The sequence below is a fragment of the Solanum verrucosum genome, unplaced genomic scaffold (assembly GCF_900185275.1).
Source record: "Solanum verrucosum unplaced genomic scaffold, falcon-dt-bn FXZP01000230.1, whole genome shotgun sequence".
NCBI lineage: Eukaryota > Viridiplantae > Streptophyta > Magnoliopsida > Solanales > Solanaceae > Solanum > Solanum verrucosum.
This window is the reverse complement of record NW_026019954.1, coordinates 433279-575869: the sequence shown is the minus strand read 5'-3', so window position 1 is coordinate 575869 and position 142591 is coordinate 433279. Positions and strand designations below refer to the sequence as shown.

General features: G+C 34.2%; 15 protein-coding genes and 1 long non-coding RNA gene across 20 annotated transcripts in view; 8 read left to right on the top strand and 8 right to left on the bottom strand.

Annotated features, from left to right (window-relative positions):
* The window catches only part of LOC125814224 (uncharacterized), a 5436-nt gene extending 1116 nt beyond the window's left edge, over positions 1–4320 (bottom strand). Inside the window, exons 1-5 of the mRNA XM_049493684.1 lie at positions 4278–4320; positions 1583–1733; positions 1191–1301; positions 814–924; positions 425–535 (exon numbers count right to left, since the gene is read on the bottom strand). Of these exons, the coding sequence (XP_049349641.1) occupies positions 425–535; positions 814–924; positions 1191–1301; positions 1583–1687 (438 nt within the window). The 5' untranslated portion in view covers positions 1688–1733; positions 4278–4320. The remainder of the gene's footprint in view (positions 1–424; positions 536–813; positions 925–1190; positions 1302–1582; positions 1734–4277) is intronic.
* Positions 4321–14405: 10085 nt separating this feature from the next.
* Positions 14406–21643, top strand: LOC125814201 (uncharacterized protein At5g64816-like). Of its 3 annotated transcripts, XM_049493657.1 has the most exons (3): positions 14425–14442; positions 18869–18955; positions 21151–21643. In XM_049493657.1, the coding sequence occupies exon 3, from the start codon at positions 21206–21208 to the stop codon at positions 21590–21592; it is 387 nt and encodes a 128-aa protein (XP_049349614.1). In that variant the 5' UTR covers positions 14425–14442; positions 18869–18955; positions 21151–21205; the 3' UTR covers positions 21593–21643. The 3 variants fall into 3 exon arrangements, with proteins under 3 accessions (XP_049349615.1, XP_049349614.1, XP_049349613.1); XM_049493658.1 differs by lacking the exon at positions 18869–18955 and having other exon boundaries at positions 14406–14442; positions 21197–21643; XM_049493656.1 differs by lacking the exon at positions 14425–14442 and having other exon boundaries at positions 18809–18955.
* A 2763-nt stretch (positions 21644–24406) lies between these two features.
* LOC125814233 (uncharacterized) lies at positions 24407–25996 on the bottom strand. Its single transcript, XM_049493692.1, has one exon. The coding sequence runs from the start codon at positions 25869–25871 to the stop codon at positions 24753–24755; it is 1119 nt and encodes a 372-aa protein (XP_049349649.1). The 5' UTR covers positions 25872–25996; the 3' UTR covers positions 24407–24752.
* An 8297-nt stretch (positions 25997–34293) lies between these two features.
* Positions 34294–41528, top strand: LOC125814203 (MADS-box protein SVP). Its single transcript, XM_049493660.1, has 9 exons — positions 34294–34478; positions 37070–37148; positions 37777–37838; positions 38935–39034; positions 39122–39163; positions 39539–39580; positions 39727–39860; positions 40857–40907; positions 41265–41528. The coding sequence occupies exons 1-9, from the start codon at positions 34297–34299 to the stop codon at positions 41278–41280; spliced, it is 708 nt and encodes a 235-aa protein (XP_049349617.1). The 5' UTR covers positions 34294–34296; the 3' UTR covers positions 41281–41528.
* A 736-nt stretch (positions 41529–42264) lies between these two features.
* Positions 42265–46511, top strand: LOC125814202 (O-fucosyltransferase 31). Its single transcript, XM_049493659.1, has 10 exons — positions 42265–42488; positions 43173–43235; positions 43335–43416; positions 43523–43593; positions 43709–43797; positions 43905–44108; positions 44863–45127; positions 45560–45787; positions 45880–46077; positions 46187–46511. Exons 1-10 carry the CDS (start codon positions 42348–42350, stop codon positions 46394–46396), a joined length of 1551 nt encoding a protein of 516 aa, XP_049349616.1. The 5' UTR covers positions 42265–42347; the 3' UTR covers positions 46397–46511.
* Positions 46512–47228: 717 nt separating this feature from the next.
* On the bottom strand, positions 47229–55020 carry LOC125814198 (mechanosensitive ion channel protein 3, chloroplastic-like). The gene is made up of 14 exons (XM_049493653.1): positions 54790–55020; positions 53904–54060; positions 53721–53780; positions 52543–52706; positions 52042–52165; positions 51843–51940; positions 51638–51751; positions 51391–51451; positions 50730–50879; positions 50412–50522; positions 50037–50204; positions 49822–49935; positions 48865–48921; positions 47229–48243 (listed from the first exon to the last, which is right to left on the bottom strand). Exons 2-14 carry the CDS (start codon positions 53979–53981, stop codon positions 47413–47415), a joined length of 2130 nt encoding a protein of 709 aa, XP_049349610.1. The 5' UTR covers positions 53982–54060; positions 54790–55020; the 3' UTR covers positions 47229–47412.
* A 4195-nt stretch (positions 55021–59215) lies between these two features.
* LOC125814128 (kinesin-like protein KIN-4C) lies at positions 59216–70490 on the top strand. Of its 2 annotated transcripts, XM_049493577.1 has the most exons (27): positions 59216–59290; positions 60154–60300; positions 60569–60715; positions 60893–61045; positions 61141–61391; positions 61508–61683; positions 61853–61977; positions 62360–62396; positions 62487–62578; positions 62650–62766; positions 63494–63607; positions 63699–63779; positions 63868–64027; positions 64204–64304; positions 65000–65098; positions 65181–65294; positions 65434–65550; positions 65635–65715; positions 66181–66252; positions 66321–66443; positions 66638–66723; positions 68066–68116; positions 68231–68458; positions 68558–68723; positions 69235–69333; positions 69413–69829; positions 69908–70480. In XM_049493577.1, exons 2-27 carry the CDS (start codon positions 60172–60174, stop codon positions 70250–70252), a joined length of 3681 nt encoding a protein of 1226 aa, XP_049349534.1. In that variant the 5' UTR covers positions 59216–59290; positions 60154–60171; the 3' UTR covers positions 70253–70480. The 2 variants fall into 2 exon arrangements, with proteins under 2 accessions (XP_049349534.1, XP_049349535.1); XM_049493578.1 differs by lacking the exon at positions 59216–59290 and having other exon boundaries at positions 60131–60300; positions 69908–70490.
* A 161-nt stretch (positions 70491–70651) lies between these two features.
* LOC125814130 (argininosuccinate lyase, chloroplastic) lies at positions 70652–75135 on the bottom strand. Its single transcript, XM_049493580.1, has 7 exons — positions 74758–75135; positions 74324–74587; positions 74006–74122; positions 73020–73168; positions 72115–72406; positions 71678–71842; positions 70652–71170 (listed from the first exon to the last, which is right to left on the bottom strand). The coding sequence occupies exons 1-7, from the start codon at positions 75082–75084 to the stop codon at positions 70913–70915; spliced, it is 1572 nt and encodes a 523-aa protein (XP_049349537.1). The 5' UTR covers positions 75085–75135; the 3' UTR covers positions 70652–70912.
* Positions 75136–76849: 1714 nt separating this feature from the next.
* Positions 76850–78699, top strand: LOC125814129 (pentatricopeptide repeat-containing protein At2g29760, chloroplastic-like). The gene has a single exon (XM_049493579.1). It carries the CDS (start codon positions 76866–76868, stop codon positions 78690–78692), a length of 1827 nt encoding a protein of 608 aa, XP_049349536.1. The 5' UTR covers positions 76850–76865; the 3' UTR covers positions 78693–78699.
* Positions 78700–88057: 9358 nt separating this feature from the next.
* LOC125814242 (uncharacterized) lies at positions 88058–90339 on the top strand. Its single transcript, XM_049493703.1, has 2 exons — positions 88058–88789; positions 90004–90339. The coding sequence occupies exons 1-2, from the start codon at positions 88327–88329 to the stop codon at positions 90051–90053; spliced, it is 513 nt and encodes a 170-aa protein (XP_049349660.1). The 5' UTR covers positions 88058–88326; the 3' UTR covers positions 90054–90339.
* A 2044-nt stretch (positions 90340–92383) lies between these two features.
* LOC125814316 (protein NETWORKED 2A-like) lies at positions 92384–98483 on the top strand. The gene is given in 5 exon segments (XM_049493790.1): positions 92384–92492; positions 93320–95994; positions 95996–96290; positions 96390–97184; positions 97268–98483. Coding segments are annotated over 5 exon segments (5019 nt in total). The 5' UTR covers positions 92384–92398; the 3' UTR covers positions 98428–98483.
* Positions 93713–98683, bottom strand: LOC125814317 (uncharacterized). Its single transcript, XR_007442115.1, has 4 exons — positions 98604–98683; positions 98272–98384; positions 98054–98138; positions 93713–93804 (listed from the first exon to the last, which is right to left on the bottom strand). It is a non-coding gene; the product is annotated as an uncharacterized LOC125814317 (long non-coding RNA).
* Positions 98684–98945: 262 nt separating this feature from the next.
* Positions 98946–104585, bottom strand: LOC125814247 (uncharacterized). Its single transcript, XM_049493709.1, has 6 exons — positions 104318–104585; positions 104021–104213; positions 102854–102940; positions 101813–102196; positions 100747–100888; positions 98946–100097 (listed from the first exon to the last, which is right to left on the bottom strand). Exons 1-6 carry the CDS (start codon positions 104386–104388, stop codon positions 99280–99282), a joined length of 1695 nt encoding a protein of 564 aa, XP_049349666.1. The 5' UTR covers positions 104389–104585; the 3' UTR covers positions 98946–99279.
* Positions 104586–106838: 2253 nt separating this feature from the next.
* Positions 106839–112008, bottom strand: LOC125814308 (pentatricopeptide repeat-containing protein At2g27800, mitochondrial-like). The gene is made up of 3 exons (XM_049493779.1): positions 110429–112008; positions 109483–109581; positions 106839–107326 (listed from the first exon to the last, which is right to left on the bottom strand). The coding sequence occupies exon 1, from the start codon at positions 111784–111786 to the stop codon at positions 110431–110433; it is 1356 nt and encodes a 451-aa protein (XP_049349736.1). The 5' UTR covers positions 111787–112008; the 3' UTR covers positions 106839–107326; positions 109483–109581; positions 110429–110430.
* A 1204-nt stretch (positions 112009–113212) lies between these two features.
* LOC125814085 (NADPH--cytochrome P450 reductase) lies at positions 113213–120050 on the bottom strand. Its single transcript, XM_049493536.1, has 18 exons — positions 119422–120050; positions 117863–117922; positions 117711–117787; positions 117548–117605; positions 117368–117451; positions 117259–117295; positions 116709–116778; positions 116383–116574; positions 116210–116302; positions 115394–115619; positions 115222–115305; positions 114941–115092; positions 114720–114816; positions 114431–114580; positions 114269–114346; positions 114051–114173; positions 113855–113968; positions 113213–113692 (listed from the first exon to the last, which is right to left on the bottom strand). The coding sequence occupies exons 1-18, from the start codon at positions 119704–119706 to the stop codon at positions 113612–113614; spliced, it is 2061 nt and encodes a 686-aa protein (XP_049349493.1). The 5' UTR covers positions 119707–120050; the 3' UTR covers positions 113213–113611.
* Positions 120051–130674: 10624 nt separating this feature from the next.
* Positions 130675–139816, top strand: LOC125814216 (cysteine--tRNA ligase, chloroplastic/mitochondrial). 2 transcript variants are annotated; one of them, XM_049493674.1, is made up of 9 exons: positions 130675–131121; positions 131397–131460; positions 131580–131741; positions 132602–132772; positions 133752–134033; positions 134144–134269; positions 134833–135036; positions 137480–137581; positions 139394–139816. In XM_049493674.1, exons 1-9 carry the CDS (start codon positions 130763–130765, stop codon positions 139628–139630), a joined length of 1707 nt encoding a protein of 568 aa, XP_049349631.1. In that variant the 5' UTR covers positions 130675–130762; the 3' UTR covers positions 139631–139816. The 2 variants fall into 2 exon arrangements, with proteins under 2 accessions (XP_049349631.1, XP_049349632.1); XM_049493675.1 differs by having other exon boundaries at positions 130680–131121; positions 131393–131460.
* Positions 139817–142591: the final 2775 nt, after the last annotated feature.

Below are 142591 nucleotides of genomic sequence, written 5' to 3'. Positions count from 1 at the left end.
AATCAATTGTACTCACTTCATCCACGGACCCCCTTTTCCCTAGAGTCTATTTTGGGCTTCGCTAGACATCTTCTCAGTTTTCGGTGGAAAAGAGGGATTGATTTTTACCTTTTCTGGTGATTTGCTCAACGAAGGTCCAGACTCCTAAAGAAAAATAAGATTCTCAACTTCAAATCTAAGGCGAAATAATTTGACACGTCACACACATGATTCAAACAAGGAATTCATGGAACAGAACTTGTCTGCTCATGGAAGTTGGAGATTTTTTTTGTCTACACTACACTTTAAGTTCTTCTTAGTCTGCTGGGTTTCTTTTAGCAGCAAGATGGTTCTCCACTCGAGACCTTCATTTTACATCGATCAACCTTTAACTTCGGAAAACAGGACACTATTAAATTAAAGAGAACAGAAGATGAACACTCACAGATTCTTTGCTGCTTGATTTGGGTTTGTTCGGCATTTTGTCTCGCTTTCTTTTTCGGCTTTCCTCTTCCTTATGCTTTTCTGGTGATTTGCTCGAAGAACGTCCAGACTCCTATAAGAAAAATAAGATTCTCAACTTCAAATCTAAGGAGAAAATGTTAGGACATGTCATACACATGATTCAAACAAGGAATTCATGAAATAGAACTTGTCTCCTCATGGAAGTTGGAGAATTTTTTGTCTACACTACACTTTAAATTCTTCTTAGTCTGCGAGATTTCTGTAAGCTGCAACACGGTTCTCCACTTGAGACCTTTTTATATCGATCAACCTTTAACTTCAGAAAACAGAACATGATTAAATTAAAGAGAACAGAAGATGCCCCCTCACAGATTCTTTGCTGCTTGATTTGGGTGTGTTCGGCATTTTGTCTTGCTTTTTTTCCCGGCTTTCCTCTTCCTTATGTTTTTCTGGTGATTTGCTCAACGAACGTCCAGACTCCTACAAGAAAAATAAGATTCCTAACTTCAAATCTAAGGCGAAAATATTAGGACACATCTCACACATGTTTCAAACAAGGAATTCATGGTGACAGAACTTGTCTGCTCATGGAAGTTGGATATTTTTTTGTCTAGACTACACTAAGTTCTTCTTAGTCTGCCAAGTTTCTGTAAGCAGCAAGACGGTTCTCCACTTACATCGATCAACCTTTAACTTCAGAAAACAGGATATACTTAAATTAGAGAGAACAGAAGATGCACACTCACAGAATTTTTGCTGCTTGACTTGGGTGTGTTCGGCATTTTGTCTCGCTTTTTTTTCCGGCTTTCCTCTTCCTTATGCTTTTCTGGTGATTTGCACAACGAAGGTCCAGACTCCTATAAGAAAAATAAGCTTCTCAACTTCATATCTAAGGCAAAAATATTTGGACACACCACACACATGATTCAAACAAGGAATTCATGAGACAGAACTTGTCTGCTCATGAAAGTTGGGAGTTTTTTTGTCTACACTACACTCTAAGTTCTTCTGAGTCTGCCAAGTTTCTTTAAGCAGCTAGATCGTTCTCCACTTGAGACATTCATTTTACATCGATCAACCTTTAACTTCAGAAAACAGGACATGATTAAATTAAAGAGAACAGAAGATGCACACTCACAGATTTTTTGCTGCTTGACTTGGGTGTGTTCGTCATTTTATCTCGCTTTATTTTTTGGCTTTCTTCTTCCTTATGTTTTTCTGAGCCTAACTCTACTTCTGTCATCCCTTTTGCCTTCTTTGCATCTGCTTTTCGCGGAAAAGGACCTTGGCTGAAACCAACATGATATGGTCATCAATGAAGCAAAGTATAAAAGTGACTGGTCAAGTACACAGATCAGGCAAGACTTGACTTGAAACAAAAGATTTTAATGAAAAGCTCATGCAATTACACTTTTTTAATCAGGTAAAAGATTTCATTGATAATAGCTACGCTAACTCGTCCATATACAAGAGGTATACCAAAAAAATGAGAAGCCTACAAAATATGGTTCTCTCCAAAAGAAACCCAACCCTCTATACAAAGAGGAACTAAATGAGTGCACCAAAAGAAAATAAGGGATCAGAGACTACTCCTCAAATAAGCATAGCTCATCTCCACCACTTCAAAAGCTCTCCGATTTCTCTCCTTCCCACATCAAAGCAAGTGGAGTAACATTTCAAGCCTTGTGTCTTCTTCTCCTAGCTGGATATCAACTTCTTCACGGATCTTGGCATTACCCAAGAAACACCAAACCATCCGAACATATCCTCCAATAACCTGGTAGCTGATTTGCAATGTTACAGAATATGGTCCACATCCTCATCTGCTTCCTTACAAAGGAAACACAAGCTCATGCATACAACCTTTCATTTCTAAGATTCTCTGCCCTCAAAATAACCCCTCTAGTAGCTAACCATGCGAAGCACACCTTCCTCGGCACCTTAGGAATCCAGACTGATGCATGCGGAAAACTAACCTAAGCCCTAACCAGAAGCTTCTCATAGAAGAACTTAACTGAGAAGGAACTGATATTCCCCAACTCTCACATCAAAGCATTGGGTCCATCAATCAGCTCTCATTGTTTTTGAAGTAAATCTAGCAATCTTTGAAACTCGGTAACCTCCCAATCCTGAAAATTCCTCCTTACTCTGTGACGAACAATCTCCTTATTTAGTGCCACAAATTTTAGTTTGAACAGTAAATTTATTGCTGACCTTTTGACCATTGCCGGGATATGATCTCGGGGTCCTCTTCCCCCCAGTCATCAACTCTCCGATCTCCATTCTCAAGACCAGTATCAAGTAGATGTCTCAACTTTTCCCTTCTCTTTCAAAAAGGTCGGAACCACTTCATATATTTTCTTTTCATTCAATGTGTACGTGGACTGGATATAATGCTGTTCTCCTGTTGTGTTTAACTGCATCACCTCTTAGAGGGCAATGGGCAGTAATATGGGACTTGACAGTATAAACATGCTAGGTTATGATGGGCATGTAGCAATCATTTTAAAGCAGTAATTAAAGAACTATGACGACTGAAATGTAGGAAAGGGGACAGTTCGAGAAATGAGGTTAAAAAGGCTAAGGAGGATGAAGAACAAGATGACAATCCTGAAAGAAATTTTAGTAACGAAGGGTGAAATGAAAATGAGCAAAATACATGTTTCCAGATCAGAAATGGGGGAGCAGGTCATAAAGAGAGAAAAAAAAGTATGATTAGTTTTTTTTTTCCAGAAAAAGAAACTAAAGTGCCTACCGTGGTCGAACGACAGACAGGAAGGAAGAAACTAAGAGAGAGAGCATATTGATTGTTTTTATTGCAAAATACATCAGTCAATAGGTGTAAAAAAAAAGTGAAAAGGAAAAATGTATAATAGGTGTAAAGTAATACCATACAAGAACCAGAAATATGTATCGACTAGTCATTTATTATGCACAACGTTGACTTCTGTGTGGTGAATCTATTGGACGGCCGACATTTATGGTGATTTATTAACTAGGTATGCTCAACTTTCTCTCATACAGTTAATTTCGACAGACTCTTTGAAAGTTTCAATCTATCACAGGATACAACACGTTACTAAATTGATGCAGTAATACATACCAAATTATTAAGTCATATATATATATATATATATATATATATATATAATACTGATTCAGACGCTCTTTAGTCCATATATACACACACACAATGTAGAAACTAAATTATCTCTCCCCCTCTCCTAATAAAGCTAAAATCAAGTGCATAAAAAACTATTCAACAATCTTCCATGATGCTTCCTCTCAACATAATTTTAAACATGCTCCAACACTTCCTAAAACTGAGGTATCATCAACAATGATCATCTGAATATACATGAGTACCTCCCTATGCAATTTCACTAAGTCATAACCAAACATACTCGACAACGAGCTTGTATAGTGATGGAGCTGGTTGTCAGCTAGAAACAATTTGAGTCACCTCAAGGTCCACTTCACATTTCCTAAGGAAACAATTTGAGTGATTGCCTACAGGGTCCACCTTTGGCATTTCCTAAATAAATATGTAGCTGGCTAAGAGCCCAAGATACTTCAATCTCATGTTAACAAGAAGTATGTGTACACTTCCATCCCAGGGGCCATTCACCAGCAGTTTTGAATGAAACAAATGCCAACCATATCTATCTGTTCTTAAAGTATGCACCACGGTTTTCCAGTATATAACGGAAATCATGCAAGTTTCATATGATATACCTTTGGACTTTCCATGGGCGGTAATATAAACTAAAAGTCGTTAATGTAAATATAAACTTCAAATAGAAAATAATGAAGTAGTTTTGAGATAGTCTTACTGTTTGCAGCTATCATATACCAGCTGCTTTTTTTTTTTATTCTCAATAACTGTCCTTTAATTAACAACCTGTGGATGAAAGAACAAAAGATAAGGCACAAGTAACATCTTCAATAAATGTGCAATACCCAAGAAAAGTGAAATGTTGAAACTTGAAAGTGTGCTTGCATCATAAAGAAACTACTATCCCGATTTTGCCAAAATAAACCTTTCTACTTGTTTACTCTTTATTATACTGTAACTCTACTAGTCGAAGGTGTTTTTCTTTTCAGTCATCTTTGACAACTATCAACTGTCTATTGTTGCATTCAACATTCTGAATTGGAACCTAATTCACGTTTCACCTGAATTCTCCTATAACATGGGCTAAAATTCAAGATGTTCAATATAAGATAAAACCCTAACATAGTGGAAGCTCAAGGGCAAATATAATCTACTGAAAACCACACGCCTCAACCCTGAACTAGTTGAATTAGGCTATACAACAACAACATACCCAGTGCAATCCCGGGAGTAGGGTCTGGGGAGGGTAGTAGAGTCAAGAGTGTAAGCAGACCTTACCCCTACCTTGGGAGGTAGAGAGGTTGTTTCTGATATACCCTCGGCTCACAAAATGAATTAGGCTTATATGAATCCTCTAAATCATTTCTGCTTCATTTGGGTCAATCCCATTTCACCAAACAACAAAATTCTATAAATCCACACCTTTACCCACATATCATATCAATCTCTAACAAAAATTACGAAACTTTATGTCGATACAGACTAACCCTCATTCCAACTAGTTGATATGTACTCAAACTTCCATCTTTTTCCAAGTGAAATTCATCAAGAATGTGCTACTAGTCAAACAACCATGCCTCAATCCCGAACTAGTTGAATTAGGCTATACAACAACAACAACAACAACATACCCAATGTAATCCCACGAGCGGGGTATGGGGAGGTTAGAGTGTAAGCAAACCTTGCCCCTACCTTGGGAGGAAGAGAGGTTGTTTCCAATACATCCTCACCTCTACATCATTTCTGCTTCATTTGGGTCAGTTCCATTTCACCAAACAACAAAATTCTATAAAAATCACACCTTTACCCACATATCATATCAATCTCTAACCAAAATTACAAAACTTTATGTCAAAACAGACTAACCCTCATTCCAACTAGTTGATATGTACTCAGACTTCCATTTTTTTCCAAGTGAAATTCATCAAGAATGTGCAACTAGTCAGACAACCATGCCTCAACCCCGAACTAGTTGAATTAGGCTATACAACAACAACAACATACCCAATGTAATCCCACGAGCGAGGGTAAGCAAATCTTACCCCTACCTTGGGAGGTAGAGAGGTTGTTTCCAATAGACCCTCGACTCTATATCATTTCAGCTTCATTTGGGTCAGTTCCATTTCACCAAAAAACAAAATTCTATAAAAATCACACCTTTACACACATACCATATCAATCTCTAACCAAATTTACAAAACTTTATGTCGATACAGACTAACCCTCACTCCAACTAGTTGATATCTACTCAGACTTCCATTTTTTTTCCAAGTGAAATTCATCAAGAATGTGCATTTAGTCAACCCCAAAAGTCTCACAAGTCAAAACAAGCATCAACTAAGAACATTTCGGACAAATCAAACAAAATCACCCAAAAAAAACACAGAAAGCAGGAACAAAGACAAGAAGATGAAACAAGAACACATACCGGCTAAAAAGCTTAAATAAATAACAAGTGAAGTTATCCTTCACAGAAAATTAAGATTCATTATCCATGTAATTGGGTGATAATGCATTGGGATTTGGGGATGAAGAAATGGGGGAAAAGAAGGTTCTTGAATGAACACAAATGTCACTCTAGTTTATATACTTTGATGAATTTTTGGACTTTTTGGCTAGAGAGGCCCACACAAGCATTGAGTTATACACTACTTTGGTCACTCTAAAATTAGAATTTTGTGTTGTGCTTTTATTTTTATTAAATATATAAGAAGAAAAAAATTAATAATAACATCTTCGATATAGTTTGAGATTATGTAAATTTCTTTCTTATTTTATGATATTGATAGGGTTGTTTTAATAGAATTTGTTTGAAAAAAATGAAGAACAACAAAGATTGCGATAACAATATTAAAGAGATGATTGTTTTGAATTGATAAAATACTAAATATGAGTGGGGGGAGGGGGGGTGTAATGACCAGGTCATTTCTGTGTCTTGACTTCTGTGTATCGTTTAGAGCGTTCTTGTAGCGACCCCAAGTCATTTATAACTGGCTGGGACTGACAATTCGGTCACTTGGTCGTTCGTTTGGTTTTGGTGCGAGTTTTTGTGTTTTGGAGCTTATGAACCTTGAACGATCATTTTCGATCAAAAGTTCAAGAAGATGACATCGGAATCCAATTCTGATGATTCCATCAACTCCGAAAGGGTCATTTTAGGCTAGTAGAATGGTCGACATGACGCCCGAGGTTTTCTGTGTGAGTCGGTGCGATTAGGCGTTTTAACTTTAAGTTTAAGCCTAAGTTTGACTTTGGTCAACATTCTGAGTAAACGCACTCGGATGAGAATTCCGTCAGCGCGGTTAGCTCCGGAATGTCAAGTTTGGTCTAGATTGACCTTTCTTTTGTGTCTCGAGGTTTTCGATATTTTTCTGAGCTCTTTTGTGATTTTTTACTTAAAATGACATTTGGGTGTAAGGCCCACTTTTTGTCAAGATGACCTCATATGAAAATTTTGACTATGTCATTGAGTCCGAAATATCAAATTTGGTATGGTTGCATATCTCGTTTGCCTGCACGGGGTTCCGAACGAGTTCGGAGCACCCCGTCGGAGTTCTTAATTTTGGGAAAATATTGCAGAAAATCTGCTATATAATGCAAATATATCAGCAAACATTCTCAAACCTTAAAACCTCATAACTCTCATTTCAAGTCCAAATTCAGTGATTCAAAAGTTCATCTTCTGAGGTTTTTCGCAAGGAACGCGTTGGTAAGCTCGGATAGTGATTTGGGGTCCCCGTTTGAGGTAATTTTTGTAAAATACCTGCTGCCACGACCCCTTTTTGTGAGCTTGATTTTGGAATTTTTGATACTTGCTTTCTCAGCCATTTTAGGTCCGATTTCAGTGATTCTTGAGGCTATCTTAAGTGGTTTTTCGAGGAGAACGTCGTGGTGTTGTCGGAATTCTATGTAGACCTCCCATTTCTGGTAAATTTACTGATTCAACTGCTGTCCCATTTCTAGTTCTTGAGAAAATTTGGGTTTTGGTTGCATGTTGATATTGTGTTGTTCTCGATACCCGAATCGTGTCCCATTTTGGGACATGAGCTAGGGTAACTGGTTAGGACCCACTTTTGGGGTTAATTTCAGAATTTTCAGCGCGGGTCCCACTTTCCCCGTTTTGACCCTGAAATTGGTCCATCTCCGTTTATTGTGATTTTGGTGTCTAAACGAACGTAATAATGTTGTGACTCTATTTTTGATAGCGGGACAGCGTTTCGAGACCGTTCGAAAAGGGAAAGCTCCGAAGAAGTGATTTTGGAGCACGTGTGATCGGCCTACAAGTAGGCTACGATTTCCCTCTCTTAGATTGAGCTTGAGAGTGTGAATGCATGTTGATTAGTGGGATTTGGGTTGGTAGTTATTGAATCACGTATAGGTGTTTAAAAATTATGTTTTCGGCCTATTTCGAGAATTATCGGGTAACTGTGAGCATGCTTTGTGTTATTAATTGACCTTCATCACTATGTGGAGTGCTTGCATGCTTAATTATTGTTTATTTGAAGCATATTGGGCCTTAGTTTAGGTTTGACTAGGGCTTGCCTTAGAAATTCATGATTCGAATCCAATAGGCCTTAGTTTTTCCCCGACGTCGCTCGAACGACTTAGATCCCTATAGACTGGAATTGCAGACTTGAGTCTGATAGTTTGGGCCTTAGTTAGGCGATACGCTTGCTCTGAAGATAGTTATCCTTTTTTTTCCCCGATATTACGGCTTCACGAGTTACGTCGGCGACACTAGTTCTGCTTCGCGATTTGAATTTGATTTTTAATTCGGTTCCAAGGACTTACATTGATTGGCTAAGTGTGGACGGCGTTCAACGGACATTTAGGAGCATGGATCGATTGGGACTCTTTCAGCAGCTACATTGGCACCTTTATAGAGCATCCAATTAGAGTTTCGACCTCTATTGCCCAGATACTTATATAGAACATCCGGTTAAAGTTCCGGGCTCTATTGCCCAGATACTTATATAGAGCATCCGGTTAGAGTTTCGGCCTCTATTGCCCAGATACCTATACAGAGCATCCAGTTAGAGTTCCGGCCTCATATACTTGATACTTGTGATTGGTTACTTGGGTACTTCTAGTGAGCATCCGGTTCGTGGTACGACCTCCGTACTGTCAGATTCTACTAATTGGGGTTGAGGTTCTGGTTCGATGTTCTCCGTTCTTGGCTTCTTATATGCAATTCCCTTTAGTTATAATTATTCTGTGTACTCGTCGGGCATATGGGGGTCCATTCGGGTTTTTATTTAACTTGAGCACGAGTGTACCTTATGGGCTTATGGGGGGCCAGTTAGGTGTAGTTAGCTTATAGATTACTTTAGTTAGTTCTTTCTACACTCATGTGCATTCCATTGTTAGTTAGATATTGGTTCTTGACTTCGGTTTGTGTTATTCCTTCTTTTCATATTGTCTTAACTTTTCAAGTTCAGTTGGCCTATGATGCCTACTGGGTACCTGTTGTTTTGGTACTCATGCTATGCTCTGCATTTGTTTCGTGATGCATGTAACACCCCGTATCCGAAAATAGAGATTTCAGATTTCTGGTGTTACAGGTGGCACTCACGGACACCATCCACGGACCGTAGATAGACTCACGGTCCGTCCTGCAGGTCCGTGGTTCGTAACAGAAAACTTCCCCAGAACTCAGTCAGAAAATTTGGCTAAGTGTTGACCCACGGCCGGACTTACGGTCCGTAAGTCAGGTCACGGACCGTAGTTCGTGTCCGTGGATCGATGCCCCAAAAGCCCAGCTTCAGTCCCTAACTACGGTTGACCAGCACGGACCGTCATTCGATCCACGGTCCGTAGGTCTGACCGTAGATCGAAGGTTAGCAGCCAGTTAGCTGAAAATTCTGATGGGTCAACTTCATATGGTCATAACTTTTAGCACAAAATTAATTATGTGTCCCATGACCTATGCTTAGATAGATAATTGAATTATCTTTCCAACGCCACCGAGTTTACTAAATTCCGACCTCCGAGTAAAAAGTTATGCTCGTTTTAGTGAAGGCCTGTCGAACAGGCTTGACTTACGGACGCAATCTACGGACCGTAGATTGACCTACGGCCCGTAGGTCCAATCCGTAGGTCACTCCGACAGCAGTTAATTCAGGGGTCTTTTGGTCTTTTCCTATTTCGTTTAACCCCTAAAATACGTCGTTTAGACCCTAAATCATGAGGTTTTAATTAGTTTAAGCCTAGAAACATAACTAGAACTTACCAACGTCAAATCATTAATCAAACTTAGAAGAATTAGAACGCTAAGAGGAGAAAAGAGGTCAAGAACCCTAGTTCAAGAACGCAGCGAGGTGTCTTCAGTTCCAGCCCCAAAATCAAAAGATTTCTCCGTGGAATTCGTCACCAGGCATGTGGGATTTCACTAGTGGGTTCCTTTCGCCCATTAGGTCCCTAGAATTTAGTCAGATTCTTGATTCCATGATTATGAACAGACCTAGGGTTCCTAGAATTTGAACAGATCATCATGAGTTAGTTATTTAAATGTTCCAAATCAGATTATCATGTTATTGCTCAGTTTATCGCATGAATTTCAGAACCCTAGCTATGTATTTCTTTAGTTCTTGAATTACACATGCTAGGTCAGATATTTCAGTATTCAGTTTTACATGCCTCAGTTTATGAATGCATCATTATCAGATTAATTGTTGCATTCTCAGTTTACATGTTCAGTTCGAGCTATCCAGTATTTACAGAAATTCAGTCATAACCAGTTAACTACTTAATTCATTGGGAGTAGCATAATACCGAGTTGGACTAGGGTTTCAGCGTACCCATGTAGTCTCAGAATTACGAGCCACGTAGGTGTAAGTCCCCTCTGTGGGCAACATCAGTTTAGTGATCACGCCAGCATGCCTCTATACCTCTGGCAGGGTATATTGGGTCCTCTCGATGGGGCGTATACATCGGACTCCACATTTAGCTCATGTGGTTTTATGTCGGTTATTAGTAGCTCCCACAGTTCAGTCAGACTTTATTGCATTGACCACATTTACAGTTCATTCAGTATTCAGTCAGCATGTTATAAATTGGTCATTGCATTCAGTTAGCTCAGTATTCAGTATCTATATCATGTTCAGATTATTTCATTGCTTTATTGTTTTGTTCAGTTATATGTTCTTTCAGCTTTACTCTATCTTGCATGCTCAGTACCTTTCAAGTACTGACGCATACGTGCGCTACATCTTCTCGTGATGTAGGTTCAGGTTCTCAGTATCCAGATCACGCTTAGATCGGTTCTCGATCTTCAGTTCAGCAGCATCAGTGGTGAGTCCTCATTCTTCGAGGACTAGTGACATGTTTATCTTTATCGCTTTTAGTCTTTAGTTTCAGTTTTGCTAGACTTAGCTGGGGCCTGTCCCAACATTTCTAGTCAGTTTAAAGGCTTATTTCAGACATAGTTAGATTCAGCTTAGTGTTTTGAGTTTGATATTTCTTTTGTATTAAACTCTCAGATTTGATATATTCAGCTATAGTATATGGGTATTCCCCATCTTTTCAGATTTATTTATGAATTAGCTTCCGCATCAGTTTATTTTCTTTAGTATGCTCATGATCATGTCAGCAGGGTTAGCTTGGGATCACTTGTGGTCCTAGGTCCCGTGTCCGCGTCTTGGGGGTAGCTCGGGGCGTGACAATGCAGGTCCGAGCACCAGTGGCCAACGTTGATCCAGTTTGGAGTAGTCTGATCCAGAGAGGGGGGGTGAACACACGACATTTTGTACTATTTCAGTCTCCATCTGTGTATATAGACTTATCTTTTACCTTTCGAGACAGTACAGTCTCTGTGGTCCACTTTTGGGACTTGTACTCGTTTTGTTAGTAGCTCTGTACTAGTGACTTCCAGGTTCTGGGAGGGACCTTTATTTGTATATATGTTGGTTTGCTTCCGCCTGTTTATATTATTATCTTAAATTTTGCCTACTCTTGTTTAGTTTCTGCCCTCAGACCCATTACTTGTTGTTCCGGGATACGGGTTGGCTTACCTACTGGTGGGTTATAGTAGGTGTCATCATGACTCGAGGAATTGGGTCGTGATAAGGGGTTTACTAATGATAAACCCCTCAATCAAGAGACTGATACAACTTTTTTATGTTCGATTTTTATTATTTTTGCATATGATATAGATGAAGTTATTAAAGACTTAAAGTATTGCCCGTATAATTTTGCTTATTTGAGTTTATCAAAAATAAATTGTTTTTGTCTCCTCAAAATATTTCTTTACTTTAATTATATATTTTTAAATTATGAAAATAGGAAATATCTAAAGAAAATTTGCATTTGAAAGTACATCTTTTGTAGCTTTTTTTTCTTTTTTTTATGATATCAAATTGTCACAGTCTGATTTCTCAGATCATGATGGCACCTACTAAATTCCACTAGTAGGTAAGCCAAATTCTTAGCCTCGAACCATAAATAACGGAACATCAAGCTGAAGTCAACAACAAAAAGCATAAAGCTTATAAAGATGCAAAGAAAGAGTCATCAATAAAACTACAATACAAGGAACCATCCCAAGGCATCCGTTAGTAATTAAGCATCTAATCAAAAATAAGAGTACAAGGCTTTTACGAATACGAGATAAGTACAAGTTGTCTTTGAATAATATATAAAGACTAAGCCTAGCAAAAAATAAACAGAAATTGATAACTTCGAACGTCAGGAGCTCATTTTAGTCTCTGAAACTTCAAGCTGCTTTGCATGACTCCAAATCAACGGCGATAACTTAAACTATGATTTGCATGGTGTATATTTTAAAAAACTAATACAACTTTTTGATGTTCAACTTATACTATTTTTGCAAATGATTACATTGTGATATTTTTTGGATTTCGTATGGAAATTTATAATGGTTTTGATTAAATATAATTTATTTTTATTTTTAAAAAAAATTGGGTGGACCATTGGTTGTTTTATTCAAAGATATTTATCAGTCTAACCAATCGGCCCAAAATCTCAACAAAAACAAATAAGAAAATCTGAGAAAAAGAGTCCAGCCCACACCGAACCCTCTATATATAACAATGAAAGTAACCTAACAATGTCCGTCTCTTTCTCATTTCCCTTTTCACTCTTGTCTTCAAGATGCTTCTTTGCGGCAGTCACCAAAACCTTACATTTCGCCGTCGCCTCTTGTGGAACTATTTCCACCTTGTTCTTATCCTTCTCCAACTTTTACAGCTCACACATGAGCATTCACTATTGAGAGGTAATCGTTATTCCTTCTTTTTTTCCTATTTATATGTCGATTCGTTGTCATTTGACCTTTCTCTGCTTTTTATTAGGCGGTAATATGTTGTTCATCAATGCGTGAAGTTCATAAAGGTAGCCGTCAGGAGTTCGGAGTGCGACTACACATGTTTGTCTTTTTCCTTTTTGCTTATGTTTCTTCTTCCATTTAGATCTAACTCATTTTTGTAGTGTCTCAGTTGATTTCATGCTTCTTGCTAATTTTGCTTGAATTCCGTGCTGATCTCCGTGCTTGAATGTTAAAGATGACACTAACCTGACTTTTCAATGAAAGTTTTTGCGTGTTAACATAGATTAGCAAAAACTTTTTCTTAAAACAGTTGTAACAATCCCTTTTTGAGGATGTGATCTTATGTAAATATGTTTGTTGTTTCCCGTCCTTTCTTGTTTATATCCTAACTTTTGAATTTTCATATGATTATTCTCTTTGTTTTATTTCGATGCTTGAAATATGTGTTTTCTTAGTATTAATGATGCGTTTTCTGCTTTTGGTAACTTCATAATGTTTAAATTCAAGTATGTCTGTATGATTAATAACTAAATTTGCTAAATAATTTGCTATTTGTTTGCCCTCCTGAATCTGTGCTTTGTTTTAACATTTTGTTATTGTACCTCGCTCATCATGTCTTTCATTAACTCTGCTATTTTCCATGAAATTCTCCAACTTCTTTAAATGATGTTTTTTTAGAGTCAATGAATCAATTTCTATCACTAGGTTTTGTCATCCTTTTCTTGCACTGACTTTTAAGGCTGCTTGTATTACTCTAGCATCTGCTTCTATGTTTGTATCAATACCAAATCCCCTAGCTTACGCATGAACTAGGTCTCCATTATTGTCTCTACAACATAAATTATAGGCTCTTTCACCTTGATTCTCTTTATTTGCACTTTAATTGATCTTCTTCTGGAAACTTCCACTGGACCATATGATGATAAATCCTAGATTTATAAGTTTCTAGTATTTTCATCATTTCATATCACGACTTTTCAATTACCTCGAAACCTGATTTTTTTCACCATTACTATTAGCTAACTGTTCTTTACCACTTGTTATACCAGTCTTTTAAAATTAGTTTGACCTCTATGCCTGATGTGATTTCTTCTTTTCCACAAACTCCACATGATTAATGTTGATATGAACATAAAAAATATATAACGAAAATTTGTATTTAAAAATACGTTTTTATATATTTTTAAAAATATATATATTTGAAAAGACTAATACAATTTTTGAGGTTCAATTTATGTTATTTTTGCATATGATATAATTTCTTTACATTGTGATTTTGGATTTTGTATTAAAATTTATAATGATTATGATTAAATATTTTTTGGTAAATATTCGACACATGGACTAAAATTTAGAAAAAAGACTATAATTGCTTAAGTGATACTTTAAAAGGACTATTTTGAATCTAAACCAAAACATATGGGACTACTTTTGTTATTTTTTAAACACCAAACGGGATTGTCGTTTTCTTGTTTCTAATACACCCTTTTCCATTTTTTGTTGCAGAGAACAAAAGGTTTTACAAAAAGTTACACACTCAGAGCTACTACAAACTTGCTGATTATCACTTGTGACGGCTGATAAAGGAGATAAAATCAAGGTATGTTCACTTTTTAGCTAATAAATTGTTTAATTTTGCAGTATATGGTTGTTTCTGTATCCCCTTTGAGTATATGAAGGTTTCGTTTCTTGAATAATATGGAAAAACTCTCTCAATTTGACATGTTCTTGATGTTTTATGACACCCATTTGCACATATTTTTTCATGCTGTTGAAAAAATTTAATTTTTTTTGCATCTGATATGCTATGTGTGTTTAACACTTGGAAGGTGTTTGATGAACCCTTGTTCAGCCATTGTTAAGGTTTGAAGCTTTAGCAGTTGTTCTTATTTATCGATTAATCTAGTACACTATGCTGAGTCTCTGAGAGCAGATGTGAATCCAGAATTTTAAGTGAGTGGTACAGAATACAACCAGTGTCATTACTCCTTTTGTGGTAGGGAATGTGAACTTAAGACTAGTAACAGAGACAGAATTGAAAATAATGGGTTTCAAAATTTAGCCCTTTTGAGTTATTGTGTTCTAATTTGATAATTTGGACATACAGAATGAATTTCTTTAGATAAATACACAGTTTAAACAAGATAGGAAGGTAAAAGAGGTCGAGGCTTAGGGTAGAAGGTTAGTAGGTTGAGCGTTGTCTAGTTCCATTTTAGTATTGTTATTGTTACTCTCTTGCTATCTTATTCGTCGATTTAGTAGTACCTGAAAAAAGGAATAGTCACATTCTTATAAGAAGCCCAAAGAGTTCATTAAGAATGAATGCAACTTAGTCTATTGTTTGCTCAATGCTGGCTTAGAGATATATGGCAAGGAAAGGTTGAAGTAAGTCTCATTCATCGGGAAAACTTGGCGCAATTTTTTGTTTGACTGGGGTGGAAAAGACATTGTAAGTGAGATACTTAGAAAGACTGCTGTGAAGATTGCAGCAACAAATCTTTTGTAAGCTGAAGTTTTGCATCAATTTCAGAGGATGAGAAGGACATCCTCATGTTTATGATGATGTGTTAGAAAGTAAAAGTCATTTTTTGGATTGGTTTGTTGCAAATTTTAAGATTTTAGTTCCATAAGTTGCAAGTTGCTTTTAGTGGAACCCTCTTTATAACAGATCCTGCTTGCGTATAAGGGTGGACAGGGTAGTTAGTGTTTTACAAGAACAAAGTGTTGAAGGGCATGCAAGTAGCTAGCTAGTAGGACTGGTGCAATAGGAACATTATGTTCTGTGCGGAGCTTACTTTATCATCAGAGTAGAAAATTGGTAGTCATTTGCAAGAATTACTCAAATTCATCTGGCCAATATGATTGCTATTTTGTATGATAATGATGGAACAATAGGTAGCATAGCAGACTAGTTGCTTCAACAATACCAATGGTTATTACTCGTTGTTGCACCCAATTTCCTTATCTTCGTGATATCTAAGTTGGTTGAGTCTAGTATAATGGCTAGAGAGACTTTCACGGTGGCCATCCATTCTGCTACCGGCTTCCACGGTAGAGACTCGTGTCACCACCGGTGAAACAAAAAGAAGGCAAATGTACATTTTCCCTTCTGTTTGCTTTCTTTTCATACGAAAGGTGTGAAACCACTGATTAAGGGGGTGTCCATTATGAAGGAAAATGTTTTCTATGACTATTTTCTATACTAGTTAGTCAAAAGTGACCCAAGTGATACATTTTGATGAGGGTTGAAAGGTTCTTACTGGAACAAGCTTGAGTTAAAATTATAACTGAGGTCAAGTTTGAGTGTTTTGCTTATGTGTTTGGCCTTATTTCTAAGAAAATGAAGTCATCATCAACAACATACCAGTATAATTCGGGTGTATGCCAACCTTACCCTTACTTATATGGGATAGTGAGGTTGTATTCAATAGAAATTTCAGAATTTGTTTGAAAAGAATACAAGAGTTAAAAAAAAAACTATGATGAAAATATTGAAAATAGAAAAGTACTCATAGTAAAAATAACGAGTACAGAGCCTAAAAACATGTGTCTCATGTTTTGCCAACGACAAACAAAGGGGCAGACGGTCCACACCAAACATGTTTGGTCTACGGGCCCCACCCTTTTGAATTATTTTTTTCTAAACCAAGTCGTTCGCTACCCGATGACTTACTATTTAATTTTTATCTTGCGAGTCATTGGGAATGGCAACAACTTGGCTCATTTACTTATGTATACATTTTAAAATCTTGTGTATCGTTTGCAAGGTCAAAGATTTGGTCAAATTTTAAATCTTCAATCAAATTTCAATTAGAATAATTTTATATACTTCTTATATCTTAAATACCCAAATTTGCTATTAATCAAGTATTGTCTTAATATGTTCACACCACAACATCTAAATTGAGCCATAATTGGCTAGAGATCATAATTAATTTATCATATCTATTACATGACTTTTGGTTTGTTATGAATTTCAAATGTTTAGATGAGATCTGCTTATATATTCAAACATGACATTTATTAGTGACTAAGCCTTTTCTTAAATTAGCCTACTTATTAGCAATATTAAAACTATAACTCTATAAGTAATCTAATTGAAATCGTTGTAATCTTAACTAGACACATAGTGTGCATTATAAAATTTGTGAAGATGTAACTCATTTCGCTTTTCTCTATTCCATAGTGTTTTTTATGAATAGTATGCGGTGTTTTCATTTACATTTTCCTCCTTCCTTTTTTTTTTTATGAACTTTAGAAATGAAATGTGTAAAAATAGTTCTTACCTCAAAATCATCAATTTTAATCAAATAATTGTGACTTTTTATCATACCAACAAAAATCATTCGAAAATGAGTTTATCTGCGGGTGCTAACAATATTGTTCAAGGTAAATTAATCAACATTAGCCTTTAAATTAATCTAGTCTTCATTTTTCTATTGTATAAAAATCCTTATGTTGTTGATTAATTTGCCTACATTAATTCCACATCTCATAAAGATTTTATACAATAAAATATGATTACCCTGAACATTGTTGATGGCATTCATAGATAAATTCATTTTGAAATGTTTTTCATTGGCATGATTAAAAAAAACACAAATATTTAATTAAACTTGACGATTTTGAGAGCAAAAAACTATATACACACATATTTTCATTTCTAAAGTTCATAAAAAAGGAGGAAAAATGTAAATGAAAACGTTTTATACCTTTCACAAAAAATCCTACGAAGTGGAGAATAGTGAAATGAGTTCCATCTTCATAGGTTCTATAGTGGACATTGTATGTCTTGCTAAGTTTACATCGATCTCAATTAGATTTACTTACAAAGTTGTAATTATTGCTAATGAAAAGGGAAATTCAAGAAAAGACTTGGTCGTTAATAAATGTCTTGTTGAATATATAAGACGATCTCATCTAAACATTTGAAATTCATAAAAAAACAAAAATCATGTGTAATAAATATGATAAATTAATTATGATCTAGTTAGTTATGGCTAAATTTATATTTTGCGGTGTGAACATATTATGATAAAACTTTATTATAGAGAATATGGATATCTATGATATAGATAGAATTATTTTAATTGAAATTTGACCGAAAATTTATAATTTGATCAAATCATTAACCTTGCTAACGTCACAACATTTTTAAAAATATATATAAGTAAATGGGACCAAGTCGTTGCCTTGTCCAACGACTCGCAAGATAAACATTAAATCACAAGTCGTCGGGTAGCCCAACGACTTGGTTTATTTTAATTTTTTTTAAAAAGGGAGCCCACAGATAAAAAAAATTCTAAAGCAAGAATAATTATTCATTTTCGCAGCCTCTGAGTATCTTGAAGAGAAAATGATCCATTATCCTTGGTGATAGATTTAAATGATCCCTTAAAAATCATTGCTATAGTTTTGGCCATTTCAGTGTAGCAAGAGTAAGCATTTTCGGTCTCTCTGAAATACATATTTATCAACTTGAATTATTGAAATTCTGAAAATAGAAAATATCTAATATAAATTCACAATTGGTGGTACATTTTTTTAGTTTATGTTATTTTCTTCAACATGTTTCAAGAGTTTGGTGCAACTTTGAGGTGCAATTCTGTTGTTTTTTCTTTTTTCTTCATATGATGTAATTTTTTCTTTGATGGGTAAATAATATATTGTATAAAATATTTGCACTAAGCTACATCCGAAATAAGAAGTTGTGCAAATATCATCTGCATCAAGATCAAAAATTAGTTTACACCAAAAAGCAATCAACAAAAGACACCTATATTATATTGATGTAGTTTTTTATGTTGCGGTTTTAAAATTTTTGATGGAAAAATTTACCATTTCTGGTTAAAGTTAAATAGTCACAATTTTGATTAAAATTTAACAATTAGAGATTCATAAATCTTCGAAGGAGACCAAAAATTATTTTTGTAACAAACTTAATAAAAGACTAAAACTGCTCAAATGATACTTAAAGAACTATTTTGAACCTATTAAAAGGGCTGTCCTTTTCTTGTTTCTAACAGGCCTGTTTTTCCATTTTTGTACACATAGAGCTACTATAAACTCACTGATTGTCACTTGTCACGGCTGATAAAGGAGAGAAAATCAAGGTATTTTCTCCCCTCCTTAGCTGATAAATTGTTTATTTTGCAGTACGTGGGTTGCTTCTCTATCCCCTTTGATTATATGAAGATTTTGTTTCCTGTATAATATGGAGAAATTCTCTCAATTTGACATGTTCTTGATGTTTTATGACACCCATTTGCACATATTTTGTCCTGCTGTTGAAATTTTTTAATCTTTTTTGCATCTGATATGCTATGTGTTTTAACACTTGGAAGGTGTTTGATGAGCACTTCTTCATTCATTGTAAAGAACCAAGCTCTAAACTTTTAAGTCAGTGGTATAGAACACAAAGCACCCATTCTACTCCCTTTGTGGCAGGGACTGCGAACTTAAGACTAGTATATGTTCTTGAAAATTATTCCGTTGTGTGTATTTATACAGAAATGGATACATAATTGGAAGTGTATGGGTTCAAAATTTTAGCCCAATTGAGTTATTGGGTTTTAATTTGATATTTTGTGCATATTAAATGAAATTCTTAGGATAAATACACGGTTTACACGAAGGCTATTGGGTTCAGAGTCGAAACTCTACCTCTGCCCCTGTATATAGATACTTCAAATTAAAGGCGCCCATTACCAAAACCTTGCATCAGTCTATGCTGGAAACCTGCCAGCAACTTTCTTAGTCTATCTAGAGCTGGCTCATTTCCAAAAAAAACACTATTTTACCACTTTGAACAAGATGCTTATCATCGATTTAATTGCTAACACGCCCATAGTGGGCGTGGATCTAACTCATGTTGCTTAAGCAAACTCATGACCAGCACACCCTACTGGGTGTTTTCTTGAACAAGATGCTTGCCATCAAATTAACAGAAGGATTCGGATAGAGAAAGAAAGAACAAATGGACTGATATGATTCACTGCGCCTTCAAGCAACTGGATGGTACAATTTGGTCAAGAATGGAATTAGTATGATTTGTTTCAGAGCATTCTTCTTGGTAGGCCAAATGTGTTCGAGTTTCTTACTATTTCAAAGATCAAGCGATTGCTCATTAGACAAATTTTAGTCTTCCAGAGGAATGCTATAGGTCCTATTTTTATTTTCATAAGTAGTGGTGGTGTTTGAGCCAACTTGGTGTGTACCTCGCCTCTAGCACAGGTATATGGTAACTTAACTTCAAATTAGACAAATGGAAAAAAATGACTTAGCTTTATTTGCTTTTGTTAGAAGCTCTGGTCTCCTGTGGTAATTTCCAGCTTCAACCTGTGGGTACATAATCATATAGGCTATCTAATGCCTGTGACTTCACAAGGGTATCAGAAGTTGAAGACTTATATGGTCATGGAGATGTTTATATTTTTTGTCTGTGTTGGACGTCCTGTCCCTTTTCCGGGAACTAGACGTGTCATGAAGATGGTGAATCTTCTAGGCCTCCTCCCTACCCCATAGTGAGAAAAAAAGGGAGAGGTTAATAAATACTCTCCCTCCGGTCAATTTTTGTGTCTTAATTTGACTCGGCACGAAGTTTAAAAAAATAAAGAAGACTTTTGAATCTTGTGGTCCTAAACAAAAGACGTGTATGATGTACCAAAAAGAGCTTTGAATCTTGTGGTCTTGAATATGAAATGTAGGATGTTGGATGTAAAGAATTACTAAATATAGAAAGTAACATTCTTTTTGAAATGGTCTAAAAAGGAAAGTAAGATAGGGTCTATCGGAAAGAACTTCTCTACCACACAAAGATAAGGCTAAGGTGTGCGTACAACCTACCTTCCGAAACTTTGATATAGTCCACATCACTTGCTAGACAAGAGATGAATGGTGGTCTAGACAGGCTTTCACAGCAGCCAACTTCCACTTTAGAAACTCATGTCACCACCAGGAACAAAAAGAAGGCAAATGTATGTTTTCCTTTTCTTCTGCCTTCTTTTTCATTAAAAGGTTGTGCAATCAATTGTGCAAATGATACGAATCAATGGTAAGGGGGAGCATAAGTGATGGTTATCTAAAAATGGGCATAAATGATATGTTCGTGTTATTCAGTTGAGCTAAAACCATGGGAGGAACCCACGTACACTTCCCCATCTTTCTTGAACACATCCTAATTTCAGGTTGAGCCAAAAGATATTGATCATGTTAGATATTTGGATGCATTTGTTGCATGAATCTTTATTTTGTTTTACATTTTGTTGTTCTTCTAATTCTTATTTTACGTGTGTGTGTCTAATCACAGATAGTCAAGGAAAAGGTCGAAGCCTTGAAGGCTGAATACTCTTCAGGTAGCAATAATGGTGGAATGGTGGTGGTCTGTACTAGGAGCTGCTGTGCCAGCTGTAATGGCAGGGCAAGCTTTCAGGACGAAAAAAAGGAGAGATGAGGAGGAGAGGTTAAACAGGGCCAGAGGTCGTGAAAAGAACTCCGATGATATCTTTGTTTGTGAAAGAGTGTGTACTTCAAACAGGATGCTCAAGAAGGTTGGTGCATTTTCTAAAGACCCGACACCCTATACTTGTGTTACTGTTTGTGGTGTTTCTGAACTCGATGCTTGTGCTGATGCGTGTGCTCGAACTGTTTGTGTTAATCAGCACCAAGTACCTAACTGGAATGATATCTGTCTTAAGAGGTGTCAAAGTGAGTGTCTTAGGCTCTCACAATCTTCTGTAGTGTCTTCTTAGCACATTGCTCTCAACATTTTGCTTCTATCATTTCAACAATTCTGGTCTATTGAGTATTGACAATCTTCTCAAGTTCATGAATACTATTTATGGTATCTATTTCGACTATTCATCGAGATTAAAAAGTTATATTTGTCCTTATCATCCAACTTTAGACTTAGACACATATGTACCCGTTAATTCACCTAGTTCCCCACCTTTATTATTTGGCGACTACGTGAATATTATTTTCTCCCAATTTAAATCTGATCATAATAAACCTTGACCCATCATTAAACCCGACCCACTTTGCAAAAATTAAGAACCTTTTGGTCCCAAGAATACTTGGAAAAAAATTGGGAAGTGGTGTTTGGTTATATATTTGCCAAGTTCCCAAATACTAGAAAAAACTAGTATTTGGGCCAAGTTCTAATATTTGGGAATTTTAAAAAATTCAAAAAATTACCCCAAACTTTTATATTTTATAAAAAAATATATATTATTTATTAAGTCCAACTAATATTTGTTACTACCTCCTCCAGTAAAGTTTGAGTTCTAATTTGAGTGATAAAATTGAGAAATTTGAATATGCGATTAATGTATTGCTCTTGCATATATTGTTATTTGTTTGTTGTTGATTGTTATCAATTATGTTATAAGTTTATTTTTTAACTAAACATATTCACTATAAATAGATAATACAAATTTATGGGTAGTTTTAATAGTTTTAAAACTTATGAGTATAAACAATATATTTTGAAAGAGTCAAATATTCTTGGGAAAACTTGGGGTCAAACACATGATGTAATTTCACCAAAAACTTGATCCAACTATTATTGTTTGCCAAGAATATTTGAGAACTTGAGGCCAAACGCTAGCTAAGTCATCCCAAAGATTCGTTTTGTTTCTTGGAATAATACTATTGATTGACCCCTTTTGGCATCTAGAGATGGCCTAACACTTCATTTGGATGGTTGCTACCTATTGATTGATGATTTATTGTATTATTTTGATACATAAACATTTGGAATTTTTATCGTTACGCAACAATGCAATTACACCAAACTGATGGATAGTATTATGAACAAGTGAAATATAGCACCTACCATACGAAATAATCGAGGTACACTCAAACTGATGGATAGTATTATGAACAAGTGAAATATAGCACCTACCATAAGAAATAATTGAGGTACACTCAAACTGATTCGAAATTTATTTTGTAATTTGACAATCATTCAAATCCAAGAATGTCACTTAGGCGATGTGCGACTCATACAAGGCCACAAAAGTTTGGAACTTTAGACATTCTAGCGCCGTTTTGATTCATTTTGGTCTATAGTTGGCTTAAACCTTTCTTTTATATTCCCCTTCGCTTATACTTGTTCACTATTTCAAAAATATATTTTTACTTTTATTTGTCATTTTTAACATATCAAGAAAAAACAAATATTTTGACCAAAACATTCTTCAAGACTATACTAAACATCAATTAATATGCACATTATGATAAAATCCTTATAACAATCATTGTTTCTTAATCAACCTGCAAAGTCCAAAGTGGATAAGTAAAACTGGACAGAGAAGCGTACAAAGTTTAATGTAGACACGTAAAAGTGATCGAAGGAAGTACGTAAATAATACCTAGTGGAACACAACCTATACCACTTTGAAAAACCTTAGTGGTCCTTAAAGATTTGCTTGTTCTCTAGACTTGGACCAATCTCATGAAGAAGTTGAAATCAATGAGGAGCCATTTAAGCAGTGGCGGAGCCAAAAAAATTCATAAGGGGGTTTAAAATCTGAGAAGTAAACACCCGAACTAGTGGAAGGGGGTTCAACATCTATTATACATATCTAAAAAATAATTTTAACCATGTATAAATAGTTTATTAAGAAAAACCTGCCCAAATCTTAGATCGTCAAGTTCAAAGGCTAGAAGAACAAAGGATGTAGCTTCGGTTTAAGTCCCACACTGTGCTGTTTGGGGCGAGTCGGGTGTACAGTGTACACAGACCTTACCCCTAGTCCCCTACCTTTGTGGGGTAAAGAAACAACATTAGATAAACCCTCGGCTCAAGAAAATCATATATCCAAACAGGTTTGAAAGAAATGCAAGAGAAAGCATTGCCTTTACTCACATGATAAATTGGCTGAGTCAATGACAAGATGATTAATAGACAATATACACACGAACCTCACGAAAACTTAAAGAAAATCATCAAAAGTTAACTCACGTAGCTGATCAACACTTGACCCTCAGAAATCCGAAAACAAGTACTATGCCTTGATCTCAAACTATCTCTAGAAAAACAACTTCAGGAAAATGTAGGACAGGACAGGATTTAGAAATTTGAATGCAACGATCATTCAACTACAAACAAGTCTATAACATACCGAATCTACAAACCCACGAAAGCCACCACCAACAAGAGAAATTTCCACAACGAAAAGAAGCGTAGTTGTGAAGTTCTGAGGTCTACATAAACACTTCTTTCATATGAATGAAGAAAACCAACAACTTCTGATCACTACTCACTTGCGGACATTAGGAGCATTCAGTTCAAAAAGAATTCTTGGCTCATATAAACTAGCCAATATGCTAAAGCACAAATATAGCCTTTAAACAGAAATGTTCAATCCAAACTGATGAAGCTAAATTATAGACGAACATATACATGAAATTTACGAAAACTTAAGAGAAAATCATTACGAGTTACCTCAGGTACCTGATCAAAACTTTACCACTAGACAAAATAACAACAACCATGCCTCAAAGACAAGCTTCAGAAAAATGTGAACAAGACAGATATGAGAATTTCAAAATTTGGCATAAAAGATCATTCAATTACAAAACGAGTCTACGACTACAAGTCTTGAAAATTGAATAAATATAGTACCTACAAACCCCAGAAATCTACCAACAACAAGAGAAATTTCTACAAACACAATGCATCTAACAACAAGAAGCTACGAGAAATTTCTACAATGAGAAGCAGCACAGTTCTGCAGTTATATACTTCTTCATATGATGAGTAAAGAAAAGCAACTACTTTTGCTCGCTACTCAACTTACTACAGCATTCGATCAATTCAATTCCAGTCGACTTGATCAAACTAAACATTAATCTCCATAGACTCGAGACAATCCATTATAGAAACCATAAAAATCAAACCTTTTTTTAGTTATACTTCCTAGGCCTACCTCTTTTCTTAGCCCCTGTTGACATTGGTCTCGGAGCAGCAGCAGGAGGAGGAGCCTGAGGCCGCGCTGGCGCCTGAGCTGGATTCGGAACCTGAACCGTAGCTGGAATTGGAGTAGCATTTTGTTGATTATTCGCAACATTCACATTCCCTTCAGACGAAAACATCGGTGGCATCCAAGTTGGAAATGCACCAGTAGTTGCAGCAGCAGCAGCAGCTCCTTTCGCAGTTCCCAAATCCTCCAAATTCCCATTCACAAAACCCATTGGGAAAAACCCCCAAATACAATAATAAGCTTCTCTCCCTGGCACCATTGGTGGCATTGACAAAATCTCAGTAGCAGTAAAAGCCCTTTTACATTTATCACACCTTAAACAACACCCTTCATAAACCCTAGGATACTCATACAAATTGTAACAATACGGACACGCCGTCCACAAATTCACAACCCTTTGCCCTCTCATCGCACCACTCATCGGCGTCGGCGCCGTAGCCTTCGGCGGCGCACTATGATAACTCCTCTGACTCACCGGACTGGGATTCGGGTTCTGATTTTGACCCGAACCCGAATTACTCGCCCGACTACTCCTCCTCACGGGTAACTTAGCATCTCCTTTCTTCTGCTTATTATAACTCCCTCTAGGTCTTCCTCGTCCACCAGCAGGAGTCAATTTAATTCTAGTAAAAAGGGAAAGTTCATTATCATAAAGACCCTTTTTTGATGGATCTGAAAGAACAGCCCAAGCATCAGCAACAAGGCCAAAAGCAGTATCTGAAGATGGGTATTTGTTTTTATCAGGATGAAGAAGAAGAGCAAGACGACGATACTGTTTCTTGATAAGCTCTGAATCTTCAGTACGGCCTTGGATTTGAAGAATAGAGTACCAATCATGGTGATTGTTGATTCGTTTTACAGAAGCTAAAAGAACTTCAGCAATTGCTAAGATCTGGTCAGGTCCTTCAAGTAAAGGCTCAGTTTCTTGAGCAAGAAGGGCAAAATCTTTACAAGGGGCAAATTCTTTTTCTCTTAATAGCTTTTCTGCAACTCCTAACAGTCTCTCTGCTTCTGCTCTGCTTGTAGTTGTATGATGTTCCATTTTTTGGTGGATTTTTGGGGCTTTGGGGTTTTGATCTGAAATGGAGACGGAGAAAATGATGGATGATTTGGGGAAGAGGAAGAGAAATTTGGGGGGGTGGGGGGGAGTGGGGTGTAACTGTAGAGTGTAAAGGACCAAATGATATTTGTTTATAATGTTTATCTACATTGTAATAAATAGAGGTTTGATTGTTGTACTTTGGTTGAGGGTATTTATGTCATTTTATATTATTTTTTTATCTTATCGAATAAAAATAGTTATCTCAAATTATTTTTAACATTTCATATTAATTAGTCACATAGCTAAAAATATACTTTTTCCTTTCCTTATTACTTGTTACATTTATTTTTTAGGGTTAACAAACATAATTTTGATCGACATTTTAAAAGGATGAGCAACTTTCATATATAGTAAACACAAAAATCATATTTGTGTGTTATAACTATAGTTTGTATAATTGCGCTTCATAGCAAACATAAATATGCATATTTCGCTATACATATACAAAAGAAAGTGGTTGTATATAGTTTGTTTATGTTTCGATATACATATACAAAAGATCAATTGTATAATATGTGTTTGTATAAAACAAGAAAGAGAGAAAGGCAAAAGAGAACAAGGCAGGAAAATATTTGTATTGTATAATTATAAGTGTATAAGACGAAGATATATATGTATTTGCATATGTATATACAATTTTCTCTCGCATTTACAAACAGAAGCGCAATTTATATAGTTCTGTTTGTATAAGCGAGAGAGGCGAGGGAGAGACTGGCGAGCGAGATCTGGGAGAGGGGAACGAAAATATATGCATATATATAATTTTCTCTCACTTTATACAAACACAAACGCATTTTATACATTTGTGTTTGTATAAAAGTGAGAGAGGCGAAATAACAACAATTTGCTATGTGGTACAATTAAATCAAACTATGTTTATAGCATTTAATTTGAATTAATAATTTGCTATTATATACAAAAAAAAAAAAAATTAAAATCATATTTCTATAAAAAGTTTTTACAATTTAGAGAATTTTTTATTTAGTTTATGAATATCTAAATTTTTGATTTTAAAATATTGAATTAATATAATCTAATTTAGGTTTGAAAGTTAGTCAAATTAACTCTTGAAAAGCGTAACATTGCAACTAATAAAGGAACGGAGGGGGTATGTTTTAAATCAAGATAAAATTAACTACATCAATTTAAAATTGAATTATTTGAAAGTAAATATTGTAAAGTTCTTTTATTGTTGATTTTGATATTGATGAATAATGTATATAATAAGAAAAAGAATTAAAGAGTGAAATTAGTAAAAATATATTTATTAATTATGATTTATTAAGGGCAAAAAAGAGAGAGGACAAGAATATAGAAAGGGGTATTTGTTATTTTAATTAAAAATATCTAATTGAAACACTATATTAAAAGTTAAGGTATTCAACTAAACACAAATTACTTTAAGAGTAAATAAAATACCCTAATAAATTTAAAGAATTGTCTATATATCCTAATGCATGCATCTTTAGTTGTTCATCCAAAATAGTTTTTGAGTTTTATTCATGAATTAAAATTGGTTAAGGAAAAGGAAGGTATGTTTAATAGATAAAATCACAAGAAATGATGATTGTATTGCAAATTGAAATTTCAAGAGATATTTGTGCAGTTAATTATCACTAGAAATAATTATTGTACCTTATTAGAAGAATAATCTGGAACTAACATCTTATAATTTTGAATGCAAAAATTAAAACATATTTATACCACTTTATAGCAAATGAAAAATAATAGGAAAGATATAGTGTCTGCTTATAACATCCATGCATCTACCCATTAATTCAATTTTAGTAATTTGTCAATTTCTCAGCTAAATTCATGAATTAACTTTGTCTAGTTATTCTCCCCTCTCCATGATTATTTTCGTCAAAAATATCATTTTTATTACCTATTTAATGAAAAAAATAATATTTGAATTGATATAAACACAACAACATTAGAAGAGGAAAAAAAAAGAACAACGAAATCTTTTGGGGATTTGGATTACCCGTCCATAGTAGCGATGAAAATTATACATAACTAGTCATGATATTTCGTCACAAATTCTGACAGGTCACCAAAATTCGTGACATGACTAATTTGGATCCAATCACTAATATCGACAAATTACCAAAATTTGTGACGAAATAAGTTTTTCTCATCGATCAATACTACAAAGTTCTAATCACATAGCTATTTTTGCATCAACTTTTTTGAATGTATCAAAATTTAAACGATGACACTAAAAGATTCTATTTGTGCAAATCATCCGATTTATATAGTATAAATTATAGGAACCACATATTATAAGTACTAAATAACATCCTATCCCTTCTAGTTTTCTATTTACCAAAAATCCCTTAAAAATGATGTTTGCGGGATACATAGCGTTGTGCACGGGATACATTAGGTTTGATACATTCCACATATACATAGTGTTGTGCACGGAATACATTAGATTTGATACATTCCACATAGCGGGATACATAGCATTGTGCACGGGATACATAGCGTTGTGCACGGGATACATAGCGTTTGATACATTCCACATAGCGGGATACATGGCATTGTGCACGGGATACATAGGTAAATAAGGAATTTTTGAAATTTTTGAAATAAGAAGGGATAAATGAATATTAAAGTAGGAAAAACTACCTAACTACACATACATCACTATCATATATACTATATTTACCTCTAGTTTAAAATAATTACATATATTACCATTTTTAATATTTATACCATATATTTTTAAAAATTCAATCAAATACACAAATTCCTTAAATATAGTATTAAATAATTATCTTAAATTTAAACTCCTTAATTAATGGTCCATTAACAAGTCTATTTTTTTAAAACTCAAATTTGTTGTTTCTCCCACCCCACCCCCACGTCCACCAGCCGCTTTATTCTTCATCTTCTCCCTCTTTCTTACTTCATACTTGCATATTTAAATCTTCATTATTCATATAGGTTTATTTCTATTATTTTATTATTCTCTTGTATGATCTTGATTTTGTATTTGGGTTAAAGTTCATAATGTTCTGAAGTACAATTTTAAAAAGTTTTACAAATTAGATTTTATATTTTTTGACGTATTGTTTCTCAAACACTTTAATGGATGACTATTTTCAAAATCGAATGATTCTTGTTAAAGGTACTACACATTAACAATATTTTACTAAATCAAACAACTTTTATTTATTTTCACTCATGAATTTCTCATTGCAGGAAGGTTTTGAAGATCCAGGAAACCAAGGAAAAGCTAGCAGCCAAGAGCTAAGCCTTTCATCCTTCATAATGTCGTGAGAGGTGTTTGATATTGCAGGCCACTAGGGAATCATGACTATATTTTGATTTTTGGTCTTGAGATTTGTATGTTGTTTTTTTTTTTTTGTTAAAATTGATATTGGAAGTCTTTCTTCAGTTTGTCGAAATATCTGTTCTCCTAGATATCTCAATCTTTTTGTTCTGGATATTTAAACTTTTTACGAATATTTGCATTTCAATTCAACTGGGCTATTCAAACTAGTGTTGAATCTCAAATCTGTATATATGAAATATGAGTTTGTTTTGATGCATTTTCAATCTTTATGAATCAATGTTTTACATTTGTTGTTCATTCGCCAATATTCAAGTTGAGAATATTGGATACACATCAGGTGTACATGTATCTGAGTTAAGATTATATGTATTTATGAGAAAGAATTTTGAATTTTTTTACTTTTTCTTGGAAAACTGATAAGACAGATACTCTACGGTCATGATTTGTTCCTAAAATGTGTGTGTTTCAGTTGCATTTTATAATTAGATCCACATGATCATATGTATATACTTAATATGTATCTGAGATACATGTTTTTGAATATAATGTATGAAATTGATACTTGATACATCAAATTAATACTAGATATGTGAAATTAAAACTAGATCATATAAATAGATACATGAAATTAATATTTGACACATATAACAAATACACGAAATTAATACTAGATACTTATCTGATACATATGAATGTACTTGTATAATACTCATGTATCTAAATATTTAGTTTGTTGAATACATTATATATTGATAATAAATACATCAAATTAATGAATTTATTATTTAAGAGTAAGAAATGAAATTAATCAAATTACATGACCAAGATATACATGTTTTTGTTTATTACTAATAATATAATGAATTTATTATTTCAAAGGATAATTTTGAAATTATAAATTGAAATTAATCAAATATAGATACACTCCTTGATTTCCGCCTTATAATAAGAGATTTGACTAATTTAAATTTTCAGAATTAATTATTCATGTATTATGTAAATCCTTAATTACTCCTCTAATTAAGGAATTTGGTTACAACCTATTAATTCAAACAAATAAAATACGTATCTCAGTTTAAAATTCATAGATACATGTATCTCCAGATTTAATCTCATGTATCCTAAGCATAAAAATATGGTAGAAGAATTAATATTTGAAACTATTGGGAATCTTAGTAATTAGAACCTAAACTAGTGGGATTTATGTAGTTTGCCCATTAAAGTAAGTAAATGAATGTAGTTAAGTAATTTGTCCATTTATATAAGTAAGGCCCATTCCGGGAATCGACCCTATTGGGCTAATGAGGCCCAACCCAATATTAAACAGTCGAAGAAATAGGCCTTATCACAATAAAGATTTTTAAAGGCCCAACATAAGCCCAATCATAAGAGGTGCTGAACATTGAAGGCCCAATATTTAGCCCAATCATTAGAAATCGAAAAAAGCTTGCAATTTATCGGAAAAAAATCACTTTTCTTTAATTAATAAGAATTTGTTTTTGAAATTCTCCCTTTATTCTTAATGAAATGATTTATAATCAGATATATAATTATTGATTTGTTTTTTATCATAAATCTCTCTTTTTTTTTTCTCTTAAACTTTACGATCAAATGATGTTATATAAATTAAGACGTGAGTAATTATGGGCTAAATCTAGTAAGACATAATTGCATATTTCATGCCTGGAAATAATGTCAAAAGCAGAGACGTATCCATGATTTTGAGATAATGGGAGCACTATTATAAAAAGGTTAATTGATGATATAAATTTGATCGGTTCGACATTGAAGTTTTTACTACTGAAAATCGTTAAAATTTTAAAATTAGAGGTCTAAAATTAATTATGATATATATATATATATATATATATATATATATATATATATATATATTTATTGATGAATTAATTAAAATGTCAAAAGTGCTACCAATTACCACTTAAAGAAGTGTTATCTAATTTTAGAAAGAAAAATAAAACAAGATAAATATAAAATTCAAATTTCTAACCTCGCGGATAGAGGTGCACTCAGTCATAATTGCATTATATAATACTTCAAGTGTGAATTCACACATCTATATTTTAATATTTTTTTAAAAATATAACACTATTATATATAATTTTGAGAGGGGACCATGGGTTCACGTGAACCCGGTGACCTCCCTTAGATAATCCCGTGGTCAAAAGGTCCTTTTATCAAATAATCTAAGTTCTATGTATTTAATCACTTTTAAAGACATGTACTTGATGGTTTTTGTCCACATATATAATTGTAGTTTAATTTGAATATGATAAGGCCACGTGTTCATGCAAATTATAGAAGGCTAGGATTGTTTCCTCCACTTTAATTTCTTCCATTATTAACCATATATGCAAAAAAATAAATTTTTTTATGACATTAATTATTAAAAATACTCTAAAAAATCTTAGTAGTTTAGTTGGTTTGTATTTTTCCTTCACCTACCCCAATTTTTTTTTAAAAATAAAAATTAAAATATTACTAAAATACTCCTACTAGACTGATGACCCAAACAATACTCCATTCAAGTTTCTAATAGTACTTATTATGTTTGACTTTTTTCCACCTATAGTTTGGATTTATTAAGAGACCAATCAACCTATGAAGGGATAAACTTATCTATTTTTCATAGACTAAAGAAACCAAAACTTGGGATTTCTTTTTTCGTTTTGGAATCTTCTGGGAAATTAGTGTGAGCTCAATTGAGAAGACGTTAATTAGTAGAGGGAATTGATTTGTGATATTTTTTGTTAGATTCCTTCTATTGCACTAACTCAGATATCTTTAAAATTTCAACTTGAAATATTGCTTTTCGAAGGGTTTAAGATTTAAAATTATGCCCAAAATCATCAAACACCTATTAATAGTTATTGTTTTTTTAGTTTTCCAACCAGTGTCCAATATACACATCAAAGTCTAACTAATCAGACAAATCGCTTAGCGGCCCTTTCATCTTTGGCGTCAGAATGCTCGATCAATGAGCTATTACACTCTTTTGCATCTAGGCAAACCTCTTGGTTGTCTCTTCAATCATAATAACATTCACAAATAATATTCTACTCCCTCTGTCGCAATTTATATGACTCACTTTTTTTTTAGTTAGTTTTAAAAAGAATGAAACATTTCTATATTAAATAACAATTTAACTTTAAAATGTTTATTTTACCCTTGATGAAATTATTTATAGTCACACAAGTTTCTATCATTCATTTTAGATCACAAGTTTTAAAAGTCTTTCTTTACTTTTAAACTCTGTGCCGAATCAAACTGCGTATCTCACATAAAATGGGACGGAGGGAGTAACATATTAGAGTAGAATCGAACATGGAAATTTTAAGGGAAAAGGCTCAAAAATGCCCTTAACCTATTAGAAATGGTTCAAAAATGCCCTCCTTCCACCTAATGGTTTAGAAATGGCCTTAACGTTTTCTTTAGGTTCAAAAATGTCCTTTAGTTAACAGAAATATGACATGGAATTTTACTAAACAAGTGGTCAATTTTCATTGGTCCACATAGTTTTTTTAATTTTTATCAAATAAAAATAACCCCACCCAAACCCAAACCCAAACCCGTTTCTGATTAACCTAATCATGCTTTTGTATCTTTTATTCCTTGAGTGATTGTGTTTTTTTTTTTTTATTTCCGAAATTGGAGAATTAAGATTTGTATAATATCGGAATATGGAATGAAAGAATGAGTGAGGCGAGGATTGGGATGATGAAGCAAAAGACAACTCGGGTGCCTCTAGGAACACTAATTGGTCGGGAGTTGAGGGATGATAATGTCGAGCTACATTAATTGACTGTGGTATAGCTACATTATCAGTTTTTTTTGTATGAATATTGGTTTCTCTTGAATAGATTTTAAATCATAATGGTATATTGGTTGCTATCTTTGGTAAAGAAAATCAATTAAACAATGTCTTGAGTGCTATCCCTCCAGGAATTGGTAGGGAACAATAGCTTTAGCATTTTCTCAAGCACTAGTTGCAATTTTTGTAAAAACTAATGCAGAGTTTCAGCAAAAAGCTAAGCTGCAATCTCTGGTTTTAATATTTTTTTTTGCCAGAAAACGAGTTTAGGTTTGGGTTTGGTGGGTCTTTTTATTTGATAAAAGAATTGTGGACCAATGAAAATTGGCCATGTGTTTAGTAAAATTCCATGTCATATTTCTGTTAATTAAAGGGCATTTTTGAACCTAAAGAAAACATTAAGGGCATTTCTAAACCACTAGATGAAAGGAGGGCATTTTTGAACCATTTCTAATAGGTTAAGGGTATTTTTGAGCCTTTTCCCAAATTTTAATAACACTAAAAATGGGCACCTAATTCTAAGGAAACACTTCGTACCACAAATTTTTCTATACTGAAAATTCAAATTTGAGACTTTTTATCAAGAAAAAAATAACTTCATCAACCTGCATCTATGATGCTACTAATAGTAGTTACTATAAGTAATCCTGGCAAGTGTCAAGTTGAGCAAATGTGGCAAATGAGAGATTAAAATATGTCCCCTTTTTACCATAAAAAGTAAAGCTGCACATTCCATATTTTGATGTAACAATAGCATCCAACCACTCCCTCTCTCTCTCTAGGTTTCAATTGGTGGAGTTCTCCAATAATATCTTCCAACATAAAATTAAAAAAATTCCTCTTTCTTTTTGTTTTTTCTCTTCAATTCCAAGAACAACAAGTGAATAGTGCTTATTCCATCTCCAAAATTAGGTCTACACATTTATATACTCAATTATTGGTCCATTTTTATAGGGTTTTCTAACTAGACTAGATCTGAGGTTTTCCTCTTTAATTAGGGTTTTCTTATAATTTCTTACTATTTATATCTTTTGTGATAGTTTGTAAGATTTCTTGAAGGTCTGAAGAAAGATAATAGTTATCATCTAATAACACGGCTTCTCAACAAGTAAGAATAAGATCTGTGTACATTCTACTCTTTTCAGATTCTACTTATGAAATTATACTGTTATGATTGTAAATATAGTGAATTTTGGTGATATATAAACTAATTTTTTTAAATTTTTTTTTGAAGGATGGCAAGGGAGAAGATAAAAATAAAGAAGATAGATAATATAACAGCAAGACAAGTGACATTTTCAAAGAGGAGAAGAGGGCTTTTTAAGAAAGCTGAAGAGCTTTCTGTTCTTTGTGATGCTGATGTTGCTCTTATCATTTTCTCTGCTACTGGAAAGCTATTTGATTTTGCTAGCACCAGGTAAAATCTCGAGATAAAATGAAGGATTATTTTATGCGTGTTTAGTTATGAGTATTTAAGTAGTTTTACGATTATTATCCTATCATTAATATAAACTAAGGGGTGTTTGGTTGGGGAATTAGTTATTACAGGGTTGTTATTCCACTATCAATATGGAATAAAAATAATTTTATAATTTCGAAATTAGTTATCTAACTTTAGAAGATGAGATTAGCTATCCCGAAATATCATTTTCGACAATGATGTTAAATATAATCAAATATTTGGGTTTGTAGGATGTTTCGAAGGAGCTAGGGGGTGTAAGCTAAGGTGTTTATTTGTTTGGTGGCCTAATTTATTTGTGTTACTTTTTTTGTTTTAATCTATTTATTAAAAAAAAATGTAAATTTTTATATTTTGTATTCCTTTCGTCTAACAAAATAAGGGTCATTTTGGTAAAAAAAAAATATTGTCCAAAAAAGAATGATCATTTTAGGAATTTAAGACAATGATTAGTTAGTAAATGTTTTCAACTATACCTTTATATATATTAAAGAACCACTAACTTGTTCTTAACAGTGATTAATTTTAAAACATCTAATTATTGGAGTAATTTATATATATACGGATAACTCAATAAATAATACGTTGTGTTAATTGTTTTTCATAATGAATGTGAAAAAGGCTAAAACAGATGTAGGGAGTAATTCTTACGCCCAATATCCTACGTGGTATATTTTAGACTACAAGACTCAATCAATATTTAGGTACATTAAACACAAATATGTAGCTTAAGATCACATGATTTAAAAACAATATGAACTTCGTTTCAACTCAACAAATTAAATTGAAACAAAAGAGAATACGTTGAATTCCTTTACTTCTTCGTATTTGATTTGTTATTAGTGAAAAAGTTAGCTCCATCATTAATAAGATCATACATTATCTATACCTCGTGAATTAAGAGTGCACACTTTACGATAATAACATAATATTCAATCGAGTTTGAGAATGATAGAATATACACAAATTTTACCTTTATTTTTGTAAGATAGAAAAATTATTTTCGATCGGGATAAAGATTTGTCTGGTTTGTTGTAACAAGAGGAGCAAAGAAGGGTATTTCTACCATGGCAAAGACGAAACGAATAAACTGTAGTTTCATAGGGTTTCTTCAAACAAGAAAACCTCGTGTCTCACATTTAATTACCCCTTTTTGTTATTTATGTCCTAAAAAACAGTGAATTAATTAGAAACCCTAGGAAATTTACTTCTGTTTTTGATCATCTAGATACTTCTTTATTATGTAAAATATATACTCTTTTTGTTCATTTTTACTTGTCCATTTTGGATTTTATATTTGAGTATTTTATTACAATATTCATATTAATTGATGTATAATTTCAGATCTTGAAAAAATGATTTGTGGAATAAGTTTGTCTCATTTTATGTGACACTGCTTAACTTGATCTAATGTTTAATAGAAAAAGACTTTTTTTTGAAATTTGTAATCTAAGACAATTGTTAGATGTATTTGTGTAGTTGTATATAATTTCATAAAACAAGGAATTTTAAAGTTAAATTATTTTTAATTATAGTAAAGTTATATTCTTTTTTGGGACGAATTGAAAATGAAAGGTTACTACATAAAATAAGAGTATTTTAATTGTCATATTTCGCTTTTCGATGGTCAAATTATATCAACTTTGATCTACACCAACTTTTAAAATTTTAAATGAAGTGATTTTTTTTTTAATGGGCAAATGCCTACTAAGTTAATTATACTATTTTTATAAACCTATTAATTTTTTTTGATAAAATTACCTAGAAAGTTGATTTTGTAAATAATCAAGTGGTTTACTCCCGACAACATTTAAATTTAGTGTCAGTAATCCTTGTTTAGTCAAATCATTCAATTTCAACAGTCATTTATTTACTGGCTAAGACAAGATATGTCAATTACTACTAGTACAAATGGGAGGGCAAGAATTAAAGGATTTTGCTGCTACAATTATAACTTATTTCCCAATTAGGAACTAACTAATGATATGACAAATACTTACCGATCAGATATTTATATCAAATTAATTTATTTATTATATTTAAATAATTTAATAGATATAAATATATGTATTAAGTAACAAAGTTTGTGGTGGAGTGATGATAAGTATTTCTTCATTCTCAATCAGAAATTTCGAGTTCGAAATCTCTTTTTATGAAGTTGGCTTAGTTAGAGAGCGGATTACCTCAAATTTTCCGATGCGAATTCAGACAATTCTTATCTCACAAGTTAGTTTTTTTAAGTTGAGTTGGAATCAAATTCATTTTTTTAATCATGTCATCAAAATCAGACCTATCCAAATTTATAATTTATTTTACACATCATACTCTTGTCTTAAATTGTGCACAATCCAGACGTTCAATTTTTGAGTTGTTTAGTTGGTGGGTGATAGGTAATTTTTTTTCATTGTTTTAATTTAGGCAATCCTCACCTTATCCAAAACTAGAACTAGCGTTTGGGATCAAGTTAGATTCAAGATTATTTATAATATATATTGATTAAGACTTGAATTAATTAACAGAATAATTAGTTTTCTTGTTTATAAATGCAGCATGAAGGATATTCTTGGAAAGTATAAGTTGCAGTCTGCTAGCCTTGAGAAAGTTGACGAACCTTCCCTTGATTTACAGGTAGTAATTATATATACTTTATACTAAATTAATAAGTAAAATATAAGAGCATTGTTAATTTTATTATGCTCATAAATATATTTTATGAGTAACCAATGGTTATTTAAATTAGTGAAGTTAATTATCTTAATTAGCTGAAGTGAAAATACATATCTCTTGCTCCATCTCTCTCAAATTATTAAATTATTTATCGTGAAATAATTCTAAAATTGTTATCTCAAATTATTTGTCATTTAAAAAGTTTAAGATAAAGTTGATTATTTTTTTCATTTTAATGTTAATAGTTTTTTTTTTTTTGAAGACTACAAATACTTCAATGATATATTTAATGAAAAGAGATTATATCTTAAGACATAAATGAGAGTATATTCAATAAATGTACACGTGAAAGAGAAATAACGACATATAAATTGAGGCAGAAAAAATATAAACTATATATGATCTAATGACAAATGTATAAGTAAATAAATATATTTATTTTTGTATTTATTAATTTGATGTAAACACTCCACTTAATTAAGTTTCTACAAAATATTAAGTAGGCTATAATTACATCTACTTAATTAATTAAACTGCATATATATTTATTTATTAACCTTTTTATTGCTTATATATCATCATTTTATAGCTAGAGAATAGCCTCAACATGAGATTAAGCAAGCAGGTAGCTGATAAAACTCGTGAGCTCAGGTACCTATATAATTCTTTTCTTAATAATTGTGTCTACGTTAACTTGCACGCACCTCAATTTTTACTATCATAAATATCAAATAATTTTGCTTATATATATACTACCTAGAAATTTTTGATAGCGCTTAGATTTGAACGCTGTCGATCTTTGACCTTCAAGTAATTTTTATCTTACTTCATCAACTGCTAAATTACACATCTGCCTCAACTTTCACGAATTGGTATTATTGGGCAACTCTTTCTATCGAAACTTGGGTATCAATTTTTGTCATTGCGTAGATTTAAAAGTGGTCGATATCCGATCTCTTATAATTTTTATCTTGCTCCATTAACCGTTCAACTACATGTGCACCTCAATTTCCACTATAATATTATTCGATAACTTTATCGATCAAAGCTTAGGAATATGAAAAATTTATTACCTAGCATACTTTCTTTGTTATTACTTAGATTTGGATGTTGTCTCTGATCTCTCATGATTTTTATCTTTACTTCATTAACTGTTTAGCCATATATTATACCATTGAGTAAATCATCCTCCCAACACTAAAGAAAAAAGAAAAAAAAATCTCTGATTAATATATTCAAAATAGTCTTAATTAAATTTAAAGTAGTTGCTCATCGAGCCTCAAAATGAAAATTCAGGTCCCTACCCAACTTGTTATTAATATGAATATATTTCCTTGGCTTTATAATTGATAGCCTTTTAAATTCGTTATTAAATTTCATTTAGATATTCGAATAACGATTTGATTTAAATAAGCACTTGAACAAGACAAAAATGTTCATATTTGACACTTTCCGTTCAAATTTTGAAATAAATAAATAAATTAACACGTGTTCTCAAGCGTCTATTAGGTAGTTATGTTAACTACATAAAATATGTCATCTCTTTTAATTATACACATCAGCCTTAAGTGGAACAAGCCTTTGGTTTTACAGCTATTGATGCTAAAGCATATAATTTAAAAGGACGATATATTTTAATTGGTTAACTTATCTACGTAGCGAACACTTGAAAATACACACGATTATCCCCCCCCCCCAATTTTTTTTTTTATACTTATTGATATTTGTGTATGTATATGTAAATCAGGCAGATGAGAGGTGAGGAACTTGAAGGATTGAGTTTAGAAGAATTACAACAAATTGAGAAAAGACTTGAAGCTGGTTTCAACCGTGTGCTTGAGATTAAGGTTTCATAATTTTTGTTAAAAGAAATTATAATACTTTTATGCTAATTAAATAAACTTCTGATATCCTAACTTTTTTTTAAATCTCAGGGTACACGAATTATGGATGAAATTACCAACCTTCAAAGAAAGGTTTGTACGATACTTTTACTAAAACGGGATCAATGCCCAAAGTATCCTGCATTCATGTATGATCAAAAAAATATTGTTGCACCTCGAGAGGGTGTAATGTAGGTCACGTACCTTAACACAAGCATCAATATTATCCCATGATTCAAATTCGTGACCTACCACAAACATCCCATTAGAATTTGACTCGTTGGTAAAAGTTTTCAATAGAAAAAGCCATAAAAAATATTACTCACAAGTCACAAGACAATTTGAAATTAGCGATTTTTCAATAGTGAAAAAAATAACTATTCGTTGCTCCAAAGCTTCCCTTCAGAAAACCATTCTTGACTAATCTTTTCTTTTTTTGTCATTTTTTGACTCATGAAATCTTTTCAGGGTGCTGAGCTGATGGAAGAAAACAAACAATTGAAACACAAAGTAATTAAAATCCCCTTTAGAATTAATAAGCTTTTATGTACAATTTTTTTTTTTTTAGTAATTAGTGTTAATTAAATTGAGTAATTTTCATCATATTCTAATAGTGCTTATCTATAGATATGTATTATTTTAATTGTGCTATTTAGATGGAAATTATGAAGAAAGGGAAGTTGCCCTTACTGACTGACATGGTGATGGAAGAAGGCCAATCATCTGAGTCTATAATTACAACCAATAATCCTGATCAAGATGACTCCTCAAATGCATCTTTGAAGTTAGGGTAAGCTTGCTTATACTCTTACTTAAAAGAGTTTTAACTTATTAGATAATTATGTGGCGTAGTTTCAGCTCTCCGAGGACATGACCCTTAATAGGATAGTGTGGAGATTGAGAATTAGGATAGATAGTTAGTAGGTAGTTAGCCGTTTTTTATTTTCCTTTCTATGTGTATATGTACTCCCTCCGATCTGTTTCAGTTTGATTGTCTAGTTTTGACTTGGAAGGAAGTTTAAAAAAGTAAAGAAGACTTTCAAATTTAGTGGTCTTAAATTAAAGATATGTTTAACGTAACAAAATGCTTTTTAATTTTGTGGTCTTTACATATCATGTGGAAAGTTAGAATTAAAGAGTTGCTAAAAATGAGAATATGTTGATTTGTTTTAGACTAAATAGCAAAGTAAGACGAATAAATTGAAACAGACAGGAGAATGTTTCTTGTTTTCATTATTTTTAGATTTCAATTTTACTACCTGTTGTTCCTTATAGCTTGGGTTACTTTATTATCTTGTTGTTTTTACTTGTTGCTACTGCTTCTATAAGTCAATTGGTCTATCAAAAACAATTTTTCTATCTTTTTAAGATAAAGGTCCGCATATACTCTACCTTTCTTAAACCTGACTTGTGGAATTACAATATATTTATTAGTGTTTGTATAATACAAATGAGGTAAAGAATTTTGCTACCATCAACCAGGGGCGGAAGCAGTATAATGAGGGGGTTCGGAAGAACCCCCTCGGCGAAAAATATTACTATTTATATTTGGTTAAAATTATTTTTTAGGAATGTATAATAGATGTCGAACCCCCTTCCACTAGTTTGTGTGTTTACTTCTCAGATTTTGAACCCCTTTATTAAAATTTCTGGCTCCGCCACTGCCATCAATCTAAGTTAACTTGTTATATAACATGTTTATTGATCTTATATTCTAGGTTACAAGTTCCACTAATTACTATATGGATATTTACTTATTGTTATCTTTTGTTTATGTTGTTAACAGTGGTACTACTGCAGTTGAAGATGATTGCTCAATTACATCTTTAAAGTTAGGGTAAGATTTGTTTATATCCTTCATAGAAATGTATATATATACACCTACTCCTATCGTCTCAATTTATACGATGTAGTTTGACTTAATTATTATAGAGTTTAAGAAAGACTTTTGAAACTTATCGTCTAAAATAAGTCATATAGATGTTTGTATGTCTATAAATTATTTCATTAGGGTAAAATAAACATTTAAAGTTAAACTGTTATCATATTTATTGGAAATTACTAAAAAATACAAATTGAAACAGAAAATATTGCAGGCATTTTGATTATTTTTTTTTTGGTCAGGTCCATTTTGATTACATATGTTCATTATTATGGGGTCTACAATTAATTAAATTTGCTATTTATTGATCAGGCTACCATTCAGCTAGCAAACTCAAATGGGGGAGCTTTTGTTGAAGATTGTACTAATAATAATTTTTGGATGAAAACAATGAGTGGCATAATATATTTGCCTTTTTTTGGAAAAATATACATTGGAATATAATTGTCACTGCTTCTACTATGTTATTGTATGTATGTGGACAACTTGGCAAAGGGCATAATGCAGATTTATTAACCATCTCATTTTGGGTCTTGTGAGGGGATTTCTATAATATAATCTATGAGTTTACGTGAACTGAATAATTTCTTATTAAAATCAGCATATTTATATGGAGAAAGATACTCATGAGATATTTATAGATATTTGACTATGAAATCAACTATCATAGAAATATTATATTGAAATCGTTGAAAAAAGTCATAAACTTTCAAATCTTGAATCCGTATTTAATTCTTGTTTATTCGATTGAGCTTTTAGCACTAGTGCACCGGGGAGGAGCTAGTGTATAAGGTATTAGTTAGGTCAAATTTAATACATGTGGTTCATAATTTTTATTTGTCTTAAGAAATACACTTAATATGTACAAATTATTGATTTAGAATTCAATAACTTTAATAGGATAGAAAACATAAATTTTAAATCTTCACACTCCGGTTCTACTAAAGCTATATACCATCTCAAATAACTACAAAAGTAAGCAAATTCATCCATTTTATTGAAGTTTAGGTGGCATATATGACTGAACTTCAGTCATTTCTACGTAAAGTTCGTTATATCATGTAGATATGTGGCTGAACTTCAACTATTTGTATATCGCAACTTAGTGTGATATTACTTATGGGAAATATAGTAATTCATAAGAAATACACATTGGCATCTTACAATAAAAAGATCTAAAATTCAAAATAGAAAAGTAGTTGGTTATGAATGCAAAATAGTTAACAAGTGGCTACGCCTTAAATGGACTGTAGAAATTGGCTACTCTTGTAAAATTACTTCATGAAAAGCCCAAATATTTTAGCCCAAACAGATCAGCCATGATCACGGAACGAGTTAACTGAAAAGTATTTACAGATCGGTAAGTACGACGGCGACGGTGACAGCACCGGCACGATGAACTACGTCCGGCAGACTCCGACGAGTCGGAGAATGGCATGGCCGCTGCAAATGGGTGGACTTTTGATGCTTCTTTTACCAAGTCTGTTTCCCAGTCTCTTCTCTCCTCTTAGCCGCTCTTATCCTTCCGTTTTCTCTGTAAGTTCTCTTTCCTTCTCCATTTTCAGCCGTAACACTACCTTGTGAAGATAGAGAAGTTGTTTCTGAAGATCAATCAGTTAGTATTAGAGTGAAATGTGTTGAATTTAATGAAATGAAAACAGACAATTCATGTAGCTGATTCGGATTAAATTGGGATTGAGACGTAGTTGATTGGTTAATGCGTGTGTACTATGTTGCTCGAACTCTTCAAAAATGTTCATGGTTGCATGTTGGATACTCCAAAAGTAGTGCATTTTTTAAGGATCCGACAGGGATGCAGCAATATTTTGGGAGTCCAAGCAACATAGCCTGTGTGCAAATGCATTGTGGAAGACCAGACATATTTGAAAATGAATTTGTTGAGTAGCTAATACTAGCTTATGATATAGTAGAAATCATAATTTGGTTGGTTGATTCTGAGCTCTACTCTATTTAAGTTTTTCTGGTTGGTATTTTAATTGGATGTGTTGTACTAGTTGATCATTGGAACTAGAGGAGAATTGGTTTTGTAGGCCATTTTCTTAGTTTGATGTCCTTTTTACTATGGATCTTCATTTTTACACGTAAGAGATTTCCAGGTGTTCATGATTCATGTGCACCCTGACTTCTTTTGAACACTGTACCTGCTCCAACTTTTAGGAAAATCCAGTTCTTTTATTAGTTTACTCATGCAATTTGTAGGAATGGAATGCTCCAAGGCCTATGCACTCACATTTACTAAACAGGGCTTTGCAACAACAGACGGTGAGTAGAGTTGCCACTTCATTTGTTTTTGGCTATAAGATTGTTATGGAAGTTTTGGGACCATATATTCAAAATGTTTAGTAATTTAGTACCTTTCAGTCCAAAGCTCAAGAAGCAGAACTCTGGTCTCCCTTGCCTAACCAGGGATGGGAAGCCTGTGCTGATAAACAGGATACTCAATGTGAGTGTTGTACCCATGCTATTGTATCTTTCCTCTGCGTTATGAAGGGGATTCTGATTAGTATATTCTGTGTTCTAACCTTTCTTTAATTGCATATGTTCTGTAGCATTGGGTAGGAAGTCCCAGGGGTACATACAGGTGTTTTTGGATGGAGGACTGAACCAACAGAGAATGGGGGTATGTAAGTTTCAGTTATGATATTGGTTACTTTCTAGATTGTTGATGTGTATTACTTTAGGGGAACTTTAGTCTCATGAATGATTTATTTGTTGTTTACTTGCTCCCATGATAGATCTGTGATGCAGTAGCTGTTGCCAAAATTTTAAATGCAACACTTGTAATTCCGTATCTTGAAGTAAATCCAGTTTGGCAGGACTCGAGGTATTTAGTGTCAGCCATTGCAGCACCCATTCTCTACGTACTTATAAAGTTTTATGTGAGGTGCCCTTTTCTGGATTGATACTGCTTATGTGAAGTGCTTTTCACAGTTCCTTTGCAGATATATTTGATGTTGATCACTTTATCAGTGCCTTGAGTAATGATATTTCAATAGTTAAAGAGCTTCCCAGTGACTACTCCTGGAGTACCAGAGAATACTATGCAACAGGCATACGCGCTACTAGAATTAAGACAGCGCCTGTACATGCTTCTGCTTCATGGTACCTGGAGAATGTTCTGCCTGTAATGCAGAGGTACTACTGAAATATAAACCTCTTTTTTGAGATTTATACTGAATTACTGACCAAGTATTCATGTCGTTTCACTTGAAATATGTCCTACTTCTGAAAAGTTTTGTTTTTCACTAGGCATGATGGTCATATTTGATGCAAGTGACTTGACATTCATTCATTTCTTTATGCGTGTTGCTTCCATGTTAAATGAGTTGCAACTATCAATTTGACATTTAAGTATTTTTTGATCATTTTCAATAGTATCATGTTCCCTCAATTGAAGTGTCATTCACAGTTCATTTTTTTTCTAGTCATAGCACTAAAATAGACGCATTTGTAACTTTTTTTTATGGTCAGATATACACAATATTGGAGTTATCAGAAACTATCAAATCCTCTCAGAGATGTGAGATCAAGTAATCAAAATGGACTCAACATTTACTTGGTCTCTGAGAGATCGACATTAACAACCTCATCCCTCCCCCTTGGGCAACGGGAAGGTTAAAAGGAAAAAAGAAAGAAAATAACGGAAATGTCGGTCACTTGCATCAACAAAGCAATATTAGATCAACACATAAAGACAGTCATTGCCTGTGTTTATAGATTTTCAGTTTCGCCAGCTAACACATTACACAGTGGTCATTACCAGATGCATTTTTGTAGGCTTGATTTAACTGGGACACTCTGCTTTCAACAATTGAAACATAGTACGAAGTTCGCTTTGTATGATAAATCCTTAACTCACAACATGACTACTTTGCTTTCTTTCTTCCAGCTATGGGATCGCAGCTATAGCTCCATTCTCTCACCGTTTGGCTTTTGATAGCCAACCTTCAGACATCCAGCATCTGCGCTGTAAGGTCAACTTTCACGCGCTAGTTTTTGTTCCCCATGTCAGAACGTTAGGCGATGCACTCGTCAGTCATCTGCGTAGCCCTCCTAGTTCGGATAACGCATCAAGTGCTACACACTTCCACAAAGGGGAAAATGACAGAGCAGGAGCTGGAAAGTATGTTGTATTGCATCTTCGCTTTGATAAAGTATGATTATCTTCTACCTTGCTGACTCAATTCCATTCTTACAATCATAGTCTATGTTGAAGTGGAGTGTGTTATGGGATCTTTGGTACAACTATGAGGGCATAGTACTGGGCATAGTACTGTATCAGTGAGTTTTATGTAAATTTTCCATGTCTATGTTAGTGAAAAGACACCATTATGTGAAGGTTTAGTAAACTAAAGGCGATCTACAATAATTATCTGTCAGCCAACTTTGGGTAACTGGGCCTGTAAATGTCTCCAAGTTAAGAAAGTTAAAGCCCGTCTTGTTTCACTAGAATTCACTTGGATACCTTCGATTTTGATCCATCCCCATCCATTAATGGCGACAAATAAAATAGCTTTTGTGCAAGACGAGGATTTGTCGTTTAATGCATTTGGGTATTAATTGTCTGGAGAACTACTTTTAAACAGGATATGGCTGCTCACTCAGCTTGTGATTTTGGTGGGGGCAAAGCTGAGAAACTTGCTCTTGCAAAATATCGGCAAGTACTTTGGCAAGGGAGAGTGCTTAACTCCCAGTTCACAGATGAAGAGTTAAGAGGCCAAGGGCGTTGTCCATTAACTCCGGAAGAGATAGGACTCCTTTTGTCAGCCTTGGGATTTAACAACAGCACACGCCTATATCTTGCTTCCCACAAGGTATCATAACTATGATACTTATTTCTTAGAAAGAATGATGTGTTTCATTGTCAACAACAGCTTAAGCACTCTCTGGACTTTATTCTCATCAGGTTTACGGTGGAGAAGCAAGGATATCAGCTCTTCGCCAGTTATTTCCATTTATGGAGGACAAGAAAAGCCTTGCTTCTTCTCATGAACTATCTGAAGTAGAAGGAAAGGCTTCTTTACTAGCAGCTGTGGATTATTATGTGAGCATGCAGAGTGATATATTCATCTCTGCCTCTCCCGGCAACATGCACAATGCACTGGTAACTAAATTGTATATCAGAATGTCCGATTAATTATTCTAGTCTAGTCTGTTTTAGTCTTGATTATGCTTTGAGAACTAACCATGGGGCGGGATTTGTCAACTCTCAGTTGGGGCATCGAGCATACAAGAATCTTAAGACTATTAGACCAAACATGACATTGTTAGGCAAGCTCTTCCTGAACAAGACTATTGAGTGGTCTGAATTTCAGCAGGCAGTACAGCAGGGTCACAAGAATAGACAAGGACAAATGCGGATACGCAAGGAAAAGCAGTCTATATATACTTACCCTGCTCCTGATTGCATGTGTAAAGCTTAATTTAACACCACTTTGGAGGTTGTGATTTGATCAGACGTGATATTTACGTGTATATTTTGTTATATTTTTGTATTCTAGGATCTTTAGTTGACCATGTTCAGAATACAGCACCATATGATCAAATTCCATATTTTGAAATGATCATAGTTGGAAATTAAATGTGTCTAGTTACCTAGGCTATTGATAGCCTGGTGAATATAATGCACTATCATCTTTTCTAGGAAAAATGCTCAAATATGTCATCGAACTTTGAAAAATGGTTCGTTTATGCCATTCGTTAAAAGTTTAGCTCATTTATTTCATTTTTGTTTGAGAAAAGGTTCATCCATGCCATTATTTGTTACTATTGAAAATAATTCCGGTTTAGCAAAATCATTTATTACACATGGTCAACTATGATTCGGTCACGTCATTAATTAAATCAATTTTTTAAAAGGGAAAAGGACCAAAATGTCTGAATTTTGAGAAAAAGCTCATCTATGCCCTCCATTAAAAGTTTGGCCTATCTATGTCATTTCAGTTAAAAATGGTGGAAAGAAGGAGCCTTTTCTAAAAACGAAAAAATGATATAGATGAATCATACTTTTAACAAATGGCATAGATGAGCCAAACTATTAACGGATAGCATAAATGAACTTTTTCTGAAAGTTCAATGACATATTTGAGCATTCTCCCTTACTTTTATTTTCTTAGTTTGGTTTTTAACCACCGCCAGGAAATAAGTTCATTCTACTGAGTACTGTTGCCAAATAATACTCCAAAACTCTGTTGGAGTTTATGGTACAACAAAACAATAAAATTGCAAGCTAAAGATGGATGGTCAGACCAAGCCTTGAGCTAAAAGTTAGTGGTATTTATTGTGCCTTCATTGATCATTACCAAATGCTAAATACAAGCCAACTACTGCTCCAGAATTATATATAATAAATTTCATGAGAAACATTTACAGTGTGCACAATGCAAGCTCTAAAAAATAGCCTTAGCGCATTATTGCACATTGTTGAACCTTCAAATAATCACCTTTCGCGTTCTTTCTGGTCATTTGATGTACTTTGTGTGCTTGGAGCTCCTGGCATTTTATCGTCCGTCTTATCTTTGTTTGAGTTGGTCGAGCTATTTCCATTCCGGCAGGCAGCTAACTCTTTTGATTCTGAGTCAAAAAATGTTGGAGAGGGAGAGGGTGGAGTCGTTTCTTCCTCAATTGGAAGTGTTAGTTTTGACCCTTCCAGTGCAACACCAAGAACAATGTTATCTTCTAACATGGGTCTTCCAACTGAAGGTGGTGAAATTGGTTTTTCAGTATCTTGTTGTGCCTGTGAAGCAGAAGACGCTACGTCTGTCTTCTCAATGTTGGTATCTGATGTCAACCCCGGTGGGTCTCCAGCAACGGAAGCAATTTGGTTTTTCTCAGAGTTGCTTTTAACTGGACTGGCAGATCCTTGTTTTAGTGATTTTCCATCTGATGGCGAAGTTGCTGCTTTTAAATCACCATTAGCATTTGATGCTGATGAGGCCTTAACGACTTCCTTCTCAACAAGAGTTGATGGCTTGCCATTTGTGTCATCAGCGGCCCGTGATGTACTTGGTGCTTCAACCTTTTGGTCTTTTTCTTCATCAGATTGTACTGAACGAGCAGAAGCTTTGGCTTTATCGTCACTACTGATCTTATAAGAAGGCTCAATAAGGAGGACTTGGGGGTTAGGCCGGTTACGAGAAAAAATGGAATCAGCAAATGGTACATCATCTACATCAATCTCGCGAGATGTTTTTTGTACAGTACGAATAGGTGTAGCAAGTCGAGCACGATGATGGCTGATTACTCGAAGGAGATCCAGCAATATAACTTCCTGCAAACCGAAAGTTGGATAGTGAGAATCGTTAGCAGGAAGTTACTATTTTCCTGATAGACCTAAGTACCTCAACTGACACAAACACACCACAGATGGAGATAAAAGAAAAGGCCTCAAGCTAGAAGCATATTGGATCTATGTATACCTGCAGTTTGGAGTTACAGTTGGAAGATACTGCACTATAGTTTGAACCAAATAACTACGGATACTAAAGATGATTATCGACATTTTGTATTACTTCCAAAAGCTGGTATCAAAATATCAATTTCACATTTTTCATAGTTCATGTAAGCTTCATTTATTACTCCTTATGAGAGTTGGCTTTGGCATCACAATATAACAAACTAGCCCCACCGTAGTTTACATGAAAACAGTTCTGGCAAAGGTAAGACGAGCAGGAGGAACAGACGAACAGAAGACAGAAGGGACAGTGAATGCTAAAGCATATAGAATGCGCATCATCTAAAATCAGGGCACCAAGTGAAAGAGCTTATACATGACCAAGTTTAAATTGATTAAGTTGTGGTGGCTGGTTAACTAGCAGTACTATAATCAAAGATGTGATTTACAATGTTAGAATTAGGACTACTTCATTGAAAGAAAGGATAAAACTCGTACCTTCACTCGAAGGTACTCTTCAAAACGAGGAGTCTTCACAAAACAAGAAATCAATATCTGTTTCACATGCAATGATTACAAAAGTTGAGTCATGCTATTAAAAAGGAATCAATACCTTAGACTTCTAATGCACAATATGTAAAACAAATAAATGCCAAGATTAGATAACATGTACAATTAGTACGGAAGACAGGTTGACACACTTGCACAAGAAATAAAGTGATCCAGTAGATAAGATGCGGCTAGAAGTTCCCACTACTAGCACTAGGCTCTGCACTTTGACGGCTAACCCATGTCAAGTGTTAGTCAGAGTTAAAGGGGTTTCTATCTTACTCTTTATATGCATCTTCACCCTGGATAACGAGGATTTACTTATTCGGTGAGAATAGACTCTCAAAAAGTATAATTGAGAGAAATCCTTCACCCCTTATCAGTCTCCACCGGTCTCACACATTTCTTCAAATAGGGATGAAAGAAATCAAACAGGGGGATAAGAAGCAGTTAGCCTTCTTAACATTTTGCTAGAGGGAACGAGGTGAAGAAAGTGGGAAAAACAACAAACAATACTAGTGTAATCCCACAAGTGGGGTCTGGGGAGGGTGGTGTGTACGCAGCCCTACCCCTACCTTGTGAAGGTAGAGAGATTGTTTTTGATAGACCCTCGGCTTAAGTGAAGCAAAGTAGGCAAAACAGGCTAAAATAAACAATTAAGGAAAGAAATCATATAGATAAACACTCGTGACTAATCCTACATGTTTATGTTTCTATAGAATCTTAATAAATCTAAGATGGCGCAAAATAGATGATTCGGCGAACTGAGATGCCATTATTGGTCAAGCCTATAACTCATGAAGACAGTATCAAGACCATAACTAGTTGCATTACAGAATAGCTGTCAATGCAGTTTACCACTGTATTTCAGGCAATAAATAAGATAGCTAAAGAGGTACCACCTACCTTAAGAGCCTGATTCTCTGGATCAACGTTATCCAGAAAAACTCGTCTATGTAATCGTTGCTGTTCCACTAGAGGATGTTTCGCCAAAACCTTCCGCATATCCGCAACAATGTTCTATACATGAAGGAGTCATGAAATTCGCATCAGCCAACAGAACTATTTATTAAAAATAGGAGGATTGGATCTTATCTAACTAGAAAATTTGATTCACTAACATTGATCTTATTCACATCCAAGTGGCTGATGGCAAGGTGAGTCTTGATCCGCCAGTGAGTCCTTTGAGTAAGATTCCTGACGATATTCACTGAAAATTTGTGATTTGGTATATGAATTGCTTCACGATCATCACCTCTTATGACTGTTGGTGACCACCAACCTACGTGCTAAACAACAAGAAAGCAGTCATGCAGCAGCTCAATCCGATGATTTAGCTTTCTATTCAACTTATTCAGCACAAATAGATTTTGTTAGTTGTTACCCTACCACAGCTTTATGCAAATCATTGCATATCAAGCATGCAATACTTCTTGTTATTGTAATTGTTCATTATGTTTCTTATCATCTAATTGGTGGCAGGACCAAATAGTTACCTCCACTGTGCCAGAGACATCATATCCCTGTATCTTAGTCTGTATCCAGTCATTTAGAACAAAGGGCCTTGTTGCATGGATCATTATGCTCGAGAGGAAGTTTGTAAGTATCTGAGAAGCAACAGAGAGTTTTAAAAAATAAGTTGGTCTAGTGCAAGTGGCAACAAGAATTCTATCCAGAAAAGAAAAATAAACGAAATGTGAATAGCAGAAGTGATATCCAACCAACCAATAGTGAGAATGTTCTAAATAAGATGGAGAAAAGTATAAGAGCTGATTTAGCAGCACCTAGGAATTCAAAATAAATGCTCAGATTACCTCACGACCAGCAAGAGTGAGCAATACTGTCCCAAGACCCCCAGCTGTCAGCCACTTCTGTGTAGAAAAACCAAGCAATTCCATGAACAATGAAACGGCTGCAACCCATACTGCAGTATATACAGCTTTCCCTGCAAATTCGAACCCCATCTGCAAAGAGCGAGACACATATTTGAAGAATAAAACTTTGATCAAAGAAGGCAACAATGAGCGATAGTAAAAGGTACATAAAAGAATATTTTGATGCATATGTTTCTTTTAAGGCAACTTTAATCCTTAGAGTTTAATTGTTGTGGTAGTTTTAGATTACACAAATATGGACAGGAAAGGTGTAAAAAAATATTACAGACTAGTGTATGCTGCTGCCAAACTAACATAAGCCTCCCTTCTGGAGTTAGATCCAAATCAGTTAGCCAAGAACAGAATTTCTTTGGAAAAAGAACATGGTCTTGCAGAGAGGGGAACCAACTAATAGCCATCGACAAGCTTTTGACAGATAGGTAAACTGTTTCCAGTTATTCAGTTGCCGTATTTAGCATTAGCTTTAGGTGATGTTTAAATATCTATACGGAGTTTCATATTCAGCATTTGTGTTTTTATCAAGGTTTTAAAATCTCCAAGCTTCAACAAATTGTAGTAAGCGTATAATTCCCAGACATACATTTCTTGCATCAGCAGGGTCTTTTGTCTCCACGAGGAATTTTTGTGTTTGCTGAATCAAGCTGCCAAAAGGATAATAAAGATCAGCTTCGCGTAAAAAGAGAGAAACCAATCAGCATTACATCATTAAGTTATTGGGAAAAAACAAGAGTATGATGATAAGCTGTCATGTTATGACTAAGAGCTAGAATAAATAAAATTGTCAACTAATGCATCCGAAAATCAAATTTTGAAAGCAAACATATCACCTAGATAAACAGTAGGCAAGTGCCATCACTGTCGATAATGATCGTATAAAAGTAAGAAATCTTTGCTTGACTGCCTGGCTAGGAACTGTAGGTAGAACCAGTGGATCTATTGCTCTGCAAACGTTCAGTACCAGCAGCATGAGCGCTTTATAAAGCATATATCTAACTTTATTTCAACTTTGTTTAAATTGCATTGCCATTTAACCTGCATAGAAGTATTGCTCCAGTCCATAAAAGCACAGGTTTAAGATAGGAAGCTGTAACATAATGCCAGCTACTTTGTTTCCAATTGCTATCACTTTCCTGCAAGAAAATTTTCAGACAAAGCTTTAATTTGGGAACAGATAATGATGTATACAACTTGCAGCAAGCCAGCAAGAAAGATTGTCCAGAGAAGCCAGTACATGAAGGAAAAGCTTTCTTCCAAAGCGCATCAGTGGAGTGAGACCCCATGCAGCAAAAACAAGAACACCAATGGCCGGAATCAGCTGAAGCATAAGTGGGCTTCCGTGTATAGTACTTAATGACCTGCAAAATAAACTAATAATTGAATAGGTACCACTTTGATCAAATTAATATTGGGTCATGGATGGAGGATAAATAGAGTAGGTGGGGTTGCTTTAAACAGGAGTGATGATTCCACTTTCAAGTAAAGAAATCGTCAGATGTTTAATTTGGCAGAAAATCAAGATCAAGATAAATTATAAGGCTGACGAATGGGTTGTGATTTGTGAAAAAAAAGAAGAAGAACTTATGCTCATTGAGAAAGAGATTCTAGTCAATTACTAGAAACTTAATTGGTGATAGGAGTTGCATTATCGGATGACAAGAATCAGTTATTAAGAACTCCAAGATCTATATGTCCATGCAACTTGATAAGACATAATAAATATAGAACCATCTACCTTTTCCAAATTAGTGTTGCTGTTTCCAAAACTTGACTCTCATATCCTCCACCTGGCTTTAGCAAGGAGCGGCATAGTAATACATTACATCTAGTTGGTGAAGGATGGGAAAACAAAGGCCTGTGTACAGTATTCAGAAGGTAGATGCTCCAAGGATCCTGCCGCTGAAGATGCAGTACACCACATATCAAGTGTCAATGAGACAGTAAAAATTATCAATGAATCTACAACCACGACTTATAATATAGTTTAAGAGAGAGTTTTGTAGAATAATTGCAGCAAATGCTCTTCTTACCTCATTCAACTTTCAAATTCCAAGAATAATATAAAAATATATCATAAATATTATTATTATTATTATTCTAATAAGTAGAGCTATAAACAAGCTGACTTGAGTTGATTATTTAATAAGCTTGCTCAATTGTTATAACAATATCAGCTTGAGCATACTGAATTCAAAAGAACTCAAGCTCTAGCACGAATTAGCTCAATACACCACAATTCCAGCTAGAACCAGTCTCAATTTACTTATCTGCAAATACACTTACTTATCAAAACGAACTTTGCAAATGCAAATACACTTGCGTGACAACGAAGGCACATCACATTCTTAGGGATTTCCTAAAACTTTCCACATTATCAACCTTTACGATTTGATCACAAGCCAAAATAAGTAAATTCATCTAGTTAACAAACATGAATTTGAGCTCAAGACCCGCTCAATATTTAGATAAGCAAACCAAGATGAGAATATTTAAGTTAAGCCAAGTGTGTCTGCCAAAGTAAACCTATTAATGGAACTATTCAAAATCATGTCAAGTACATAAAGCTTAGTTTTCTTGAGTCAATTTCATGATGCTTAAGCAATGCAATGAAGTAGAGGAATCAACTTCTTACAGAATAAGATCAACAAAAAATTGAAATAATTGAGAAGTCCATGATATACAACACCACCAACATACCCCGTGAAATCCCACAAGTGAGGTCTGGGGAGGGTAGAATGTACACAGACCTTACCACTACCCCGTGGAGGTAGAGAAATACTGAACCACGTGTATTTAATAACATAATGACAGCAAAATGAGTCATCAAAAAAGCTAGCATCCATGAACAAAGAAAATGAGGAGGGGTGAAACTTAAAGGAACTTGTGGTGATTATAATCCAACGCAAATCATACCGTAGAATGTGATGACAGAAATATGCTGCAAGAATCTGTCTGACTCCTGCTCATTGTGCCCTACAAAAAAACAAAAAATTAAGAACTGAGGATGCCCTTATTTTATCAATAAACAATTGACGACATCATTGACTCTATTGATATAGTAAAAACTAAAAATCAAACGCAAGAATCCTATTGTACCTTAGACTGACCGCTTAATCCACACTTCCCATGAATTCCCAATTCACGGGGCAGCAGCAGTGACACAGAAGCTGCCATTTTCTAATATGCTTAAAGAAATGACACCCAGAAGTCACAATGTTAAAGTGCATATGGTAAGAACCTTCATCTTCTGAACCTACAAAAAGAAAATAGTGCAGCACCAACATCAAATTAAGCATGAAGCAACCTGCCTAACAGTAAGCATAAAGAAAGCCTCCCCCTTTAACTGATTTATTAGGTCCTAGCTATCCAACACAGTAATAGATTAGCAATAGTGTCTTCCTCTGGCGCACTCACTACCTTAAATATAGCTGAAATCCCTTTTGACATTATACACACAGGCACACACTAACTCTCCACTCTTTGTCACAACGGATTAACAAGTGCAGTCGTAGTCCTCTCCCACCTAGCACTCTGATCAAAATTACACTAAGGTTTTTTATCACAGAAATATCTAAAGTAAGACTTTGAGCTGATGGTTTATCGAAACAATTTCTCTACCTCCTATCGTCCCCACAGCCTACTTACATTGCGTATGTTGTTGAAGACTTTACTCCAACAAATCTCATATATCCTATCAATTCGGAGCATAACAATGGGACTAAGCCACGCCACATCAAGCAAAATTACAAGTTAATGCATAAAACATGACGAGAAAAATCTAAATACAATCAACAGTTAAAATAACGGCATTGCTACTACACCACACACTCACAAAGATCTTCTCCTTTCCTTCTTCACTTACCTAAACAAACTCCTAAATCTTCAAAAAAACTCAACCATCAAACTTAAAAAAAAAACTTAAATTTCACATCAACAACAACAAAAATGAACCATTAATCCTCGAATCAAGGTGATTACGAACCTCAAAACCAATAAAATCGATGATATTATCTCAGGTATTGAAGCTACTTTACTTAAAAAGCAGCTAAAATCAGCTGGAATTGGTAGATCTTCGTTTATGAATGGAATGGCGGAGGAAGATGCTGGGCAACACGGAAACACCGACGGCTACAGTTGCGTGAAAAACTGAAAGGAATATCTGTTTTGGATAATTCACCACGTTTACACCTTCTTACGTGGCTCCATTCATTTCATCGTCTTACTACTTTTAAATACAAAGAGTTTTTAAAATCAGCCAAAAACACAAATATCCTCCATATTATAACCGAAATTTCGTAGACAAAACTTAACTAAATCAAGGTTTTCTTACCTCCTGAACCTATTTTTTATTTTATTTTGTACACCTTTTTAGCTTACGTGGCACACTTCGTGACTCCACACAGTTGAGACGAGTTGGAGATGTTTGGGTGCTGCATAAGCTAAAAAAGTGTACAAAATTACAAAAAAATGGGTTCAGGAGATAATAAAACCTTGGTTTAGTTAAGTTTTGTCTCTAAAATTTCGATCATAGTCTAGAGGGTACTTGTGCCTTATCCCCAATTTATTTTAAAACGAAGACGAGAATTATAGCCCGTTTAAATTGACTTAAAAAATAGCTTTTAAATCAAAAATAAAAAGTTAAACTTAAATGATTTTTAAGTTAAAAAATAAAAAAGTTATTTTTAACCTTGTCAAACACTTCCTAACTTATTTTAAATCATTTTGACTTATTTAGGTTATTTTATATTTATCAAGCACTTTTAGAAGTCAAAAAATGACTTAAAAATATATTTGACCAACTTTTAAATCAATTCAAATACTCTCAATTGTGTTTAATTAATAAACTTTTTAAAAGAATTATATTTAAGTACAAGTTAGAGTTATGCATGTATCAATAATTTGTGTATTGGTTATTTCATATTCGTATATTTTGTATATAAAATTAGTACAGCGATAACAATTAATATTTTATCTGTACTTAGTTAATACCTACCTAACACCTTAGCCATTTCTCAAAACGGTCGAAATCAGTTTATTCTGACAAATATTTTTTATATAAAAAAAGTTCTTTTAGAAAAAAACATATTTTAAAATGTATTTTATGTGCAAATTCAGAAAAAAGAAAATTGTAATTTTATCTTCATCTTGTTTTAGATGATGAGATATTTTTTGGCCTTAATAAGGATAAGATACTTTATCACAAGTGATTTGAGACGTAAAGGCATGAACCCAATGGATCTTGAACATCAATTTTGTAGAGACTTGTCATGTCATGTACTCGTCTAATTTTCTCATAACTTTTGCATGTCATTTGGACATATATGCATAGAGAGCAGCCAATCTTCTTCTTTATCTTTTTAGTGGTGGTCTTGTTTTTATCGTGACATCAATATCTCCAACTTAAGAAGGGAGCGTTTAGGGTTTTTAAAAAGTTAGTTAAAAATATATTAAAAAGTTAATATGTCAGCAAATAGAACCATTATATATGCTAGGTAGACGAAGATTTTATGGACAAATATGTCTCGAAGCATTTCTTAACAAACATTTGGTCTAGTTGACGTTTAGGTGTGTTTTACTAACAAGTGGGTAATAGTTCAGGGAGGAAACTCACATTCTCATTCGTTCAGGTATAAAACTCAATAAAGTGAGATAGTTTAGACATGTTTTTTGACCTTTAACTCTTTCTCTCTGTATGCTAATTTTTGGAAGAAGACACTTAAAAAATTAAGTATATACTCAATAACAAAAGTTGTTTTCGCTAAATCATTGAAATTACATATTTGAAAAATAACCAATTTATGTTGTTACTACTACTTTTGGTGTTAATGACTACAAATGTGATCATCAAAGGATGTGCTACAATGGATGGGGCTGCCTTAATCAAAGATCTCAAATTTAAATTTTGGATATAGAAATTTAATACGGATATCAAACATGGAATGAGATTGAAAAGGAACAAATGGAAAACAAGGACCAAGGCTGCTGTTAGTTTACCAATCAAATTTCAAACAAGTGGTCCATAGTTTACATACCCTTGTTATAAAAGGCCAAACTAGTTGCCCAACTTGCTTTGTTTTTTTGTTTTTTGTTTTTTTTCCTCTCAAGTAAATCTAGTCATAAGTTACTCAATGCTTATAAGAAATTAGAAATTGGAACTTCAAGACTAACAATGGGAACACCAAAATTAACAATTCTAAAACTTTAGTTGTACCAAATTTTGGAAATCCAAACATGATTAGAACAAGTTTTTTGCATGAATTAGGGGTATTCCTGCGAATAAACCTAATTAGAATGAAAGGATGAAGTGCACCATAGTCATATATGGAGTCGTCATTTAACTTTTGTTCACTTTATTGTTGTTTTTTTCTGCAAAATAAAACATAAATGAAATATGAGTTAAATAAGGCGACCAAAATATAAAGTGTCCTATGAAATTTTACATGATTAAAAGTTAAAACACGTTCGATCTATAAAACCAAATCCAATCCAACCCATTAGCTAGCTTGATGGTTGGGCTATGACTCTTAAAGCCCATTTAAAAATGAAAGTTTTAACTCAAACTCAGTCCGTCCACAAGATTACACAGTAGAAAATTGAAAACTCGTTACTCATTTATGATTGTTTTGAGTTGTTTTGGTTTTAAAAAACATATTGTTATTAAGCTTGTTCGTAGAAAATAAATATAATAGGTTAATACATTTTTGAAGAATTGATGTTGAGTTTAATAATTGAAATAATTGACCCTTACATTTCAAAGTTAGTTTGGAGTTTACTTGAAATAATTTGAATCAAATTTTTAAGTAAATTGAGATATTTAAACAATAGGCTGCGATAATCATCAAGATTTGTGGCCAAGCTTCTGACGATTAACGTAACTTGATGTTTAGAAAGTCTTACTCATTATAAAAAAAAAAAATCTTGGTAGATACTCATTGTCAAAAAAAATCTTAGCGATCCACCAGAATTTTGCTTAAAACACCAAAAAAATAATAATCTTATGTGTACAAATAATACCCACTAGCCTAAGGGCAGGGTCATACTAACCCGTGAGGCAAAATATTAAAAAAGAATTTACAAAAATGAATCATTAATTAAACAAAAAGAACAAAATAGAAGAACTCTAAAGTAACAAAAAGAACAAAAAGTGTGGTTATAACTTTTTCATTCCTATTTGTTTAAGTTTGTATGATTACATGGTTTAAATTTGTATATTTGGGGTTAGCCTTTAATTTGCATATGAAATCATATTCTTCCGTTTAGTTATTAATGATCATATTATAATGAGGAACTTTCACATATAGCCACTCAAAAATAGTCTAATTATTCTCCATATCTATAGTTTGATAATTACAATTCGTAGCTACATGTTATAGGGAGGAGAGAGGCGAGCGAGAGAGGGCAAAGAGTGGGAGAGAGGTGAATTGTATATGTATATCGGTTAGATAATTGTATATTATACATATGTATTTGTATATATGACAAGCGAGATTGGGAGAGGAGGAGAGAGGCGAGCGAGATTGGGAGAGGGAGGAGAGAGGTGAATTGTATATGTATGTATCAGTTAGATAATTGCAGGTCATACATATGCATTTGTATATATGGCAAGCGAGATTGGGAGAGGGAGAAGAGAGGCGAGCGAGAATGGGAGAGGGAGGAGAGAGGCGAGCGAGAGAGGGCAGAGAGTGAGAGAGAGGTGAATTGTATATGTATATCGGTTAGATAATTGTATATTATACATATGTATTTGTATATTCTAGCGAATTATACATATACAAACGTGATTAATTATACAAACTCGAAGTCAGCCTACGTAATTAATGTATAATATTAGTCGCGAGTGGTAATTATAACAAACTATAACTATGATGAGTAATTAAGTAGTATAGATTTGCTTAACCACGTAATTTTCCTATTAATTTAATAAGATATGTTCTAACCACTTGATTTTATATGAGATAAACTAGTTTACATAATTTATTATATGTATATACATGGGAATCAAATCGATCTTTCAATGATTTCATGTGTCTAATATAAGTTCATATGTCCGATTTTAATTACTTCTCTCAACACAAAATTAGAACTTTAGATTAACATTAATTAGTATCATTTCTGGTAATTTGTCATAATCAACCTCATAATATACAAAACTCAAATAATTCTCAATCGTGTGGAAAACACACGTGCGACTCACACGCATGGCACGTGACAACTCAACAAATTTGAATTCGGACCTAAAAGCGCCATCTCTTCTCCAATTTCAATTTAAACAGCACTTCCCGTTACTCATTTTTTTGAAACAGCATACCGCCCCCTTCTACTCCCCCTCCCTACCCCACCCCCCTTAACCCCCTAACGAGCATCTCAAATCTCTCATCACAGGTACAAATTCACCGTCTCGATCTTCGGACTGTGATTCGTTTCACCGGAGATCGAATATCTCATCGGAAAGCTCTGTACAAATTACTGGTTGTGTTCCCTAGGTAAGTTTTTTTTTGCTTTTGCTGTTTGTTTAGATGCATCGAGGGAGGATTTGGTTAACTTTGTTGTTTATAAGGAAGTATGGTTATTGTTGGAGCTTTAATTGGAATACTCGATATTTTGAGCGGCTTCATTTTTGCCGGAGATTGAATCTGGGATTTAGCGTTTTTTTGTGCTAATTGCTGATTGTGTTTATGAGTTGAGATTGTGACTAGTATAGGATTTGGTTTGTTTTTGTGTATTTGGCGATTGTATAGTAGGAAAATGGTGGATGAGGCGTTTGGAGCCCTAGCTGGGGAAATGAGGGATGTGTAGCATTCGAACATGACTTTCTGCTTCATTTCCTCATTTCAATCAGCGGTTTCCTTTTTTCGAGATTGAATATCTAATTGAGTGATATCCATATTTTTTTAGTTTAAATTTGTCATTGTTTTGATGCATTGAGGTAGAATTTTGGTTGTATACTGCATTTTTTGTGATTTTGATAAGAAAATGTGGTTTGAAACCTCAATTGGAAATTTTGATTGTTACAGTTAGAGGTTTTTTTTGGAGGAGCTTGGTTTTGGCCGATGTTTATTAGGTGGTCTCCGAGCTGTATTTTCTGTTTCATTCAGTATATCGATATTGTGAACTGCTTCATTATGCTAGAGATTGTATTCACGAGTTCAAATTTGTTATTGTCTTGATGATTGAGGTAGAGTCTTGTTACTTCTTTTGTAATCTTCGCTGATTTGTCTGTGCATAGATGGAAATGTGGTTTGATAACCCCAACGGAACCTTTAACTGTTTCAATTGGTAATTTTCTCTGAGGAGGTGTTGTTTTGCTGCTATTCATTGTGTGGTCTGATTTAAGATTGGTTTCTAGGATTGACATTGAGTGGCAATGGAGACTTCTGAGGCGAAAGACACGTCCCAGTGTGTGAGAGTTGCTGTGAACATTAGACCGCTAGTTACTTCTGAGCTTCTCATTGGGTGCACTGATTGTGTCACAGTAGTTCCCGGAGAACCACAGGTGCTCTTACTTTATTGATTTTAGCTGGGATTCTTTTGTATAGTACCGTTTTTATGTTTTTAGTTGTCATTTGTTCCGGTGAGCATTTCTAATTTTAAATAATTGCACTTGTAGCATTTGCAAAAGTTTTAGTAGTTCAGTGTTGAATTATTAGTAAATTTTATTGTGCCATGTTGTGGATAAATGAAGTCCAACTATCATTTGATCACAACAGATGTATGATCTCTACACTGATTTGGCTTTTGTTGATGTTCTTGACCACAAACAGGTGCAAATTGGATCACATGTCTTCACATTTGATTATGTATTTGGGAGTGGGGGCTATGCTTCCTCACGTATATTTGATGAATGTGTTGCACCTCTTGTGGATGCATTGTTCCAAGGTTACAATGGGACCGTGCTTGCGTATGGTCAGGTAAGGTGCCAGTATTTTTGCTCATTTCTTGTTCATTTTTTTTAGGTCTAATTTACTTGAATTTTTTCTGTTTTTACATAGCTCTATTTGATCTTGTTTATGTCCTTGAATTGAATGTACCGTTTTGACATAAAAGACTAACTATATATACATTCTGCAATAATGTGCGTGTTGAAGACGGGCTCTGGGAAAACATATACAATGGGCACTAATTATAATGGTGAAGAGCAAACTGGTGGAGTGATCCCAATGGTTATGAATACTATATTCTCAAGAGCAGAGGCAATGAAGGAGTCAACAGAATTTTTGATCAGGGTATCCTTCATTGAGGTATGGAAAGAGAACTCTGGTATTTCATTCAATATATGTCCTTGCAAGGTAAAAATGATATGCCGTGTTTATCTGTCAATTTTTTATTCTTGTAGATTTTTAAAGAAGAAGTGTTTGATTTGTTGGATCAAAATGCAATAGCCTTTTGCAAAACTGATGGGGCAGCAAAGCCTACAGGGGGGCCTGCTAGGGTTCCCATTCAAATAAGGGAAACTGTTCACGGAGGAATTACTCTGGCAGGTGTCACGGAGGCAGAAGTAAGGACAAAAGAAGAGATGGCGTGCTTCCTGTTGCGAGGATCTGTGGCACGAGCCACTGGAAGCACAAAGATGAATAGTCAGTCAAGGTATATACATCACCTTATGAATGACTGTTTATTTTGAGTAGACCTTACTTAAGTTTCTCTTATAACAAATTCTGGTTCTAGTTGTGGAGTTACTTATTTTCTATTTATGTCAACAGTCGGTCACATGCCATTTTTACCATATCATTAGAACAAAAGAAATTATCCAATTGCTCTAGTGGATCAACAAATGATGATGGTGATGACATATTATGTGCCAAGCTTCATTTGGTTGACCTTGCTGGTTCAGAGCGAGCAAAGCGAACTGGAGCTGATGAAATGCGTTTACGAGAGGGTAATGACAATTATATTTTTTTTGGAAATATGACTGTACAATGTATTTATTTTGTGAAGCTACTGTTTGAGTTGAGACATCACCGACTGGATGGATATCTCTCCTACTCCTAGCTCCTAAACAAAAAATATGCATATCCAGTATTCATCGTTTGAGCATTCTGGTGTAGGCATTCATATCAACAAGGGATTGCTTGCTCTTGGCAATGTAATCAGTGCCCTTGGTGATGACAAGAAGCGGAAAGAAGGTGCCCACATCCCATACAGAGATAGCAAGCTAACACGTCTCTTACAGGTATGAATCTCTGTAGCATTCACTGGTTTCTGCTTTTAACTTCTATAATATTAAATAATACAATCAGCTGTAGTTGCTTTCTGCAATGGCTTTTATAATGTAATATACACTAAGCTGAATCACTTTTGGATACCATAAGTAAGTAATTAACTTGCAATCTGCTTGTCCATTTGAAGACCAAAATCAATTGGAGAGTTGCATACAGAGCTCTGCAAGTTTTATCCTGAAGAGAAACCGAACAAAAGAAAAATAGCACAAGAATTCTAACTCTGACACTTGCATAAGAAAATTCTCCTTAAAACAGGAGCAATCAATATTTAAATAATTGCTGGTTAGGAAGTAAATGTTCTGTCAAATTAATTTGTGCATACATTTGTTTCAGGACTCACTTGGAGGAAACAGCAAGACAGTTATGATTGGTATTTATTCTATTTACCATTAAAAGCAGTAAAAGTCTGTATTTCTGTTACCACAAGTATGTTGTTCTTACTCTACTTAAATGAATGCAGCTTGTGTCAGTCCTGCTGACACCAATGCAGAGGAGACCCTAAATACTTTGAAGTATGCAAATCGTGCTCGCAACATTCAGAACAAAGCTATCGTAAGTACAAATTTGCCTAGCAAGATCAACGTGAGTTTCATTTTTGTTTCTGAACCTATTTTTTTTCGCAGGTCAACCGTGACCCAATGGCAGCCCAAATGCAAAGAATGAGGAGTCAAATTGAGCAGTTACAAGCTGAGCTTCTTTATGTTCGTGGAGATTCTGGAGCGCCATTTGAGGAACTCCAGGTACAATATTCTCCTAGTGATTAAGGGTGTGCTTGTTATGGAGGAAAATATTTTCTAATTTTACCTAATGTTCGTTTGGTCAAAATATTTGGAAATTTTTTTCCTAGGAAAACAAGTTCCTTAAAAATGAAGAAAATGACTTCTATAGTGGAAGTAGGGAAAACAAGTTCCACAAGTGGCATTCCGCATTGACTATGTCCTCCTTCCAACACACCTCATTTTCACCCCCACCCCTGTAGCCCCCACCCCTGTAGCCCCCATCCCCACCACCCCTAGGAAAACAAGTTTCTTAAAAATGAGGAAAAAGACTTCTATAGTGGAAGTAGGGAAAACAAGTTCCACAAGTGGTATTCCGCATTGACTATGTCCTCCTTCCAACACACCTCATTCTCACCCCCACCCTGTAACCCCCATCCCCACCACCCCTACCTCCCGCGTCCACCTCTCATAGTATTTGTCTAGATTATATAACCCACTTATTTTCCTGAAAGCATTTTCCTTCATACTGAACACACCTAAAGGACTGGAATTTCCAGCATTTCTAGGACTATTTGTGCATATTGGAGACAAGTAGTACTATTCTTGAGGGTCTACATTACTATCTATCTGTACCAACCCATGATATGTTGGAACATGATAAGGATCCTGGATGAATGTGCTTGACAAGAGATTTTTGACACATCAGTACTATCCCTTGATTGTTTGAGTTTCCATGTTTGTTGGGCAGATTCTTAAGAGCAAGATTTCTTTGCTTGAAGCAAGCAATGCAGAGCTACAGAAGGAGGTAAAAGAACGCCGGATTCGCTGCGAACAATTAACACAAAATGCTATTGATGCCCAGGTTTGTTCACTTATTGTTGGCGATTTTTTTTTAAAATTAATTGTAAAATGACTCGATTTTGGAAATCTCTTATAAGGATATAATATGACAGGTTGAAAGGGATAGACTAATCTTGAAGATTGAATCTTCTAAAAATGGTAGACCTTGGAATGAGATAGACAACTCTGATCAGGTTTGACTCAATTACTACCGATGCTTATTCACATTATTAGTAAATTAGCAGAATTGCTGATCTGGTTCTGGAGATCCCTTTCTCCTAGGATTTGGATTTGGTGAAAAAGTATGTAAGCAAAATTCAAGAACTAGAAGCAGAGTTGCTTCACTCACAAAGCTCCAGTAATTCAAAGCATGGTGAACCTGTTGATTATCTTGGGTTAGACTATTCAGAGGATTCTGACATCAAAAGTGTAGATACAAATGGTAAGCAGTTATTAAATAATGCATGACGGGCAAATAAACATTTGATATAGCTGCTGTTTAGTGGGTGGTCTGAGTTGTCCCTTTTATTCGTATCTTTATCTAGTTTTATTCCAGTAGTAATCACGTTGTCCAAGCCCTATCAGGGAACTAATCTGATGCAAACTTTCTCTGTAAAGGTGAGGCTGAAGTGGAGGAGAAAGAACTTGAACACTCTTCTCTTCAAGAAAAATTGGATATGGAGCTTAAGGAGTTGGACAAAAAACTCGAACAGAAGGAGGTAACTTTTGCGAATTCTGATGCTATTTTATAAAAGTAGTTTATGGAAATTCAGTTAGGGAGCAGAAATTAAATTTTTGCTCTTCTATTGTTGACTCCTTATTTAAGTTATTGCAAGAGAATCAAACTTCCTAAGCTTATAACTTTGGGAGACTTCTGGGACTTGAGTGAGAGATCTACTTTAAAGGGTTTAGGCTGGAGAGATCTCTTACTGACCTTAGCTGTTTCGACAGAACAATGAGAGTCACCTGAGTAGTGCAATAGATATGTTCTCTTTAAGGGGAAAGGCTATCGGATACATTCTATGTGCCTTTTGTCTGATGACCTACTGTGCTTGAATATGTTGTCAAACTGCCCAATCTGATAACATCAAGATGATGCTGGTTTTTCTTATTATCATTGAAATAGGTGTTACCTTTAAGAAAAGGGTGAAGGACTAGACGCCTTGGTACTTCTGTTTAAAGCATTAGACAGCATTTAAGAAGGAACAAAGACCATAAAGTGGAGATTGCTTTATGCATTTACTATTAAGTTTTGCAAGTTTTTTGTTCCTTGAAATTTTCTTTTTGAGGTAACTCTTGGATTTAGTTGGTTACAGTATGAACAGCAATTTCAAAAAAATGTATTCACAATTAGTTATTGTTGCTTAATATTCTTTTCACTTTTCTCTCCTGACTTCATGTCTCATTACTAAAGGCTGAAATGAAGAGGTTCGCGACAGTTGATACCTCAGTTTTAAAGCAACATTATGAGAAAAAGGTCCATGAGCTGGAACTGGAAAAGAAAGTTCTGCAGGTAAGTAATATGCTCTATCTGCTGACACTGAAGGTTTATTCATGATTGTCCTTTTCTTATTATTGATTTTACACTGGTGCAGAAAGAAATTGAATCTCTTCACCGCAACCTCTCTAACATTTCCTCAAATTCTGATGAAAGTGCTCAAAAATTGAAGGAAGATTATCTTCAGAAATTAAATCTTCTAGAATCACAGGTAGGCTTCTAAAATGTATGCAATGATCAGCCAAGACATTATCCTCTTGAACTCAATCCTCCCCCAGCCGCCTGTGAGGAAAAAAACATAAACTATACAAAGAAAAACATTTGCTTCATATAATTCATTGCATCTGCAGGTTGCTGTGTTGAAGAAAAAACAGGATGCTCAATCTCAGCTTTTGAGACAAAAACAGAAGAGCGATGATGCAGCAAAACGTCTTCAGGATGAAATCCACAGAATTAAGACACAGAAGGTACTAATTATTATATATGTCAGGCACTTTTGATTGTAAAAGAGTATTTCTTTTCATGCAGTTGATTCATTTTTCTGTATCTAGGTTCAATTACAACAAAAGATGAAACAAGAATCTGAGCAGTTCAGGTTGTGGAAAGCTTCAAGGGAAAAGGAAGTTCTTCAGGTATTGTTAATTTAATTTTTGAGTCTTAGTTCACAGTCTTGTGTATGAAACTTGCATTCATGTTTAGTTGGGATCCTAAATTTTCTATCTTCCCATGAAAATTCAGGACAGACCATAAATAAAATTTGTTCCTGCAGTTGGAAGTAGAATCCCCCCACCCTCACTCTCTCTGTGCGTGCGTGCGCGCACCAAGTCTCACTTATGGTTTATCCCTATTTTGTTCAAATCATCTAATGAGCGTATTTCTCTTTTAATTATCAACGTGCAATGACTTTTTTCATTTGACTTTGCCTGTTTTTGTCTGTTTATTTTTTCTTTTCTAAATGACAATGTTTGTTCATTTTCTTGATTATCAAAGAAGATATATTGCACAGTATCTAGTATCCAGAGGCTAAACTTCCTTTTATTACTGAGAAGTTCATTCTTTTTGTGACTAACTGTCTGTGTCATGTGTTGTCTCAACAGCTTAAGAAGGAAGGAAGAAGGAATGAATATGAGATGCATAAGCTCTTGGCACTGAACCAGAGGCAAAAGATGGTAAGGAAATAGCTTGTTAACCATTCTGCTTTTAAAGTGTCACGTGGCTTACCTTAAATGGCATACAGGTGTTGCAGCGGAAAACTGAAGAAGCTACTATGGCCACTAAACGACTTAAGGAGTTGTTAGAGTCCCGCAAAACATCACGTGATAATGCAGGCTCTGGAAGTACTAGTGCTGCAGGATTTCAGGTATTAGTGCCAAGAAGGGGTTATTTTTGCATTTGTTTTTCATCATAAAAGATGTCTTGTCTTTTGTAGTTTACCTCTAAATTTCCTTCAACAGAGAGATTACAAGACCATTCTTCTTGTTCATAGAATGTATCATCAAGATCTTTGGGAACATAAATTTTCGCACCCAGTTAATTATCTGTTTTGCCATACAGGCATTGATGCAAGCAATTGAACATGAACTTGAAGTTACTGTCCGGGTGCATGAAGTGCGGTCAGAATATGAGCGCCAGATGCAGGAGTAAGTTCGTCAATTCATTATGATTGGATGAACTTGCCAATGTTTTCTATTTAGCACTTGAAAGTTTTTTGGTTGTTGCCTTTCTGTCCAGATTGTATGCATCTACTATTTCAGTCTTTTGCACTTAAATGCATACATTCTTTTTGGCAAATATCAATGAACTAGACTTCTTCCCTGCATTCCTTCCTTTCCAGAAAAAGCCATTTAGTTTGGGTGTTCGTAAAAATATTTGATTGAATAAATACCACTTCGGTAGTTTTCAAACAAATTCGATGTTGGACCATGCCAATCCATTTGAGTCCTGGCCTCAAGATTTCGATTGTTGCTTACTGTTCAGGGAAACATCCTATACTATAGTTCAAGTCATTCGCCTGTCTTTTTAATCTCCTTTCCTGCCTTCATCATTTGATGCATCCTTGAAGTCCTTCCTGTAGGTGACAGAATGACTTAAGTCTAACATATGTGCATAACAGAGTGCTAAGTGGTGGGATAAGACATTAGAAGCGATGGAACACATTTTTGTTATTGTGCAGCATTAGGAGTTGGGTCATTTGAAGCACCACTCGTGATCAATAAACTTGGCAGCAAAGTTGACATGATTAGGTTTCTAAGAGCTAACATAATGTGACTGGTTTAGGGTAGGGATTCTTATGGATGGGTTATTGTGCAGCATTAGGAGTTGGGTCATTTGAAGCACCACTCGTGATCAATAAACTTGGCAGTAAAGTTGACATGATTAGGTTTCTAAGAGCTAACATAATGTGACTGGTTTAGCGTAGGGATTCTTATGGATGGGACTGGGATTTGTAATATATCTTTATGGCTTAAGACCCATAATACATAAAACCAAGACAATTCTCTGCTTGGTTGGGAGAAATGAGAAAAATAGGAACTGTATCAGTTTGTATTCTTTCTGTCCACTGGCAACTAGATGGATAAGATTCTCTTCTTACCAAATCCACCCACTTCACAAATCTACAGATACGAACCTTAGCTCCTTCTTGGTAGTTCAAGATTGTTCAGTCATTTACTCTCTCCATTTGGAAACTGTATCAAGCCTTAATGTGCCGAGATGGATGCAGGCGGTGAAGGCTCATGTTTGTAGCCTATGATCTTTGAATATTTCATGTTTTTGTGTATGTTTCATGCAGATCATATATTGGATTAGTATAAAATGGCCAGTTTCTCACACACTTTCATATTTCTATTATTAGAGTTAATTTTTTAATATTTGTTATGTAGTATGCTCTTTATTAAATAATTAAAATAAAACAAAGCATTAAAAGCGGAGCTTGTCATGCAATTTTGTTTCTTTCATAATTTGTGACATTTTGAACTACAGGAGAGCAAAAATGGCCAATGAGGTTGCTGAGTTGAAGCTGAAAACCTTGAGGTGAAACCTTTATTGTCAATTAGTTCTGTGAAGTGTATTCTTTCTGCGAAGTGCATTTTATATTTGCTTATACTCTTATTAACTTAAATACTTCTATATAATTTTCTTTTGCAGTGATTTCCCCCAGAAAATGTCTCCGGGTGCAAGAAATTCCAGGATATTTGCACTTGAAAACATGCTTGCTACTTCATCTAGCACACTTGTCTCCATGGCCTCACAGTTATCGGAAGCAGAAGAGCGTGAACGTACCTTTAGTGGTAGGGGAAGATGGAACCAAGTCCGGTCTCTTGCTGATGCAAAAAATATTATGAACTTTTTATTTAACCTTGCATCATCTTCTAGGTAAATGTCTTCTTCAAAACATACAAGTCTCTGCTTCACGCTAACTTTCCTGAAATAAATTGTAACTGTTGTTCTGGTTCTGGTTCTGGTTTCCTGTAGATGCCAGCTAAGGGATAGGGAAGTTGAATACAGAGAAAAGGATGCTGAAATCAGGGAGTTGAAGGAAAAACTCGTAAATTTTGTCAGACAGCTAGAGTTGCAAAAGAGTGAATTGAGACAGCTAGAGTCGCAAAACAGTGAACTGATTCAGCAGGAGAAGTTGATGGTCAGTACATCTTTTGAATAAATTCGTAGAATATTGATTGAGTAGCTTCTTGCTAACTTGCCTTCGATAATGAAGAGAAGAAACTAAGTTATTTTTCAAATCGACACACTTTCTTCACTTCAAGTGTTGAGATTTATCAATTGTTAAATCTATTCCCAAAGCAAGTGTAATGTTGTCAAGGTTCTCTAATAGGATCTGATGGATGTGAAATAGTTATGCACCAGACACTTGTAAAGCGGTTGTTTTCTTGGTAACCCATAGGTACAGTCATCACTCATCACAAAAATATAGTTTTATCTTTCTTTCATGTCGGGGAGTTTGTGGAAGTGAATATAATTTGTAGTTTTACTTCGATGTGCATGCTGATAGTCTACATAAAAGTATAGAGAGTGTGCTGCATTATTGATGAGCTGTTTTTTGCTACCTTAACAAATGGAGTTGTAGCAAAACTTGGAAACAAAATCTTTCATTTCCCTGCATTAAATTGTTTTATTGTTTGAATTGCTTACAGAAATTGGCTTTAGAACACCCCATTGGAAGGACAAACAACTCTGGCTCTAATGAGCTAAGAAGCAGCACTGACGGGCATGATTATGACCTGAGGCAAAAGGCATGTACCTTGGACCCTTGAATAACTTAACAATGTACTTGTATTACGGTTTGCTAACATGTGTCTGCCCTTTCTGTAGGGGAACCGGAGTTCCTTGATCTACAGTGATAAGTTGAACAAGCTTGAGCTAGAAGAAGATATGGATATATCTGATTCAGATTGTTCTGACACTGATTATGGTTCAGGATGTTCGTGCGGTAAAAGGTCTTCATGCATGACAAATAAATGTTTATGCCGGTTTACGGTTGGTTCTTGTGGGCCATCATGTGGTTGTAACCCTAAAAAGTGCAGCAACAGAGAGAGTTCTACCAAGAACCAGTTGCCCTCATTAGATGTCGTAGGTGATGAGGTAAACACATTGGGAACTGATGATGAAGCTGAGAGTAGTCGAACACTAGTTTCTCAAGGCGCAATGTTACTTCAAAATGCGCTTTCTGAAAAGCCCATACAGGGTGAAACAAAAAGAAAGCCTCTTTCTGACATTGGAAATACCAGGGTAAGCACCCCCTAGCCTGTGTGCTGATCTATTCATATTCTTCTGCACAACAACTAATGTGAATTTGTAATTTTACAGGCGAAATCAAATGCACCAAAACCTAATCAACGGAAGCAATGGCGGAAATCAACAATTCAACTTGTTCCTACTGCCCCTACGACTCAAGCAAGTAATGCAGATGCCCCAACAAAAACATCTCAATCTGTCAATGCTGATGCATCAGTAAAAACAGAAAACAAGGTTGGTGAGATTGATACTCCTGCATTAAAATTACCCAGAGCGATGCGTTCTGCATTAACAAATGGGAACAACACCTTAAGAGAAAGGAACTCCGAGACTAATGATTCAGTTGAACTGACAACACCTCCAGCTCCTAAGAGTCCTCTACGGAAGGCAAAGGCAACGGGCGAGAAAGAAAACTGAGGAGCATGATTTCTATTTGTTTGATTCAAATTGTATGTATAGAGGTTTGGTCTTGGCTATTCTGCCACTTGATTTTTGTATGGCTAATCTTTTCCTAACCTTAAAAAGAGGTGCCTCAATTGATCATAGGTCCTGAAAGTATTAGGATACTAGAGTCTGGAGGCTCTAATCTGAAGAGCATCTGTGTTGTAATTCTTCAAACTTTTTCCAATATTTAGTGAAATAGATTGCTTTTCAGTGCATACAAGCTCAAGATGTATCTCATTTGTGCTTTACTTTAAATACAAGTTCTGGAAATTCAATTTTGGTTATATATCGACATACAAATTCTATAAAGGTTTATTGAATACTCGAAAATAATGTGTAAATTCAGGTTGCCAACAAACTAGACGCAAGAACTTTTGAGTTCCAATAATTTTTACATTTGTTGTCAAACACAAGTAGTTTTAATTCAATTCACCAAAAAAATATCAACTTCTTGATTGCTCTCAGTTACTAATATTTTGAGTGAAAGTAATCTCACATGAATACATCTCTAAAGAGATTATAAAACTACGTTAGGGGAAAAGCAGCTAGCAACATAATCCCTCTTCCATTGAAGCCTTCCAAATTCTTACGAGCTTGTATGACGAGCCATAGAATTTTCTACTGTGTAGAGAATTACCTCTCTCTGCTGATACTAAGCTTATCAATCCAGTAATCAAGCTGACCAGCAACACATTCTGAACCTGTGGAGCCATATGACCTGAATTTTTTAATTGAATTTTCAACCCCTAGATATTCGTAGACATCCTTGTCAAATATCGGATTTAGACTGTTCAACTCGTCAAGGCTAAGATCTTGAAGCTCGCAGTTTCTGGAAACACACAAAGCGACAGACCTCCCAACTATGTCATGAGAAGTTCTGAAAGGTATTCCCTGCAAGAAAATATCACAATTTCATCATTATTGAGACATGTAAGAGCTAATTAGAAGAATTTTGTTCTTAAAGTAAGTGATCTCTTGTGCAACAAACTTGGAATGAACCAAGAGGTTCTACTGAGTTACAAGTTTATTAGTCAACCCAGAGGTGTGTACTAATTTGTAAATCCGTGGGGTGGTTGATAAACAATTTCTAAAAGTTCTGGATCTCTGGGATTCCTAAAGGCAACTCGGCGCAAATAGTCACTTTTAGCATACCATATTTCAACGGATAGACTTTTATACTGAGTGTACATTGCCATAATGATGGTGTCCCATTACAAAAATTTGGCAAACGTTCTCTTATGTCATAGGTTGATGCCACTTCAGCGCAAGAATTATTTCCTTCACGTTTGGATAGAAAGCCAATCTAATTATAGGTCAAAATAACTAGAGAAGGTTGCTTTCTCAAAAAATAACTAGAGAAGGTACAAATCAAGGATTCTCGGAGTAGAAATCACTTGCCTTTTTCACAAGGTAATCAGCGAGTGTAGTGGCATCAAGATGACCAGCTGGTAGAGCTTTTTGTATTCTCTCTCGGTTAAAGGAAACATTCTGTGCAAACTCTGCTGAGACCTCGAGCATCCCAACTATTGCCTTGACACTGTCAAATACAGGCTCCTTATCTTCCTATTTAATATAAAAAGAGGTAAATGATATAAGAGTTAAAATTATGCAGAGACAGAAAATGTTGATTAAGATGGTGAAGCAGGAAAACATAACAGAACTAATTGGATGGCTGCCTCACTGTTAAGCAGTTAATGAAAATGTATATATGTGTGTGCAGAGGGAAGACGTAGTGGTGAATTTCCTCAGAAGGAAGTGAATTAACTGATAAAGCATCTTTTCAGAGCATTTAGACTACTGTTGATTTATAGGCCTTCCAGGAAAGTACTTTTAACCTGCAAATCACGATTGTAAGCATGAGGAAGTCCTTTGCACAACACAAGAAGTGAAACTAAGTCCCCTATGACTCTAGCAGATTTTCCACGAACAAGCTCCATTGGATCTGGATTCTTCTTTTGGGGCATTATACTGCTTCCAGTGGAAACTTTATCACTAGGGGTTAAGAAGCCAAATTCTTCGGATGCCCACAATACCCATTCTTCACCCAGGCGAGAGAGATGAACAGCAGTGATGGAATTAGCAGAAAGTAACTCCAGCACAAAATCTCGATCTGAAACTGCATCAATGCTATTGCACATAAACATTGTCACCATGATTGAAAAGGCCATATGTAATTGCCAGAAAGAAATTAATGCAAATGCAGATTAACCACACAGAAAGTGCTAGTACTATGTCAAGTTTACTAAACAAAGTCCAAGACATACATGATATCAGAGGGTAAAAGCAAATGATTACAACAGAAGCATGAGACAAGACTGTAACATCAAGGATTTCGTCTTCCAATTAATCCTTTTTCAAAAATGAAACTAGTAGCAAAATAGTATCTTTCTTCCAAATAATCTTCAGGGAACATACAATCATTAGTTTACTGACGTCAATTAGCTCGAGAGTCGAGACATAAGCTCATCAGGGCCAAATTTGGAGGCAATAGGTTTCTATGAGTTAGGCTATGCTATGATCTTGTAATTCTCTTCACAGTTATTAATACAAAAAATGGTTATTTACCCAAAAAAGGGTTTCTATCAGTTATATCTTGATTCCCTAAAAACAAGAAGTAGCACAATACACCTTCTCCTCACAACCCTTTCTAAAGAAAAGTAAAGAGAACGAAAACACAGTCTGTTGCAAGTTCCATTGGTATTAAGCATATAATTAGATGAAATAAATTGTACATTAGTACCTGTTCCTCATGGGGGCAGTGAATCCCAATGCATCAGAAGTCATAAACCTATCAATGGGAAGACCAGTGCCAGCTAACGCACATGCACCTAGAGGGCAGAAATTCACCCTTGCTCTACAATCTAATAAGCGACCAGCATCACGCTCAAGCTGCAAAGAAATTATTCTTCTGTCGTCAGCAACATGTAGGTTTAATATTCTTAAGCACAGCTCAATGAAGCCATTGAACTAGCAGAAAGGGACACATTGGGATCCAAAGCAAAGAAGAACATGGTTGCTGGGATGATAAGATGATAAAAAGATAAAGTGAGTGCAGAAACAAGTGAGAAAGCAAAGTTCTTTCTAAATATTGAAATAAATCAACAAACAAATGAATAAAAGGAAAAAGATAGAAGGAAGAACGTAAAAGGAAACAACAAAAACAAGGATCGAAGCAATATGCACATCAAGAGAAAACCAGATATTCCTTTCACAGAAATTACAGTGTGCAATTATATTGAGCATCTAAATGCAACAATCAAGTTACAGGTGCACTTACGAATAGAGCAAAGAGTCATTCAACAGACAAATATGAGAAAATGCTCTATCTGGAAAAGTGATTGCAAATGTTTTCTCTTGAAATATCTAATACCCCTCAAGTAAGCTAATTCAAATGGACAAGTTTTAACTAACTAAACATACTAGAGGTCGGTGAGATAAGAAGACATCGAATTTCAAGGAAAAGGTATGTAAAAGCTTGTGGTATTGTTTGAGGCTCCACTTGTCATCTGTTTTGATGCATAAATAAGTGTTTCAAGTGATCTTCACTTCATAATGCTTCATGTGATAATAAAATGATGTACAAGTATTGGAAGGAGGTGGCAGGAACCCGGTACAATAGTCCAAGTGTGCACAAGTTGATTAGACATCACCATTATAATTATATAAAAAAAAATGATATGTTAAGTATAGAACATTAATCAATGAAGTCAGCCAAATTCTACTAACCTGTTCAACATATGCTAAGAGAAGGTGTTGCAACAGAACAGGTTGGGCCCTTTGCAGATGAGTGTATCCAGGAACAATAAGACCCTCATTTTGGAGAGCTAATTCAACCATTGCAATCTGCAGGTTATGTTGCAATAAACACATGAGTGCACAATAACCTTTAAGCAACACGTAAATTGATCAACTTTGCTGCACAATTTTTTCCCATAATATGAAAAACACTATACTCTAAATTCATGTTTGCTGATCAAATACAGGAAAAATGGATATTGCATTGAATCTCCAAATGATAATAACACAAATCAAAAAGCAAATGACCTGAAGATTCTTAATGCGTGAAATGATTCCGTCAATAGCATCACGACACCACAAGCGAAAGTCAGTTGCAACTTGATCATTTCTACTCCGAGCAGTGTGAAGCTTTTTGGCAGGTTCACCAACCAAATCAGTAAGCGCTGCTTCAATGTTCATATGCACATCCTCTCTATCTGTCCTCCATACAAATTCACCTGCCTCAATTTGCCTCTCTATCTCTTCAAGACCTTTTATGATAGTATCTCTATCACTATCACTCATCAATCCCTGCAACATTATTGCAAATTTACATACATTGGAAACATCCTTTTATCCTCATTAGAACTAAATGACACAATTTAAACTACTAATATTGATTGTTTGTAAATATAAGAAAACCCCTTGATGAAAAGAACCAATCTTGGCAATACCCAGAAACGGAAAACGTATAAATTAACCTGTTTAGCAAGCATTGAGGCATGAGCTTTACTACCCATGATATCCTGTTTATAGAGAGCTTTATCAAACGAAATGGACTCAGTGAACTTCTCCACAGCATCGGTGACGCTCTCTTCGAAACGGCCACCCCATAGCTTCACCTCCTTTTCCTTCGCCTCCGTAGAGGGTGGTGAATTCATCTGCTGCGCTGCACAGGTGAACAATACTAAACGAGCATTGGAGTTGAAGGTGAGGTTTTGGGGTTTAGGAGTAAGGGCGTGTTTGGATGAAGGGAAAATGGGGGAAGTTGTCAAAGAAGAAGATGAAGAAATTAACAGTGACTCCATTGACGGCGAACAAGTATCTGTGAAGAAGATGAAGACGAAGGGTAAAATTATATGTATGATTAATTTGCATTTTGCACCTTGAAGAATATACATTTGCCTTTATTTGCATTTTAAAAAAAATATATATAAAATAAATGAATGTTTAGCATGTTTTATTGTGAAATTTGAAAATAAAATAATTTTTAAAAAAAATTAAAACTGTGTTTAATCATGAGTATAAATTAAATTATTTTTTTGGATAATTTGAAGTGAAAAATGTAAAAATACTTTTTTATTATTTTCAAATTCTTGAAAATTTTGAAATTTATAATTTTAGCATTGAGTAATTTTCAGAGTTCAATTTACAAAAAAATAATTAAAAAAATCATAGCCAAACACCTCTTTGTAAAAGCTATAAAAAAGTGGTTTATTTCAATTATTTATGAGGATAAATTATGAGTTCGAATTAACACGAGAACAAGGGTGAAAAGCTCTTGGGTAGGGTAAACATAAAATAAAATTATAAGGGTAAATTAGGGAATTAGAATTAAGAAAAATAAAAAATAATATTGGATAAAGTTTTTTTGGTTACATTACATATAAGTGATATATCAAAGTGTTTAATAAAAAAAAGGGAAAAGGGTCATATACACATATTTGCCTCTCTACTTTCAGAAAAACGATTATTTTTATTATACTTTTTTGATATATTAGTTTTTATCATCAAACTTTAAACATATATTTGTCATTGAGTTATTAAAGAGGGTGTTCGAATTGGCTTAAAAGTTGATCAATTCTACTTTTAAGTAAGTTTTTAACTTCTAAAAGTGTTTGACAAATATAAAAATAATTTGAAATAAATAAAAAATGACTTAAAATAAGTTAGCAAGTGTTTGGTAAAGTTAAAAATAACTTAAAATAAGTTTAAAATGACTCAAAATAAGTTAAAAATCAAATATAGATCTCTTCTTACTTTATTTTTTTTACTTAAAAAACTATTTTTTAAGCCAATCCAAACGGATTCTAAGTCTAGTATCCCCATTTTTATTATCGTTATGTAGCGGCTATATAGATATTATTTTAGCTCAATGAAATATTTACTCTTTAAATTAAATAAATATTCTACCCGACTCAATTGCTAAAACCTAATAAATCCAATTGCTAATTTTTTTTTATTTTCCTCTCATAAACATTTGATCACATCATTAACATCCCGACGAAGATGTTCAAATTCACACTTTAGACAATAACATGAGAACGTGACATATAAAGCACAAAAGACTTGTAAAATCGGATAATATAACATTATGAAACTGAATTCATATGATAGAAAGTAGAGGCGATTGATACGTATGCTCATTCATTTCTAATAAACTTCAAACAAAAAAGAAACTTATAATATCTAAACCAAACTTTTTGCCTAATCGATATAAGTTCTATAAAAATTAAGGAGTAGCATAACTTATTATGTCTTTATATTACAATATGAAAATATAGATTTATGTCGCCTAGTATTTTTTGATAAGCCCAAAACAAAAACAAAAAAAATTAGTTTCTCATTTGATGTCTTGTATTCATAATGAAGCCCGATTAACATTGAATTACATCCAAAAGTCTAGTGTTAAACAGTAAAACACCCACTAATAAAAACGATTCTATACCAAAAATAACGCGAACCTAAAATAAAAATATACTTACCCCTCGACCAAGGCCCGAAACAAAATATGTTAGTTGTTTCTCTTCCGACTCCAAATTGAGCAAAAGCCGTATTGTTTCACAATTATGTCAATTTTCTTCCTTTCATGTCAGCCAATTCGTTGAGGAAATTACTCAGCAAGTTTGAGTTACTCTTCACCGTACCATTTGACTTGCCTACTTCTGCCATTGCTGACCAGCCATTCCTCCATTTCAGCTACCTTTTAAGCTCATGTCATTCCCTCCCAGCCCTCAAACAGTTACACACTCTGGTCTTGACAACTGGTTACCACAAAAACCTCCTAATATGCACCAAGATTGTATCTTTAGCTTGTTCTTTATCGCCCACAATGAACTATGCACGAAAACTGTTCGACCAAATGCCTCAAAGAGATGTCTTTGCTTGGAACACCTTGATTCGGGGATATTCCAATCTGGGTCCTTGTCAAGAATCCATTTTTCTTTATAAAGAGATGCATTTACAGGGAATTTTACCTGATAACTATACATTCCCTTTTGTACTTCGTTCTTGCTCTGTGTTGTCAGCTTTGAGGGAAGGCAGGGAAATACATTGTAACATAATTAAACATGGGTTTGAATCTGATGTGTTTGTGCAGAGTTCTTTGATTACTCTGTATGCGCAGAGCGGGGAGACTTTGGATTCGGAGTTGGTGTTTGATCAAATGAGAGTGAGGAATATAGTTTCTTGGACTGCGATGATTGCAGGGTATGTGCAAAATGGAATTCCTGAGAAGGGATTAGGAGTTTTTCTCAAAATGGTTGATTCGGGTACTCTACCTAATGCTATTACTTTGGTGAGTGTGCTTCCTGCTTGTGCGCGGTTGGATTGTTTGGATTTGGGAATGTTGATTCATGGATATAGTATTAAGCTAGGGGTGGAAACAGATGTTTCACTAGTTAATGCTTTGGTTGCATTCTATGGAAAGTGTGGACTAGTTGATGTCGCTTGGTCTTTGTTTGATCAAATGAAGGAGCATAGTGTGGTTTCATGGAATGCAATAATTGCTGCTTATGAGCAAAATGATGTTGGTTCCTCCCCAATAAAGCTATTTCATAGAATGCTTGATCAAGGGGTAGAGTTCGATTATATTACAGTAGTTACTGTTATTTCAGCTTGTGCCAGGTTGGGGGCACTTGGTACTGGAAAATGGATTCATGAGCTTGTCAAAAGCAAAGGTTTGGAATGCAATGTTCCAATCACAAATGCACTTATCGATATGTATGCAAAATGTGGGAGTATAGAATCAGCTAGAGATGTTTTTGACAGGTTGCCTAGTAGAAGTGTGGTTTCCTGGTCATCAATTATAGGGGCTTGTGCCTCACATGGTCATGGGAGAGATGCTCTTGAGTTGTTTTCAAGGATGAAAGAAGAAGGAGTCCCACCTAATAGCTTCACCTTCACTGCTGTATTGACAGCTTGTCGACATTCAGGTCTTGTCGAGGAAGGGAGGAAGCACTTTGAGAGCATGAGAATGGAATACTCGATAGTTCCAGGGGTGGAGCAATGTGCTTGCATGGTGGATCTTCTAGGACGATCAGGACAACTTCTTGAGGCTTATGAATTTATACAGAACATGCCTATTGAGCCTGATGCGGATGTTTGGGGAGCTTTGCTTGGTGCTTGCAGAATTCATGGCAATCTTGAGATGGCAGAATATGTAGCAGATCAACTATTTGATTTCAATCCCCAGGCAGTTCCTTTCTACATACTCATGAAAAATATCTATGCTGAAGCCGGAAGGTGGGACGATGTAGCTAGGTTGAAATTTTTGTTGGAAGAATTGGAAGTGGAAAAGATTCCTGGCAAAAGTTCAGTTGAGATAAATCAACGGATTCACACGTTTTTGTCTGGGTCAAGGATTTCAAACTTCTCAAGAGTTCTACCCCGTGAATATGTTCAACTGAAGTATTAGCAAGCAGCATTTTAAGTAGGCGTTCGGCCATAGATTCCAAAACTTTTTCACTTTATTTGGAGTTTATGGAGTTTGAGTTGTTTGGTTATACTTCTTGGAAAGACTATTTGGAATAATGTTCACGTATGAATTTACTTAAATATAACTTCAAAAGTGAAAATTGAGTTTGAAAACAGGCCAAACTTCAAGTTGGATTTGGTATTTTTCATAGCCAAACACTGCTGTTCCAAATAAAGTGAAAAAGTGTTCCGGAAAAAAGTGAATAATTTTTATGGCCAAACGGTTTACTCCTGTTGTTGTTTAAACATTAGGTTGTTGTTGTTGAGTACTATTATCTATCACAGTCAGTTGAAGAATGCTTGCTTTTGCAGCTTGGTCATCCTGGACTTTTGATCCAGAGACCTTGGCTGTAAAGTAAATCATCACACCTATGTCCAAACAATTAGAAGAAATTCAATAGATTCCCTTTTGAGAGCAAGTCCTCCTTTCCGAACGCAACATAATTGTACTGCGCTCTCCAACTGTGCTTCTGAAGATTGGGCAAATTTGATGGTTATCTATGGAATATTAACTTGGGTGGGGAGAATGTAGATGATTGTAAGATTCATCATCTCGATCTTCCAACTGGCTTCTGTTCACCAGAGTTTGAATCTCTGATCGTAATGTTTTACCCAAATTACTGGTGTAGTAACTAGGTAAGTTCTATTTTTTGCTGTTTGTTGTAGATGCATGGAGGTAGAATTTGTATTTGTTGTAATTTTCGTGATTTGAAGAGCACATATAAGGAAAATGTGGAGCTTTAACTGGAAGATTGAATTTTTTGAGCGGCTTCATTTTGCTGGAGATTGAGTCTCCAATTTAGCTTTTTTTATGTGAATTGCTGATTGCTTTATTAGTTGAAATTGTGCTTATAAAGATGCATAGATGGAGATAGAATTTGGTTTGTTTTTGTGATTTTTATTTTCTTCAATGGTAATCTGTTTAGGATGTATGGCCTCCGACTTGACTTTCTGCTTCATTTCCTCATCTCAATCTTCAGAATGGCTTCCTTTTGTCCGAGATTGAATATTTAATCGAATGTTATCCATATTTATATTTGTATTCAAGAGTTTATATTTGTAATTGTTTTTGATACACAGAGGTAGACTTTTTGTTATTTACTGTAATTTTCATGATTGATTGACTGACTGCTTATAAGAAAATGTGGTTTCGAACAGGTTGCTGTGTTGAAGAAGAAACGAAGATGCTCAATCTCAGCTTGAAGCAAAAACAGAAGAGTGATGATGCAGCAAAACGTCTTCAAGATGAAATCGACAGAATTAAGACTCAAAAGATACTAATACACTTCCGAATATAAAAGAAAATTTCTTTCTTTTTTTCGGAAACTGGTAAGGTCGTATTCCTCAGAACAGGGCGGGATTGATTGATCTACATAAAAAATTCTGGCTTCCCTTCCAGGTATTAGTGCTGGATTCCATCAAAAAACAAGAGAGTAAACACAGAGATCCTAACAAATCTACAAGTTCCGTCTCCTCTTTGCAAAAGATATCATACAATTCTATTTTACTATCTGAATGGAATTGGACCTATCTTCAAAGCTTCTGTAATTCCTCTCCCTCCACACAGTCCACCAGATGCAATGTGGAATTATTCTTCACCATCACTTCTGGCTCTTGCTTCCTCTTTTAATCCAACAACTCAACAAATCTGCAATATGCTTAGGTATGTCCACTTTGTGTCTGGGAGACAAAATAAAAATGACATAGCTATGCAAAGAATCTGCAGTGCTAAAAAGGGTGATTATTGGTCTCTTCATGTTTCCTACATAGTTGACATTAGGAAATAATGTACGGAGTCGTTTTTGTTAGGGAGTGTTTTAACCCTAATGTGAGACTTCCCAGGGTGAATTCGGATTTAGTCGGGCTCCAATGTCGGTACTGGACATCGAGTGGGAAACCAAAAAAAAAAAGACATTAGGAAACAATAATTTGTCCCTTTCTTTTCAAAACTTCTTGTGTTAAAGCATGCATTTCTGGCCACCAACCAAGTAAAGCATTTAACCTTAGTTGGTGCTATGTTTTTCTTTACACTTCTCCAAAAACTTTTCTGGCGTTTGTTTTGTTGTTCATTTTCTATACTGTATTTCCTTTTGCAGAGAATATACCATTCATGCTATGTTTCTATTTCAAAGCATCTGGATCTATGCTAGTTGCTTTAGGAGTTGTTTGGTAGAAAGATTAATAACGCAAAGATTAGTAATGTAGAGATTAATAGTGCAAGGATTAGTAATGCAGGATATATTTTTAGTTTAGTTCATTATTTCCAACTTCATCTTGTGCTTAAATTAAAAGTCTATAAAAAAATTATTTCCAATTATACCCTTGAATTATTATGTAATTGGGTCAAGGGAGATAATTGTTGGACAATATTATTTTTTATGACCTCTAACTAGCTAAGAGAAGAACAATTTTGTTGTCATGTTTGTTATTTTTAAACTTGAATTATTTGAGGATAAATAATTGTCATCTTAATAAATCACACTCACAAAAAGTTAATTTTTTTATTTTAAAAAGATAAACCACTACTCATAATACCGAAAAGATAGTAAAAATTGCATAAATCATTTACATTTACACATAAACATTACAAGTTCTAATTTTAATATGTATGCAATTTTATAAATTGTGCAAAATACAAATAATTAGAAATAAATAAAATAAAATAAATAAAATAATATATATATAAACAAATGTGAATGTCACATGTAGAACAAATGTGATTATCGGGATATAGGTGATTCGTGTGGAATATTGTGTCATTGTGACCTTATGAATTGGCAGCAACAAAGAGACCTCTATTATGAAAGACAACCAATTGCCCTCATTAGATGTTGTAGGTGCTAAGGGAAATAATTTGGGAACGGATGAAACTGAGCGTAGCCAAACGTTGGCTACTTAAGGCGCAATGTTACTTCAAAGTAAACTTTCTGAAAAGCCTACTGTCACAGACTTAGACTTTAACTAACGCTCAATGCGGTACATCGCTAAGATAATGAAGAACTTCTACTTCAACTAACGCTTCGTGCGACACATCGCTTAGAGAATTTGAAAGAAGGTTTGTGTATTGCTTTGGAAGATTACATTTGCTTGGTCCATGTTCATTTACAAATAAATGCCCCTCTATTTAGACCACACACCTAGGAGCTAAGTGCAAATAAAAATTGTTATACAAGTACTTACATATTTACAAGTTAGTCCCTCTTCTGGAATTCTCTACAAGCCTAAAGAATTTTAAAGTATTCTAAGAAAATCTTCTAGAATATTCTAGAGTTTTCTCCAAACCTCTCTAAGACTCTAGATCCTTCCCACTAAGGCTAGCTCACTTATGCTCATGTCAAGTGGTATGACAAAGTGACGAGTCATGACACTCTCCCCCACCTGATGCTGCGACGATCGTGGCGCATTACTGATGCATGGACAACCGAGTCTTTGTTGGGAAGAAAGCCTTCTTGAATTCTTCTCGAAATTGCTCCCAAGTATTGATGGTGCAAAACCTCTTCCCTATCTCAAACTCTTTACGCCTCCACCATAGCATGTCTATTTCTGAGAGGTACAACATGACAGTGTTGATATTTTTCTCATTGCTCTTCACCCTGTTGCACTTGAAGTAATTCTCCAAATGTCACGTGAAATTTTCCACCTCTTGCGCGTCACGAACATCTTTGAACATCGGTGGCTTTGGAGCCTCAATCTTGTCCTCCCTATCTCCCTTGGATGTCACAGATCGTCCAACTTCCACCTCTCCCTTGAGCGCATCCATCTCGGTCTTCTCTTCTAGAATTCTCTACAAGCCTAGAGAATTCTAAAGCCTTCCAAGAAATCTTCTAGGATATTCTAGAGTTTTCTCCAAACCTCTCTAAGACTTTAGATCCTTCCTACTAAGATTAGCTCACTTATGCTTTAACTTCATGCCTAAGTGGTATGACAAAGTGGCAGGTCACGATACTATGCAGGCAAATGATGAGGGTGAAACAAAAGAAAGCCTCTATCTAAGATTGGAAATACTAGGGGTGTACATGATTGGATTGGTTAGGGTTTTTCAAATATCAAAACAAATCATTTGTATAAAAATTTTAAATTTACAAACCAAATCAAACTAATAAAATTCGGATTTTTCAACCTCGGGTTGGTTCGGGTTTTTCAATTACCAAACCAAACCATTGTGTCAAATTTTTAAATTTATAAATCAAACCAAACTAATAAACCTCGAATTTTTTCAGATTTTTGGATTTTTTTGGTAAAGTTTGCATACAAACATATAATTAACTTGTGCTCCAAATATTTCTGTAGTCCAATCAAAATACAATTATCTAAGGTGTTTCTTAAGAAAATAACACAAAATATGAGATGAGTACTGATGACGATAAAATATTCAATAAACAATAATAATGAAATCATCATATAAAATAAATATTGCAAAGTCATAATGAAAATGATCATAATTTAAAAGTACTAAATCATGCTAAAATAAGTTTAATAAGTATTAGTTACATTACTAAATATTTAAGGAAAATTAAAATTAGATTATGTATTTTAATTGTCTAAACCAATGTAAAACTAAAGAACAAATATTCAATATAATTGTCATTCTTAGTGTTGAATTGATTTTCTTTTTGCATTAGTATTAATTTAATTTTGATTTAAGTTTTATTATAATTATCAACATCTATGAACTATAATCTTTATTGGACCATTCCGAATTCTAAGTTTTAAACTTGAAATAATATATTAAAAGATAAAAACTATGAAATAGTATGAGAAATATTTTAAATTTATATCAAAGTAAATATTTTTATGTATAAAATAAAATTATAAAATTACATATATAATGTCGGGTTGGTTTTTTTAGTTAAAATCAAACCAACCCAAATATAGTCGGGTTTTTTTTTTTCCAATACCAAACCAAGTCAGACCAAACCACTAGTCAGGGTTTTTTTTTCGATTTGACTCGGTTTGCGGTTTGGTTCGGTTTTGTACACCCCTAGGAAATACCATGGAAAGCAATCCCCTAGCTGTCTTTTTTACTTACTGGCCCAGAGCTAGGTTGCAAGCTTTTTTTTTTTTTAGTTTTCCATCCAGTGTTAGGTACCTGTATTGGAGCCCGACTAAATAGAAATTTGCACCGAAAAGTAACACATTGGGGGTAAAACTATTTTGTTTATACTTTGTCACGATTCCTTAAAACAACACACCCTTCTTGGTATTGTATAGCCTGTGGTGATAATATATTCAAGTTCCTTATGCACAAATAATGTGGATTCTTGCAAATCAAACTTTTTTTTTCTTTCATAATTTTATAGGCAAAATCACATGCACCAAAACCCAATTATGGTGGTTAGAGATGATGATCGTAAATGATGACTAGTGATAGTAATAACTAATTATAATGATTCGTAGTAATAATGGTGCACGGTAATGATGTTGGAAGCCGTGAATGAACAAAATTATTGGTAAACCACCACTTTTGTAGAAATCTTAAAATAAATATCTTTAAATAGTAATTTTTGTGTAACAAGATAAAGGAAAAATGGTTTTTTGTGATATGAACATAAACTTGAGTAACTATCCATGAAATTTACTCTTAAAAGTGTACTGTATTCATAAGTTTCAAGGAGATCTCCATCATTTAGTTCCAATGTTTAACTGTGTAAGTTAAAAACTTGTAATATATCTCACCCATAAATGACTCTGACTCCAATTTAGAATCAACTCCCAATTTTGGCCCTAATTCGAGGTCAAGGTCAGATCCTAGCTTAGGGTTAGGTCTCCGATCTCATAATGAAATCAGTTCCCGAATCGGTGTTGGGGTCGTGGCTAATCGAGTGTTGGGTCCTCGGTTAAGGTTAGGTCAGAGTCGGGTCGAGGATCAAGTTCTAAGTTAGGGTTAAGGTCAAGGTCATGTCTCGGGACCAGGGTTCAAATTGTGTTAAAGAGAGTGGGTTCATTGTATTTATTCTGACCTAGCTAAATATTATTGACACAATATTTGCATACTAACCAAACACCATAATACTTACATTGACACCTGTCTATATACTTATAATAACATATAATATCAATACTCCCTCCATTCCAAATTAAGTTAATTTTTGAGGTGTGTCACACTCTTTAAGAAAAGTAGATTAAGACATAAATTGAACCTAATTTTCCATTTTTACCCTTATTAATTATTGTCAAATTTATGATTAAAATAACGAAATATTAATTAATCACTAATTCCAATACTAACTAATGAAGGGTAAAATTGGAAGAACTCTCTAAAAGTAGTCTTGAAAACTGAACAATTAAATTAATTTGAAAAATGAAAAATATTTCAAAAAATAACTTAATATGGAATGGAGAGAGTATCAAATAGGTATTATACATCACTTCTAGAACTTTCTCTAATTAATAAGTGAATCTTCATTATTTTAAAATTAAATGAATCCAAGATATCTTCTTTTTTAAAATGTGGCATGTAATGGAATCAAGAGTTAATGCCACAACATGCAAAAGGCTAAAATAGGACAAGTCACAATCCTTATTCATATCAAACCAAATTTGTGGTGTTTTTGTACTAATCGAACCAGAAACTGCCATGTGTCAACTTCAACTAGGTAGAACCATTTGTTTTTGTCCATTAAAAATAACATTGGAAAAAGACTCAAATATGTAATAAAACTTTGAGAAAAGGTTTATCTATGTATTCGTTAAAAAATTGTCTCATTTATGTAATTTTAGTTAACAAATAATGGCATGGATGAGTTTTTTATCAAACAAAAATGGCATAGATGAGCCAAATTTTTAACGGATGACATAAATGAGTATTTTCTCAAAATTTGATGATATATTTGATCCTTTTTCCCAAAATGTTTGGAGAAGAATGTCAAATCCCTTCTAGAACTCTCTTGAGCTTATCAATTAATTAATTAATACTCTACTATTTATTTTTAAATGATTGATATGAAGATCTTGAAGTTTATGTGGCATATAAATTATTCCATTATAAACTTAGGCCACAAATTAATAAAATTGCTAAAAAAGAGAAGTCATATATAGCCAAATTAGTGGTGCTTTTGTCCTCATCAAACCAAAAGCTGCCATGTGCACCTATTGCCTAATAATGATATTAATTAAAGACATCTCATTAGTCATTAATCATTGATTAAATAATTTAATTTAAGGTAAGAAACTAAAATGGAAAATAATGTTAGTTCTTATTTGATACTCTATAATTCTCTAATGAAACTCCTATGTAAATTTCAATCGAGAAAATAATGTTGGAGCGTCACTTTCAAATGAATCTTGTAGTGTGCAATTCGAATTTAATCGAAATTCTAACGTAGATTTCAAACACCGAATGAAAAAAAATAAAAATTAAATTTTATCTGACTTATCTTGATTATCTCTAAATCTTCATTCAAAAATTACATCTCAAATTATTAGAGAGTTGAATATTACCATAACATCATTATTAATATTCCTCCGAATCATATTTGTTAGAGGATTGGATGTCAAATTGTCGGTTAGTAACGTGTAAACAAAAAAAAAAGAATATTTGCAAACAGGTGGCAGGTGGAAAAAAATAATAGAAAAAAATCATATATGTGACAAAAATTACTCTTTTCGTTTCAATTTTTTTTAAAATATTAAATGAACATAAAATTTTAAGAAAAATAAAAGACTTTTAAATCTTATAGTCTTAAATTAAAGATAATAGAAGGTAAAAAAAAATGTAATTTAATCTTGTATTCTTAAATATCGGTGAAAAATTAAGATTAAAAAGTTATCAAAAAAAATAAAACAAATTTAAACAGACTTTAAAAATTAAAAAGACAAAGAAATTGAAACGAAGGAAGTACAACATGAATTAGGACAAAGATGAGTACTAAACTACTACTCCCCCGTCTCAAATTATATATCATGATTTCTAAAAATAGTTATCTTGAATTATTTATTATTTTAGAATTTTAAGACAAAATTAATTTTATTTTCCCATTTTACCTTTTTAATTATTTTTCTTGAAGATTCCAACCATCTCAATTTCAAGCATTTTATCATGGAGTAAAATTCTTATCAAGCTTTCTTAAAGGGAAGCACGATAGATAATTTGAGAACGGAGCGAGTAATTTACCAATTATATCCCAACAACACCCCAAATTTTCCAAAAATTCCAAATCAACCCTCAATTACCATCTTTACAAGCCAATAGAAAATCAAATCCACTAATTCACGTAAACTTCAAAGCAGAAAATAAAATCTCTGCTCAGCTCTTATGTTTTATTTTTGTTTTTATAGGTAATATTAAAATAAAATTTTCTGGTTCGGTGGTTGATTTATTGAAAACTGTCTCATAAAAAGCTCATATCCCTCTAATTTTGATTTTTTTTCAGATTAAAGAGCAAAAAACAAGAAGTGGGATTTTAAGTTCTTGATGTAAATTGTGGATTTGCACAAATTTTGGTTTTATATTGAGTTTCCAAGGTATATTATACATTGGCTTAAAGTATTTTAATTTGTGTTCCCTTTAATGGGGTTTTCTTGATTCTTCTGTAACTGAATCTTTTATCAAAAATGTTCCAAGTTTGATGGAGAAGTAACTTTTTTGTTATAGTTATCTGAAAATTAGATTAATTTTGAAAAAGAAAAGATTTTATTTTTCTGTTTATTTATGAGGAGGTGTAATTGGAAAGCTGTAATTTTTCTTTTGGGGTTTTCTTGTTCTTCTGTGACTGAATCTTTTATTAAAAATGTTCCAAGTTTGATGGAGAAGGAAAGTTTTTAAGGTTCTTTATGAGACACCCAAGCTGGAAATCTAAAAAAGTTAGAAACTTTTTTATTGTAGTTATCTGAAACTTAGATTAATTTTGAAAAAAAGATGTTATTTTTCTGTCTATTTATGAGGAGGTTGAATTGGAAAAAGCTGTAATTTTTCATCTGGGGTTTAGTTGAACTGATTTAATTGGAATTTTTATTTTTATTTCTTGAAATTTCAAGTGCTAAATTCAGCTATTCTTTAGGGTCAAATGTTAGTTGTTGTATTCTATTAAGACCTATTTTTGTGGGGTTTTCATTAGCTGTCAATTTTCTTGCCTTTGGTTCAAGTTGAACTTGAACATGGTTTGAAAACTTGACTCAATTAATTGCTAATAAAAAGGTAGAAGACAAAAAGGTGAAGAATTTTAATTGTGTTGCATATTGTTTGTTTTATATATTAGAAAACTTGTTTATATCTTACCTACCTGAATAATGACAACATTATAGGCCAGATTCAATGGAAGAAAATCCCTCTTTCTTTGGGGTTCCATGGTTTTATTATAATATAAATTGAGATTCAATGTTTCTGAACTCTTGTGTACTATTAATATAATAAATAATTATAAGAATCTCTTTTCTTGATTTTGGCTTAAGCATAACATGCCTGTCTTAATGTTTCTTTGCCATCAATTTTATTGTGTTCATTTTCTTACCTTATCTGTCTTGGAATAGGAACAAATCACTCATTTAGTTTTTCATTGAGGTTCCAGAATCTTGATACATCTGTCTGACTCTGTCGTCTGGTGCCTGCATTGGATAAGTTCCTGGATATAGGAAGAATGGCCATGACATTTACCCCCTTGTCATGGTTGCTTTGGAGTGGAAAACATCAAGAACCCAAAATTTCTAATGGTTCCTCTTTAAATTCATCACCTGATTCGTTATTGTGGGAATCGGATACTTTGAAGTTTCCTCTTGATCGCAGGAGGGACATGGCTTCCTCATCAAGAAAGGTTAAGCGAAAATGGCAGAGTCGTGAGGAGCGAAAGATTGACAGGGAATATGATATTGTTATTGTGCCATCAGATGGTGGATGTGTTTCAGGGTCTGAGTCTGAGGATTCAGATTGGTCAGTTGGATGGTTGGAGCCTCATGGACCTGGATTCAATAGTGATGATGATTTAGATGATAGCTTTGCTGTGCTTGTTCCTTGCTATGGCTACGGTTGTGCAAATGTGGAAGAAAATGCACAAGATAAGTTTCTGCAAGCCATCGCAAACTTGAAGGACATATATGCTACTGGTAATAGTCTCTTGCTGTTATGTTCTTGTTATTTGAATATTATTTCTAATATTGTATGTATCTCTTGGATGACACGGAAAATTGAGTCTTGACCAATGCTTTTCAAAGATTATAATACACATTGCTGTTGAAAACCTTATATTGTAAAAGACCTCATTAGGATTAATCACATATTGCTGGCAAATTAGGCCATTAAGGTATTCTAGAAACGCAAGTGTTGATGTTCATAAAGATTTGGTGCTTTTGCAAAAGACCTGACTCACAATAGGCTCTATTCATTGAAAAGGTCATTTCCCAGTTACAATCATTATAGCTAAGTGGATGATGAGGATATATGCCAGTACTCTTCTCTATAGGAATCAAAGCCTTACTGGTTCCTCATTTAGCTTTAACAAACCTAACATGAGATTTGGCCATTAGGGTTCAGTCAAAGTACTAGTAGTAGTTGTTGCAGTTAATAAGAGAGTATGGAAGGTCCAAGTGAATAACAGACGTCACGAGGCTAGAATTCCAACACGTGACACTTCTCCACTAGGCTGTTACTCCTCATTGATCAAAGGAGTTATTAATTCCAAAACCTGTATTGATAGAGTATGAATGATGATACAATTGCTTCTTGACACCAAGAGAGGAATGTGGCAATGCTTCTAAACCAACTAACTTAATGAACGTTTCAGTTGCTTTACTATGTTTACAAATCTGAGTATTCGGTTTAGCTGGAAAGGCTTATGAAAATTGAAAGAGTTTCACTTTTGCTAGTTTCGTTTGATCAAAAAGTTGTAATCTTGCTTCAAGCATATAATCAATTCAATTAAGTCTTCCTGCTTTTTTAACTTTGCTATTATCAGAGAAACCTAATTTTTTCTTCAACATTGTTCTTTAGCTATTACATGTAAAAACTTTTCCTTTTAACTTTTAGTTTCTATGTAATTGAACATAAATATCGGAAACAATCTCTCTACCTCTCACAAGGTAGGGGTAAGGTCTGCGTACACCCCACCCCCACCCTCCCCAGACCCCAGTTGTGGGATCACACTGGGTATGCTGTTGTTGCTTATTGTATCTGATTGAGCATAAAGTCATCAATAATGCATTGAATTAGATAAAGAGACAAAAAGAATATCTATAATGAGTAAATTATTTTCAGCTTCCCTTTTCGTCACAGTTTTTAGCTTTGTAGTTTGTATGATTTAGGCTTCTTGATTTCGTTGCAGAGAATAAGAAGTATATGGAGCACTGGGTCTCATCTCTGAGGAATCACTGAAATCCAGCAGCGCCTATGGTGCTGATCAAAACTTGTTTTCTGCTGCTTATCCTGATTCTATGTTGCAGTGGATCAAACTTGAGCTGTTACGGTTACTCACTACAAGCTTAGATATGAACTCTATAGAAATATGAAGATATGATATCCTAAAACAAAAAAAAAATGTCTGGAAATAATGTATATTTGTAGAAAGAGGAGTGAGTTTGAAGGACGCTAATATTTGAGGAGAAGAAACAGCAGACGATATAGGCATCTGCTGCTTCCTATCCACTCTCAAAAAGAAAAAGAAAAAAAAGAAGAAAAAACAAGAAAAAGGAACCTCCCTTTCATATTTCGTGGATATTCTGGTGTTTGATCTCCAGAATCGTCTCCGAAGATGTGACCTCTGCTTGCAATGCTTCTTCATGAACATTGGTGTAAGTTTTCGATGTAAAGTGACTGGAAGGAGACGCAGAGAAATGGATGATGGAGGACACAAAATTCTTAAGAAGAGGGAAAGGCACAGCTGTGTGTTATGCTTGATCATTCTTTGATGTAAATATCTGTGAATATGTTCATCTAGTTGTAAATACGTCGCATGAAGTTTGATAATCTTCATAAGTACTGTAAATAATTGTAAACCTCAGACAGCATTAGTTGCAATAATATGCCTCTGCTGTTCATTGGTGATGTTTTTCTTCCCTGCTTCCTCTCTATATCCTTCTGTTGTTCTGTATTTCTATTGCTTAAGGCTATGCTATAAGCCTGTTACTGTAAACTCTATTGATTGGAAATGAATAGAAACTTTATTCATTTTCAAGCCAATATGTTGAGGAGCTCAATGAATGAGGACTTGAACAAAATTCAGTGTAATCTCACAAGTAGGGTCTGGAGAGGCTAGTGTGTACGTAATCTTACTCTTACCTTGTGAAGAGCGAAAATTGTACTAGCAACCTTATGGGATAGTATTTGATTATTTTGATCTCAATCATGTAATGTTCATTTTTTTATACATAATCGTGGTGTTCGGACCTACTGCTTTGATTATTTCATTCTATATGTGTCTCTTTTTTCTAGCCATGCTCTTCTCAATTTTTCATTCTCCAGCATAGCAAACAAGTATGTAAATATTTTTGCATAGTACTTCATCCGTCTCACAAAGAATGGTCTAGTTTAACTTGGTTCGGAGTTTAAGAAATAAAGAAGACTTTTGAATCTTGTGGTCCTAAATTAAAGTTATATCAAATGTACAAAATTGTCCTTTAATCTTGTGGCCTTAAATATGTCACGTGGAAAGCTGAAATTAAAATGTTACCAAAAAAAGAAAGAGGTCATTCTTTTTTAAACAGACTAAAAAGTAAAAGAGGTCATTCTTTTTTAAACGGAGGGAGTAGTTAACAACCACAATATAATATTAACACCACCACATCTTTTTTTTAAAAATGAATATATTTGTGATCTTAGCTTGCCTGGAATCATGTAGCATCATCTTGTAATAGCCATGTTAGTATGTTACAAACAATGCAAAACCATCTTCTTATTGCTATCTTTTTAACTATTACTTTCATAATGAAAAATTATAACTTATAGTATACTTTTTTTATCTCTAATTATATAAATTTTATTTTCAAAAATTAAAAATTCAATATCCAAATCAAAATACTCCCTACGTTTTAATTTGTTTATTTGATTATGATTTGACACAAAGTTTAAGAAAATAAAGAAGAGTTTTGCATCTTATGATCTTAAAATAAATCTATATAGAATATAATAAATGCTCTTTAAATCTTATGGTCGTAAACATGAGTACATGACATGAAAAATTAGAATCAGAGAGTTGTCAAAAAAAGAAAAGATACATTCTTTTTGAAACGGACTAAAAAGAAAAGTAGGACAAACAAATTGAAACGAATTGAATAGTAATGGTGACAAACAAGAATAATAATAAAAAGGAGAAAGTCAAACCATGTACACCCCTCAACTCAAAAAGAATACTACAATAAGAAAAAAAAAGTAGAAGAGGGAAGGACATGCAAGCCATAATGTTAAACCAATCTGGCAGATCCATGATTTTTTAAATTTTTTTTAAAAAATTATTAAAATTGCCAATTGGTTAGTTAGTTAATGGGGTTCCTACACTTATGCTTATTTCTAAAAAAAATAGATCCAACACCTTTTTTTGACCAAGTATGTTCCCCATACATTTTTGCTCAACATCATGCACATTTTCTCCTTCCTAGTAATCATATAGTTTTTTTTCCCCTTTCAATGGTGGATCTCATCTATTATGTATTATCAAACAACTTATGTTCAATGAAGAAAAACAAGTAAATTCATAGTGAGAGTATTAGAAAAAAGAAGAAAAAATGTTGCATAGAGCAGCAAGAAATGCATATTCTTGGTGGTGGGCTAGCCATATTAGAACAAAACAGTCAAAATGGCTTGATGAAAACCTCCAAGGTCAGTTCTTTATTTGTATAATATCTATTTATATATATCTTGTTTATGATACAATCTTTAATATATAATAATATTTTTTGAGATTTTCAAAATAGGTTCTTTTATCAAGAAAATAACAGAATATAGAACTAGTACTAGTGTGTTTTACTGTATAGTGTATAGATATCATGCAAATGTTTGTAGTTCCAATGAATCATAATAAAGAAAGAATAATAGAATTGTTATAGCTGTTTTCCTAATTGAGGTATTGATAAAAGGGTTTAAATTATATATACCGACAGTGTAAAGAATGAATTTAACTCGTTATAGTAGGTTATTTTCTGGATAGCACATAATGTATGTAGTTTAGTGTACACAACTTAAACTCACTAACAAATACAGAGAGATGGACAACTTATTATACTACTCTCTCTCTGTGATATTGACATGGTGCGGAGTTGAAGAAAATAAAGAAGTAGAATGTACCAAAATGTCGTTATATCTTATGGTCTTAAACATGTCATAAGCAAAGTTAGAATGGAATAGTTGCCAAAAAGTTGAAAAAACATTCTTTTAGAAACGGACTAAAAAAGAAAGTAAGAACGGAGGGAATATTTGTCTTAAAAGGCATTGGAAGTAGAAAAAAGAATGATGTTTTCTTGGATCACTATAACAGTATAAATCACAGATGAGATTTATTTGTTCCTTGTGTTGTCCTGTAAGTAGAGGGGAGGACCATTATCCACTGAGTTTCAAACCGCGCATCATTAGCCCTTGAGGATTTCTCGATTATCAGAAAGTATTCTCATACATGTATGTATAAAGAGCTAACTGTTATATAGTTGCAGATATGGAGGAGAAGGTTGAATACGTACTCAAGATCATAGACGAGGATGGAGAATCCTTTGCAAAGCGGGCTGAGATGTACTACAGGAGGAGGCCTGAGCTCTTGAACTTCATAGAAGATTTTTTCCGGAGTTACAGAGCTTTGGCAGAGAGATTTGATCATTTATCCAAAGATCTTCAGACTGCTAATCGAACCATTGCAACTGTCTACCCTGAGAGAGTTCAACTCGCGATGGAAGAAGAAGATGGAGAACAATTTTATGCAGAATTAGGACCTCCTAAGGAATCAAATGAGCCTTCCAAAAGCTCACCAGCAGCCCCAAAGTTAAGTTTCCCAAAAGTTCCTTCATTTGCCAAACGAAATGCTAAACCATCAAGGTTAATGTCAAAGAAGGGGCTAATAAAGTTCAATGTTGATGATGAAATTGCTGCTGCTCGTCCAAGATCAGGTTTGAAAAAGTCCGAGGCACTCCAGGAAATCGATAAGCTTCAGAAGGATATTTTGGCACTTCAGACTGAGAAAGAGTTCATCAAGAGCTCATATGAAAATGGGCTAGCAAAGTATTGGGAGATCGAAGAACGGGTTACTGAGTTGCAATCAAAAGTTTGCAGCTTGCAAGATGAGTTTGGCATTGGCACAATGATCGAGGATGATGAAGCTCGGTCATTGATGACAGCCACAGCTCTGAACTCATGCCAAGAGACCTTGGATCGGTTGCAGGAAAAACAGAAGCAATCAGTGGAAGATGTTATAGTTGAGCATCAAAAGATTTTAGAGGTCCTTGGGAAATTTGAGACTCTAAAGGGAAAGGTTGTCAGTCGCCTGCCTCATCCACAAGTCCTCTCTGAAGTAAATAAGTCTTCCAATCGAGATTCGGAATTGAAGTTGCTGAACCGACAAGTGGAAACTTCTGAAAGAGAGAAGCATAATGAAGAGACAGTGCATAAGGAGCTGGTAGCTAGTTCTGCTAGTTCCATGTCTGATCTGGCAGAGAAGGTTGATGAACTTGTAGATAAAGTCATAAACTTGGAAAGTGCTTTCTCTTCCCAGAATGCATACGTAAATAGATTAAGAGCGGAGACAAATGAACTTCATTCACATCTGAACAAAGCGGAAGAGGAGAAGGGGACTTTGGTTGAAGATTCCGAGAGCATGAGCAAGAGGATCAGACAACTGGAGGAAGAACTTCTCAGGGTTCAGAATCTCAATGAAAGATTCAGTTTTGATGATCTCTCTGAGAAATTGCACAACAATAGGCATGATGAAGACGTCAAAGTTACTTTGCCATCCAATAAAGTAATCAATGTTTCAGGAGTCGATGAGGCAAAGCAGTTTCAAGCCTATGGAGCAATCATATCTGGAGAAAATGTTGTAGGTAGCTCCAATGAGGTTACCAGTAAGGAATGTTTGAAGAAAGAAGGCTTGAAAGGACAGGAGGATTGTCGTGAAGTTGTCCATCAAAGCCTTGTTGAAAGTCACTTGAGCAGCAGTACTCTAGACGGACAGGCAGGTGGCACTTTAGGTGCTAGCCAGGGTGTTTCAGGTGTTGAAAAGGCGAAACAGTTTCAGGTTAATGAAGCAAACATTCCTGGAGCAGATGTTCTAGGTATCTCAAAAGATGTTAGTAGTAAGGAGGGTCTGAAGAAAGAAGTCTTGCAAGAACAGGAGGATTGTCTTGAAGTTGACCAGAAAAACCTTGTTAAAAGCCACTTTAACGATGATACTCGAGATGGACAGACGGGTATAACTTTAGAAGATAACCAGGGATCAGGGTTCACAGACAAAGAGATGATGATGACCACCACTACTACCACAGGTAAAGAACAAAAGTTTCCAAAAGCCGATCTTCAGAATGACCAAGACAATTTTATCAAAAGTACCGTGGGAGATGCTGCAGATGTTGGGATAGAAAAAGGGTCTGATAAAAACCACGGGCATGTTACAGATCGTGGTTCAGACACCAAAAAAAATGATGGAAAGGTCGAGCTAAGGGGGACAAATGACAGTGCAAACAGAAGCAATTCTCTTGGTTCTGCTCCTGGTTATGATGCACTGATCTCAACAGGTATCAGAATGGGAGGGGAAGCAAAGAAACAAGATATCCAGGATAATCTCATTCTCTTCAAAGGTGAAGCTGAAAAGCTTTCCATATCCGACCTTCAGAATGACCATGACGACTCAACCAAAATTGGTTGTGTGAAGGATGTGGAAGAGGTTAAGTTAGAAAAAGGGGTTGACAAAAGTCAACAAGTACATGTTACAGATCATGGATCACCTACCAAGAAAAATGTCGAACAAAAGGGGGCAAATGATCTTGCAGACAGAAGGGACATTTTCCCCAGTTCTGTCGAAGATAAAGAAGAAAAGCTTTACAAAGCCAACCATCAGAATCATCTGAATGACTTTATACAAGAAGCTCCACCAAGGGATTCTCCAGATGTAAATATGGAGAGAGGATTTGTTGAAAGTGAAAGCTTTCATACATCAAATGATGACTTGACCACAAAAAGATATGCGGGGAAGGAAGAGCAAGCCAGGACAAAAGATGCTGCAGACAGGAGCCATTTTTTTCACATTGTTGAAGGTAAAGAAGAAATATTTTACAAAACCCACCACCAGAATCATATAATGTATTGTTCCCAAAATTCGATGGAAATGAAGTCTGATGAAAGTTATATATCTACATGTTTCAGATAATGAATCTGCCATCAGAAGAGATATGAGAATGGAAGAGCAAGCAGGCACCAAAGATATTGCAGAGAAGAGTGGTCGTTTGCAGATTCCCCCAGAAGGTAAAGAAGAAAATATTCAGAAATCCAACCATCCGGATTACCAGTATGATCTCCCTGCAAATGTTCCTATAAGGGATGCTTCTAACGCCAAGATGGAGAAGGCCTTTCATGAAAGTGAACACACTCATATTTCAGATGATTCCGCAGCTATCAGAGAAGAGAGAACGGAGGAGCTAGCAGGTAAAGCTCAGATATTGCATGTATTGCTGGTACCAATAGAATTTCTGTCAAATTTAAAGAAGAAACATTTTTACATTTCTGACTTTACGAACTATGCAGTGAAGGATGCTTCACATGAAAGTTTGTCTATGAGTTCAGCCTATGATTCAGATATCTCAAAAGACATCAGAGTTGGACAGCAAGCAAGAAGAACAGACTTTACAGACAAGTTTGCTTCTTCTACAAGCGAAGAGGGGAGAAGTTTATCCAATGATCTATTGCAGGTTAGTTCATCTGGAGCAACTCTAGATGGCACTTCAAAAGGTGGATCCAATGAAGATGTTCATACAATGAAATCTCCTCGTCATGATTCAGTTTTCCTTGAAGACACGGAGATACAACTTGAGAAACTGGATTATGATCCTTCCAATTCACAGAATTACCTTAAAAACATCCAGGTGAAGGGTCGAGGAAGCACTCCTCAAAAGTCCACTCTAGAAAAATCAGACCAAAGTGAAGATACAAGAGCATCCAGTAGTGGCTCAGGGATCTCAATCACTACGAACAACAAAGGTAGAGAGAAGGTAGGTGATGATCATCATCTCAATATGAATGACAGCAAGCAATCAGATGATCTTTCAAGAAGGATGGATTTCAAGAATAAAATTGAGTCGGAGGAGCAAAACAATGAGTTCTCTCACAATTTCATTCAAGCAAAGCAAGATGATGACTTTCAACAATCCAATTGGCATAACCAACTTGAAACACATTCAGCAAGGGTCCAAGTGAAAGATATTCCAGGCCCCGTCCCAGATGATGAGCTAGAAGAATGGGAAAGTATTTTAGATAATCTTCCATCTGTCTTAAGTGATTATAAGAGAGATGACCTACACAAGGATGATCTCCCAGATCAAGGTACTCCACTCTTAAGCTTTAAGAGGATACTATCTATCTTTGTCAACTTGTAAATTAATTAAGCTAATGGGCACTCGTTGTAGGGAATGGCGAAGATTCAAGGAGGCAAGTGTTCAGGACAATTCACAATGAGCTCTACACGGAACAACATGAATCTGGAACAGAGGATGACCAACCAAACTGGAGAGCACTGTTCCTAAACAGCCTGGATGATGACAGAGAGAAGATACTACTAGAGGAGTATACATCAGTTCTTAGAAATTTCAAGGGTGTGAAGATGAAGCTCAATGATGAGGAGAAGAAAAGGAGAGCGAGCCACTTCCAATATGTTGTGCAGATGAAAGTTCTAAAGAATGCTAATGCCTTGAAGGATGCACAGATTCTATCCTTACAGCATAGATTGAACTCGCTTCAGTCAAAAGACGTTGAAACAATAAACTTCAATGAAATGCCAAAGGAAGCAACCTTGCAAGCTGCTGACATGAGACAGGAATCAACTGCACCAGAAGACAGAAGGATCTCAGATATTGGGGAGGATAGCAGAGATATCAAAGTTACTGATGTTGATGAAACACACTCCTTCACCACTGTTGAAGAGAAAGTACGGATGGACATTGATGATTTGCTGGAGGAAAACATAGAGTTGTGGCTTAGATTTAGCACCTCATTTCATCAACTACATAAGTTTCAAACTTCAGTTCAGGATTTACAAGATGAAATAAATAAAGTGAGGGAAGAGCGCAAGCAAGATACAGGTCTACCACAGTCGCTACTATCAGGCATCCGCCCAATCTATAGGCATCTAAGAGAGATACATACTGAGTTGACATTGTGGTTGGACCATAATGCAGTACTGAAAGATGACTTACAGAACAGGTTATCATCTCTATCTAATATTCTCGATGTGATAACAAGATTGTCAAGGTCCAAAGAGAATGAACCAGTGTTGAATGCCTATCAAGCAGCAAAGTTTCAAGGTGAGATTTTAAACATGAAGCAAGAGAACAATAAACTAGCAGGTGAACTTGAAGTAGGGATTGAATGTATTCGGAAACTTCAAAATGAGATCCAAAGCACACTGTCAAACCTGGACGAAGAACTTGGGCTGAAAAAACAACCAGCAAGGCCTCGATCCAAAATTCCCCTAAGGTCCTTCTTGTTTGGAGTAAAGTTGAAGAGGCAGAGGCCGTCCATATTTTCCTGTGTGAATCCAGCATTGCAGAAACAGTACAGTGATTTATAACAGCACCAAGATAGATGCTTTTATAACAGCAGTAGCCAGATAGATGTCTCTTCCCCCCCCTCCCCCCCCCCCCCCCCCCCTTTTCCTTCCCCTTCAGCTCTCTTGTAGTCAATTCTTAATAGTTGAAAATTAATTTGAAGGAGAAAAGGTGTGTTGCCTTTTATCGAATAGAATACCAGATCTGCTCGTGTTTTAAAGCATTGCCATGTTCCTCCTTGCAACAAATTTTTTTTCAGATTCACCAATTTCTGCAAACAGCACAGCTCTTTCTTTAAGACCTGGTTTCACATATTGAATAACCATGTACTTCAATTGATATGAATTTATATATTTAGACAAGGTATGAATTCATCTTCATTGGTGAAATGTCACACATCAGTCTTCCTGATCTAATCTCGGTTCATTGAATTTTTAGCACAATTGTTTGGGAAACACCAAAAACAGAGTCTATCCATAACCATGTGTCTAAGCAACATGTAACAGATGTACCAAAACCACTTACTAATAACAACACCTGAAGATATTCAACCTTCAACAAGGGAACATATGAAAGAATTTTGAATTGTCACCTAAGCATAGACAAGAGATTTAGGAGAATACATTTACAAAGTTGAGGATAAAAGTCAGCACAAAATAGCCGGTACAAATTAGAAATTACATACAAAGCAGGTCCAGCCAGTGAATTTATTTTACTCTCCCCCATCCTCAGTTCCCAAATGTGTCTCACCTAAATCCCCTTCCTCAACTTCTTTTGAACATCTTCTTACATGTCACAGGTGCAGGACCATGAACACCAGCATTTTCAACTGCCACTTCTATTTTTGACAAAGAACTGCCATTTCTATTTGTGTTCTATTTCTTGTTGCTGGTAGTCTCTTGACTTGAGATTAGTTTTTCTTGAACCCAAATTCTTGAAGCTTTACTCTCTCCTCCAAGTTTTTTCACTGTGTCACCTAAAACTGAAGTTTGACCTTCAACTTTCCCTGACAACAGGTTACCAAAAGTTTGATCTTTTGGGACCTGCTGTTGTGGTGTATTCGCCAACGAAGCAGCTCGAATAACTTGTGTTTTCTCACTCCTTGTATCAGACAGAACAGCAATTTGATTTTCTTGGCTAACGGCTGCTTTAGATTTTACTTCGAGCACGGTCGTTGGATAAGATGAAGGGGCACTTCGAACCCCAGATGAAGCATTTGTTCTGGATGGCACAGTCATTGGTTTAGGTTGAACTGCAGGTGATACAGATCTTGGAGCCTGCAATTGCTGAGTTCCAGACTGTGAGGCATTTGAGGGGTCTGCGGGACGGGACACCAGGCCAGTTCGAATGAAATGCACATTACTGGGCAAACCATTAAAGCTACCTGGCACAGATGATTTGACTGCAGGAGTTCCTCCAGGCATGATATGGACGCCTTTTTTAGACTGTGCAGCCTTTTGTAGCGAGGCAGCAGCACCTGAATGGGTAGCAACGCGGGAACTTGCAGCCATAGCAGCAGCTTTGACCATTGGATCTGGGTTAATAGCAGGCTTTGGTAGTGGAATTTTTGGGATTATAGGTTTTGAAGGTACTAAATCTTGCTGATGCTTGGATTGTGGACCAGCTGATGCAACATTAGCAGTAGCAGCAAAATGTGAAGAGTTACTAGGTCCACTGCCTGAATTTGGCCCAGCTGAAACAAGACCACAACCTAGATTAAAATTAAAACTTGCATGAATTAATGGATGAAACAACTAGCAAGCACATAATTAGCATTTCGGCATAATGCTGGAAAATAGAATTTACTGCTAAAATTTTGAATTCCTCAATCTCCACAGAGCACATAATTGTTGTTTCTAAAGGTATATTTGGCATGCAGACATTACTAATTGGAATTTGGATTGTCCAATCATTTTTTTTTTGAGAATGCTAACATTGATTGTCCAATATTTCTTGGAAGGGGGAGTAAACAAACTCAGTAGACTAAGTACAGTGGACACCATTAGGATCATATCCCATACTGCAAAGACCTAGTCCGTTGGTTTTCCATAGCACGACCTACCAGCATGTCAAAGGGTCTTATATTTTAGCTAACATCACTGTTAAATTTTTTTTTGAGAATTGGTAACATACACTGTTAAATTTTAAACTATGTACAAACAACCAGCAGATAAGGTCAAAGACACCAGCCATTCAAGATTCAACTTATCATATGACACACTTACGCCTTTAGCAGCGTCAATCTAGGCAGTATTGCCTGATTGATTAATTTTCCATCCTCTCACAGTAATGTGGGGGCAGACATATAGACATTATGGATGACACAGAGTTAAAAGAATTACCATTAGGGCTGATTGGGCAAGCTGCTCTTACATTATCCCCGAAAGCCATGGACACTGCATGACGAGTAGCAAGCTGAGCCTCCGACAGATGTGAGCCATTCCCGACCATCATCACATGTTGCTTTCTAATAGTTGCCCACCTCTGCACAAAGATAGATTCAATATCTTTTAAAGTAGATTTACATGGTAGATAATAGTAGAAGATCTTAACCACAGACAAAAATATGTTTACAAGTTCTGTTAACTGCTTAGTTAAAACTTAAAATCTAGTTTGCTAGTTCCACAAATAAGCACTTCGGGTTCTCATTCATTTTCCAGCATTTGAACCCAACCTGAGAAACCCCATGCATTCAAATCATACTAGATAGTGGTGGACTTCCAAGGTATACCTAAAACTGTTTTTTTTCTGGGGGAAAGGGGGACTTGGGACATGATACAACAAGCAGTATCTCTTCTTCGTTACTTCACTGTAATTACTTAAGAGTATGACATGGAGAAATGTTTCTGCTTACTTAACCATAATTACTTAGCTCCATTACCGTTCACATTTAAACCAAATAGTCAATAAATCATTCCCGACTATCTCTTCTTCACACACTTAAGGAAATTCATAACTACCGAAGAGGAATAGGCAATAATGAATAACAGCGAGTGTTCAAACACAGATTAATAAGTAGCTGAACTGGACAATATCTTTTCTGGTCATTACAATTTGATGCATTTAGAAGGCATAATTATATGGATGAGATTCATTTAGTAAATTGCAACTGCAAGTAACCTAAACACTAAAGTTCGTTTACCTCCAAACTGAGGATTTATCTATATAATAAGAGACTGAATGTGTCCTCTATCAAAATTACTTTCATTAAACAAAGCAAATGAGAGAGGAAAAGTTCCCAAGCAATGCAGAAGAGTGCATACTTGTACTGACTATCATTGAGGACAAGGAGTTTTCTGACTGGAGAATATATATTAAAAAAATTGAGAATGGTAATATGTTATATATGTAGCACAAAGTCTGTGCTAGAGCCATCTATTATAACTATCAAGTATATATAAAATAAACCTGAGAGAGTTGTGAAGCTGTTCTGTCTCCCTTAAAATCTGTTTTCAATATATTTGCCCAGTTTCCTTCACCACACTTTTGTACTGCTGTAATGAGTTCCATATCCTCTGCTCCAGTCCAAGCTTTTCGTCGTCGCCGAGGAAGGTTAGCACTAGCTGGTCCACTGGTGTCCACACCCTCAGCAGCCGAGACAGAAGGCATTGGCTGCGTTTGCACTGTAACTGGGACCGTAAGTTTTGTCCCATAAGCTGAAATACCCTGGAGTGAATTTGCTGCAACAGTTCCAGATGTTTGGTCATTGGGTATTTGTATAGTCAATGAAGCCTCAACTGTACTTCCATTTGACATATTTGAATCATGTAGAGCCCCAGAAGCAATGAATACCTGTGCAAGCCCAAAACAACACAAACTAACTGTGTGAAAAATGAGAGAAGCATACATGTCACCTTGAAAACCAGCGACTAATTCTAGTCATAGATAGGAGTATGCACTTAAGGGTAGAGGACAGCATCCTAGCATAGTCAAATAAAAGCAAGTGTAATGTTTCTTTTCAAAAGTACTATAGAGCTATGGAAGGAATATCTCAATACAGGTAGCTCATGTCGAAAGTACATAAATATCCAATGAAAGGCATGTAGAAATTCCATTTCTCAACCATGCAAAATGAGCTTATCAAAAAGTATTTATCATCTAAGAGGTGAATTTCCCAAACCTGGGGAATTATATCTAAAGTTCTTAACCCATTTATGTATTTCATCATATATATAAAGGACTAAATTGAGACCCTTGATATGTGAATGTAAAGCCATCAGAGTTCATAGACTTGAGAATTTTGGCAGTCATCATTACAGAAATCTGTTAGACTTCACCTAGAAGCATAATATGCTGCAGAAATTACTAAATGTTTAATTTATTACAAGTTAAATTGAAGATGCCCGGTTCTTAGGTTGGCCAAAAACCTTAAGATGAAGCTACTTTAAAAACTATTTAGGAAAATGGTGAAGGAGATCACCATTCTGGGCAGCTCTTGTGCTTGCTTACCTTCCCCCAGGCTGCAGCCTCTGTTGAAGCCTCACTGCTTACAGGAGGAAAAGATTCCAATTCATATTCTAGATCGCTATCATCATCCTGCAATCCGAAAAAGAAACATAGAATCATAAAATAATCAAAATTCGCAATGCAGTTCAGAAAATTTAAGGTGGATCATTCATCGGAGCGACCAACAGATAATGGATATCGGAACACCACATCAGCTACCAACTTAAGAAGACGTAGTACTTGATAATATATGTCAACTCAATGCCTTTTAAGACAGATCACAGTAAACACTAGATTAGATGCTAAATTATTTTGTGCTGCCACTTATTGAGTAGATATCAAAAAAAATGAAGCTTCTCACAGCCTCACATATTTCTTATCCCAAGCTTAGGAATATTCGCACAAAGTTGCCCCCAATTTATCCAGAAAACCTAATGATTCCCGGAATTTCATTCATTCCCAATTTTGAGAAGAGAAACAGACCACGAAAAAAGAGCATGCCTTCCATGCTATACTAACAAATAAGCATTTAACAGTATATAGAATTTTGAAGCCAACACTAAAGAAAAGGGAGAAACACTAAGCAGCGCAAAAACTCTCTTCTCAAATCTCAACCCCTCTCACCATCTTCTCTCAAAATTGAACAACATACAAGCTCAAAGAGCACCTTCACATCATAAACTTAAAGGGGCGAAAAGAAACCTATTCCGTTAGACAAATTTCACAGTTCAATGAAACATGTATGATTTTTCCAAACTTGCCATATTTTATAGAGAAACCAGCATAATCAGATTGAAAAAAATCTAGGGGTACAATTCACTGAGGGGGAAAAGGGTAGGGAACACGATGGGGGGAGGGGTTAGGAAAGTGGAATTTACCAAATCAACAACTACACCTCAATCCCAAGCTAATTGGTATCACCATATGAATCCTAACTATCAATTTTTCACTATATGGGCCTGTTTAAGGGTTTGCTGAACCAAAAAAGAAAAAACAAACTGCAATAATCCATCAAACACCCTGTCTGTAGTTCATCAAAAGCATATCAGTATTTCCAAGTTGCAATAATCATCATACAGAAACTCCCCCAACCCCAACCTTCCCATAAACACACACACACACATAGTCATAGAAGAATTAAAGAACATTTTTATAGCAGTTGGGGCTTACCATAGGTTGAGCATCATCATCAAATTTATCAAGTAACACTTTACGATAAGCCAAATGGCGCCACACCATCTGATACTCTCTTGCACTCGTAATCCCAGTAGCGGTCTTCTTCACCAAATCATTCCAATCAATTTTCGATCCATTAACTTGTCCCACCTCTTGCAACAGTGTCAACATCGTAAATGCTGTATACCTTCAAAACCCCATCTCACAAATATGCATACATTCAACAAACAATACAATGAAGAACAAAACACAAAAAAAAAAAAAAAACTTGAAAACAGAAAAAGATCACACCTTTGTAAAAGAGTGGACATATCATCTTCAGTAACAAAACCCCTTTTGTTCAACTTCCTTTTTTCCACCATTTTCGTTGAATTCTTGAAATTTTCTTCACAAAATCCCCAACTTCAGTTTTCTCCAAAAAAAAATTAAAGGGTTTTAGGAGAAAGTGAAAAAGAAAAACCCCATGAGAGTATTTTTGAGTAAAACGGAGAAGTTGGCTATAATACGGAGAGAGACAAAAATGGAGAGAGAGAGAGAGAAAAAAGTGAACCAGTCAAAAGAGAAAATTTGAGTTTTTCAACCAAATCAAGATTTATTTTTGGGTAATAAATAATGTGAATATGATTTTCTTAAAACCAAAATAATGTTAATAATGAAATTGCCTATTTTAAATAACAAAAATAAATAATTAAAGACTTTGATTTGGTGAACTCTAGATTCTATGTTGGGTTACTTATAACTTATAAAATTGTTTTACAAGTGGTTCGTGAGCTTCTCATCGAAATATAAAAATATATCGCTCACTTCTTAGAATCCGTTTGAATTGGCTTTAAAAAATAGTTTTTAAATTAAAATAATTTTTAAGTCAAAAAAAATAAAAAGTAGAGGAGATCTACTTTTGATTTTTGACTTATTTTAAGTTATTTTTTATATTTGTCAAACACTTTCAGAAGTCAAAAACTGACTTAAAAGTAGGTTTGACCAACTTTTAAATCAAACCAAACACCCTCTTACAATGTGACTTAAACCTTTGGATAGACTCTGCAGGATCAATAACCATTACAATCTGACTTGAACATTTGAATAAACTCTGCAGGATCAATAATTATAGTTACACGGAGTATAATAAAACTCCTCAATACAGGCATACAACCATTTGGGAAGTCCCTCTAAGGGCGACTCCCATAGTATATCAATGACTTTGTCCTTGAATTCATTATATTTCATATTCATCTATCAGTGAAAGAGATTAAGTAAGATTTTCTAAAATGTTTCTCACGCTAAAGAACATTATTGATTATTGGGGAGAAAGTAGGAATCACGAGTTACACGTTTAAGAAGAGAGAGGATAACAAGAATTATATTGAAGCTAAAATAATAAGAAAATATTAAGAATACGTTTTTCTAGTCTTTTAATTTCGTTTAGCCAGAATAATACTGAGGTCACAACAACAAGAAAACAACAAAAAATCTTTTCAGTCTTTTAATTTCGTCTGCAAATTTCTTAACATAAAAAACTAAATTTTTGTATACATTTTTATTTTTAAGCAGTGTCTTTTAATAGAGAAGTTAACTATTAGAGATAAGCAGACTCGAACTCCTAGCATTCGTCGCAGAATAAACTATCGTCTCTCAAATCCCCGATTAATTCTATAATAAAGGCCAACAATAAATAATAACTTCCCCGAATACAACTAACAATATCATTGTGTCGTGCTCTTCGAGGAGCTCTTTCAAAATCTCATTTTAAGTGATATTTTTTCTTTTTAATCTGTCATGAAAAAACATTATATTTTTATAATTTTAAATAATTTAATTTCAAATATTTGTTTTTATCGTTAATGAATGATTTATAGTCACACAAGTGTCTATAATTTATTTTAGATTACAACTTTTAAAAGTTATCATTTTTTTTAAAAAAAAAAGTTCATATCAAATCAGGTAATATCACATAAATTAAAACGAAAAAAATAAGAAATAAAGGGAGGAAAAGTTCAAACTTTAAGGATGTACTTGATATGACGAAAGTCATTTTTCCATAAAAGGAAGTGTACTTTACAAGCAAAGCTAATAAGTTAGCTATATAGTTTTAGAAGGCGTTTGGTAATGCGATATCATATCACGATATGAAATCGTGAAATGAAATCAGCGTTTGGACATGCAATTTATATCATTACTTTTTAAAATTTATCATTCTTACCAACATAAAATTTATTATTACATTAAATCAATTGCTACTTTATCATTTGAATTCATTATTTTTTTATCAAATTTATTACTACTACTTTAATGTTTAATAAAGGGAAAATGCATAAGTACCCCCAACCTATGCCCGAAATTCCAGAGACACACTTATACTATATTAAGGTCATATTATCCCCCGAACTTATTTTATAAATAATTTTCTACCCCTTTTCGGCCTGCGTGGCACTATCAACCAGATAGCTTGAAAAAATTGTCAACACGCACTGGGCCCAGAAGATAGTGACACGTAGGCCGAAAAGGGGTAGAAAATTATTTATAAAATAAGTTCAGGGGGAGGGGGTGGGTAATAGGACCTTAGTATATTATAAGTGTGTCTCTGAGATTTCAGGCATAGGTTAGGGGGTACTTATGCATTTTCCCTTTAATAAAAAAATATTTTTTCATCTATATTGAGTGAACAAGACTGACCACAATAGCTTTGTAATAATTTATTATGCGGTTTTATAATTTTTTGTTTATTTGATGAGATTGAATAAATAATTGGGACTATTTTAATGTTTTATAACTTATGAGACTTTTATGTTAATGAGAAAATATACGACACAAAAACTCCATATCGCATGTCTAAACAAAACTTTAACTCCATCTCATGATTTTATATCGGATGACCAAACGGGCCTTTCGTAGAAGAAAAACAACTACACAATCTAGCTCATAAGAAGAGTTGCGCAGTTCATTTGGTCAAGCGCCTCGTCTCGTGTTCTAGCTGTCACGACTCACGAGTTCAAATCAAGGCATCTTTATTGGTCTTCCCACACTAGCGGTAGTTTAATGCACCGGGCTGCTACTTCATAAGAAGAAATATTTTGAAGTGACGCATCGTTGATCCAGTTGAGCTTCAGAGTTGTTGGTGAGCCCCCTTGCTTCCGGAGGACCCCTTTTTAATCTAGTCTCTTGACTCTTGCTCCTCATTCCATATGAGATGCAAATACATCTTTCATGAAGAAAATCTTCTGTGTTCCGGCAGCTCTCTCATTTCTCCATGAAAAACAAATTCTTGTTTGCCACCCCTTGATAAACTAGACTTCATGCAGCCTACAAAAAGTAAAAAGAGAGCATATGAGATATTAAGAGATCACAATTTAACGATACTATCACTATGACTTCATCATTTACATCCTAGAAGAAATACGTTCGACCATCAGCCTATGCTTTGGTGGACAGAGTTATTGGTACTGTGTTGGTGGGGCATAGCATGTGCCCGGTGAAATGTTTGTTTATTGATGGAAAAAGGAATAGGCAGGGGAGGCAGCACCACAAAGGATTTAATATCAGTAAACGAAGGCATAACACAGACACTTTAACTTGGCCTCCACTGGCAGTTGAACACCCCCAACTTTCATTGTCATTTGTCACCATCTGGACACTTCAACTTGACACACGTGTGTCTCGCTAACACCCTAACTTTGAAAATGCACATCTAGACACTTCTAAGGATGTGCATCCTCAAAGTTGAGTGTTTACAAGGCCACCTTAAACCAAGTTAAGGTGTCTATCTATGTGTTATGCCATAAAAAATTGTCACGACTATATAGAGCTTAACAATACCTAAACCATCCTTACGAAAACATTCATCATGCTTTTCTCGTTTTTCAGAAATCGAAAGAAAAGGAATTCATAATAGCTCCAACATATTTAAAGGTGGTTTTCTCATTCTATGATTTCCATATAAGAGTGAAGTTCTGTTTCCATCTTAAAACAGTTCAAGATTGTTTGTCCAATTAACATCACAGAGAAAAGAACAGAAACAAAATAAACAAAAAAGATGAGAAATGCAGAATATTGATATAAAGTGCTTGAATCTAAGACACTACTTCAAGTCTGTGCTAATACTTGCATAATGATTGTGAATTAGCACTAGTTGCCATCGATGCACTATTTTTAGCTGCATGGTAAGATATAACAGGGTAAAGGGGTGGCTCAATTATCCCTAAGGTTACTGTCTTATAACGTTTTTAGCTAATGGCAGCAACAGCCTTGGTTTTTTGATGTCATGCAAAGAAAATTTGTGCGGCGAAGCAGCCACGTCCATGTAGACGAAAAAAGCTATTAGTATGCACATGGAATTCCCTTTGGTGCACAATAATTCCTTTATACTTAAAATATCTATTATGTAAAGACTCGTATTTTCTTTAGGTAAACTTTGCATCTAAGAGAAATTCAACAAGATGTATCACACATGCACTATAAAAAATGGTCCTGTTTTGGTGCAACGGGGTTTTATTTTTTTAAGTCATTCCTTTACGGAATTACATTATTGCATTCACACAGCAATTTGGGAACTATTACCAGCAAAATGCTTAATAAGTATGTATGCACTACATTTACAAGATCCAGGGTCAATTTAACCCAAACGTCAAAGAATAAAAATATAATTAACTACAGTTTTTCCTTCGAAATTATCATCTTTTAGAGTTTGGACATTTGGAAAGTTCATATGTAGACATTTGGATTCATTCGCTCCTAAAAAGACACATACTGTGTGCAGATCCTAATCCTACAGTAATCATACATGATCTGGTTCCAAGCACTAGTACTGTCACTTAAATATGATTCCCCTTCCGTGCTATAGTGCGCTTGCGTCTTACATGCCTCTTCCCACCCAATCCATTCCAAAATTTAACTTACCAGTTAAAAAGAAACTAAAAAGCACTGAAGAATTGGTTATCCAGACTTTAAACATATATTTTTCCCTTTTAACTTAAGGAAATCGACTCTAAATTATCCAGTTAACTATTCACCAAATCATGAGTTGGTAATTCTCTCATCAGATATTGTCTAACCATTGGACTTCGTTTCGAAAGGGAGTGACAGAGTTAATGGGGTGTGATCAAGTTGGGGAATGTAGATATAACTCGACATGGATTTCACCAACTTAAAATAAATGCTTTTCAAGTTCAGTTTTTTCCCTATGATTGACAATTTCATCAAAGTCCTCATTCAGGAAAACTTCCTCAAGAACATTTGCCTCCTTCATAAGCAGATGTCATTGAACGTTAACACTATACACAAAACGAGACAGAGAGGACCAGGGAGAGAGACCGATAATACCAGCTCACCGCTTTTTCTAGGACATGAAAAGGAAATTTCAAATGATTTTAATAGTTCATCTACAGGCATGTTATCACGGAGATGAAAAGGGAAAAAAGTGGAAGCAACAGTAGCTTCCGAGCAAATATTAGACAAGGTACCTGCCAATGTATCAAGCCAAGCACTCCATAGGTTCAGCTCTTGTCAATAGAAACTGTTTTCCCCCAAAGCCACCATGTAGGATTATTTTCCTAGCTTAGCTGCAGCATCAGAAAATTCTCAGCATAATATTTGCTGTGCTTGGTTAGAACAGAATATAGGTATGTGAATTTATTCCCTCCCTCCTAACTCCCAGGACAACAATTACTGAATTTTTTTAGCTTAAATTCTAGAACAGTTATCTTTAGACCCTAGAGGTGCTTGAATAATTGTAGGGCCAGACCTTCATGTTTCAACTTACAGAAACTTCCCTTAGTTGAAGTTTGCAGTTTTAGTTGTGTTCTTTTCACCAAGTCAATTTTGCTCATGCAACGCAGCAACAGTATCCAATCTAACAGAAAGATACTACCAGTTTTGTAACTTCTCTACTGAAACTGATGTAATGCTGAAGTTCTTCAAAGGAAACACAAAGCTGAAACATACATGGAGGACCATCCCTGGTTGTGTATTTTGGACTTTCTGGAGAGAAAGGAGTTTGAGGTGTTTTGAAAGCAAATCCATCAAGATGTTGAAGTTTAAATGTTTAAGTAACTTGGCTACATGGTGTAATTTTGTTGAGATGTACGATGAAGGGAAAATGGTGGATTTATAGACTCGCCACAAAATTGAGCTTCATTGCAACATTTTGACAGTTGTACTATTCAGCACTTTCTTGGTGCTGGAATCATATGAATAAAATATTTGCTTGATCAGGAAAAAAAAATGTCTACATAAACTAAAGTAAGTAATCAAGGAAGGCAACTGAAAAGTCTTTTGAAATAAGTACCATCAGTAATTCTAGTAGCATAAGGAACAGACAAGGAAAGTAAAGCACTCATTGTGAATCCACCACGAAAAGCAACAAATAGATACACCAAAAGTAAGTAATCAAGGAATGTAAAGCAATACCTTTAACGATTTCTGACATTTAGATTATCAATGTCATCTTCAAGTTCACACAGAAGTTTGCCATGGGTAACACTATCGACAAGGCCCTTATCCTGTAACTCCTTCAACAAGTCAATGGCGTCTTGCATACTCTTTTGCCGGCAGACTTCATCAATAACTGTTCTGAAGGTGATGAAGTCAATTGTTCTTCGGTTTTCATTCATCTCCCACAAGAATTTCACAGCCTCATCAACCTCTCCTCCAAGAGACAAAGAGTTCACTAGCGAGTTGTATGATTTAGTACTTGGTATCAATCTTTTGCATTTCATCTTATCATAAATTTCCTTAGCGTTCTTTGTTCTTCCTTGTGCACATAACCCGTGGATCAGATAATCATATGAAAATGAGTTAGGCTCGCACTGGTAAACCACACCCATTTGGTGAAATATCCTAAGGGCATCATTTACATGAAGTGAAAGCACATATCCTTTTATCAAAGTATTCAAGGAAATGATATCTGGTTCAATCCCATTATCAACCATTTGCTTGAACAGAGACCTTATAGCGTCCATGTACATGTGATTTATGTATGAATTATTCCTCCTACTAAGAAGCGCCGCGAAAAGAATATTATAAGTTTTAATCGACGGCCTACAATCAAATTTCCTAATGTTTAACATATGCTTATATATCATCACAGCTCTGGTCAACTTCCTAGCTTCAGTGAAATAATAAATCATCGAATTGAAAAGTTCCTCAGTTCCAATCGATGGAATGGCAAGCACTTGATTAACAATATCATCCATTTCTTTATACATATTCGCTTCACCAAGCCTTTGTACTGCAACATGATAGGTCGAAACATTATGCCTGAACCTGTGCTGTTTCGACGCCCAATTGAACAACTCCAAACACACTAAAGGATCTCTTTGCGAAACCATGACATCCCTCAGTTCTTCAGGGGTAAATCTAGGTGGAAGCTGAGACACAGCATTTTGAAACTGGGATTCATCAAGAACAGGCATTGCTGCAATTCTTGCTCTTCTATTCATCCTTTTCCTTAAAGATCTTGATGGAGGTCCTCTTAGCCATCCAGGTGCACTTGAAGAATAGAAACTAACAGGCAACAATTGATGCAGAAACACATATAGGGATGGTTTTGAAGCTAAAATACCAAATTGGGTGTGAGAGAAAAGTAGTCTAGAATTTGATGGGCAGTACATTTGAGTCCAAGAATACAAATTTCTAGAACTATACCTAAAAGGATATACATATGAAGTGTTCAAGCAACTAATTTTACTAAAGTTAGGATCTTTAATACACAAAAGAGTTAACTTTGACCAGGAATGAGCAAAATGGTGTCTAAAAACAAACAGCATACTGAAAGTTATACCAAATAACAGGAAAATAGACCAAGAAAATGCTTACTATTTGGAATTCCAGTTAAGAGGGATTTTGGGTCGATAGATGTAGCTTCAATTCTGTCAGATTCTTGGTGAGTTTTCTAAATGACCCAACTCAATCTGAGTTTCAAGTTTTGTTCTTTTTGAAGTTCAAAAATGGTGTCGTCTGAAAGGAATAGTGAGCGGCCAAAGATGGTGGATATTCTCACGAAGCAGCAGCGACGAATAAAAAAATTTATTATTTTTAATTGAAGGGGTAAATTAAATAAGTTTAGAGAAGGGTCATAAATCAATTTGTCCAGAGAGTAATTTGAATCAAAATGAGATCAGAAAAATAGCTCATAATTTAATTGGTGGACAGATTCTTATATCCGTCCTTACCTTGCTAAACAGAGTTACTTAAGTACATGCTATTGGTAGGAGGTGACAGAGTTAGTACATGTTATTGGTGGGAGGTGACAAATATGCGTGAAATTTATTTTCATTTATCCCAAGTTCTTAACTTTGATGGACAGAACTACCTGATATATGTTATTGGTGAAAGTGCACGAAAGCTAACCCGAACACCAATCATAATTTATTTATTTTTTTAAAAAAAAGATGATAAAAATTTGAAGAAAAAACAAGTTGAACCAAACTAACTGATCTTTGTTTTCAAAGATATTTTGGTTTGGACGATCTTAAGTTGCTGAAAACCATTATCTCCGTTGGAATCGTCCAAGTACTATATTTTGCAGTAACAAACGACAGAATCACAAGTTGGTCTCTTATGATAAAAGATTTTGCCTTTTTTTTTATAGTAGATATCAATTTGGACTACTACTACTGTTTTTTTACGTTTAACGATATTGTTTGGATCAGTTTGCTCGTATATCGACCTTTACGTCAAGTATCTGTTGCCAATAGTACCAGGTAACCAAGGCAAACCATCAAGGCGTTTTTTTTCTAGAATTGTCGTCATTTGCATGATTTCACTGAAAAGCATTTTGCCGTGCTAAGAAATCATTTATAGTAATACCAATTTAGATTGTCACGCTTGATACTACTCAGAAACTCAGAATATTGCCTCCAATAATCTTGAACTCCGCTTGTCCATGAGTGAACTTTCAAATTCAAAAGTCAAAGTGAGGCAAAACTTATCAACTTTAAAGTTTTTCTCTTGCTCATAGGACAAACGGAGTTCAAAATTCAAGCTTGCTCATTTCCAAGACCATTCTTACAAAAACACGATTATTGGAGTCTCCACGTCTTTGACAACCTCAAAATCTCAAAACATGTAATAGTAGCTCTGTAAGTAAAACAGAGTCCCAATTGGAATATGAATGGATTATCTTCAATTCAGATTTCTTGTGGTAAAACAAACTACGAATAACCTGAACACTAAAGATGAAGAGCACAAGAATATTGCAATATCTGAATGCGTTATTTAAAAAGTACAGCAACATAAATGTGTAGCAACACACTTATTCTACCCTCCCTTCATTTGTACAGCTATTCTTACAAAAGCCTTTTGGTACAGTTTACAACATGATTCGGGATTTGTTTGTGACCAACTACATATAGAAGTTTTTGTATCAATACTGAATCTCTTATTATAAAAAATTTAATCAGAATTTTATAGGTGATTTATATCTGCTCCAATGGAAGAGCAATAACCAACCTAGTGGACAAAACTTGTATTTTGCAGTGAATCCAGACCTTCGCTATTGATGGTAATCTTTTCTGGCTATGGAACTCAAAGCAACTGAGAGGACCTTGCAAGCTTGTTACGAGTAAAACAAACGGACCAAATCCTCGATGATTACCACACATCCCTGAGATATCTTCCATCCATTTGGAGTTTCTTTACAACAGCCTCTGCTTTGGATGAGTCCGCATTCTCCTGGATTTTGATTTAAACACAATTAACCAAATCAGATGTAACAAAAAATAATACAAGTACAAGTTCTGCCTATCAGGTCAATAATTTAAATACAGCACAATCAGAAACCAAATCATCCACTATCCTTTTTTTTCTTTTGGGATAAGTATAAGTAGCACATACCTGCTCCTGGACTATGGTATGGAGTGTACGATGTACGTCTCTGGCCATCCCTTTAGCATCCCCACATACATATAGATATCCCTCCTGGGAGATTAAACTCCAAACATGGGAGGCCTGCACATACATCATAAGTTGCATTAGAATCACTTAGCTTTACAACAATTGGACGTAAGTCTTATCTCATCAGCACACTTACCTTTTCCATCATTTTATGTTGAACATACTCTTTCTGTGGCCCTTCCCTTGAAAAAGCAATAATCAGCTCTAATATTACACCTTGATCCACAAAACTCTGAAGCTCCTCCTCATAAATAAAGTCCTAAAACCAAATATCAAGTAAGGATAATCTACCAGATAGTATAACTTATCAGACATCTCAATATACAAATTCGTAATGGATCCGTCATGACCTACCATTCTACGATTCCTACAACCGAAAAACAATAAAGCAGGACCAAGTTGAGCGCCATCTTCCTTCAATGCTGCTCTTTCCTGAAAAATCCTATCTGTCTTATAGCACTTGCACCAGAACAAGCAATATTAATTATTTTAAAAAAAAAGAAGCAACTGTCGCACCTGCAGGAAGCCCCTGAATGGTGCCAAACCAGTCCCAGGCCCCACCATGACAATTGGGATTGAAGAGTCGGCTGGTAATTTGAAATTAGATGGCCTAATGAAAATGGGAGCAGAGCTGCAATTGTGACTTTTCTCCGAAGGTACTGCATTCTGTTAATTATTGAATGAGCTCAAGATGTTAGTACAAAATCTATTTGCTTTGGTATAACGAGGAAAACTAATTAGAAGTGCAAGGAAACTTAATAAGAACTTGAATATTGACAACGCATGTGTAAGATTCTTTGATTACCTTCATCCAAGTCGAACACACTCCTTTATGAATTCGGCCAGTGGGAGTTGGACCATAGACTAGCGCACAGGTTACATGGACTCTAGCGGGTGCAAATCTACAGATGACAAAAAAGGGTTCCATCAATTTAATTCACCAAAGTTGAGGCTAAGCATACTGCACTTGTATTTTGGGGATGTGTTAAACTCCATCTGCCACAGTATTGAGATGAGATTACACACCGAGGAGATGATGAGATTGAATAGTAGCGAGGCTGTAAACGAGGGGCAACTGCTGCAAAAAATACACCAAGGGGAGGCTTCGCCGATGGGAACTCAGACATTACTTCAATAAGACTTCTTTGACTTGCAACAATCCATTGAGAATACTCATCCTGAATGAAACCAAAGTCAAAGGGCATATTAGGATACGATTTAACCTCTTGGGTTTCTACTTTCTGTGAATGGTGAGTCACTAGACAACAATTGAAAGAAGCTGAACAGCATAATCAAAATTATTTCACCTTGCCCTGTGGAGATGCCAAGAACTTGAGCTTTTCTGCTTCACTAGGTTCAGCTGCATGGGTAGCCAATGCAACCAAAGTAGCCTGAAAACACATCATCAGAATCTCCAGTAAAGCGATGCCAACATTAACTGTTAAAAGAAGTAAAATGTATTCTTCAATGAAGACGCACCTTCCGCGGTGGATTCAGGAGATCTGCATAACGAGCAAGTGCAGCACGCAGAGTGCAGGGACCAGGAAAAGGTGGGGGTAGCGAGCCTCCTCCAGCTGTACCATCCTCCTTGTCGGTATGGATAGAGAATATCAAGTCTAATGATTGCCCCAGCAATCTCGCGGCTTCCTCAACAGTATCTTCAGAATTTTCAGCATAAACACCCACATGATCTCCTGTTTCATAGCTGAGAATTGGAAGAAAGTGATGCATTACACGACAAAGCTTCGTACACAATCATCATGGCATCATGAACACAGGTATGCGATGAAAGAAGCACAGATACAATAGCTCACAAAGTTCAGGACAAATGAAATATTAGGAGACGGATTAGCACAACCATTCCTGGATAAGAAAACTTAGCACACAACAAAATAGTTGAACTCTAACCATGCAAAAACTTCGTCTTCACTAACAGAAGACAAAATTTTATTACAAAACCATTCATAATATATAGAGATAGATCTAATTGTTATGGCAAGAGATTAAAGGAGAAGGAGCCATCAGACTACCCCTTAGACTTTTCTCCATTACGATTAAAGCATGTCCCAACATGCAGCGAAAAAGTTTCCCACACGACGCAAAGAATATCAAAGTATGAATTTTCCCTATTGTAACATCTTCAGAATGAATATGTTATGATAATAAGATAGAACACTACAAATAGAATGGAACACGTGATAGAAAGATCATCAACTGCTCTACCTACTTTCGACCTTCTATAATATTTTGGTAACACAGTATCATCAATCAGACATAAGAAATGTACAAACTTACGAAATCCCAGTGCCAGATATATCAAACTCCAAGTGTATACATGAGCGATCAGACTCGGGTGTGTGAAGCTCTCTCTGAACAGCCACATTGACTCTGCAGGTTCAAAAAGGGAGAACTATCTGTAACCAGCCAAAGAGTTGAAACAGAAAATAGATGGTCATTCACACACTTACTTGCATGGATGGTGGATATCATATGTGGTATTACCATTAGCCATGCCTGCATGCTTATCCTCAAGACTCATAGTGGTATCATGGATAACCAAACGATATTCAGGAATTGCAGCTGTATATGGAGTGGCAGCAGAATTTGCATCATCCTCGTCTCTAAGAATTTGATCCAATTCTGGCCACAGCTGTTCTCGCCTAAGTAAACAAACCACGGTAAATAACCAAAATAAACCATTGACCACTTATCCCATTATATCATCTCAGAGATGCATAAAGAATGGTTCCAAAAACATTCACAAATAGAACAAAAAAAGGAGTGGACAAATTACCAGGCAGAAAAATCATCTTCAATGCACTGATCATCATCACCAAGGCCTACAGGCACAAGACGTTTTGCACCTGTGATGCTGAAGAGTGAGTCCAACTATGGTATAAACTTGTCATTTAATTGATTATCACACGACAACAAATAGAAAGAAAGTGGATTGTGCATCGGCTGATTATAAATTTTTAACAGGGGCCTCTGGGAACAAAATATCTTGGCTATAACTGAAAGGTGTCTCTGCTCACCTTCATCCTTCACTTAAAGCATAAGATTGAAGCATATCAAGACTACATAACCCCAAAAGCAAGAAATAAATGGTAGATGCTCCAAGAAACACCAGCAATCATTTTCAATTACTAATACTTGGTAGTTGGAAAATGAATAGACTCACAAACAATCACTATTATACAATGCAGTTTAGTTGGGCCAAATGTGGAGGCATAATTTATTTGGCAATATCATCCAACAACTTTCAAGCAGCTCAATATTTAGCATCGGAAGTAGAAACACGAACAGTAGATCATATGCCATAGTAAAAAACAACATATACTCACCTTGTTCACTCAATTGTTCATCTATCACCTTCCCAATCTGTTCCAAAAGATCTTTATCAGATAACAAAACAGGAATCTGGAAAATACAATAATGATACCCAGCAAATACCTTGTTAAAGTGTTCATATTGGCGATTACCCAGGGCAAAAACGCCATAGCTAAGGTTCTGCAGCCATGCACCCCGTTCTTGTCCCTAAATACAGAACACAGATATAATGTTCCACACAAAGATAAGAAGTTGCTCTGAACATACTTAAAGAACAATGACGCTCATAACTATTTTTTCTACCTCAGTGAACCACTTGTAAAACCTTGCAGCATTATCAGTTGGCTCTCCATCCCCGTAGCTAAAGTATCAGGTGTAAAAATGTAAGCTATGCGAAAACTATATGCTTAAGTTAAAGCACATAAAAAACCAAACTTAACAGACTCCAAATGAACATATCTCTTACGTTGCGACCATGAAAAATGCAACTGTTTCTTTCTTCAGTTTCTCCTCATAAATATCATCATCGGCAGCATAATCATCCTAGATGAAAGTTGTGTTATCAGAGAAGAAGATTCAAAGCAAGGAATTCAGGATAAATCAGTCTATGCAACTTACCATGTCCACAACTTTCACAACTGCCTTCTCATATCTTGCTTTTATCTCCTCTGATAAAGCCTGGCAGGAAACATGATACTAAATTAACAATCAAGAAAATGCAGACTACCAGTCTTTAGACTAATGAGAGCATGCAGGAAAGATGAGATTTTTGGAAAGCCTAACTGAAGTAGACACATGTCAGTGTCACACCTCCGTTACACAATCTTATGCTGCTTATGCTCTGTGCCATAGTTTTGGAGAGGAAAATCACTTTCTGATTGAACCCGAGGATAGATTTGAGCGTCCGGGTGTTGGATCAAATGAACACGCAATCGCATCATCACGGCAGCAATAAATCGTACGTATACACTCTACCCCGGATAACAGGAAGAATGAAAATGGACTTTTAAGTTGGATTATAATTCAAATTTACAAAGCAATATGAATAAAGCAAGACCACGCAAACCACCAGTCTTTAGACTGATGTAAGCATGCAGAAAATATGAGATTTTTAGAAAGCCTAGCTGAATAGCCAGCTATATTCATCATGCAGAAAAGCCAGAGATTTTAGGGAGACCACGCTGAGGTAGACACTGCCAGTCACAGAACTAATTACGTAAATTTATCTTGGTTATGCAATGTGCCTTGATTATGCATAATGCATTAATGATGAGAATTCAAACTTAAGCAGCAGCAGTTTGCTCATTAATAAACCGTAACTGAATTGAATGCAACAACATGCATGCTCATGAAACCACCAATATGTACTGGAATAACAAACCTGAAAGCAAGCTAAAATGCAATATGAACCGGCACTAGCAAGAAGTTCAACTGAATTATATATTCTAGAGCACCAACTTGATCCCATCATTATTTATTTCCCTTCATATACTCAAGATTTCCATTGAATGAGATCAATAACAAAAAAGGGAAGAAGAACAGAAAATTTGATCAGTAGACTCAGTAACCACCAGAATTTCCGTAGTCATTACTCCATGATTGGAAAATAGCAGTAAAAGACAAAATGCAACAGAAACACTGAGATTACACAAAACACGGGCATTCCCAGGATGCTCGTGTGATTAAGGACAAAATAGATCTACGGATAAGTCAACCCTGGAGAAGAACTCGGGACTACTCTGCATGAACGGATTGAACCTCATTCTAGACCTCCTGATCTATTGAAATTCATTGAGAAAATTATGAATGTGAATGATTTTCTACATGATCCACTCCCTTCATCCTCCAGTTAAAAAAACAAGAACCACTATACATATAAACATCAAAGAATCAATAGAATAGTCCAATCAGTATGTGGATCTAGGTTTGATATTAAATAACAGTTCTTCGTGAGTATTCCTTTAAATAATTATGTTGTCCGGACCAACTTCGGCTCTCTCCTCTGTTTCACCTGCTACCAGCACACCACCACAGAGCAGCTTATAGTGGATCTAGCTCATTACTAATATGTGATAGTGGATTGAATTAAGCATAACTATATATTTCTAAAATTTCCTAATTAACTACAACATAGGTTAAATGGAAAGCAGAACAAAGGCAAAGATCACCATATATACCTTGGCAAAACCCTCAGCAGTACCAGTTTGAGTACCAAAAAACACGGTGACCTTAACTTTTCCAGGTTCTAGCTCAGTCTCCTCTTCCGGCTCCACATGTAAGGACTTAGGGAACACCACAGGCTTCACTTCTTTACTCCGATCACTTGATCTCTTCAAGAAGAACACTACTAACCCAACGATGACCGCGAACGACGTCGTAAGTAGCACCAACACCGTATCGCTCCCCAACGATACTCCCAATGCCGATTCAATCGATCTCAGCAACTCCGAACTCGACTCCATTTCCTATACCTCTCTGATACAAACACAAAATAGTAGTTGTATATAAGTAGATAAGTAGTTGTTGACTGTTTGGTAGTTGAGATTTTGAAACACAAACAACCAAACAAACAGTCAAAACACGGTGTTAACAGTACGGTTTTGGAGTGAAGGAGGAGGACGGCGGCTGAACGGGAAAAGACGGCGGAGCAGACGGAGGAGGAAGGAGGAGATTCCGGTGTGCTACTGCTACCGCTGTGGTGGTGGGTTTATTGTGTGTGAGATTTTGACTAGAAGCTATCTTGGGCCCTGTTAAGGTTCTGTTTGGAATGATTTTAAATCGAAAAAGGGGAAAAACAAAAACGAACAATGAAAAAGGAGGAGAGTTTTTATATATATAAAAAAGTAGAAATAGTTATATTCCCTCCGTCCTAATTTATGAGGCACAATTAAAACTTCGAGAATCAACTAAATTATTATTTAATCCAAATTTCTTCATATATATATATATTAAAAATTATTAATTTTACGATCAAAATTATAAAATTTAAATTTCAAAATTTCAACTATCGCATAAATTTTGATAAACGGAAATAATAATATTTTATATATGTAGAAGTTGGAATTGAGCTTGGAAGCTAAGTTAGGGTGTAGTTGACAAATGACAAGCTAATTAATTATATACTTTGTTTTTGTTTTCTTTAGTAGAAGAAATTTGTATTGGATTTTTCACCAATAGATACTTCATGAATATTCTCATAACAATTTTTGGAAATGATATCAATATCAACAATAAAAATAAATAGTAGTGTAATATCTTCTATTTCAGTAAGGATCTTCATTTATTTTCTATCGTGTGATAACTATAAACAAGACGGATTATATTTTTTTGTAAAACATGTGGTTGAGTTAATTCAATTCACTAGTTCTTCTTTATAGTGATAGTTTGGTGATTTATTATCTGCATACATATAGTTTGATAAAAATATTATACACGCATATAATATATTTCATTATTATTATGTGCACAAATATAATGTATTTCATTATTATTTATATGTATAAACATTGTATATTTACTTATGTTTTAAAACTAAAATGCTATCACCTTTTGTAATCAAGAAAAATCTCATTATTTTTCATAAATAATGATATTTAAGAAATTTTCCTATTTAATTATATTATACCATGTTTGATTTCATCTAATAATTGCCCCAATAAAGTAATTAAGTTTTCTACGTATTTTGGGAATTTAGCAAATTTCTAGTACTATCTTGTTATATACACGCATCAATTATTGTAGCTCTAAAATTTGCAATGATTTTAGCCATATATATCATTTTCAAATTTTTTTTGGATGAAGTTGACAAACATGAGAGAGAAATGAGATTTTTTTTATATTATTTTTTTGAGTATAAAAATATGATTTGTCCACGTTGTTCATATTAGGACAAGTCATGAATTCAATTTATTTTTACCAATTAAAAAAATTTAATTAAGATTAAATTATGATTCATTATTTAATTCATTTCGATCCATTTTTTTTTAATGGATGAACTATCGACTAATTTATTAATGATGTGAATATTGATTACATTTTAAATTTATACAATTAAAATTTAATATGAATTAAAGTTCACCTCCTTTTATTAATTATTTTAGACTTTAATAAAGTGCTGCAATTAGTTGGTTAAAAGTTGTAAAAGAAAAAGTATATGGACTTAATAATAGCGTGTTGTACTTTAAATATAGTGTTGTTGAAAAGGGGATGTGTGGTGCCTTTCTACTACCCACCACCTTTTGGACGTGTCAATGCTATAGTCACTCAATCTCGTCGTATTTTTTTGATATAATACATAAATATGACTCTTAGCTTAGTGTTAGTTGGCAATTATGACCTTTAACTTTGGGTGTAGATACTTGAACTTTTACTTATAAAATTAAATAAATAGATACGTTCGTCCTACATGATAATTTTGTTGTCTTATGTGGCATTCTACGTGTATTATGTCATATAGGACACGTGTCTACTTGCTCAATTTTATACAAGTTTAAGTGTCTATTTATGCACACTCAAAGTTAGAGAACATAATTGTCCGTTGAAGCAAAGTTAAGAAGATCGTGTTTATGTATTATGCTTTTTTTTTACTCAACATTCATATTAAAATTTAATTAGTGTGATATAAAGCTTGTTTAAGAAAAAAATATTTATTAATAAGATTTTTTTCATTATAAGATATTCAAATCGAAAAATCTAATTAAAAATGAAAAAATTTATCTCTCCACTACATTTTACGTATTGACGCATGTGTGAGACATACATCACAAATCAATTTGATTGTTTGTGGTGGGGAAAAAAGGACGAAGGGGAACAATTGTGAAAGCACCAAATTAGAATCGTTTGGCCGTGAAAATTGTCAAATTTGAAAAAAAAAATGTTTTAAAGTAAAATGAAATATTTATAAATTAAAACTATATTAAGAAATTACATTGAAGATGTCATTATTATTTTTAATTAAATGGATAAGTTGAAATATAACAAAAATAATGGATTATTAGTTGTTGTTTTTTGGAATCTCAAGATAACTTGTCGTCGTTATAATCTCTGTCGCAACCTTTGCCCTTATGGTTGAGCACCTCCATTGCGAAATAATCTACAAATCATACATGAAAATGTGAATTGCACTAGACAAAGTCCTATGCCATAAGTTTGACTCGGAATATATTAAGGAGAGATCAATCCCAGATTATTGTGTGAATACCCCTCACTCTTTAAATCAATTGAATCATTACAAAGGATGGATTATAAGTTTTAAACAAAACATATAATATACTATTTTTTCTATTATTGGTACCGTAAGTGTCAATAGCTAGAATGTCAATGGTACAGTTCGGTCGATTATTTTTAAAAATTATATCATTTTAATTTTTTGGGGATTTTATAATATATAACCAAAATTAGATTTTTAAAAATCATCCCAATCATATCGTTTCTCTTCGGTATCGGTACCATTCGGTTAACGTCGATTTTTTTTTACTTTTAAAATATCACCTCAAAATATACTACTATTAAAATATATCTTCCGCAAATATGTTTTTGAAGAAGCACTTTAATTCTTCACCAAAAAGACAAGAATGTTAAATTTTGTTGCCGTATTATTTGATCTTAAACATTTAATAAGAGTGTTTGCATGGGTTTTATTGTATTGTTAGATAAAGTATCTATTATATTATCTTTTAATTTTAAACCTAATTAAGTAAAGGCTAATTAAAAAAAAAAGTAAAGACTCAAAGTTGTCTAGTCATCAGAGGTCTATGACCTATGTTATATATATATATATATGTTTGAAAAATATTTTAAAATATATTTATATATTAAATTTAACATATTAATACATAAAACATTTTTACAGTACATATAAGGTTATTCGATTCAGTTTGAAATGTTTGATTTTTTCATAAATTGAAAAGACCATCCAAAGGTTAGTCCACGATTTTATTTTTCGATTCAATTAGATTCTATCTATTTGATCAGTTTTTCATGTTTTTTTTTTTACACTCCTATGACTATAGCTATTATAAATGTTATTCGAGAATGTTAGAAAAATGTGGCACTCATTTACCCATTTTATATCCGTGGTCATAAATGTCACATCAATAAAGATGTTATTTTGGATGTTTGTTTAATAAACTCATTAAATTCAAGCCGGCCAATTATATTGACGTTTTCCTCTTCTTCTGTTTTTTCTTCTCATAATATAATAATATAAATGGAAGAAAGAGAAAAAGAAAAAGATAATAACAACATAGTGTTTTAGACGTTTAGTATTCTTCTAGTTAGTCTTTTATTTGTTTTTATAATCATGATTAAGATGTAATGATGTATGCATCCAAATACATACTATATAAATATTAAAAGATATATTAAAATTTAAATATATATCTGAATATTAAAACGTCATATTATTATTTAAATACCAAATTATTCAGACTGTTTATTTGATTTCTCTTACATCTGAATATATAAAATTTAATATAATAATAATAAATAAAAAATAAAAAATAAAAAATATATACAATAATATAGTGATTTAGTATTCTTCCTGTTAGTGTTCCATAACTTTGATACGTATTGCTCGCAAATACCACTTCCTACGAGAGACCAATGAATTCAGAGGCGTATCCACGATTTTAGAATGATGGGTATAATATTACAAAAAGATAGATCTAATCAATTTGACAATTAGGTTTCTATCATTGAAAACAATTAAAATTATAAATTATAGTTTGAAAATTGAAATGCTTAATAAATTAAAACGTCAAAAATGTTATCAATAACCACTTAGAGAGATGTTACTAAATTTTAGAAAGAAAAATAAAACAAGATAGATATGAAAGTCAAATTTCTAACCTCACTGAGAGGTGCGCTCAATCATCTTCGCATTATATGATACTTCGAGTGTGAATTTACACATTTATATTTAACAAAAAAATTAAAAATATAACATTACTATATATGATTTTGGGAGGGGAACATGGTTCACGTGAACCCGATGATCCCCTCCTGCATATGCCTCTGTATGAATTAATGCGAGGTAATAATTATAAGTGTAAAATACGCGAATAATTAAGATTGAAGGAAATTTAGTTAAGATTTTAATATAGGGCAAATCACATAAATCCCACTAGTTTAGGTCTTAATTATTAAGATTTCCAATAGTTTCAAATATTACTTCCTCTATCATATTTTATGATTAGGATACATGAGTCTGAATCCATGAGATACATGTATCTGTCGAATTTTAAAATTGAGATACAAAATTTATTTATTTAAATTAATTGGTTGTAACTTATTTTCTTAATTAGAGGAGTAATTGAGGATTTTCAAAATACATAGATAATTAATTTCATTTTATTATTCTTTGAAATAGTAAATTCATTATTATTATTAATATAAGATAAAAACATGTATATCTTGGTAATGTAATTTGATTAATTTCAAATTATTACTCTTAAAATAATAAATTCATTAATTTGATGTATCTCTTATCAATATATGATATATCCAACAAACTAAACATTTAGATACATGAGTGCCATACAAGTGCATTCATATGTATCATAGAAGTATCTAGCATTAATTTCATGTATTTGTTATACGTATCTAGTATTAATTTTATGTATCTCTCTCTCTCTCTCTCTCTATATATATATATATATATATATTAATTTCATGTATCTTTTATATGTATCTAGTATGAATTTGATGTATCAAGTATCAATTGCTTGCATATGTTATATCCAAAACATGTATCTCAAATACATAGTAAACATATACATCTAATTATGTGTATCTAAATATGAAATATACAAAAAGAAGAAGCATATACATATAATTATGTGTATCTAAATTTCATACGTTATATCCAAAAACATGTATCTCGAATACATAATAAGCATATACATTTAATTATGTGTATCTAAATATGAAATGTAGTTGAAACATATGAATCTATGAACAAATCACGACTGTAGAGTATCTGTCGTATCATTAATATCATTGTGTTGTTAAAAATCATGTATCTGAAATTTAATAAATAGTGGATACATATACATGTTCAGATACCCCATTACTAAAAATACAACTCGGATCTTAATTAAGATTACTACTTATTGGATACACATGTTTCAAGGGCTATATCAAAGTAATACTGGTACTACCACATCCATATCACAGTAACCAAAGAAAGTCTTAGAAGAACACCAGCAAACAAAAACTCTCTACAATATTTCCTTCGATCCTTTTGCACTATGGCATAACATAATCAAAACTAAGATCCATTTTTGTCGGAGACAAACAATCAAGACCCACTATGAATTGAAAGTTTTCTCTGCAGCAGTTACTGTGATTGAAACTCGTGATAAATGAACAATACAAAATGATATTTGGGTTCAGGAGAATTTGTGGTGATGATATCTTGAGAAGAAGAGAGTAGATTAACTATTGTTGAAATGAAATTGTAAGGTGATATTCTTGAATCATAAAGGAGGAGACATAATTGAATGATAAACATGGGAGGGGAGAATTAAGAGATAGCGGTTGATTTGGAGTGAAAGAGTTATTTAAGCAGATAATTAATCAATAATAGTTTTAAGGGATGTGGGTATCTAATAGTATTTTCAAATAATATATTAATATATGGTATAAAATACTAAAAGTGATAATATATGTAATTGTTTAAAAGTAAAGATAATATTAGTATATATAGTAGTGATGTATGTCTAATAAGGTAGTTTATCCTTTAATATATGAGTTAGTACTTATAACTTATAATCCACTCAAAGATTAACTTAAAGTTAAGATGGATTGAATAATTAGTTAGTCTAACCTGCCCAATATTTATCTAATTTTAATTTGTTTGTTTATCTTATAGGAGTAACTTGTTTAATTATTTAATGGCTAATCAAGACATTGAGCAATGTAATTGAATAAAAGGTTTTTTAATTCATTCAACAGTCTATTATAATTAATATACAAACATAGATAATTACACCTATTGGGATTCCCATTTTTCAACTTAGAATTTCATAAAGGGGGTGTTCTATACAAATGAAACGTGTTTTAATGAAAAATATATTTTTAATTAAGTGGGTCCTAAAAAACTTGTATATAATAATATAATTTAGATGAGTAGTTATTAGTGGGACATGCAGGTGAAGACAAAATGTGTTAAAAGGGTGAGGAGAACACAATAAAAATTTGTGAGTTGTTCACCAAACCAGGAGACAAAAATTAGTTCATGATTTTATTTTTTTTCGTTTATTATAGGTTACAAATTATAATATTCTTAAATTCAATTTATTTGTGAGTTTCGTTGATCGAAAAATTAATAGTAAATAATATTGATTATAGTGTTGATAACATAAAGTCTTCGTATTCTATTAATTTATTATTGAGGGATTTTAAATGACGACTCTTGTCAATAAAATCTATTTATTTTATATATAAATAAATTTTAGACAGAAATAAATACGTTTAGGATTATGTTTGTCTTTCATAATGTGTTACATTATTCAATTCTATAATTGATTCTCATGATCATTTTGAATCGTATATTAAGCCAATATTTATATGAATTAAATTAGACGCATCAAAATAAATTGTGTTAGTAACTGATTATGCCATTTATCTGCCTAAAACTTAAACATATCACACAAATCATGTTTTATAGACTAATAATTTTGTCTAAACTTATCATGAAAGATTACGTGTTCATACTTCATATTGCAAAAGTAATACATATGCATTTTTTCGTGGAAAATGATATTTGCCTATTTGGAATGTACTAGATTCTATTCTATTTATATTTTAAAAAAAAAAAAAAAAAAAAGGAGGTTATGTTGGCAAATACGTAATATATATTTTTTCTGTCTCATAATATATGATATAATTTTTAAAAATAATTATCTCAAATTATTTTTAAAATTTAATATATTAATTCTTTTTAATTTCTCTCTTTTATCTATGACGAAAAGGAGGTTATGTTGGTAATACATAATATTTACTTTTATTGTCTCAAAATATATGATGTATTTTTAAAAAAATAGTTATCTCAAATTGTTTTAAACAATTTATCTCATCTTACTCTTATTAGTAATTGTTCGCAAATATTATAAATACTTTAATTATGGGGTAATGACGCATAAATAGAATAAAAATTAAAAAATTATATTCTAAGACTTTTTTTTTGAATCAAATAATCAAAATTCTTTTTAATTAATACTTTATAAAAGGATAAAAATACAACAAATAATTTAAGACAATCAAAGTATTTAATTAGGACTAAATCTTTTAATATGCATGCCCATGATGTTGAGGTCTCCCCTATGCAATTTCCATCGTTTACCTATAATTTAAAAAGTACAACATTTATCAAATTTGTAATTGTTTTTTTTATTTTTATAGGATAATCGGTGAAGTTTTCTTACAATCCAAAATAAAACAAAAGAATTGTCATGTGGTTAAAAGTTAAAATATTCATAAAAAGAATGACTCGTATTCTATAACTTATCAGAGTTATTTTTTATTTTTGTTGAAAATATTTTTTATTAGAATATGACATTTGACATCAATGTATTCAAATAGGCCACACATTAGCAATAGACGTTTTTTGTTGTAAAAAAAGGTGTGAAGAAACGAGTTAGAAAGGACTATGTGTATGTATCATCAATTTATTAATTTTCTAATTATGAGATAAATACGAGTCTATTCAGATATTAATGATCATCTTATTTTCAACTGACTTAATTTTAATTTGAACTAAATTTAGACAAATTTTAATGATCTAATTCCAAAGTTTAATTACTAAGCCAAAATATAATTAACAAAGTTACATTATACATCACATGTTGTTGAGTATGATTTTGACGATGATAAATAACATAGGCTAAAGTCATACACGGCCCCTTAAAGTTGTCTTCAAATTTTATTTAGCTACTCCAATTCAGCCTTTTACCCATTGAACACCTATACTACAATACATTTGTACGCATTAAACATTTTCTGCTGACATGACATCATGTGTGTAATACACACACCAGAGAAGCGTGGAAGACATCTTTACATAAAAAAAAATAAAATTAAAAAATAAATAAATTAACATCTCTTCTTCTTCTTTGACTCAACTCAACCACCATTGCTACCAACTTTCCGCCATCCCAATTGCAGTGATCACCACCATTAAAGTTAATTCACATTCTTTCTTGAGGTCCAATAGTTCTTCTTCTCCACGCAATCTTATTTTTTACCAGATTTGTTGTCATCATATCCACACATCTACTTTCCATTCTTTCTCCGATCATTTTCTTCCTTTTTTTTTTCAAGCCATCGTTTTCTTCCCCTTCTTTTACCACCCACCACCGATACCAGCAATATCCAAATCTATTATCGTAAAAAATAGAATCAAATTGCATCAAAAATAATTTTGACGGAACTCCATTTTTTTCGATGAATATGAAATTATTTTCTTCGAAATCGTTAAAAAATTTAAATCCTAAAGAGCTCACAATATAGAAGAAAAATAAGTATCAACAAATCTTAATTAATGTTTAAGAAAATAGTGAGATTGGGAGAAATACAATTTTCAATATTGAATCAGATTCAAGGAGAGGGGTAGGTGGGTGGGTAAAAAAAAAACTCATATAATTTCAAATTGATAGGAAAAAAGCCGAAATGAAATGGCTATCGGAATGTGCTTCGATTTTGTGTCTTTTGGTAAAGAAAATGTGGAACGGACGTCGGGGGGTTGGATGGGGTGTTTTGGGAAGAAGAAAAAGAAAAGGGAAAAGAAAGTTTTTTTTTCTAATTATATTTCTTTTACTGAAAACATAGTTTTTGTTTATTTTATTTTTTAATTTATTTATAACTGTTTTTTATGGATCCAATGTCACATGTCTCTTTTTGATCAGCTACTATGCGACGTCAGTCGCGAGTGTATGACACACTATCTTTACTTTCAGTTGATTGTCACAATATGTTCAATAAATATTTTTTTTTACTAAAAAAGGTGTTCAATTGAAACAAGTCTAAGATAAGGTATCTAAATGAAATATGCAGACAACTTTAAGTGGCTATAAATGACTTAAGCCAATAACATATGATTGCCATAAAGGATTAAGTCATCAACAGCCTCTTAAAGTTGTCCGCATAATTCACTTAGACACCTCAACTAAGACCAGTACTTATTGAACACTTTTACCAATTCAAAAATTGTTCCTATTAGGCATTTTTTGATAATCAGCAAAATATCTGAAGAGTGTGTGATACACTTGCGGTGACGTGGCAAAACGGCTAATTAGAAAATAACATGTGGCACTGGGCCCCAAAAATTATAAAAAAAAAATTTGTTTAAAATTATTTCAAACACTTTTTATATCTAATTTTTTAAAAAAGAAAAAGAAAAAAATGAAAATGTCAACCTATTCTACCCACCCCACCCAACCCCCTTTCATCTTCTTCCCAAAGCACATTCTTTCTCAAATCACAAAACCTAATTCTTTTCAAATAACTTGAAGATTAACTTTAAAAATATATATATATACACATTCATAATATTCATACTAAGAGCGAAGAAGAAAGAAAATTTTGCCGGCAGTTATTCATTTCTACATCGATGATAAAATGAAATTGATAGCTCAAAAATTAATTCTTTCAATTTTTTGAATATCATTTTTGATAAATTTAATGGGTTTATATATGAATTTGAGTAAAAATCTCTGTTCGAAAATTTTGATAAACAAATATCGACTAACTTTTTTTATACGTAAAAATCATTCATCTTCTTTTTTCTTCTTCTTTTTTCTTCTTCATATTTGTTCCTTATTTTTATGAGATTTGAAATAAATCATACGAAAAAAAGTCTTTCAAATCTGAATCTTCATAGTTGATTTTCATTTATCTTCACATTTGAAAGAAATAATTTTTTTTTTTATAAAAAGAAAGAAAAACAATGTTGGAGCTAAAATGAAGAATGTTTTGCAAACTAAAGTATGAAGAAGATGATATGTAGGGAGTGAGGTCTTTTTATTTTTTGAAAAAAGTGTAAATGAAAGAAGAAAAATGTTTTTAATTTAATTATAATGCCAAGTGTCAATAAAAGAAGAAAAAATGTAAAAAAAAATTCAAAAAGACACTATTTTGAATCTTTTCACGCTCTTCATGGAAGTGCAAAACACATTTTTTGCGTTTAATAGGTACATGTTTTGAACAATTTAGGTGTTCAATAGGTACAAGTCTTAATTGAATGTCTAAAGTGAATTATGCAGACAACTTTAAAGGGCGATCGATGACTTAAGCCTTGCCATAAACGTTGTAAACTAATTGAAGGATAATTTTTGTTATTTTTAGGATATTTAGGGATGTTTTTAGTTTATTTTGATAGTATAAGGATGTGGTTTAAATTTCGAGCGTAATTGAGGATGTTTTTGGCAAATAACTGGATAGAGCAGCAACGCTCGTTAAACAAAGATAAACTTTTCTGGAAGTCGCCGGCCGGCTCCTCCTCCTCCGCCGCCGTTCCGAATGACGACGCTTTTAAAATGCTACAAGCCTTTGCTTCCCTTCCAAAGCCGTAAAATGCACATTGCCGCCGCCGTCAATAGTTTCAGGTACTATTCGAGAAGCCGACTTAGGGCTAGGTGCCTGAGTACAATCGGAAATTCAAAGTCAACGGTGGATATAAAAGTGGTTAACGGTGAAGGAACTGAGACTGAATTGAGGAAGCAGCAACTATGGTTACACAATACAATGAGCAAACAAAAGGAATTATTTATACCAAAAGTGCCGGGAAAAGTTGGAATGTACGTCTGTGGTGTAACGGCGTATGATCTCAGCCATATCGGCCATGCTCGCGTTTATGTTTCCTTTGATGTTCTATATAGGTTATCCCTTTCCTTGTTCTATATTCATTCATATTCCTTATTTATTTATTTTTGGGTTAAATTTGATTTATAAAGTGAACATCTAAATCAAAGTTACAGTTTTTTTCAAAATTCAACTTTATTAATATCAATTTCAGACGTGTGCGTGCTGCTGTGAAGTAAGTTGCATGAAATTGGGAGATGATTAGCTTGTACTAGCTATTATTCATGGATTCGTAAATTTGTGTAACTAATCAGATACTCTTGATTTTGTTTCTTTATGAAATGTTAGGCAGATACCTAAATTATTTGGGATATGAAGTCAAATATGTTCGCAACTTTACTGATGTTGATGACAAGGCGAGTTACTGTTATTCTTTCAAGAGATGATATTAATCAGCTATTTTATATCTGGAAAATTCAGTAGATCATTGCTACAGCTTATATTCAGCTGACGCTGCTATTTTCAAATTCTGTAGATTATTGCTAGAGCAAATGAGCTGGGTGAGGATCCAATCAAATTAAGCAGACGCTTCTGCGAAGAGTTTCACCAAGACATGACTTATCTTCACTGTCTTCCTCCTTCAGTGGAACCTCGTGTGTCTGATCACATGCCTCAGATAATCGATATGATTCAGCAGGTTTTTACTTCATTATTTGTGCTTTTCTTTCAGAAATATAGGATAAAAGATGGACACAAGCAAAGAAAGAAACTAATAGACAAGAATGGCTATATTAAAGCCAAAACCTTCTATTAAGAATCCAATGACAAGCCCAAAATCTATAAGATAACCCTCAAGTGGATAAATCCTCAAACAGGCAATCTATCTTAGACAACCCTCAAGAGGGATGATCCCTCAAGCAAGCAATTCCATTAACATTTGTCTAGCAACAACTCTCTCAAGAGTATCAACTCATCTTCAATCTCAAAGATAATCTGTGTCTAAATGAGCTATTCTCACCAATTATAGTCTAGGCTAACTATTACAAAAATGGCAAAAGTGGTACTCAGATAAATTGCAAAAACAGCCCAAAACAGCCCAAAACAGACTGTCCATGTAGTATGCGACGTAGCTTGCGGCATCGCATCTCCCACTAGTGGTTGCATCCATCTACGCAACTCCAAATTGTGAGGCCTAAAATTTTAGGCTGAATGCGACTCGAATTGCCGTTGCAATCTCTAACTTGCCGTCGCATCAAGCTTAGCATCTCACATTGCGAATGAGTCCTTCCTCCAAGTGGAGTCTTGTACTTCCATTTTAGTAGGTTTTTGAGTCTCAAGCCTTCATTCCAAGCTCCCTCCAAGCCTCCGAAGTAGCGACTTGATGAAAAGCTCTTGAACTCCTTTGCTAGGTTGGGTGTGCATGCATCAGTTTCTTCCTTTGTCTAGACTTTCTTTCAATCCCCTACTGTTGATATATTCCTTGTTTGATTCCGGGCAGTGTTATTTCTTGTTTCCCTACTGTAGACATTTAACCTTTTTTGCGGTCTTCTGCGACAGATTCTCGATAATGGTTGTGCTTACAGAATCAATGGTGATGTCTACTTTTCTGTAGACAAATTCCCAGAATATGGAACATTATCTGGCCGAAAATTGGAAGATAATAGGGCAGGAGAACGTGTAGCAGTAGACACAAGGAAGAAGCATCCAGCTGATTTTGCCTTGTGGAAAGTGAGTATTTGTAGTTATGCTTGTGAAGTTTCTTACTATTGGCTGTGTCATTTGTTGGATTTTAAGCACATATTCATATCTTTCACATTCACTTTATCCCCATGTCAAAAGAACAAAAAGCAAATAACAGAAAATATAGGACACCAAGAAATATGAAAAAAAGAAGGCTATTCACCGTGTATCTACTGTTTAAATTTTATTACTTTTCATCTGTGGTATGCAGTTCATCTGAATTACATTCGTTTCTGATTGATACTTGTGTTTTCTTGTTATGACTTGATTTTTGAAGTGTGTCTCAGAGTTGAATTTGTTTGTTCCAAGTTGCTGCAGTGAAATGATCAAACAAGCATATTTACGTTATAAAAAACTTTTGAAGAAGTCAGCTATTCATTCATCTTGTGTTTCAGGCACTTGCATCACAGAATGGATGTATTTCCCAATTCACCTGATAAATGAAAATCTTCACCTAAATTGCTTAGATTCTTCACTTTCGGTGCTGCAACCGTGTCGACACGACATGAGTGTGAGCTCCTTACCCAGTCTGGTCAACCAATTTTGGGTACTTTGACCAATATCGACGTTGAAATTCTGGACAGATTCAAGGATTTCTGTAATTAAAACAAAAGAGCTAAGGTGAAATTGAAGAAAATGGAATACCTTGTATGTAGAAATTTGTATGTCACTTCTTTTCCTTTTATCTCCTTCCAAAATTCTCCTCTTATCAATATTTTTCTCCTCAATAAAAGAAAGAATCATATCAGAATTTCAATATGAAATAGGTGCTGTTTGGCAGTTCTGCTGTACATGAAATGGTAGAATGTCTGCCATATTTTGTTATGAACTGCTTTCGTTTGACTTCATGCATCAAACTTTGAAAAGATGTGTGCAACTGAGTTAATTGTTGTTTGTTACCGGCGATATGGAGATTTGAGCTGTTGTTTTCTTGACCGCTGCTACTGATGTCTATTTTCTCATGCAGACTGCTAAGGCGGGAGAACCTTTCTGGGAGAGTCCCTGGGGTCCAGGAAGACCTGGATGGCATATTGAGTGCAGTGCCATGAGTGCTGCATACTTGGGATATACTTTCGACATTCATGGTGGGGGGATGGATCTTGTGTTTCCTCATCATGAAAATGAAATTGCCCAGAGCTGTGCTGCTTGTAGGGAGAGCAACATAACTTATTGGATACACAATGGATTTGTCAACATTGACTCTCAGAAAATGTCAAAGTCACTAGGAAACTTTTTCACAATTCGGCAGGTATATTGGGGAGGAAAGTTGTGCTTCACTTTCAGAATTGATATTTGTTAGGTTATTTGTATAGTTCTTTTCGGTAGCTTTTGATGTTTCTATGTATTGTTTTTCTTCAGGTGATTGATCTTTATCACCCATTGGCACTTAGGCTTTTCTTAATTGGGACACATTATAGATCTCCAATCAATTACACGATTGTACAGATTGAGAGTGCATCTGACCGCCTTTTTTACATATATCAGGTACTTTGATTCACGATCTCTAATTTGTATGGAAAAAATCAACAATTACCCATTATGTTCTAGTGTGTATAGAAGAGAATGTGTGGAGAATCATATTGTGTTGTGGATTCTCTACTTCTTGATATATTGCTTGTGTACAGTAGATTTCTCGATTAATAGTAATTTTTTTTTACCTTATTCTAAGAAATAATGCTTCTTCCTTCTTCTATTTCCATTTGCTTATGTCAATTGCTGTCTGGTATGGTGAAGAAGTCATAAAGAGAGATTAGGAGTCAATTTGTTATTGTGGATTGTCTTCTAGCTTGGTATAGAATTCTGGGAGTAAATGTAGTCATCTCAGTATGTATACATAGCTCAAGAACTCCCTCTTAAGAAAAAAACACTCCTCTGTCCAAATTAGTCTTTAATTTTTATTCAAATTCCTATTTTTCCTATAACAAACAAAAATTCATAATTTGAATGATCCAAAAGCAGTTATTCCTCTAACTTTGGTGTTTGTTTATGAGTTTGTCCTTTATATCTGATAAATCAGATATTTACCTGAGCGTTGTCTTTGGTAATAGGCATTATATGATTGTCAAATTCTTTCCACCCAGCATGATGAGGCAAGTTTGAAGGATTCTATTCCTGCAGAAACTGCTAATTGTATAAATAAATTCCAAGATGAAGTTTTATCTTCAATATCAGATGATCTTCACACTCCTGTTGCACTGGCAGCAATGTCGGATCCACTGAAATTGATCAATGATCTCTTGCATACACGAAAGGTACTTTTGTTTCAACTGAAGTACAAATCAGCATCCTCTTTCCTGTCTATACGCACTCAAAGCTATTTTTACTTCAATTGAAATGCCAATCAACACTCTTTCTTGCTGAAAATTTTAAAACAGTCAACAGGTAGTGTAATGAATGTTTTGTTTTCACTGTCATTCTTTAATGTGGGAAAAGTATTAGTTTAACAATTTTATTATTTTCTTTGTTTAAAGGTAATCTCAATCAAAGAAGTGACTATTCATATTTATAGTCACTTCACTCACATAATTATTTTGGGAAGTGAACAAATTTTTTGGGAGATCGGGCATATTAGTATAACGGCCTAGTATGGATTACTTATATTCTTGTGGTTCCAAAGCAAGATATTGATTACTTTCTTAGTTGATTGTAGTAGGTGTAGTTCTCTGTTGTAAAGGACTTCAGTGTCTGGGTAGAGTCGTTGAAGAAGTTAGGAGAAAGAGCCAACAATTGGGTGAATTATTGAGGGTAGAGGTAGGGGCTGGGAAAAGTTCCTTAGGTGTACAGGGTGGTTGTAACCTTAAATTGCTCGAGTTTAGGGAATATTTTTTGTGAAATCCTAAGAGAGGTAGGTCATGGTTTTGCCTCCCTAGAGCAAGGATTTTTCCACGTGAAAATACTTGTGTTGATTTACTTATTCTGCACTTTATCTTCTTGCATAATTACTCAAAGAACCTGATTTTTTGAGACAGTAGGTTACAGTCAAAATAACGAGTTGTAGTCAGAGGCTTAATTTGGTTAATAGCTTTACATTTCGGTGACATTGGTTAGATACACATTTTCTAACAAAGAAGATTTATTGATGAGAGGAAGCATTACTAGTTGAGGACCTGAGGTCCATGGTTCAATTTTTTGGTTAACTGGAAAACGAACTTTGGTGCCCGTAGGCCTTAGGAATCCATTTTTTCTTCCTTCCAGGTTCCGCGTTTCAGCACAAAAGAAAATAAATTGGCAGCCCAATTTTCTCAAAAGTCTTCGCATATTTCATTTCTTTTGCCTCCTGATATCCGTAGGACCCATTTAGCTTTCACCATTTAGTGCAGTGTTGTGCTAGTCATGTTTTATGTTCCTAAGGTGGTCCGGAGATTATACATAAAATGACTAAGATACTAAAAGGCTTGGGCATCATAAAGGTTATCTAGTTTCTTCATTTTGCGTTGTATTCATTTCATTGTTTCCCATGGAAAAGTTCTTGATTTTGATGTCTTGCACTGTGGTTGATTTCACAAGTGTCGTAGCAGTCTTAGGACTTGTTCATTATACGAGTTATTAGTCAATTTAGATAATATGCCTATTTCTAGGTAGGTAGCTTTGGGTTATCTTGTTATTCTATTTTACTTGTACCAAGACCATGCTCTACCACTACAAATCAAACTAACAGAAGTATTCAATCAGGGAATAGGGAATAAGATACTGAGTAAAACAGAGCAACTGCAGAAATTACGAAGTCTCAAAATATTTGACATTGTCCTACTTAAGAAATTACTACATGAATCATTGATTTTTCATATCATTCTGTAATCGAGAATGCTGTGGAAAAAAGTTGAAACACGGGTGATAAAAAAACCCAAATGAATAGGCAAAGATTGCAGAATGGATGATATTCTGGTACCCAGTTTTGGTCTGAAAATGAAGCCTAATCTGAAGCCCAAAACCGAAAAATCGAACTGATCTTGGAAAAGACGAACTAAACCAAAATTACTATGCTTTGTTTTAGTTAGCAAAATCATCAAACTGTTAACTGATAAACCGAACCGATATTTGTCTCTTTCAGATCTTTACTGATTCTGGTGTTTGACATTTTTGGAAAGAACTATAGTGAATTTCAGTGTTGTCAAAGGCACACTTAAAAGCGCACTTAAGCCCTAAAGCGAGGCTCAAAACGTGTTGAGCACTTCGCCTCGCTTCAGTGTCGTCATCAAGGTTCTAGGTATACTTTTCCTTGCCAATAGCCTCTTCAGAAGAGGCGGCACTAAACAATTGATATTTCACTTTATCATAGTTTTTTTCAATTTCTTTGTTAAGATATTTGCCATTCATGCTTATAATTATCAGTCTTGGACTTAAACTTATATATTTGTATTTTTTTCTCCCGTTGCACCTTTTTTAATTAAAACACACACTTTATCTTTGCACTTAAAGCCAATGCGCATTAGGGTCTTATTGCGCTCTTTTGCTTTTGATAACACTGGCTGAGTTTTAAGGTCCTGATTCCTTAGAAATATTGTATATCTGAATCAAGGTAAAAGTGAGGAAATCTTCCACTCCAGTAACTCAAGATAGGTATGATTCAGATTATGTTACCATTCCCAAGACAATGAAAGGAATCATTTTGCTCTTTGCTTCTCTTCTTACTTCCTAGTTACATAAAACTTTAGGAAAAGGTTCCCTTGACAATTGTGTTTGGCTTTCCTGCAGGGTAAAAAGCAAGCATTGCGGATAGAGTCAATTGCGGCTTTAGAGAATACTATAAGAAATGTTCTAGCAATTCTGGGGCTTGTGCCAGCCAGTTACGCAGAGGTGCAATTTTTTTTTTTTTGCTGTCTGGTTTCAAGCATTGTATTTTGTATGCTGTTACTTTGTCCAGAGAAATTGATGGTCCTAGTGGTGCCTATAGTGCGTACTATTTTCAGATGATGTTGTGTTGAGTAATAGAATTAACGAAAGAGTCAACTAGAAGTTAAAATTGTGAAAGCTAGAGAATAAGGGTACATGATGAGTAAAAGTAAGAAGGCAATATGAATAGTGAGTTAACACCCCACAAAAGAATTGAAGATCAAGTAAGATTAGTCTGGATTGTGGGTCTGACTGTGCGCAATCTAGACATCTAGGATTCTAGGCCAAGTAGCACATGAGAATTGTATTCAAAATGAATATCTAGCACAAATCTAAAATAGATGAAGTAGAGGAGCTCTATGGAAGGGCTATGTGATATGGTCTAATGGAGGAGATACCGAACAAGGTGAAGGCAACTAATATAGAATGGCTGTGAGATCAACAATATTATATGGGAGGTGGAGGTGGGTGGGCGAGGGGGGTAGGGATGGTGATATGAATTGAGAGGGGTAGGTGAGTTATTTATATTTTATAATAGATAATATTTGTTGATCCATATTTGACCCACTTTTAAATGATTCCTAGTTAAAATGGGCCGAGTCGAGCGGATAACCATAAATATTATCCATTTTGCCATCCCAATTCAAGGTAATGGAGAGATTGATGATGATGTCACACACTGTATTGATGCAGAATGGGCAAGATGGAGGCTTGTCTTCGCCCTTCGGGGTCTTATGTGATAAAAATGTATCGTCAATAAGTTCTACATAGTGGTGGTTGCAACTCTCATGTTCAGAAGTTGGAAGTTGCAGTGAGAATGTTGCGATGACTGTGTGGACATACTAGGAGAGATAAGATTAGAAATGAGGACATCTAGGTCAAGGTAGGAGTGGCTTCGGTGGAAGACAAGATGCGGGAAGCAAGACTATGATGATTCGGGCATTTGAAGAGCAAATGTTTGGATGCCCCAGTGCAGAGGTGTGAGACGATGGCTATGGAAGGATTCAAGAGAGGTAGAGGTAGACCGAAGAAGTATTGGGGAGAGGTGATTACATAGGACATGATACATTTTCAGCTTACCAAGGACATGACCTTAGATAAGAGGCTGTGGAGGACACAAATTAGGGTAGAGGGCTTGTAGGTAGCAGTGTGTGTCTTGTTATCCGTCCATACTAGTAGTTGTAGTATTGTTCCTGTAGTTTGTGGTCCTTGAGTCTCTGTTATTATCTGTTGTCTTGTCCTTTGACTTTCATATTATGTTGTTGTAGACTTGTAGTATTGTCCTGTTACCATCTATTATTTCTTGTACTTTTGTTACGTCATTTTTTGGACTGTTTTGGACATTTTTTTTGAGCCGGAGGTCTATCGAAAATAAGCGAGGCCTGTGGTAGAGGTAAGGTCTGCGTACACTCTACCCTCCCCAAACTCTACCTTGTGGGATTACGTTGGGTATATTGTTGTTTTCGTTGCTGTATACACTGAAGTGTCTGTAACAGGTCCTTAATTTCATGTTTCAAGCAACACTTTTTTCACCTTGAGGAATTGTTGCGAACTTGTACACTATCAGGTGGCTTCCGGCTCTGCTGCTAGATGTTATGCATTTAGTCCATCACAAAGATATGCGCTTTATGCTATTTTCTAGATTGCATCAACATTTCCTGCATCCTATCCTTTTACTTGTGCCTCCTGCCAATCAAGTGTTTCCACCTTTTGTAGCTTTTGGATAATATCATAGTACGGAATCTCACAGCTTAGCCATGCTTTTGGTCTATGTAGGCTTTACATGAATTGAGGGAGAAAGCTTTGAAGCGTGCAAAGTTGACTGACGATCAAGTTCACCAGAAAATCGTGGAGAGGGATACAGCACGTAAAAATAAAGAATATGATAGATCAGATGTAATTCGAAAAGATTTGGCTGCTGTAGGTATTGCTTTGATGGATAGCCCTGAAGGCACTACATGGAGACCAGCTTTTCCTCTTGCATTGGAAGAAGAGCAGGTTACAGTCCCTTGAAATTTCTCACATATTTGCAATAACCTGCCATGTTGTGCATATCAATTTTGCAAAATGATGTATTTTTAGTTCCATTCTTAAGTAAGAAAAGGTTTGGTTGTAACATCTTAGAGAAGCAAAGTAAATTTTGTAGAGTTGCAATGCAAAATGGGAAGGCCTTTATTTGATTCAAATTTTCTCCTTTTACCGTCATTCATATATGTGAACGAACCACAAATTTTCTCCTTTTAGCATCTGTGTTGATTAACTGCGTCATTTCTCCCTGCAATTTGTATGAAACATACATCTCTCATTGATACTTAAACTATAGATATATGGAATGTATCAAAATACTCGTGTTCTTAAACATGCCGTGATAAACAAGTTGAAATGGAGTGACTTTTTAGTATACTGTAAACAGGTACTACCCCCTCTGTCACATTTTATGTAATAGGCACCCCAAAATATAGCACGAAAGATTTTGAAGCATTAGTCTAAAAGAAATTTTGTGCGACTATAGTCTATAAGTGATCTCATTAAACTTTAAAATGGAAAAAGCTAAAGTTAAATTTGTTTTTGTAAATATAAAAATCTGACGATCTTTCCATATTAGTCCCGTTTTTGTATTTGGAAATAATTTGATTTTAAATCCTTTTATAAAGTTTCTTAAATCAGTCTAACTATGTCACATAAATTGTATGAAGCGTTGGAGGTGATTGATGATATGAAGAAACTTACTAGATTTTTCTGCGTATTATCTATGTTTTCACGAATATGATACAAACTGTAATAAATTTTTTTAATAATATAGAACTTAAACGTATTAGGGGATTATGATACCATAATTCCATTTATATTAGAGAAACGTACATAAAATTATGGTAGATGTATGTTTACTTCTTCATATTTTGAACCCTTGAGCAAAAATTATAATTCCACCACTACTTAGGATCCAAATGAAATATGCATTTGGTACTCCAAAAAATGTCAGTATTATCACAGTTAGCTTATCTTCATAGTATATTTACACCAAACTAATGAATACATGACATGTGTCTGAACATACACAATTTTAATTTAAACCGTAATTAGAAAATATTGATGATTATAGAATTAAAAAATAAGTATAATATTTTTTTGGAAAAAGAAAATAAAGATGAAAGACTGCTGCCTATTGTTAATTGTTTAATTAGCAATAGAAATATTTAGAATATTAAATTAAATAACTAGAATTTCCATAGTCATAAATGGAGTTTTTTTTCAACAAAATCCAAAGTAATGTGTTGGTGACACATAAATAATATCTTATGAACTTGAATTGATACTTTAAAATATATAATAATAGTACCATCACATGATAGTGTAACAAATCAAGAGGGTATATGCAAGTATTTGAAGTTGAATTGTGATGCTCAAATTCAATTTTCTAAAATACTCTTCTTAATTTTTGCTTGTAAAATTTAGTCTGGATTGACTGGATCACTTTTACAAGTGAATATAGTTTGAATTTTTTTTTGCAATTAAATTTATTTTTACTTAACAATTTTGTAAAAATATTGAATTGAATGGATGACTTTGTCCAGAAAATATAGGATGTCTTGCATGGAAATCAAATGTGATATTCGATTTCCATGGTATATTCAAACATATTTCTTCATATTCTCACTAAATTCGGTAACAAGAATTTTATGTTGTACACAACTCTTCTGTAAACTTGGAGGGTAACCCTTTCTTTTCATTTTCCTCTTTGAGGCTTGCACATTGGGACCTATACTGTGCTCAAAATAGTAATTAGGGTCTTTTAAATGATGTTAAATGGAAAACTATGAGTTACAAAATTTATTGTATATACATAAATATTTTATTTATATTTTGTATAAAAAATATAACTAAAATCTATATAAAAGTTGTTATATATATATATATATATATATATATATATGAACTCCCAAACTTGAACGTTAAATTACTATAATACCTCCAATTAAAAATATTTAATTTATTTTATTTATTGATTTAATTAATTGTATTATATTAAAAGTACATACCTTTTCACATTAAAGAGTTGTGACTTTTTCGAGGGTTGTGATTTAAAAACAATACTATTAAAGAAATATCACTTTCTCTCCATATTTAAAATTTGAATGTATTTTGAAATGTTTCAATGATATATGTCATTTTGATATAAAAAAACAAGTAACTCTATGACAATAATTTTAATCATTTAAAAGCATTTTTCTATGTTTTCTCAATTATAATTATTTATTAAAAAACTTTAATATAGTAATATCAATTCCGTTTTAGAACACTATATACTAAATGATACGATACACACATGCCGTGAAACTAGTATATATATATATATATATATATATATATAAGTGTATATATGAATTTTTCCAAAATAATTACAATTGTTGTTGTTTTTGCTTGTTGCTATTATTTCTTATTTTATTGTTTTCTGAGTCGAAGATCTACTAGAATTAACCTCTCTACCTTTTTAAGATAGGAAAAAAGTTTGTGTACATTATAATATTTTTGGCAAAAGGGTTTGAAAAATACTTCAACTTTGATCGAAATTGCTGTTACGATACCAAACTTTATAGAGGACCTTTTACCCCCTGCACTATTTAATAGTGTATTTTAAAGGTATATATGTGCCCACGTGGACACATTACTATTTAAAATGATGCAATATTTATGATGTCCACGTAGACACATATATACCTTTAAAATACACTATTAAATAGTACAAGGGGTAAAAGGTCCTTTCCAAAGTTTGGTATCGTAACAACAATTTCGACCAAAGTTGGAGTATCTTTCAGACCCTTTTCCCTATATTTTTTGCAGATTTCAAATGTGAGATTATATTTGATTTGTTGTTGTACCTCTGACTACCTTTAATTATTTCGATGTACGGCTATAAAAAAAATTAAAATATGGACAAACCCATAAACTCGTCATTAAATTTATTTAAACACA

Bases quoted from the DNA above. Each gene is read 5' to 3' on its own strand.
- LOC125814202 (XM_049493659.1), top strand. From the start codon at position 42,348: ATGAACTACGTCCGGCAGACTCCGACGAGTCGGAGAATGGCATGGCCG. The intron at 45,128-45,559 runs GTATGATTATCT...ACTTTTAAACAG, and splicing joins TGCATCTTCGCTTTGATAAA to GATATGGCTGCTCACTCAGC. The intron at 45,788-45,879 runs GTATCATAACTA...TATTCTCATCAG, and splicing joins TATATCTTGCTTCCCACAAG to GTTTACGGTGGAGAAGCAAG.
- LOC125814085 (XM_049493536.1), bottom strand. From the start codon at position 119,706: ATGGAGTCGAGTTCGGAGTTGCTGAGATCGATTGAATCGGCATTGGGA. The intron at 116,779-117,258 runs GTGAGTATATGT...TCAGCATCACAG, and splicing joins TGAACAATTGAGTGAACAAG to GTGCAAAACGTCTTGTGCCT. The intron at 114,817-114,940 runs GTGTGTAATCTC...TGTCATCTGTAG, and splicing joins TCAATCTCATCATCTCCTCG to ATTTGCACCCGCTAGAGTCC.
- LOC125814130 (XM_049493580.1), bottom strand. From the start codon at position 75,084: ATGGAGTCACTGTTAATTTCTTCATCTTCTTCTTTGACAACTTCCCCC. The intron at 73,169-74,005 runs GTTAGTAGAATT...ATTTCTTTGCAG, and splicing joins TCTTAGCATATGTTGAACAG to CTTGAGCGTGATGCTGGTCG. The intron at 71,171-71,677 runs GCAAGTGATTTC...ATTTTCTTGCAG, and splicing joins CTGATTACCTTGTGAAAAAG to GGAATACCTTTCAGAACTTC.
- LOC125814233 (XM_049493692.1), bottom strand. From the start codon at position 25,871: ATGGAACATCATACAACTACAAGCAGAGCAGAAGCAGAGAGACTGTTA.
- LOC125814242 (XM_049493703.1), top strand. From the start codon at position 88,327: ATGGCCATGACATTTACCCCCTTGTCATGGTTGCTTTGGAGTGGAAAA. The intron at 88,790-90,003 runs GTAATAGTCTCT...ATTTCGTTGCAG, and splicing joins GAAGGACATATATGCTACTG to AGAATAAGAAGTATATGGAG.
- LOC125814247 (XM_049493709.1), bottom strand. From the start codon at position 104,388: ATGGTGGAAAAAAGGAAGTTGAACAAAAGGGGTTTTGTTACTGAAGAT. The intron at 104,214-104,317 runs GTGTGATCTTTT...GGGGTTTTGAAG, and splicing joins ATGTCCACTCTTTTACAAAG to GTATACAGCATTTACGATGT. The intron at 100,098-100,746 runs GTAATTCTTTTA...GTCTTGTTTCAG, and splicing joins TTGCCCAATCAGCCCTAATG to CTGGGCCAAATTCAGGCAGT.
- LOC125814129 (XM_049493579.1), top strand. From the start codon at position 76,866: ATGTCAGCCAATTCGTTGAGGAAATTACTCAGCAAGTTTGAGTTACTC.
- LOC125814198 (XM_049493653.1), bottom strand. From the start codon at position 53,981: ATGGCAGCTTCTGTGTCACTGCTGCTGCCCCGTGAATTGGGAATTCAT. The intron at 53,781-53,903 runs GTACAATAGGAT...GTTTTTTTGTAG, and splicing joins GATTAAGCGGTCAGTCTAAG to GGCACAATGAGCAGGAGTCA. The intron at 50,205-50,411 runs GTAACTATTTGG...CTTGTTGTTTAG, and splicing joins ATGTCTCTGGCACAGTGGAG to CACGTAGGTTGGTGGTCACC.
- LOC125814201 (XM_049493658.1), top strand. From the start codon at position 21,206: ATGGTGGAATGGTGGTGGTCTGTACTAGGAGCTGCTGTGCCAGCTGTA.
- LOC125814128 (XM_049493578.1), top strand. From the start codon at position 60,172: ATGGAGACTTCTGAGGCGAAAGACACGTCCCAGTGTGTGAGAGTTGCT. The intron at 61,046-61,140 runs GTATGGAAAGAG...TTATTCTTGTAG, and splicing joins TCAGGGTATCCTTCATTGAG to ATTTTTAAAGAAGAAGTGTT. The intron at 61,978-62,359 runs GTATGAATCTCT...CATTTGTTTCAG, and splicing joins AGCTAACACGTCTCTTACAG to GACTCACTTGGAGGAAACAG.
- LOC125814203 (XM_049493660.1), top strand. From the start codon at position 34,297: ATGGCAAGGGAGAAGATAAAAATAAAGAAGATAGATAATATAACAGCA. The intron at 34,479-37,069 runs GTAAAATCTCGA...TTATAAATGCAG, and splicing joins TTTGATTTTGCTAGCACCAG to CATGAAGGATATTCTTGGAA. The intron at 39,581-39,726 runs GTAATTAAAATC...TGTGCTATTTAG, and splicing joins ACAAACAATTGAAACACAAA to ATGGAAATTATGAAGAAAGG.
- LOC125814216 (XM_049493674.1), top strand. From the start codon at position 130,763: ATGACGACGCTTTTAAAATGCTACAAGCCTTTGCTTCCCTTCCAAAGC. The intron at 134,270-134,832 runs GTACTTTGATTC...CTTTGGTAATAG, and splicing joins GCCTTTTTTACATATATCAG to GCATTATATGATTGTCAAAT. The intron at 135,037-137,479 runs GTACTTTTGTTT...GCTTTCCTGCAG, and splicing joins ATCTCTTGCATACACGAAAG to GGTAAAAAGCAAGCATTGCG.
- LOC125814308 (XM_049493779.1), bottom strand. From the start codon at position 111,786: ATGCTGTTTGTTTTTAGACACCATTTTGCTCATTCCTGGTCAAAGTTA.